General features: G+C 38.2%; 5 protein-coding genes and 1 long non-coding RNA gene across 14 annotated transcripts; 4 read left to right on the plus strand and 2 right to left on the minus strand.

Annotated features, from left to right (window-relative positions):
* The first annotated feature begins 3,287 nt into the window (after positions 1 to 3,287).
* LOC131947972 (leucine-rich repeat serine/threonine-protein kinase 1) lies at positions 3,288 to 21,527 on the plus strand. Of its 3 annotated transcripts, none has more exons than XM_059309396.1 (33): positions 3,288 to 3,401; positions 6,671 to 6,930; positions 7,378 to 7,549; positions 8,035 to 8,211; positions 8,457 to 8,596; positions 8,958 to 9,193; positions 9,475 to 9,596; positions 9,918 to 10,075; positions 10,870 to 11,005; positions 11,331 to 11,451; positions 11,612 to 11,758; positions 12,452 to 12,570; positions 12,679 to 12,776; positions 13,034 to 13,102; positions 13,377 to 13,427; positions 13,587 to 13,652; positions 13,921 to 14,091; positions 14,356 to 14,737; positions 14,928 to 15,049; positions 15,221 to 15,381; positions 15,554 to 15,799; positions 15,989 to 16,108; positions 16,241 to 16,389; positions 16,507 to 16,634; positions 16,761 to 16,931; positions 17,021 to 17,182; positions 17,637 to 17,876; positions 18,050 to 18,274; positions 18,634 to 18,765; positions 19,060 to 19,254; positions 19,452 to 19,622; positions 19,760 to 19,879; positions 20,095 to 21,527. In XM_059309396.1, exons 2-33 carry the CDS (start codon positions 6,694 to 6,696, stop codon positions 21,415 to 21,417), a joined length of 6,267 nt encoding a protein of 2,088 aa, XP_059165379.1. In that variant the 5' UTR covers positions 3,288 to 3,401; positions 6,671 to 6,693; the 3' UTR covers positions 21,418 to 21,527. The 3 variants fall into 3 exon arrangements, with proteins under 3 accessions (XP_059165379.1, XP_059165389.1, XP_059165398.1); XM_059309406.1 differs by lacking the exon at positions 3,288 to 3,401 and adding an exon at positions 6,278 to 6,378; XM_059309415.1 differs by lacking the exons at positions 3,288 to 3,401; positions 6,671 to 6,930; positions 7,378 to 7,549; ... (1 more) ...; positions 8,457 to 8,596; positions 8,958 to 9,193 and having other exon boundaries at positions 9,488 to 9,596; positions 9,918 to 10,001.
* A 1,118-nt stretch (positions 21,528 to 22,645) lies between these two features.
* LOC131947985 (uncharacterized) lies at positions 22,646 to 39,605 on the minus strand. 3 transcript variants are annotated; one of them, XM_059309434.1, is made up of 14 exons: positions 39,479 to 39,605; positions 36,477 to 36,649; positions 33,593 to 33,751; positions 33,388 to 33,447; positions 33,103 to 33,207; positions 32,841 to 32,963; positions 30,828 to 31,000; positions 30,244 to 30,316; positions 29,478 to 29,562; positions 28,721 to 28,859; positions 28,424 to 28,500; positions 27,823 to 27,967; positions 27,342 to 27,502; positions 22,646 to 25,980 (listed from the first exon to the last, which is right to left on the minus strand). In XM_059309434.1, exons 2-14 carry the CDS (start codon positions 36,561 to 36,563, stop codon positions 24,674 to 24,676), a joined length of 2,694 nt encoding a protein of 897 aa, XP_059165417.1. In that variant the 5' UTR covers positions 36,564 to 36,649; positions 39,479 to 39,605; the 3' UTR covers positions 22,646 to 24,673. The 3 variants fall into 3 exon arrangements, with proteins under 3 accessions (XP_059165417.1, XP_059165426.1, XP_059165408.1); XM_059309443.1 differs by lacking the exon at positions 39,479 to 39,605 and adding an exon at positions 39,322 to 39,362; XM_059309425.1 differs by lacking the exon at positions 39,479 to 39,605 and having other exon boundaries at positions 36,477 to 36,888.
* A 91-nt stretch (positions 39,606 to 39,696) lies between these two features.
* Positions 39,697 to 40,240, plus strand: LOC131948041 (uncharacterized). The gene is made up of 2 exons (XR_009387954.1): positions 39,697 to 39,969; positions 40,153 to 40,240. It is a non-coding gene; the product is annotated as an uncharacterized LOC131948041 (long non-coding RNA).
* A 978-nt stretch (positions 40,241 to 41,218) lies between these two features.
* LOC131948030 (NADH-quinone oxidoreductase subunit B 2) lies at positions 41,219 to 47,726 on the plus strand. The gene is made up of 6 exons (XM_059309501.1): positions 41,219 to 41,346; positions 46,225 to 46,354; positions 46,467 to 46,608; positions 46,745 to 46,924; positions 47,132 to 47,267; positions 47,439 to 47,726. Exons 1-6 carry the CDS (start codon positions 41,331 to 41,333, stop codon positions 47,534 to 47,536), a joined length of 702 nt encoding a protein of 233 aa, XP_059165484.1. The 5' UTR covers positions 41,219 to 41,330; the 3' UTR covers positions 47,537 to 47,726.
* LOC131948004 (nucleoside diphosphate-linked moiety X motif 17) lies at positions 47,724 to 51,478 on the minus strand. 5 transcript variants are annotated; one of them, XM_059309469.1, is made up of 8 exons: positions 51,444 to 51,478; positions 50,080 to 50,176; positions 49,710 to 49,829; positions 49,408 to 49,591; positions 49,128 to 49,153; positions 48,669 to 48,770; positions 48,253 to 48,488; positions 47,724 to 47,945 (listed from the first exon to the last, which is right to left on the minus strand). In XM_059309469.1, exons 2-8 carry the CDS (start codon positions 50,155 to 50,157, stop codon positions 47,783 to 47,785), a joined length of 909 nt encoding a protein of 302 aa, XP_059165452.1. In that variant the 5' UTR covers positions 50,158 to 50,176; positions 51,444 to 51,478; the 3' UTR covers positions 47,724 to 47,782. The 5 variants fall into 5 exon arrangements, with proteins under 5 accessions (XP_059165452.1, XP_059165445.1, XP_059165462.1 ...); XM_059309462.1 differs by having other exon boundaries at positions 51,450 to 51,464; XM_059309479.1 differs by having other exon boundaries at positions 51,400 to 51,454.
* A 65-nt stretch (positions 51,479 to 51,543) lies between these two features.
* Positions 51,544 to 101,660, plus strand: LOC131948048 (huntingtin). Its single transcript, XM_059309517.1, has 63 exons — positions 51,544 to 51,619; positions 55,119 to 55,356; positions 55,561 to 55,647; positions 56,423 to 56,543; positions 56,661 to 56,800; positions 57,654 to 57,792; positions 58,017 to 58,158; positions 58,384 to 58,565; positions 58,707 to 58,899; positions 59,017 to 59,167; positions 59,897 to 60,018; positions 60,222 to 60,412; positions 60,991 to 61,216; positions 61,450 to 61,614; positions 61,719 to 61,915; positions 62,246 to 62,347; positions 62,509 to 62,609; positions 62,873 to 63,137; positions 65,333 to 65,493; positions 66,214 to 66,347; positions 66,492 to 66,627; positions 68,719 to 68,915; positions 69,037 to 69,152; positions 69,316 to 69,501; positions 69,836 to 70,050; positions 70,259 to 70,334; positions 70,486 to 70,575; positions 70,699 to 70,826; positions 70,972 to 71,120; positions 71,407 to 71,543; positions 71,635 to 71,751; positions 71,878 to 72,000; positions 72,243 to 72,353; positions 72,449 to 72,546; positions 78,009 to 78,193; positions 78,460 to 78,688; positions 78,767 to 78,881; positions 79,161 to 79,264; positions 79,977 to 80,052; positions 80,157 to 80,333; positions 80,551 to 80,627; positions 80,736 to 80,871; positions 81,090 to 81,209; positions 81,428 to 81,650; positions 82,548 to 82,747; positions 83,177 to 83,354; positions 84,076 to 84,150; positions 84,388 to 84,531; positions 86,189 to 86,365; positions 87,252 to 87,346; positions 89,656 to 89,810; positions 90,793 to 90,861; positions 91,000 to 91,117; positions 91,773 to 92,066; positions 92,490 to 92,645; positions 93,806 to 93,996; positions 94,956 to 95,070; positions 95,295 to 95,440; positions 96,330 to 96,397; positions 97,339 to 97,471; positions 98,270 to 98,432; positions 98,708 to 98,868; positions 99,215 to 101,660. The coding sequence occupies exons 2-63, from the start codon at positions 55,274 to 55,276 to the stop codon at positions 99,402 to 99,404; spliced, it is 9,051 nt and encodes a 3,016-aa protein (XP_059165500.1). The 5' UTR covers positions 51,544 to 51,619; positions 55,119 to 55,273; the 3' UTR covers positions 99,405 to 101,660.
* Positions 101,661 to 144,179: the final 42,519 nt, after the last annotated feature.

Here is a 144,179-nt window from a genome sequence, read left to right on the forward strand (position 1 = left end):
TACGTGTGAAGGCTCACACTCCGTGCGGAGATTCTCTTGTCTATTTACACAGTGATTTCAACAAAAAAGTACACAGCGGTGCGTATCTGAGCTTACCTCTCTTTTCCTTGATCGCTTGTGTGAGCATTTTCCACACAATTTATTTTTATTTAATTTTACCAACTGGTAAAATCCTTTCGAACCTCAGCGCTTTGCGCTAAAAACCTACACGATGCTCAGTTTAAATTAAAAATATCATCCTAGGCCTACACGATGCTCAGTTTAAAAATTCTTAATTAATTTTTTGTGACCGAACAAAAGGATATTTTTGAAAACTTTCTTCGGCAATATTGTTCTAAATTATGACAGGAATCGATTGGTAAATGTTTCAAGTCGCTAAGTGGTCTGGTTGCCGAGATATGGGCCAAAAACTGCATTTTTCGAGGGTTTTTTTTGGCTTTTCCGGGAAACCCAGGAAGGAATTCCGGGATTTTTTTTGGCCCACAGTCATCCTTGGAACTTGCTTAACAAATTTGCTTTGGAACTAGTCCTCGATATTGCTTCGTTGAGGAGGAGATACGACTTAAAGGCTACGGACACACATCCATCCATCCATCCATTCATCCATCCATCCATCCATCCATCCATCCATCCATCCATCCATCCATCCAGAAATGACGAGTTAATAATCGCAATCCCAGTATGGAAATTGCGCTAAAAAGTAGTAAATATCATCCTAGGCCTACACGATGCTCAGTTTAAATGTTCTTAATTAATTTTTTGTGACCGAACGAAAGGATATTTTTGAAAACTTTCTTCGGCAATATTGGTCTAAATTATGGCAGGAATCGATTGGTACATGTTTCAAGTCGCTAAGTGGTCTGGTTGCCCAGATATGGGCCAAAAACTCATTTTTTCGAGGTTTTTTTTGGCTTTTCTGGGAAATCCAGGTAGGAATTCCGGGAATTTTTTTGGCCCACAATCATCCTTGGAACTTGCTTAACATATTTGGTTTTGGAACTAGTCCTCGATATTGCTTCGTTGAGGAGGAGATACGACTTAAAGCTGCGGACACACATCCATCCATCCATCCATCCATCCAGAAATGACGCATTATTAAACGCAATTGCCAATATGGACATTGCGCTAAAAACCTCGAAAAAATGCAGTTTTTGGCCCATATCTCGGCAACCAGACCACTTAGCGACTTGAAACATTTTTTCATCATTTAAAATGCTTTGTTTTCTATTAAGGAGGGGTGGCGTCGCTTGAATAATTGTTGGGGGATGGGGGGGGGGGGGACATTGACTTACCCCGTCTCTCTCCTAATTCATTTTTAATTGTATTTGTAGTCGGATATTTGAGCACCCTAAACGGTTTGTCTCCCCCCTATCCTTGAAGCATTCGGTGTTCGCGGTATTGTAACTCCGCGACTTCTGGATACAACATTTAACCCGACACCAGAACCTTTGTTTCCAGTAGAAGATGAGGGGAATGGTTTTAGTTCAGGTGTTAGGGGAATGGTTTTAGTTCAGGTGTCAGGGGAATGGTTTTAGGGAATAGTTTTAGTTCAGGTGTTAGGGGAATAGTTTTAGTTCAGGTGTTAGGGGAATGGTTTTAGTTCAGGTGTTAGGGGAATGGTTTTAGTTCAGCTGTTAGAGAAATGGTTTTAGTTCAGGTGTCAGGGGAATGGTTTTAGTTCAGCTGTTAGGGGAATGGTTTTAGTTCAGCTGTTATGGGAATGGATTTAGGGAATGGTTTTAGTTCAGGTGTCACGGGAATGGTTTTAGTTCAGGTGTTAGGGGAATGGTTTTAGTTCAGCTGTTAGGGGAATGGTTTTAGTTCAGGTGTTAGGGGAATGGTTTTAGTTCAGGTGTCAGGGGAATGGTTTTAGTTCAGCTGTTAGGGGAATGGTTTTAGTTCAGGTGTTAGGGGAATGGTTTTAGTTCAGCTGTTAGGGGAATGGTTTTAGTTCAGGTGTCAGGGGAATGGTTTTAGTTCAGGTGTTAGGGGAATGGTTTTAGTTCAGGTGTTAGGGGAATGGTTTTAGTTCAGGTGTTAGGGGAATGGTTTTAGTTCAGCTGTTAGGGGAATGGTTTTAGTTCAGGTGTCAGGGGAATGGTTTTAGTTCAGCTGTTAGAGAAATGGTTTTAGTTCAGCTGTTAGGGGAATGGATTTAGGGAATGGTTTTAGTTCAGGTATCAGGGGAATGGTTTTAGTTCAGGTGTTAGGGGAATGGTTTTAGTTCAGGTGTTAGGGGAATTGTTTTAGTTCAGGTGTTAGGCTTTTTTTAGGGGAATGGTTTTAGTTCAGGTGTCAGGGGAATGGTTTTAGGGAATGGTTTTAGTTTAGCTGTTAGGGGAATTGTTTTAGTTCAGGTGTTAGGGGAATGGTTTTAGTTCAGGTGTTAGGGGAATGGTTTTAGTTCAGGTGTTAGGGTAATGGTTTGAGTTCAGGTGTTAGGGTAATGGTTTGAGTTCAGGTGTTAGGGTAATGGTTTTAGTTCAGCTGTTAGGGGAATGGTTTTAGTTCAGCTGTTATGGGAATGGTGTTAGTTTAGATGTTAGGGGAATGGTTTTAGTTCAGTCGTTCGGGAATGGTTTTAGTTCAGGTGTTAGGGGAATGGTTTTAGTTCAGGTGTCAGGGGAATGGTTTTATGGGCCAGGTTTATTGCCATTTTTGTGATGGGGAGGGAGGGGGGGATAAATTTATGGGCGTGGCCTTTAGTTTTTGGGGTATGATCATAACTTAATTTTATAGGCTAATATTCAGTCCATGCTATAAGAGTAAGCTAACCATCGCGAACAATCTGTTTTGGTATTTGGATTGACAAGTCCTTTACTTCACCGTGATGATGCGTAACTTACGCTATCTCACGTCGTCATGCCCCCCCCCCCTTCGTCAAACCGCACCCGGTCGTGCAGGAAGTGTTATCGGTGACGTAATGGGCTCTTCAGATAAAGCTGGCTTTTTAAATGAAGTTCATTAAATTGTCTATTAAATTGTTTCTGTTGCGTGAAGGAAATATTCCCGAGACCGCTTTAAAAAATCTTCCTGGTCAACCATTAAAAAGAAAGTTTGCATCAAAACACTTGATAAAATACCAACAGATTTTGGTGCGGAGCCCATAAAGGATTTGTTACGCTACTACAGAATTATTTTTCATGCGTTATCTGTCACAGGAAACATAAAGTAACCACCAACCGGTGTCAACAAAAATCCCCAAACTGTCCCAACCTTCAGTCAATGGCAGCTTGGTTTATTTTTAGAACTGTAGCCTGTATCTTATGCTATGCTGGATTAAAACAGTCGGCATTTCTGCAAGGTGTAAATCTATGCAAGTTTATCCTAGTCTGTGAAATTGATTTACGTAGTTGTATGTAAGCAGTGAGATATTGGCTTCAACTGTGTTCAGGGACAAGGTGAGTGATAGTTTTTATGGACCTGGAAACTAATTCTGTAATTTATAATTCCATAAATGGGGTATGAATGGTACCTTGACCGTGGAGTGTTTGTAAACACAGGTGAGATTTAACAAGACACGGGGTAAACACAGGTGGAGATGTAGACAGTGTGTAGCCTTACGTGTGTGTGTAGCCTTACTTGTGTGTGTGTGTGTGTAGCCTTACGTGTGTGTGTGTGTGTAGCCTTGCGTGTGTGTGTGTAGCCTTACGTGTGTGTGTGTAGCCTTACGTGTGTAGCCTTACGTGTGTGTGTGTGTGTGTAGCCTTGCGTGTGTGTGTGTAGCCTTACGTGTGTGTGTAGCCTTACTTGTGTGTGTGTGTGTGTAGCCTTGCGTGTGTGTGTGTAGCCTTACGTGTGTAGCCTTACGTGTGTGTGTGTGTGTGTAGCCTTGCGTGTGTGTGTGTGTGTAGCCTTACGTGTGTAGCCTTACTTGTGTGTGTGTGTGTGTAGCCTTGCGTGTGTGTGTGTGTAGCCTTACGTGTGTAGCCTTACGTGTGTGTGTGTAGCCTTGCGTGTGTGTGTGTGTAGCCTTACGTGTGTGTGTGTAGCCTTACGTGTGTGTGTGTGTGTAGCCTTGCGTGTGTGTGTGTGTAGCCTTACGTGTGTAGCCTTACGTGTGTGTGTGTGTGTAGCCTTGCGTGTGTGTGTGTGTGTAGCCTTACGTGTGTAGCCTTACGTGTGTGTGTGTGTAGCCTTGCGTGTGTGTGTGTGTGTGTAGCCTTACGTGTGTAGCCTTACGTGTGTGTGTGTGTGTAGCCTTGCGTGTGTGTGTGTAGCCTTACGTGTGTAGCCTTACGTGTGTGTGTGTGTGTAGCCTTACGTGTGTGTGAGTGTAGCCTTACGTGTGTGTGTGTAGCCTTACGTGTGTGTGAGTGTAGCCTTACGTGTGTAGCCTTACGTGTGTAGCCTTACGTGTGTGTGTGTGTGTGTAGCCTTACGTGTGTGTGTGTGTGTAGCCTTACGTGTGTGTGTGTGTAGCCTTGCGTGTGTGTGTGTAGCCTTACGTGTGTGTGAGTGTAGCCTTACGTGTGTAGCCTTACGTGTGTAGCCTTACGTGTGTAGCCTTACGTGTGTGTGTGTGTGTGTAGCCTTACGTGTGTAGCCTTACGTGTGTAGCCTTACGTGTGTGTGAGTGTAGCCTTACGTGTGTGTGTGTAGCCTTACGTGTGTGTGAGTGTAGCCTTACGTGTGTAGCCTTACGTGTGTAGCCTTACGTGTGTGTGTGTGTGTGCAGCCTCACGTGTGTGTGTGTGACCTAGAAACAGTGTAATAAGTGATAGTTTGTTCAACTATCTTTACTGCTCATACAAAAGACAACAGCTTAAAATGTCAACGACATAGTATTTGATGGTAGGACTCGATTCTAGCGATATATCCGGCAGTAAAGAGACCTGAGTTCCATTGAGAAAATGTCAACACCATTGATGTTGTAGTCGTGTTGGGTCACAGCGGCCCAAGTATTCTCGTGAGACCAGTTGTGTGTGAGAATTCTATTCTACTAGGTCTACCACCACCTCACATTGTTCTACAGCAGCACGAGCTGGTATAGCCTCACCATTGCCTGACCCACGTATGATAGTAGTCGGACATGAAACCTGATAATCTTAATAATTGTTTGAAACCTGATTTATATACAAAAAGTATTGGAAAAAAAATATGTGTGTGTTTGTGTTATGTATGCTGCTAATATAATTATGCCATATAGTGTTTCTTGCAGACTTTTTTCTCATGCGGGGGGGGGGGGGGTGGCTCTGTATTGTGCTGTAGTTCATTAACCCCACGACCCCTAATATTTCACCAACCCCTCGACCCCTAATATTTCATTGACCCAACCACAACTAATATTTCATTAACACAACCACCACTAATATTTCATTAACCCCACGACCCCTAATATTTCATCAACCCCACGACCCCTAATATTTCATTAACCCAACCACCACTAATATTTTATCAACCCCACGACCCCTAATATTTCATTAACCCCACGACACCTAATATTTCATTAACCCCATGACCCCTACAATTTCATTAACACCACGACACATACAATATCATTAATCAAACGACCCCTGATATTTCATTCAACCCACCGTGGCTTCTTATTTCGAACAACCTATCAACGAAACACAACAGGAAGAACAAACTGCTTTAATATAATTATTACGTAATGCCCTTTGTACAGTGGATGTACGCAGTGGCGTAGCGAGGTCGGGTTTCACCCGGTGCGGCACTTAATGGTGTCACCCCCCCCCCCCAGCGACCCTTCCCGGGGGACAAACTTTCGATTTGCACCCCCCCCCCCCTCAAGTTTTTCTCTATATATTTACTATTTTTTGCCTTGGTGTCACCCCCCCCCCCCCTAAATGGTGTCACCCGGTGCGGTCCGCCCCCCCCCCCCCTCGCTACGCCTCTGGATGTACGTACCTTGCAGATACACAATGAAACGTATTGTATAATTTCATGACATTAGCCATCCTTGTATCAGGTTTTCATTCATACTTTCGGCTTTAATAGGGGAGATAATCGACTCGAAAAATACAGTATTTTCAAAAATTGTTTAGCAGTTACGTTTCGAAGGAGTACAAAAACTATTCAACTTCATGTTCAAAATTCTCTATAATTTTTTCTCACGTTAAAGTATGTCAACAAGATTCTCTAAAGTTTTGTATCACGTTAAAGTAAGTCAACGAGATTCTCTAGTTTTGTCTCACGTTAAAGTATGTCAACAAGATTCTCTAAAGTTTTGTATCACGTTAAAGTATGTCAACAAAATTCTAACCTGCGTTAGCTCGGGGCATGGAGTACCAGTGTCACGGTGTAGAATTAGCGGCAGATATTTTCCGCTCCATTGAACAACAAGACAAACAGGACTTTTAAGTCAAACTGCAATTTTAAAGTTTCATTACTGACATTAGACCGTGTTATTTAACAGTAAGGTGGACTTGGTTTTTGATGAGCTTAGGTTCGCCCGAGTCTTAGCTCAACTCTCCAGTGTAAGCCAGATTTGCCGATTCTTAGCTCAGGTCAAGTCTCAAGGTTGTCCACGATCTGCTTCTTTTTCGTCTCCACTTAAGACTTAAGGTCTTAGGGATGTATTTTAAGTGTTAGCTGGCTTACTAAGAATATGGCCAGGATGGCAAGTTACCTCCCGTATTTTTGAGATTTCATCTTTTATCTCATTAGTTTTTCCTTATGTATTTGCTTTGTAAATTTTATCTCGTAGATCTGGATGATCGTGTTACCGTGATGGACATATACCTCGACCTTGACCCTGTGACTCTTAGAAAAAGACTCGAAAATGAGTCACCGTCCTACCTGCAATCACTGCTCACGTTTACCAATGACAGGGAACTCCGAAAGGTCAAGGATTTATTGGCAGCAAACGAGTGGTTATTTTTTCACGTCTGCAGGGAGGGTTTCACTGAGGTTTTGCAGCAAATGTTGGATTTAGAGATGATTGATGTGAACTCTACATTGGAAGGGGTAAGAACCTGACAGACAATCTAGATCTAATTCTTTCATTGTTGCATTTAAAACCAATGCCTCAATTTAAAATGTATTGAGCAGGCTACATAATAACACATTACATATTGACCATAAGTAAATAAAATTATATTGAATTCTATCAAATGAAGTGAGAATATCTTGACAAGTGTATAAAGCTAATAATAATAATTTTATATATTGGCTAAGTTGAGTAATGTATTTAGATATAATGACTAATGATAATGACTGATAATTAGATATTGATAATGTTTAATGTAATGTATTGGCAAATGTTTACTAAAATGTATAGATCTATTAATAGATCTATTTACTTTACTAATTTCATTTTCATTCATAAGCCATGTTTAATTTTTTCAATCAATGGTTACATGTAAATGAATGCATATGATATCTCTGACCAATTTTTTACAAATTTGAATCTAGAGGACTGGTTTACAAATGGCTGTTGCTGCTGGTCATACTAAAGTGGCCCAATTATTGTTACAATATGGCTGCAAGATTCATGAAAATGTTTGGGCAGAGGATTCAGAATTTTACCTCGCAACCCAACATGGGCATTTGGAAATTATTAATTTATTATTTGATCATTATCATGGTAAGTCAATCAACTGTAAACAAAAGCATACTATCAACAAGGGAACTAAAATATAAGGGCAATCTAGGCTATTGCAATATAGTTATAGTTATACATTTTCATTTGTATGTTATGTACATTCAGAAAAATAGCTTAAATTATAATAGACAACATACCTGATAATAAATCATACATTATATTTGTATAATGATTATAGACTGTCATGTCAGTCAAACTGAAGAATTGAATGTTGTATTTCAAATTTCAACTATTCATGATGAAAACTTTTTTTTTTTTTAAACAGAGCATTAATACTTGATAAAATGTTGAAAAAAAAACCCCAAATAAATTAAGTTTATTAAGCTTAAGTTTTAAATTCATTATTAAAATGCTACTAAAAATTAAACAAATTAGTTATTCTCTCAGTGTTTTTCATATTCTAATAATTACTAATATTTATGATATTGTTGAAATTTTCTGTTTTTCTAACCAAAATCTTTCTCTAGGCCTTGTCCGTGAGAAATGTGTGCGCTACTGTCTACTATATGCTGCTTGCAGTGGGGGGCATATTGAGGCCCTGCATAAATGGTATTGGCCTAATGTTGACCTGAACAGAGAGATAGAGCTGGTCTCTAGCTTGAGAGGTCAGGAACACAAGTATCCACTTTTTGCTGCTTGTTTAGGTAACTCTTTTGTTTCTTAGCTCACCTCAATTACAACCTGTAATAATTTACCCCAAGTATGTTAATTCGTTTTGTTAGCAGGTGTTAGATTTTTAGCAAACATAATTAATTTATCCACTAAAATTTAGACCTAATTAATCCATGTAAGTAACCACTTAGAATTTAGAAGTAGCTTCCCATCTGATAGAATCAGGTGCAAGAGTACCACATAGAAACTGTCAAACTACTGTGTTTTATTTATGCAGGCAAACATTTAGTTGTAGCATCACATCTGATAGAATCAGGGGCAAGTATAACGAAGGAAATCTGTGAAAACTTCCCCGAGTTCACAACCACTCTCGTAAAATCACGTTTCTACAGTGTGGCTCAAAATGGGCAGGTTGAGGTATAATGGATTCATGATAAGAACTAATTTTTAACTATCTAGATTAAAATATTTTTAAAAGATAAACAATAGTTCTATAATATGTTGATTTATACATTAAAAATTTAAACTATTACTTTGTTTCATTAAAAAAGCATAGCCTATTTCTATTGAAGATAGTCAAGTAAAATCCAATCTGTTCATGATTTAATACTTTTAATTTCTGTAAGCCTTCCAGAGAACAAAATTAGTAGGTCGAATTTAAATTGTCCTACATTTTTTATAGATTCATAATAAAATTAAAAAAAAAAAGATTTTTGAAATAGACATCTTGTTTTTAATTTTGTGTGATTAAATGATGTCCCTTTTATTGATTGGTTAGTTCTTGATGTCAGAGCAAAAGATTCAATGTATCCTGGCCTGTTGGTTCCATCTGACTCATGACACAGTTGAGGGACAGGGTAGGAGGATGTTGATTAACTTGGCAAAAAATAGACTTACAGAGCTACCTGATGATTTCTTGTGGTGCTTGGATCACCTTACAGATCTAAATGTCTCATTTAACCCTTTAAATGCTGTCTGTGGAGCCTTGAACCCTGATGTTATTTGTAGAAATCGGTACATCTTTTTTGTTCATTCATCTTTGTTTTAAAAATAAATAAAACAAAAGCTGAATTAATTTTTTTAAAAGAATAAACATGGTTTGAATAACTATTTAGAACATACTTATGGTGACTAGCAAGATATTCATCTTTCACCTAAAATAAATTAATACAAATTAAAAGATAAAAATACATTTTAAATATAGACAGGCTTATTCTTCCTCTACTACACATCAATTATAACCAAATTAAATGTTTTTATATTTTGTTAATGTATCATGTTTTGTTACTTTTCAGCCTAACAACATTAAATTTTTCCCACTGTAAACTAAACACTGTGACCAAAGACTTGTTTTTCTTGCCATGTTTAAGAGAGCTAGACCTATCCCACAATTCTCTTGTCACTCTCACAAATGAAGGTACTTAATTTTTATGCTTTAAAATTCTTTGTACTATACTACACACTGCTAGGTGACCTATCTTTTTAAAGGACTAGCCATTATTTTTAAAAATGACATTCAGGGGGGAGAATGAACATTATAATTATGATAGTTTGAAACATATTTGAATAAAGATATTAATTTATAATAAAGAACTTAACACTACAGCCTGCAAACTAGATATTGTATTTAAAAATTATCACTCAAAAGATACTGAATTATGATAGTTTGAAGCATATGTAAAGATATTAATTAAGACTGCAAACTAGATAATGAATTTAAAAAATTATCACATAACAGATACTGAATGGAGATGTCAAGAGTTGTTTCATTTGAATGTATCTCACAACAGTATTACTACCCTTCCCATGGGGATTAAAATGTGTAAGTCCTTGAGATCTCTTAAAGCGAGCCACAACCAGCTGACTGAAAGATTTTCTCCCTGGCTATGTCCAATGGTGGGTTCACTCACAAGCAAATCTTTTTTCATGACAATAACACACTAAATATTTGTTTCATGACAATAATACACAAAATATTTGTTTCATGACAATAATACACTAAATATTTGTTTCATGACAATAATACACAAAATATTTGTTTCATGACAATAACACACAAAATATTTGTTTCATGACAATAATACACAAAATATTTGTTTCATGACAATAACACACAAAATATTTGTTTCATGACAATAATAAAGAAAATATTTGTTTCATGACCTAACAGTCTTCCCTCAACTTAGTGACTGAAATTCTATCTACATCTACAGCTAGCTCTATTTACAGTGAGCTACAGTATGCTATAACTAATAAACTCATAGTATTTTGATTGTTTAATACATTGTTTAAAATTTTAGACAACCCTCACATCCCATAAATTGTTAAACATATATTACAGAATGCTCACATTCCATACATGGTTAAATATTTTAGACAACACATCCCATACATTGTTAAAACATTGAGACAACACATAAATATTTTAGACAACCCTCAAATCCCCTACCTTCTAGTGCAGGAAATTTAAATTTTTGTGCTAAAAGTGTCAAGATACACATACTTCAAAAAAAGTCAAACATATTTGCTTTAACATCTGAGATTTTAATTAATTTTGAAAAACTGTAAACTAATGAAGCTAAACAGGTGATGTTTAGCTCACATTTAAATAGCAGTTTCTTACATGTTTGAGAAAATAAACTTGAACCCTAACCTACTGGTGCTGATGTACAATTTCCAATCCTGAACAGAGTGACCTGGATTTATCCCACAACAAGTTCAGCACATTTCTACCCAGTGCTGACCAGTTCTGGAACCAAAGTCTAAAGCACTTGAACCTCAGCCACAATTTCATGCATGATCTAGCAGAAAGCATCCTAAGACTGAGTAAAGAGCTTTTACTCTATTTTATCAAACTGCCATTAGCTAATAATTTTATAAATTTGTTTCCATTGTTTTTAAATTACAGTTTTTAAAGTCAGCTAAACTTAATTCACTACCATTAGTTAGTATTCAACAGGATTTCTTGCCGACTTTTTGCTCTGGAAGGCACTAGAAACTTTAGGGGGGGGGGGGGACACTGGTTGAAGTATTTTCTTTTAAAATGTAATATTTTTTATTTTGTGAAGAGACACCTGAAAGAAACACTGAGTTTTAAATTTCACTCTAACAAGATTGTCACTATTTAACCCAATGATTCCCCATCCACCAGATCAGCTGACCTATCTCAATGTGTCCCACAATTTGATCAGCACACTGCCTGCTCAGGAAGTCTGGCAGTGTGAGCTTGTAACTCTACACATTGACCACAACCGTCTTGGACACATTCCAGGGTTTGTTTTACAATATGTGACAAGAATCAAATTTTTAAACAATTTTATGTAAAATATTTCATTACACTATTAAAAAAAACAAAAAACTTTTAATGAAACAATTTAAAAGGCTATGCACTATACTATAGTAGGTCTAAATATTATATAATTTGTTTTTCAGGAATGCTATTTCTGTTCCATGTGTAGAATTTCCTGGGACTCTTCTATCCAAAAGTTTATTGGAATTGAATCTCTCACATAATGAACTTAAACAAGTACCAGAGGGAGTTTGTGAAATGACACGTTTGTCTTCCCTTGATTTGAGTTTGTGAGTGGCTCACAATCAACAATTTTGTTTTGCAATATATTTTAAATGTATTATAGATGGGTAAGCTCATGATATAGCGTCAAAAATTATCTGGTAAGTTTGTTGAGTTTTGTTAACATTTGCTTCTGTAAACCATAGTTTATTTGACTGTTGAAATAAAAATAAAGTCAAGTGCATTAAATTAATGCTTTAACTAAATTTAAAGTTTAATTGACAGAAAATTAGCAACAATTAGTAGATGTAATTAGAAACAGAAAAAAACTGGCAGAAAATTTGCAACTACTAGATTCTAGATCAACATCTAAAGCTAGGCCTAGTAAAATAAGATGATTAGATTTACTAAAGTAGTAAGAAGAATTAGAACATTGTTTAGTAGCAGCAGTAATTAGCACATACCCTAAAAATAATTAGAAATACAAATAATTAGCAAAACAGTATTTAAAATGCAACAAAAATTAATCTATGCATATTTTTAAACATTAGGTGTTAAAAATAATTTGGCGCCAAAAAATATGGTTTACAGTATTTCTGGTAGTTTCCAGAACGGCGTGACAGACTACGCCTTGGTTTTACTGTTTTTTTACTGCTTCACCATTCCGGAACAATAACCAATGCTATATCGTGAGATTACCTATAGATTTACATGTATCATTCAGTTTCAGTGTTGATTTTGATTTTCAACACTTTTTTTAGCAACACAGAGTTGAAATCCTTACCTGAAGAGCTTGGATTGCTGAAAAAAATTCTAGTCCTTAAATTAGATGGTGTTAAACTAAAAGACAAAACATTGCAAAATTTAGTAAATGCACCAGGTAATATGTCAACATTATATTTAATACTGTTCATTGTTATAATGTAATCCCATTTCAAACAAATGAATCAAACAAATGTGGTTTACTACTGTTATCTACAAACTGCAGATGACCCTCACAACTTTAAAGTCATTCAATATCTTGAAAAAAAGCTGAAGAAGTGTGTAGCCTGGAAAACTATCAAGGTGGTTGTACTAGGATGTAAAGTAAGTCTAACACTCTCAATGGGTAGCATGTCTGAACAAAATAGAAAAAAAGTGTTACATAAGCAAACTGCATAAGTTTGATGGAAAATGATCTTACCACACCCTCCAAGGCCCGTACACAATTTATTAACAAATAATGTCAATTTGATAACATCTGAGTTTTTTTGCAGTAGATCTAAATGTGTTCTTACAAAAATTCATAACTGGTTTATTTTTAAAAAATGGTATTACTTTATTTTTCAATAACTTTTTTTAAGCATGATGAAGATCATTGTACCTTTAGAAGTCTGGCGAAAATCAATGAAAAACTGGGAGCAGGAAATAATGTAAGACATTTATATTTTAATAGCATAGATTTAGTTGGTATAACAGTTATAATAAAATAAAAATTGCTTGAAGTAAAATATTTTGGATTTTGTTAAAATGAGTGTAAAGCAAAAATAAACATAATAATTAAACAGATATATGACTTTTTTGTTTTGTTGCTAACTTCTGAGAAAGGCAAGTGAAAATGAAAAGTTAATCATATAGCTCTAAAAAAGTAATTTATGAGGTTTGTTTTGATAAATATTAAAGCTTTAAACTTACTGTACCTTACAGTTTGTAGACAAGATAAGAGAATGTGTCTTGCCCATTGCACAAGAAAAAGAGGTCAGCACTTTAGAATGGGTTAGCTTATCACATTCTAAAACAAACTAGAATTTTGTTGCATATGTTGAGTACAATTACATTATAGTTGGTTTAAATAGATATAAGTGTAAATTTAAGTTTTAAAAAAAGTCTAATTGAGTTACAAAACTTTTCTTCCAGAGTTTAAGTGTCACACACTGGAAAATCAAGAAAAACTGCTGGACTGTCTGGCCAGTGTTTGAAAAGGTAATGTTTGATTTCTTAAGTGCTTTCTTATGAGAAAGGTTGACTCAAAATAAAACAGTTTTATATTAATAAAATCAATGTTTCAATATACTATAATTAATCATTAGGCTTAATTTTTATATTTAAAAATTAATACAAATTTTTACTGAATAAAAAAATAAAATTTTAGTAAATAAATATGCTAAAATCTAGTAAAGTATTTTAAGCTAGATAAATAGTATTGGTATTCAAAGGGAATTAAATTCTTCATGTAACTTTTTTCTTTTAGCTGCAACATCCTTCCATATCATTTGAAGTTTGGGAATTCCCAGATACAAAAATAACTTCAACTATACTACCATGTTTCCTTACACTAAACTCTTTATATGTCATCATGCATTATGTCAGCTCAAATGACAAGAATTGTAAAATAATATCAGAAAGGATTTCATCTATTCAGGTACAATTATTATATAAACCTACCATTTTTTTTTTTAAAACTATTTTTAAACTTAATAATGAATGGCTATTTAATTTTTACTGGGAATATAATTATAATGGATAAAAACATTTTCTCAGTTTTTGACATTTTTTATTTCAAAAATTAGTTTAAAAAATAGAATAAAACTTATTACTGAAGACTGCTGTCAGTGATAAAATTACTTCAATGTTTATTTCAGCATGTATAAAACGAATAAAAACAATATTTAAATTTTTTTTTCAGGCATGTGTTCACTCACCACAAATTATTGTTATTTGCATTTATGCACAAGAGAAAGATTTTACAAGATTAGACAAAAATTTCAAAAAGGAAGTTGAAAAAGAAAACATACAAGCAAGGTTTATCTCAGTTTTTCTGGACAGTGATTTTAGCTCTGATTTCTTTCTTAAAGAAATTCTGGCAACTTGTGAAAAAATGAATGATAATACTTTGGACTATGACTTTCCTTTAATAAAAAGAAAAATACCATCAGTGTTTAAAAAAGTTGCAGAAAATACAAAAAGTCTGAAAAAATGTACAAATATCTGCTTATTGGAGCAATTCTGTAATTACACAGACTGTACAAAAAAAGATTTAGAAGATGGAGTTGATCAAAATCTAACAAGTAAGCCTCAGTTTATTCTATAATTTTAAAGTTATTAAATATCAGACAAAAGTTGCCCTGTGGATTGTCAACCTGTAACTTTAAAAAATATATGCAATTATTTAACAATCACATTAAGAGAATTATTTAACTGTTTTATAAATTTTTAAGAATGACTGACCTAAACTATTTTTATATTAAAATAACATAGTGCATGAATTTTTACTGCAATCTGGAGCAATTCTCCATTACAACTACTACAGTGAGGAGTTGTCTGCTTGTGTTGTCACAAATCCAGTTTGGCTTTTTGACATTCTTAGTCATTTTTTAAAGGTGTGTAATAGTTGGAATAAATTTAACTGGTTAGCAGTAGAAAAACAACAATAAAAAAGCATGTGGATTGAAGGCTGATGAGTAAAGTGGTGTTGATTTAACCCTATGTTCACATCCTCTGTGGTGTTTAAAATTTCTAGAATAATTTAAAAATCTTTCAACTTGTTCTAGACCCTCTCAGAAAGAAGGTATCCTAAGGCACATGTGAGCATCTGTGAAGTGAAGGAGGTCATAGAGGACAGGTTACCAGAAGAATATTTTACTGCTTTCCTTTTACTTTTGGAGGCATTTAACATAGGCATAAGGACTACAGACAACGAAGGAAATAAAATGTATGAGGGCATTTTTAAAAATTTATATTATTTATATCAGTTTTGACATACAGATTGATTTTAAAACTTCATCAATACTTTAATGTAGATCAATTGCTATATATTTGAAATGTTATTAAAATACACAATATGAATGTAATGAAATTTGATGGCAATTTTTTTTTCTCCCCAGATTATTAGTTCCATCAATGTTGTCCCCAAACCCACCTCAGCTACAACTTTCTCCTCACCATGACGGATACAGAGCTTCACGCCTGTACCCTCTGCCTGCTATACCATCTGCTTTGTGGAGCCACATCATTTCACAGCTGATTCCAGCTTTTGAGAGGTTCTCAAGCCCTGAGTGGAACCTTGATGACAGACATTACGTGGAGCGCGAAAATAGAAATAGGTCATTTATTATCAACAGCAGAATTAGGTACTGATATTCCCACCTTAGTCTTAGTATTTATGCTGAGTTAGTGGGTAGGGCTAGGATTAGGGTTAATGTGTATTTATCACTCATTAATATACTATCTATCGGAATATACAGGTATCAATAAGTATCACATATTTGAAATAAACAGTTTGTCTCTTTTGTTAACAGTAGTATTTATTTCTCCAACAGTAATTTTAGAGGGCTTCATATAATGCATCCAAACATTCAGTATTGGAGAACAGGCCTCATAGTCAGCCATGATGAAGGCTATGTAGTTGTAGAAGAAGTGAAGTGCTCTTCTCAAAGAAGGTAATTTTTGTATGGCATCTAATGTTGGTGGCTGCTAACAATAAAATATTTTTTACAGACATCAAAGACTATTTGAATGAGTAAAATATAAGGCTTTGTTTCGTGGTAAATATTGTTTTCTCTGTTTTATAGTGAAATTGATGGAAAAGTTGGAATACTAGTAACAGTTCAAACAAATGGATGTAATGCTAGCAACAGTCACATAATTAACCTTAGAAAACTTGCAACTATTGGCATTGTAACATATGAACTTGAAGACATTATAGAACTCTTTTATCCTAGTAAGTAACATTTTCTTTTTAGCTTGTTTCTGGAGACTGATTTTCTTTTCTTTAGTCTATTGACATAAGCATTGGTTATTATGTTAGAAAAAAAATTCTACCATTAAAATATTTCAGGATTTCGTGATACTACAGAATCTTCATTGTCTCCATTAGCTTTATGCCAACGCTGCTGCAAAACTCAACCTCTCTCTGGAATTTTCAAGGCACCAGATCCACATTATTCGTTTTCATACTGTGCACAGGTCCAATGTTTTGCACAATTTATAGCAGAATGTTTACTCGATTATATTTATTGAGGGTTTAAATTTATTATATCTAAAGTTTTTTTTTAAAATCCAAAATTTAAATTCATATTCATATTTTTGCAGTTGGTCCTTAGCCATGAAAATGTAACATGCCAGATGGGCCTGACATCCCTTGATACACTGGTACCTGAGCTGTATTTCTGTGAACTCCCCCCAGAACATCACATCCAGTTTGATGATTTGAAGCTGCTGGATAAGAAGCTAGGAGAAGGAATAGCTGGAACTGTCCTCAGTGTAATCTTTTATTCATTTTGATATTTCATTTTTTGAAACACAATTGATTCTGATAGCTAATACTTGTTTTGTTTTAAAAACTTCATTAGGCTAAATATAGAGATAAAGAAGTTGCAGTGAAAGTGTTTCATATCCCTTCCATTAACCCTGACTCTCATTATGTGGCTGATGAGGTCTATAGAAATATTGGTAAATTAAATGAAAGCAGAATGTGGGCTACAGATGAACTGGTACAGCTTGAGCAAAGTAATGTGAGTTTTACCCTTCTCACCTGATAAGTTGTAAAATAAATAATGTGAGTTTTATACTTCTTATCTGATTATTTGCAAAACAGATGATGTGAGTTTTACACTTCTTACCTGATATTGTAAAATAGATAATGTGAGTTTTACACTTCTCACCTGATAATTTGTAAAATAGATAATGTGAGTTTTACACTTCTCACCTGATAATTTATAAAATAGATAATGTGAGTTTTACACTTCTTATGTGATAGTGTAAAATAAATAATTTGTTTGAAACAAACACACATTTACATTTTTTTAAAATTTTTTTTTAAAGATAGTTTACATTTGATTGCATGTCAAGTCCAAAATGTTATGACATGGAAACATTTTTAAGCATAGATTTTTTTGGTCATACTTTTAAATAATTTTACATTACAAATAAAATGTCTCATTTTGTGTTCTTGTTTTAAAACTTCAGGTCTGTAGTGCATTCTTGCACCTGCGCAGGGAAGTGAGTGTTCTGAGTAAACTCAATTACAAATGTATTGTAGCTTTCATTGGTGTTTGCATAAAACCACAACTACTCATGGTAATGGAGCTGGCTCCTCTAGGAAGTCTGCGGCTTCAGCTAGGAGAAGGGTTTACGCCTGATTCTTCAAACAAAACTATCTCCAAGACTGTTTTTACTAAGGATCTAACGTACAAAATTCTGTTGCAGGTTTCAATTTACTTCATTTTTAAATTTTACCTTTGCATAGATTTCTATTTTTTTAAAAATTAAACAAATCTTTATGTAAATAAAAAAAAAAGATTGTTTTTTACAAAATGAATAATAATAACTGATAAAAATAATTATGTTTTCTTTAATAAATTCATTAAATATTACATTAGGTTGTTTGTGGGCTGTCCTACTTGCACAAAAACCACATCATCTACCGCGACCTGAAGCCTGACAACATCCTGGTCATGTCACTGGATGTGGATGCACCAATCAATGTCAAGCTCTCGGATTATGGCATCTCCAAGTTTTCAACACTCCGAGGTATCAGTGGCCTGTTTGGTACTGTTGAGTACATGGCGCCTGAAGTCATGTCCAAACAGCCCTACTCTTCTAAGGTGGACATTTCGTTTATTAACTCCTTGACATTTAAATATGGTTTAGTCATACTTAACTTAGCTACAGTTTTGTGTATTTTAAAGTCAGTGGTAATACAATAGGTAATAATAAACCTGATCACATTCACAAAAATATCAGATAAAATCACTCAAAATCTCTTCAATAACAGCAGTTTTGGAACTGGCAAATAAACATTTACTTATGGAATAATATACTGAGAATATGTACCAATAGATGCAGACAAAATAAAGTTTATACTTAGGAAATATATTTTGTACTTACAATTATTTGTCACCCATAAAACATTTTCTACAAATTTTCTACTTCCGTCAGTTGTTACACATTTTGTACCTGACAGGTGGACATTTACTCTTATGGGATTGTAACGCTGGAGATTCTGACAGGTATTTCCCCAATGATGGTGGAGAATCAGTGTATGATGTTGTTGAAAGACAAAGTCCAGGATGATGATAGCCCATCACAGATTAAAGTTAGTTTTTGTCTCATTCCTTATGGCTGGATGGTGTTGTTATAATTTCTTATGGCTGGATGGTGTTGTTGAAAGTCCATTCTGGACCATTTCTCAAAGATAAAAGTTAATTTCTTGTTTGTGTCATTCCTTTTGGCCGTGATAAATGTATTGTGTTGTTTGTTGTTTAGTAATGTCTACAAATTCTTCAAGATGACCTTACCCAATCTTTTATCCAAAAGGTAATTTAATTAAAAAAAAAAATTAAAACTAACTTAATGTGGACTATAAAATGTAAAAGTGATTTTGCTGCAGGGGTACAAGATAAAGTGCCATTTCCCTTGTGTTGAGGATCTGATGAAGTACTGCTGGAGATTCAAGATGGAGGACAGACCATGTGCAGACGACATAATCAAACACATGAAGTCTGACCAGTTTTTGCTGTTGCATGACACTGTGTCAGTTGAGATGAAGAGTGAGATAGAGATCACCTGCGTATACACATGTCAAGTAGGTGCCAAACATGTCCAAAATTCTATTTGTTTGATTCTATTAGGGTTGTAAAAAAAACTTGAACACATAATTTAAAGTTTTAAAACTGTGTATTCAGATTTACTAGTTATGGAATCTAAACAGAAGAGTTAATTTCATATTTTGTCATTCTGTAATTTTTAAATGGAAATGTTTATGTTTTGTGAAAATCTTAGACCAATGGGTCATGGAACATCTGGATCTCAGAGAGCGGACCAGTCAAAGACAGATATTTCAGCGTTTATAATGTGGAATCTGCCTGTTTTGTAGCTGAAAGAGAAAAGATGCCAGGCAATACAGTAATTTCAATGGCCAAAGTTGGTTCAAACATTTGGCTTGCGTGCCAGGTCAGAGTTACCAGTTTTAAAAAAAATATTAAAACTACAATCACTACTTCAATATTATGTTTTTAATTGATTATTATTTAATTTGTATTTTACGTACAAATATTAACAGCTGTATATTTTCTAATATTAAATTTTAGGACCAAAAAGTATTGCAATATTTAAAAAGAGGAAGAACAAGTAAATTCGAAATTTCTGATGAAAAGATTTTGGCAGGTCAACCTAGAATAATTAAAACCCACTATTTTGATCATCAAAAGGTAAGGCCTTATAGTTATTTACAATGATAAAAATGATTACCAGGCTCATGGTCTTATAATGTGTAGGTGAGATAGCATTATAGTTTGATTTGAAGTAGCTTTATTGGCTAACTAGAAATAAATACTTTTAAAAAAATGTAAATTAGAGAGAGAGAGATACATCCATTTTTATTATTTAAAAAATTGATCTTACCTTTTTAATGACTTTACCTCAGGAGAGTGAATGTCTTGCAATGATTGGTTTTGAAAATGGCATGGTGTCAACATACTACTTCAAAAACCCACACACCAGTTCATACACAATCAGCACAGATTTCAGATTTGACAACACACCAATATATGACATTTGCTCAGCCACATCACATCTGATTGCTGTGGCTTGTGACATGAAGATCTACTTCCTGCTAGCCACCCCCGAGGAAGTGCATGAAAGAGGCACCATTATGCCACAGTTAACCAACGACGGCTCTTTGAGTATAAACACAACAATGGCTCTAGGTTGTAACATGCCTGTTATGTCAATGACAACAGACAATACGTACTTGTGGTGTTGCTTGGAATTCGCCTCGTGTGTTATAAAAATTGATATCAAGCTTCGTGAAATTGTGTTGGTGTTTTCATTGAGCTGGGACTCCACAAGGGATAGTGCCAGACTTGAACAAGAGCAAGTTGAAAGACCCAACAATATCAGGCAGACAACTTCAGATAGTGGCGCAACATCCCACACTACTGACAGACGTCAGACCTCAGATAGTGGCGCAACATCCCACACCTTTGAGAGACGTCAGACTTCAGATAGTGGCACAACATCTCACACCTTTGAGAGACGTCAGACTTCAGATGGTGGAACTCTTTATGAAAACAATGATGAAGTGTTTCAAAGTGAAGATGCCACTTCTAGTCCTCTTCTGCCTTTAAGACACTTCCCTAGCATGCCTTTGCTAGCCAACCCACCTGCGGTTCCAAGAAATCCTTCCCACCAGGAGGAACTTCTGTTCCCTACAAGTCTGATTGTATCATCTGATGTTTTAGTGCTAGGTACAAACTGTGGGGGGCTCCTTCTCCTACCTCTAGACTACACCCAACTCTCACTAGACAATCAGCTGATATCTCTACAGATTCCAGTTCTTCGACATCCCCACAAAGGTGACAGACACTGGAAGAAAGCTAAAGGTCTTTCAGAGGTCAGCTGTAGTTCAACTAGGGGATCCATCTCCTCATTGTTTCTGGCCAATGAAAAACTTGTATCAGTACATTCAAACTCAGAGAATGTATGTCTGAGACCAAAGAAGCAACGCAGGACAAAAAGTGAGGACAGGCACAGAAATGCTGTGTTTATTGGCAATTTGTTGCCTGACACCCAACACCAGCAAACTGATGCACAACCAGCTGGTGTCCACCATGTAACTATGCCAGGACCTGAAGGTGGCAGACAGAATAGGTCTACTACAGGAAGTGTTGCTGATATTGCATTATGGGATAAGATCTCAAGTGATAGGTTAAAGTGTGTGAGAAAATTTCATCAAGATTTCCCTTAGCCTATACCTACTTGCTACTCATCTTAATGTGTACAGAAGACACACAGTGTTAGCTATTGCTTGTTTTTTTTTTGCTTGATGTACAACAGAAATAAAATATGTCAACTATATTAAGAAAGATTTCGTCTGAGATTGCCAATGTTGCTTTTTATTTGAACAGATTTCATCTTACACATCTTTATTTTATCACTGTACAGGCTGACTATATATATATATATATATATACATGTATGTATAGATATAAAAATGTTTGCTTGTTATTTATGCTTCACGATACTATATATGTAACGGGCATGTAACTGGGAAGTTGTTGAGTACACTCTCACAAAGGTTTCTGGCATAAGATTTAAAAATATCTGAGATTGGGTTACCCAGTGGCTACCGTAGCACCTAGGGTCAGCTGATTGGGGGTCTTGCACCGGGTGTTAGGGGTACAGTTTCGATCAACTGTAAACTACACTGGAGGGGTGTCCTCCAGCTTAGATGTATGACCTGGAACACACTGGGCTTCACCATGAGCATTATGGCACCTACATTTGTTTTAAAGAGCACCCTGCAGTAGGGATACTACAGACAATGACTTAACCAAACTGAGTGAACCTTGTGTAACCAGTGGCCTCCGAGAGCACTCTGCAATGCCTTTGACGGCTGGGTAGTCAACAGGGGGTGGGGGTGTTCTAACACAACTTTGTAGAGGGTGATGAACACACCCTGATAGCGTGGGCAAACCCATGCCCCAATAACTAAGATTCAACAAATGTAGTGCCAACATTGTTTACACTTAAGTTAAATAACTGAACATTATAAATGTGTAGTCTAGGAGTAGCCTGTGTAGCAAAAAGATAACCCATGCAAATATTAGAATGGTAGCTCACACATAAGTGAGGGTTAACATGTCTCAGTAAATGACTGACCATCTCTTCTAGGACCCTCAAACTTTTTTTTTCTGATGCAGCAATGCTCATTTGTTATTTCATAATCCAATCAAGACAGGCAAAAGTATGGCCAGAAAACAAGGTGCTGTCTCTAAGATAGACAGTTGGTAGCAATGTCTCCTAGAATTTCCTTTCTGCTGAGATCACAGAAAACGTTATGGGCAAATCAAATATTGATGACATGTGGTATTTATAGACAAACAGGCTGAAATAGAATTAAAAAAACAACAACACAATTTATAGTTTTTATTACAGATCACTGGTTCAAAAACAAATTTAAAAAAAAACCTGTTTGAAATGCATGTAAAAAAATAAAAATGTTGTGACTAGAATTACACAATGAATATAAATCCTCAAGTTTTTTCTTATGGTTTGACCAAATTTTTTATTCTTTAAAATGACTAGCTATATTGAAATAAGATTTAGATACAAAACATAAATCTAAAAATATATTTATGTTACATAATTTCTGAATAGTTTCTGATTGGAATTCAAAGAAAAACAGACTAGTTTTTATATGTTCATATAGAACTAAAAAAAATCTTTGAATGAGATGGTAAAATAAAATACAGATAAAATTAAAATGTGACAAACATTCACAAGACAATCTTCACAAAAAACAGATAGAACAGACAACATCTAGACATTTGAACTCTGTCTAATATAGAGATCTTACTTGGTCAAATCTTCAAATATCTAAAGATTTTAATTTGGTCAAATCTTCATACATCTACTTCATAGAGATCTAAATCTTTATCAACAAATATTTTGTTGACATACACAAACCAGACAAACATATTGCACAAGGTTGTTGCCATGATGGAACCTAAAAATAGAGGTCACCTAGGTGTAGAGTATCACATAGTTCATGGATTGTAATATACATCTAATATAACACAACGGATATTAGTTCACGGATTGTAATATACATACATAACACAACTGATATTAAAAATTTCATGGAGAAATTATAAATACAACAGAAATCACAGTTCTTAATTTATATATAAATGCTGGTGAATTTAAATAAAAATAATTGGTCAATATTATTGTGCTTATATTCTAGTTGTAATATTACTTTATGCTTGATATTTGTAAATGTTTAACTTTACAGAAGAGCTTTAAGTAATCACTGTGTCTGTACAGTTTCAAAACATATCCATCAAATCTTAAGATTTAATAACCTTAGTGGATCAACTAAAAAATGGAATAAACAGCATACAAATTTGGCCATTTCTATAAATACATTCACAAATCCACTTCACATTGTAACACTTAAGACATAATGGGTTAAACCTTCAGTTGATAGAACAAAAATTCTGATTGGATACCGGTACACATAATAATTGTAACATTTTATACAAAGTTATTGCCCACTGAATTAAAAATAATCTCGATATAAATAAATACTGAATTATTATAATTTATCTATAAAGCTCAATTGATAGGACTAGAATAAACTTTTAATACCACTGTCTGAAGAGTTACATCAATTGTGACAACTGCAATGCTCTATAGAACAAACTTCCTAATTTAGCAACATATTTTATGATAAAACAGTTTGGACATTAACATGAAGTTACTTTTGGAATGGTCTGGTTGTGTCAGGTACAAGTCCTGCTCTGCTCACCATGCTAGAATTTTATTCCTAGAAACAATATTTTGAATATTCATTCCACAAAGGTCAAGAACATTTTGTAATCAATAATTTTGGTCTCTTGTAAAACAAATCTAAATTGAGAACCTACAAACATCACCATCCCAAACCACAGGACTGGTGTCTAATGATTCAACCAGCAACCTACAAACATCATGACTGGCTCGTGTCACCACCCCAACCCCCAGGACTGGTGTCTAATGATTCAACCAGCAACCTACAAACATCATGACTGGTTGGTGTCACCATCCCAACCCCCAGGACTGGTGTCTAATGATTCAACCAGCAACCTACAAACATCATGACTGGTTGGTGTCACCACCCCAACCCCCAGGACTGGTGTCTAATGATTCAACCAGCAACCTACAAACATCATGACTGGCTCGTGTCACCACCCCAACCCCCAGGACTGGTGTCTAATGATTCAACCAGCAACCTACAAACATCATGACTGGTTGGTGTCACCATCCCAACCCCCAGGACTGGTGTCTAATGATTCAACCAGCAACCTACAAACATCATGACTGGTTGGTGTCACCATCCCAACCCTCAGGACTGGTGTCTAATGATTCAACCAGCAACCTACAAACATCATGACTGGTTGGTGTCACCACCCCAACAGCCAGGACTGGTGTCTAATGATTCAACCAGCAACCTACAAACATCATGACTGGTTGGTGTCACCATCCCAACCCCCAGGACTGGTGTCGTGATGATTCAACCAGACAGCAGGACAGCTGTCCTGACTCCTGTCCACCCAAACTGACCTACTGATATCTTCCCTATCACTGACCGCTGAAGTTTCCCTATCACTGACCACTGAACTTTCCCTGACATGTGTTTCTTGATCTGCTGCACCACTGGCATGGGGAGAAACAAAACATGGCTCGTCAGAGTCTGGCACTGAACTGCCCAACAAAACATCTTCAACATCTGCATGAAAAGGTTCCATGTTTGTGAGAATATCCTGAGTATGTAAACTATCAGATTCTGAGCCCGAATCTTTGGGAACTTCACTAACAGCAAGATCTGCATGTTCAGGTACCTGCTGAAATCCTGCGGCCTCGACTACCTGCAGAAATCCTGTGGCCTCGACTACCTGCTGAAATCCTGTGGCCTCGACTACCTGCTGAAATCCTGCAGGCTCTGAGACTGTCAGCTCACACAAAGGTTGAGCACAATTGTCATCTGGTTGCACAGTATCACTAGGGTCACTGGGTTGTAGGGATGGATGGTCAAGGAAGCCCAGATCTACCTCGGATGTGTCATCCATTTGTCTCAAGTCATCAGTGATGAGGTCACTGCCCACAACATTAGTCACCTGCTCAATCACAGTTTGGGCAGGAAGAATCTCACCTGTCTCAGGTGTGGTGTCCACTGAACTTGACACGCTACCAAAGTCATCAGTGATGTAGACGTTGAGGTCCCTATGAAAATCACTGACAACCTGCTCTGTGTCCGACTGGTCTACAGGTTCCCCTGCTCCAGGTGTGTTGTGAACTGGCGCCACATCGAAGTCATCAGTGATGTAGACGTTGAGGTCCCTGCGCCTAACAACCTGCTGGTCCTCTGCTTGCCCTGGGTTTCCCTGCAGTGCCTGAGATCTCTGCAACAGTTTTGTGGTCACGTCTTCCAGAAGGTTTTTGAACTCCAAACTGGTCGTTTCTTCTTCGTCTTCATCGTCCTCAATGCCATTAAAATCATAGTCATTAAAATCCTCATCCTCTTCATCAGTATCCCTCCTCAGACACCTCTGGATAGCTGCCTCTCTTTCCTCCCCATCAATATAGAGGTGTGTGACACTGCTGGGTGACTGGTTCCTGTCTGGGCTGTCCTCACCATGGCAACCAGGCTCAGGGCTGTCCTCACCATGGCAACCAGGCTCAGGGCTGTCATGACAACCCAGCAAGGAGCGTAGCATGGCCTCAGCAAGAGCTACCCTAGCAGCCCCAGCAGCATCTGAATTCACATCTGGAAAATAGTTTCAAAAGTTCAGATGTCAACCATTTTAGTACTGTCATTAAGGTTTAAGGAAACATCAAAGTTTTACATCATATAAAAAATTACATTTTAGTTTTATTTTTATCTTCAAAGATTCTTACAGCAAAAAATAACAATTTATAGATATTTGAAAATTATGATAATAATGTAATATTTAAAATTTAATTACAATGATCTTTATAATTCAAAATGTCAATAAAAGGGGTAAATATTGCTTAATCAAATTGTTTGCAGCAAAATAAAGAAAACACATTGTAGCATGACCAAAATGTTTTACTTGAATGATGAAGAAAAAACACATTGTAGCATGATCAAAATGTTTTACTTGAATGATGAAGAAAAAAAGGGCCTGTACCATGATGTTAGAAATGAGTGCACCAAAAAAAAAAAGTGGAACCAGTTTAAGGACTAACAAAACAAGCCAGGACAAGGATGTGGACATCCCTGGTGAGAGAAACCTCAAAATCCAGATTTAAATTAGTTGTAATCAGAAAAAAAAGTACCATTAGGAACAAAGTTCCATCTTTCTCTGAAAAATAAGTTAAGGTTTTTTTTTTGTAAGATGTAAATTTAATGAAAATAGTTACAGGGAAAGCTAAAATAGAATTTTGTTTGGTTTTCAAGTTTTAGAACACATAGCAACTTTGGAATGGTGAAGGGATCACAGATTCTGACTTCAGTCCTGCCACTTAACATTTTAAATCACATAATTAATTAAATTAAAATGAGCACATAAATGATGGATTAGGGTAAGAATATCCCAGCAGAAACCAGAGAGTCCCAGATTATATTTGGGCTGTCATTAGTAAGGATGTACTTATTGGAAAGCAAGGAAACAAAATAAAGTTATATGGCAAATAAAAAAAGAATTAAAGACTCACTACAAAACAATTACAGTAAGATCATAAATATCTTGTTCTGTAGATTAGCATAAATCAAAATATTATTCCAAAAGTAAAACCTGGCTAAAGTTATTTAGTTAGTACCGTCAGTAATGATACTTGAACTAACACAACACTAATCCTAGCCGTAACTTACTTAGAAGGGTTAGTCTAATTATTAGTGACATTGGCTGATGGAATATGTGAGAATGACTAACTGATAAGAGCTCATCATAAAATTTAGTAGAGAAATAATTTGCTAGGTAGGAGTTAACATTCTAGAGAAGCTTCACAATTTGTTCTTATTATTGCCCCAGTCAAATATTTCACTTAGTATTTTTGAAAGATATTGTTGAACAATTCTTTAAGTATTTTTATTGTTTACATTTTTTTTGGCCACTTTTTGATTGTCGTACATAAACACTAGTTAAAGAAGATAGCTGGCCTTACCAGAGAGTCCTAGGCCGGAGTCTGTGTTGCCAGCTGCACCAACATTTGTGGCTGACTGATCACATTTCACTGAGACTTCTTTGGAGGGCAGAAGGTCCAACTCCTCAAGGTCATTTCTGCTCAACTGGTTCAGCTTTTGGTGCACTGGGCTACTTGTTGTGCTGGGGTCAGAGGTCAGAGTTCATTTAGCTGACACAAACTTGACACACTACAGAACTAACACACTAAAGAAAAGACCTTTGGAAAAGTTTTATTAATTAAGATATTTGTAATAAATATCTGCAACACAATTTCTCTTGGAAAGGCTTATCATTTGGTTTTGGTGACTAATTTTTTTTGCTTTTCTAGCTCTTGATTGGATAAAAGAAAACAAGATGAATCCAAGTTGAGTGAATATCATGAGGTTAAGATAAAACCACACTGACTATATCTATTTGAGGAATACCAGCATGGCTGTTGCCATGACAACCTGAAAGCTCACCTTGTAATGGCAGAAGAAGTCTCAGAGAAGTCTGAGATCTCCTGCTGAGGCTCCGAGGCATCTGTAGACTGAGAGAACTGGCGGGGGACCAGGGTCTTAATTTCCTCACACTCTGCTCGTAGTTTCTCCAGGTTAGGGAAGTGACCTGGTGGGTTCAAACTCTGGTTAATCTTTGACTTTAGGGAACATAATTTTTTATGTTAATCTTTGATTTTAGGGAAATTATTTTTATATTAACCTTTGACTTTAGGGAACATGTTTTTTATAATAACCTTTGACATTAGGGAAAATTTTTTTATGCTAACCTTTGACTTTAGGGAACATATTTTTTATATTAACCTTTCACTTTAAGGAACAAATTTTGTATGTTAACCTTTGACTTTAGGGAACATTTTTAGTGTTAACCTTTTACTTTAGGCAACATACTTTTGATGTTAACTTTTTTACTTAAGGAAATCCATTTTTGAGGATAGCTTTTTTACTTTAGGGATCATAATAATAAAAGATTCAACTTTTACTTTACGGAACATATTTTAAACCCAAGTAAAGATAAAAAGCCATGGCTTTCCTAGGAGGGCAAGTAGATTGTGTGAAAGGTTACCTGAAACACTCCACAACCCAGAGACCTCTAAAGTCTTCAGCTTTTTCTCCAGTTCATTGACCCTGTTACCCAACAACCTGGGAGACAGTGATGGGAAAATGAGGCAAAGGAAACCAACAGTGACATACAAACAGCAAATTTAACATTAAGTTAAAGGTTTGAAATTTACAGGATCTGGAAATAGATCACAGATTTTTCTGTAAACATTTTACTTTATTTCAGTTATAAGCTGTGACAAGAAAAGTGTAAATATCAAATAACTTAAGACTAGCATGAACAGTATAAAGTGTTAGTTACTTGTTAGTTTTTCTCTGATGGGATAGTGCAAGGTTCTTGTCATTGATGGTATCAAGTAAAGCCCCACACAAGCCTTGTAGGTCTGCCATGGCTTGTGCAGAGGGAGTTATGGAAGATCTGCACTGCATTATCTGTTGAACTGGTCAGATAATTGGTGTTATGGTCAGATAATGGGTGTTATGGTCAGATAATTGTTGTTATGGTCAGATAATGGGTAGAACAAGTAGGGGGGGGGGGTTATGGAAGATCTGCACTGCATTATCTGTTGAACTGGGAGCAAGTTAAAAAAATAGATGTTAAAGAATAAAACTTTGATGAACCAGGCAAGAAGTTTGGGGAGCAATTTAAAGAATAAAACTTTGACAAACTGGTCAAACATTTAATGAGTTAAAAAATAAAATCTACTTTTCGATAAGAGTAACTCAATTTGAACAAAATCATGGTCTGATCACAGATCTGAACAAATCTGTTCAGGTAAAGCTATGAACAGTAACATTACACATTTAAACATATGGACAGTAACGTTACACATTTAAAGATATGGACAGTAACATTACACATTTAAACATATGGACAGTAACATTACACATTTAAAGATATGGACAGTAACATTACACATTTAAACATATGGACAGTAACATTACACATTTAAAGATATGGACAGTAACATTACACATTTAAACATATGGACAGTAACATTACACATTTAAACATATAGACAGTAACATTACACATTTCATCAAACTGCTGAAAATACCTTGTTTTTGAGTGATCACAAGTCCATCATTTCGATTTTGTCCCAACTTTAATACACCTTTGGTTTTCTTTTTTTCTAGAATACTCTGAAGCAAGAAGTCAATTTTAAATGATAAAAACAAATGCAAAGTGAAATGAAGTTACCTTTCCGAACCATGGGGCAAGTGAAGTAGAGTTCACCTGTTTTTGTGAACTTAGCATATGAAGGGATAGTGTGATCAGCACTATGCCCATCAATATTTACTTTCCCTAATGTGAACGGCTGAACTCAGGGATAATCTATTGAACTGTACCCGGATTTGAACTAGCGTCTTTCTGGCTAGCAGTCAAGTGCTCTACCGCTATGCCATCCCACAGAAACAAGAGTGTTATTTTCTTCCACATTTATTTTTACAATTCATTTGTTAACTAAACATTATGATAAATGAAATGGGTTATCTGCATAATGTTTACAGCAACATTTAATCTACAAAGAGAAACCAATGAAATGTTATTTGATTTGAAACTTTGTTTTATCTTGCCTAGATTGGACTTAAACATGGCTAAAACTTTGTTTTATCTGGCCTAGATTGGACTTAAACATGGCTAAAACTTTGTTTTATCTGGCCTAGATTGGACTTAAACATGGCTAAAACTTTGTTTTATCTGGCCTAGATTGGACTTAACATGGCTAAAACTTTGTTTTATCTGGCCTAGATTGGACTTAAACATGGCTAAAACTTTGTTTTATCTGGCCTAGATTGGACTTAAACATGGCTAAAACTTGCCTTGTATTTGGTTACTGTTGCTATGGCCATTGTCTTCTCTTCCTCCATTTGTTTTAATCTTTCCTGTAGATACCTAGAAAAAACATGCTTGATCAGTGGTTTTATGGTAATGATATAATAACTAGTTATTTCCATATTTCAAATTTTTTCAGGAACTGGCCATTTTAAAAGCAAATTAGTTGAAAAACAGGTTTTAGAAAACCAGCAAAGATTTTAATGAAATATTCTTAACATAAGATCCAATAGGTTTTACTTTATGAGCAATCAACTTGTACCTGTACATACAATGTGTTAAAAGCAGTCTAAAAACACTTATTTTCTACATTTGATCTATCCATGTCAATAAATTCAAATTTATTTTTCATAGATTTAGCTACCAAAATATTTTCTATTGCTAAGCCAACAATATCAACATAAGCACACTTTTTCTATGAACTAAACTACACTTTCACAATCAACAAAAGCATTATGTTGCTATCAACAAAAGCACACTTTTACCATCAACAAAAGCACACTTTAACCATCAACAAAAGCACACTTTTGCTATCAACAAAAGCACACTTTGCACATCTTTTACAGCTTACTTATTTTCCATAATTAATCCATCGATATCGACAATTCTTTTTTCATCTCCCCCTAGTATGTAGTTTAGTTCTGTATTCATTCTTTCAAACTTGGTGCGGTATGCGTCCCGTTCAGTGACCAGCTCTTCCTTTTCATCCAACACCTGTTGTAGGTCGCGCTCAAGTTGGACATACTGAGAGAATGGATGAAACTTGTTACTCACATATCTATTTGGGTCAGAACAACAGACCGCCATTTGACACAAATGTACAAACATTTTGTTTAAGCGTTTAACTTGTGATGTCTTCTAATGCTTCCTGTCACCTGTCACTGCTTTAATACTGTACTGCTGTACACCTGTTTCTACATTTTATAGCTATTTATTACAATCAGAATTAGTAGAGTTAAGAAAATACAGAAAACAAACTTCCTTTACACTATTTTAGCATATAATGTTTTGGTTAGTTTGATGGGAATTTTTCTGTGTATTTGATGTGGCATTTCAAATTATGATATGGTTAGAACTATCTCCAGCCGTCACTGCTTTTTCCTTTAAAGCTAAGTATGCATTAGCTTGCCTAAGGACTGTCAGGTTTAAACATTTAAACACAAATTGTGCTTCAACCCACCTGAGCTGATCAACCCACCTGAGCCGATCAACCCACCTGAGCTGATCAACCCACCTGACCTGATCAACACACCTGAGCTGATCAACCCACCTGAGCTGATCAACCCACCTGACCTGATCAACACACCTGACCTGATCAACCCACCTGAGCTGATCAACCCACCTGAGCTGATCAACCCACCTAAGCTGATCAACACACCTGACCTGATCAACACACCTGACCTGATCAACCCACCTGAGCTGATCAACACACCTGACCTGATCAACCCACCTGAGCTGATCAACCCACCTGACCTGATCAACACACCTGAGCTGATCAACCCACCTGAGCCGATCAACCCACCTGAGCTGATCAACCCACCTGACCTGATCAACACACCTGACCTAATCAACCCACCTGACCTGATCAACACACCTGAGCTGATCAACCCACCTGACCTGATCAACACACCTGAGCTGATCAACCCACCTGACCTGATCAACCCACCTGACCTGATCAACCCACCTGAGCTGATCAACCCACCTGAGCTGATCAACACACCTGACCTGATCAACCCACCTGAGCTGATCAACACACCTGACCTGATCAACCCACCTGAGCTGATCAACACACCTGACCTGATCAACACACCTGAGCTGATCAACACACCTGACCTGATCAACCCACCTGAGCTGATCAACCCACCTGAGCTGATCAACCCACCTGACCTGATCAACACACCTAAGCTGATCAACACACCTGACCTGATCAACACACCTGACCTGATCAACCCACCTGAGCTGATCAACACACCTGACTTGATCAACCCACCTGAGCTGATCAACCCACCTGACCTGATCAACACACCTGAGCTGATCAACCCACCTGAGCTGATCAACCCACCTGAGCCGATCAACCCACCTGAGCTGATCAACCCACCTGACCTGATCAACACACCTGACCTAATCAACCCACCTGACCTGATCAACACACCTGAGCTGATCAACCCACCTGACCTGATCAACACACCTGAGCTGATCAACCCACCTGACCTGATCAACCCACCTGACCTGATCAACCCACCTGAGCTGATCAACCCACCTGAGCTGATCAACACACCTGACCTGATCAACCCACCTGAGCTGATCAACACACCTGACCTGATCAACCCACCTGAGCTGATCAACACACCTGACCTGATCAACACACCTGAGCTGATCAACACACCTGACCTGATCAACCCACCTGAGCTGATCAACCCACCTGAGCTGATCAACCCACCTGAGCTGATCAACACACCTGACCTAATCAACAAACCTGAGCTTATCAACACACCTGACCTGATCAACCCACCTGAGCTGATCAACCCACCTGAGCTGATCAACACACCTGACCTAATCAACAAACCTGAGCTTATCAACTTACCTCTTCTCTGCTAGCCTCCAGCTGACTAACTAAATCCTCCCTCTCATGAGCAGGAAAGTGCCGAGTATTTAATCCTTCATCAGTAGTGCCCACCCTTGATCTAGCTATCTGTTCTCGTAGAAGCTAGAATTTTTTTTTTTCAAATGTTATTACAAATTAATAACAATCTAAGTAAATTAACTAGTTATCAAGTAAAGGTATGAAAGTTTTACTAACAATGCACTGCATCTCCATATCACAAACAGAACTCTAAAAAATGTACCTTAATGTCTCCCTCAGCATCCAGTAATTTTTGTTTGAGATCATCAACTTCAAATTTGAAGGATTTGTTGGCCTCTTTTGTATCAAATAATAAACGAGCCAAACTCTGAAAAGTTACAGGTAACAGATGGGTGGTAATGTACAAAATATTTAAGTAAACATTTTTTTCTTATCAACTATATGTTGATGTTTTAATACTTAGAATACTAAAAATAACACAAAGGTACTTTTTTTTCAAATGATAAAGAATATAAAATTAAAGAAATGAAAGTAGCAGTATAAAAACCTGTGTTTGAATATCTGAGTAAGTCTTAGGGTCTAGCTCTATATTGGCAGACATTGGCGTCTGAAAAAAATAGGATTAGCACTGAAATTATTTTTTTTTTGTAGATGAAAATACAGCTTTTTGACACAAATTAACAAAAAGGTTAGTATTTAAATTTTTTAAAAAAATTTAGCAAGTAAAATTGTTTAAGTTTTAAAATACTTACATCCCCTGTGAGTTGTCGTTTGACCATTTGGTAGCGATCACGAAGCTGTTCTGCCATCAGCTTGAACTGATCCCGCTCACTGCGACATTGATCTAGTTCACGGCTTAAAATTAGAAGAGCTTCACACTTACTTTCCAATTTTCTACGACAAATCTGATACTGAAAAAAAAAAATCATTTGACACTGAAACATTAATGTCAGGACAGGAATATAAATTTAATTTAATACCTTAAGCATAAAAACTTCATCTGTTACTGGAACTTAAAAAAGTTCAGTTAAATCCTGGCACATACTAATTCATATCATCATGAAATCGATTTTAGTCTCATAATTTTAATGGAATATTTAAATTTTTTATAGTTGTCTTGTTTAAAAAAGCTGCAAACAAACATTATTTCACCTTTAGGAGAGACATCCTTGATAAGAAATCCCTAAAGTGGTAAAAATAAATATCTTGGATCCTAAAAGATCAATATTTGAAACATCACTAAGAGCTTAAAATAAAAAGATGGAAACTATCACCACACTGTGAAGATCAGAAACATCTGATACAAGCCAAAAGTGAACTAGATAAGATGGCTAGCTGGCAATAAATCAGCTAACGTATAACAAATTTTTTTATGTTAAATATCAAACCTCCAACAGCTTTACATTGGAGTGTATTGGATAAGAAGGAAAACCAGTGCTAAAGAAACATTACATACATCAATAGCCCAACATCTGTCAATTGTGCAACACATTTCTTCATTGTTTTTTTTTAGTTCAAACCCAAAAAGATTTACTACAAGTTTTAAAAGCTGCCTGAGGTATGAAGAAAAGAGCTGGCAACATTTAGTGAAACAGCTTAAAATAAATGTTGCATTAATAATTTGACAAACCAGCTCTTCAAAAGCTTCATTATTAAATCTATGTATTTATCTTAAAGAATATTTTTTTTTCTAGATTAATTAAAAAAAATGAAACAAAAATTTAAAAATTGGTAATATATAAATTCTTCAATAAATTCTTACTTTGTCAGGTAAAAACCATCTTTTGTAGCCTACTTGAAACATTTTAACAACTAAAAGAGTGTGTTAACTTGAAAGTTGGAGTTTTTCAGGCCTACAGGCCATTACTGAAGCACAATAAAGCTAATTAATACCCATTGTCAAAGTAACATGTTTAGGCTGTTTGATTAATGATCTTTTATTATAGGTCAAAGGTCATGTGTTTTCCCAATGGATCTCAAATTTCAGCTGGAATAATATTTCAACGCATGCATTACCTCTGCAGTAACATAGTTTACTCAAAAAACTTCTCTCCCTCCAATACAGAACAACTCAAAAAGCTTTTAATTTGTATGTTTGAGATAGAACAAAATAAAGATGTAAGCATTAATCTGTTTTAATCTTGATGGATAGAACCTCTGTACCCATAAGCTTTAAGGCCAAAGCTGGGTATGCTACAGTAAGAAATAAGGTAACATTAACCAATAGTGATTTGTTTAGTAATAAAATAGGATGATATTTTTTTTACACAATTGGACAAAACAGTGGAAATAACATGCTACTTTATAGTAAGTGTTGCTAACATATTGTTGTGATCAGTTTGTGAGAGTTATTGTAATCTGTCTATGAAAGTTATTACATAATTTCACTTGTGTAACTGTTTGTTATATAATAATTTAAAAAGTGATCAGTCAATGTCAGTTATTACAAGATTTTACTAACTTCACTGTTTGTTATATGATAATTTTTACAGTGATCAGTCAATGTCAGTTATTACAAGATTTTTACTAATGTCAAGGTTTGTTACACAATAACTTGTACAGTGATCAGTCAATGTCAGTTATTATAGATTTTATTAATGTCACTGTTTGTTATATAATAATTTTAACAGTGATATGTTAATGTCAGTTATTATAGATTTTACTAATGTCACTGTTTGTTATACGATAACTTGTACAGTGATCAGTCAATGTCAGTTATTATTGATTTTACTTAGGTTTGATCTCCCGTAGTTCAATTTGACCCAGGTTATTGCTAGCTCTGCACATAATTACATCACCAATTCGAATACCATAATATCCCCATTTCAATCAAATTAGTTATATAAAATTAGTTTTTACAAATAATAATGAATTTGAAGTTTGCTTTATATCTCTAGCTTTGCACATAGATCTAATACATCACCAATACGAATACCATAATATTTCCCTTGCACTCAAATGAGATTGTTTATATGATTGTTTTGAGTTTATATTTTACTCAATGCATCAAGCCCACTTGCTTTGTTGAGGCCACGCCGGGGGGACGTTCTGACCGGGATTCAAAGGGATGACTCAAAATATTGTCCGTTTATTGGTTAATTCTGGTAAAACTCCCAGCAAGTCCAATTGCTAATGTAACCCTATACTAACTAATAATACTATAGTGACAGAAACAGTGTTTCTTCCAGACTTTTTTCTCCGGGGGGCACTTGAAATTTTCAGGGGGGGGGGGGGGCGGTAGACTTTCTTCGGGGGGGGGGGGGGGGGCGGACACTGTTAAAAGTATATATTTTCTATATAAATTATATAAATTTCATTTCGTTCGGGGGGCGGTAAAAATTTTTCGGGGGGGGCTTTGCCCCCCCAAAGAGATGCCTGGAAGAAACTCTGGACAGAAAAAACTTGTGTTGTTATGTTGTCTTACCAGTACATTCAAACTATTGTTTTAGTAATTATGTTACCCATAGCATACTGCATAGATATCTAATAAAACTTTTAACAGAAGAGACTATTATAAATGTATATATTATAAATAATAATATGGCATCAGGCATGATTATCATTTGAATGAATTATCATATGATTATCATACAGATTATCATATAGAGTGGTAAAAAATACCCTTTCTTTTCTTACCTCTGTTGTTACACTGTCCAAACGACTAGTCAAAGCCATCACATCATTGTTTACAGAACATTTAGATATTACATTTTGTGAAGCCATGATCTGAACATAAAAGTTTTCAACTGTGTACAAAAATGGCTGTCCAAAGGAAGATTTCACTTTGCAGTCCTGAGTTCTGTCTTAATCTTATTAAAATAGTAATTTTAATATTACAGCACTTTTATCATTCAGTCAACTGTTATTTTTAAACAAAGTATTTAGAGGTCATTCATGAATGACATCACACTTTGGTTAAATGATTTTTACCTCCCTTCTCAACGGCACACAAAGTCAGACCCCCTCTAAAATTAAGTCACACCTCAGCCTACCACTCCCTCTACAGTACTTTTTAAATTGCAATAGTGTGTTGTTAGTTGTCACACTTCATGAAATCCCCCCCCCCCCCCCCCCCCCACAAGTGTGACAACTTATAGATGACCCTAAGTAATAGTATTATATTTTTAGTACTAGGTCCAAGTGTGGCTACTTGTAGGTAAATGATCTCACCCTTCTTGAAGTGATGTGTGTTCAGAAAGTGTGACATCAGACTTCGACATTTTTAGCAGTTATTTCACATAATAAAAATATTTTTTTTTTACAAATTGATCTTTTAAATCATTTAATATTTCACTGTTTTTTATATAGGCCTATATACATCCTGGTTTAAAAAAAAAAAGTAATTGGCGGAAAGGGGGTGGTGGTATGTTGAAATGTGACATCATTTGGCGTGTGACAATAAAGTTAAAATAAATCATAATAGGCCTATAGATCTCTAGGGCTTGTAAACCTACACATGAAAAAATGGGATTAATAGAAGATCCCTGGTGTAGGCCTTTAGTACAAATACTTGACAAACACAATACAATCTGCATAAAATTAAAATGATAATCCTAAGACTCCCATGAGTTTCAGAGTAAGACCTAAGACTGCCTAAGATTATAAGAATGAGCACTGCCACTAGATAATTGCATTGATTCTAATACATTTTATTATAAATAAGTAAATGTTGATCTGTTTAGGTTCGGCTTGGTGGAGTCAGGCTAGAGAGAATATAATATATGAATATTAGGTAATCTATCGTTTTAGGAACGTAAAATCGCCAGCGACTAGTAATGTGAAAAACAGATGACTCCTTAAATTTTAATAATTATTTCACATTTTGAGGAGGATTTTTGTTTTGAAAAATACAAAAATGTTTCATTATTTCATTTATGTACCTGTTTTTAAACAATTGAATAAAAAATTGTCAGTAATAAATAAAGACTAGCCATGTTTCAAACAGATGCAACCATGCTCATTTACAATAGCAGCCATCTTGTTTATTTTTTTAATATTGTAAACTTATAGCGCAAGATTAAGGGGAAGCCACTCTAACTTACCGATGGCCACTTTTTATATTGCAAATCCTGCTCGCAAACACTGCCGTTTAAAGTTAATTTCTTGCCTATATTGATATATTTAGCCATTGATTTGGGTTTATTATTCATTTATCTATAATATATGACACAAATATATCACAATATACTTCTATTAAAGCATTGACAAAGAGGTAACTTTTTCGTACATTACTAGCTGCGGGCGATTTTACGTACCTAAAACGATAGATTACCGAATATTAGGCCTAGGCCTATATATATATAAAATTATATATATATATATATACATAGGCCTATGTATAATATATAAGGGATGGAGTGGCCTAGCGGTAGAGTGCTAGTTTGCTAACCTGTGAGTCTCACGTTCGAGTTTCAAGTTAGTAAACCGTCCCTGAGTCCACCCAGCTCTGATTCGTACCTAACTCACGTTAGGGTAAGTAAAGGTGGCTGAACATAGTACTGACCATAATATTATATAATTATTCATAAGCCGAGGTCACAGAAACAAGTGAACTCTACTTCACTTGCCCGTAAACCACCGGGTTTGAAAGGGATCTTTACTTTTTAAAAAATCTATAATATATTCTAGATATTTAGATCTAGATAAGATAGAATCTAAACTCTAAACTAAACCTTCAACTTGTCTAACCTACTCCGAACTTGTTTAAGTCAAGTAGAATCTCTAGAATCTACATTACTCAAACAACAATCTAAAATCTAGTCTCACTCTTAGAATTTTAGGGTAATCTATCGTTTTAGGTACGTAAAATCGGCCGCGACTAGTAATGTGAAAAACAGGTGACTCCTTACATTTTAATAATTATTTCACATTTTGAGGAGGATTTATGTTTTGAAAAATACAAAAATGTTTCCTTGTTTCATTTATGTACCTGTTTTTAAACATTTGAATTAAAACTTTTCAGTAATAAATGAACACCAGCGATGTTTCCAACAGATGCAACCACGCTCATTTACTATAGCAGCCATCTTGTTAAAGTTTTATTTTTATAGACATATAGCGCGAGATTCAGGCGGAAGTCACTCTATTTTACAAATGGCTGCTGTTTATATAGTAATATATAGCAAATCTTGCTTGCAGACACAGCTGTTTAAAGTTAATTTCTGGCCTATATTGATATATTTAGCCATTGATTTAGGTTTATTATTCATTTATCTATAATATTTGACACAAACATATCACAATATACTTCTATTACAGCCTTGACAATGAGGTAACGTTTTCGTACATTAATAGCCGCGGGCGATTTTACGTACCCAAAACGATAGATTACCAATTTTAGATTGATTTTGTGAATAAACTTCTTTGTGTAGTAATGAGTAATGTACTGTAGATCTAGGCCTACTGCCTACTTTTAGTACTTAGGCTTAAATCTTAATTTAATAGGCCTAGTACTTGTCACTTGAATTTTATTTTAATTTACCAGGTTCTTAAATCTAGAATTTGAGTCTAGAGAGAGTCTAGACTACTCTAGACTCTAGATCTAGATTCTAGATCTAGACTAGCTGCTAGACCTGTACTCAGTACTGTTCTTGTTCTAGATCTATCCGCTATCGTCTATCACTATCTTCATGGTTTACATTTTACAATTAGAAATTCATTCTGCAGCCCGATGATCAGTACAGTAGTCATGGACCAAAACTAACTAGATCTAGATCTATAATTATTAATAAACTAGAATCTAATTATTTTATAAAATGTTGTGCGTTGCTGAAAACAATTTTGTTTTTAGATTTCGGGGAGAGCACCCTAATTAACTAGGAGTCTAATAAGGGGACATAAAAAATGAAAGCTGCTAAGAAGTGTTTAGTTATGTTTCCATGGGCCTACTCTGACTTAAAACTTAAATAGGCTAGATCTAGATCTAACTCTTACTAGTTATTAAGGGCCTAAAATATTTTATTTTTTATGCGACTAGAAAATGTGTATTTAATTGCTTCGAAACAATTAGATCTAGAATCTAGAAATTATTTTCAAAACTAGTAGGCCTAAGTCAATTAAATATCAAACTTGATGTAGGCCCATTAAAAAAAAATCTACCAGAAAAATTTAAGAGAAAAAGAAAGATCTGGTAACGGTCTATGGTATTGCCTTATTCAGGCCCTACGGCGAACGGGATTGCGATTGGATTTTAGTTGGGGGGGGGGGGGGGGGGGGGAGGTGCATGATAGTGCATTAAGAATCAAAATCTAAAACTACTGAACTTTGTAAACTAGCTTTATATCTATTTTTTTGGTTTCCTTCATTGTTAAAGATTTGTAGATATGAAGAAATTGTACAATGTAATTTTATAACTTGGCTGCTAGCTGTGTTAGTTTTATTTGTTTGATTAGACTACTTTTTTCCCACGTTTTCTTTAACTTGCTTTCTCTGTTTGTCTTTCCAATCAAATCTTGCGATCGAAATTTCTGGCACTTCCCAGATAGCTAGCGCGCTGAAATTTTCAGGGAAGCTTTCTTTTGGATGACCATTGAATATTCAATTGTTATTATTACTAAATTGATCAATGGAAACATTTTATTGAGCATTTTAGACCGCTATATAATCTATATATATAATTCTCCTCTGCTAGCCATTAGAAAAAAAACCAGCGACGCGTACCTCGCGCGCAGTGAAGCGAACGATCACATGTCGCCACAGGCTTAGGGGCAGGTAATTTAGCTTGAACCGAGTTTAAACTTACAGGAGGTAGGCCAGTTTGGGGGAGACGATATGGTCGAGTGGTTGGGCACACGATTGCTATCCCACTCGACACGGGTTCAAATCTATGTGTTCTAGTCAGTAACGTATTCAAACAACGTGTTTTTTACGAGTTGTCTTTTTACGAGTTGTCTTTTTACGAGTTGTCTTTTTACGAGTTGTCTTCGTTTACCCAAAAAAAAGTGAAAAGATAAAATCGATAGCAAGATTTTAATGCAAACAAACAGACAAAGACTAAAAAGTAGAAAATAATAATCATTAAAAAAGTTTTAAAAAACCCACGTTTTCTGATTGAACTAAAAAGTAGAAAATAAATACTATACATCACAATAATGCAAGCGATCACTCTACTATAAGCGATCAAAAACGTGGGGCGCCGTGATTTTCTTACAGTTTCTAATACTGTTGACTCTCTACAAGCTCCCTAATAAAAGTCAATAGTATTATCTAATCAATAGTAATATAACTTTTACTTCGGCGCCCCACGTTTTTCATCGCTTATAGTAGAGTGATCGCTTGCATTATTGTGATGTATAGTATTTATTTTCTACTTTTTAGTTCAATCAGAAAACGTGGGTTTTTTAAAACTTTTTTAATGATTATTATTAAAAAATATAAAGGCCTAATGAGACAACTGGTTGTGAGGGGTTATGATGACCTAGATCTAGTCTAGACCTAATTCCATATTTTGAAACTCTGGATCAACACTTCCTGTTTTGAATCGAAAAAGACATGGCGACTCTGGGAGGCAAGTAATATGACATTGACATTGTTAAATTTAATTGAACAACGCAGATGAGTATATATGCAAAAGCTTAAATGTAACGGGCTTGATTCTAAAATTATAGATAAAAAACTGTCAAACATCCAAAAAAGATAGAACTATATCTCTATTAAATTATTAAATAAACTAGATTACATAATCGGTAATCTATCGTTTTGGGTACGTAAAATCGCCCGCGGCTATTAATGTACGAAAACGTTACCTCATTGTCAAGGCTGTAATAGAAGTATATTGTGATATGTTTGTGTCAAATATTATAGATAAATGAATAATAAACCTAAATCAATGGCTAAATATATCAATATAGGCCAGAAATTAACTTTAAACAGCTGTGTCTGCAAGCAAGATTTACTATATAAACAGCAGCCATTTGTAAAATAGAGTGACTTCCGCCTGAATCTTGCGCTATATGTCTATAAAAATAAAACTTTAACAAGATGGCTGCTATAGTAAATGAGCGTGGTTGCATCTGTTGGAAATATCGCTGGTGTTCATTTATTACTGAAAAGTTTTAATTCAATTGTTTAAAAACAGGTACATAAATGAAACAAAAAAACATTTTTGTATTTTTCAAAACATAAATCCTCCTCAAAATGTGAAATAATTATTAAAATGTAAGGAGTCACCTGTTTTTCACATTACTAGTCGCGGCCGATTTTACGTACCTAAAACGATAGATTACCACATAATCAAATCCTTCCAACTTCCAGCCAAAAAAAAACCCAATTTTGTTGACATTTTTGACATAGATAAATTAGATTAGTATTAAGTAAGATATTGACAATTGACGGATATTGGATTTAATTAAACAGTGTTCCTTGTAAATTTTGCTTCCATATTCATTAGGTTGAATTATGGATTTTTTTAAATAAAATATTCTGTTATTTCAAATACACCATTAAGTTCCTTACCCCTTAAGAGAACATTTGACACCACATTTAAATATCTAGCTTAATCGGTTGACGAGAAAAGAGAGAATTTAATTTTTTTCCGAGAATGGAAAATGAAAGTCAGAACATCGGTTTTACTCCTCGACCGGCATAACATGACGTCGTGGACTTGTGTGCACGAGCTTTTAATTCCCGCCAAGGTAATTGCGTCAGCTTAGGTTATTTACTCACCGGAAAATAACAAAAAGCAACTGGTTGATAATAAAACTAGATCTAGTTATTTTATTATTTATTAAATTCTACTCTACATGTTATTCATACCATTTTATGAAGTAATGAACACCTGCATAAATCAAATGACCATAATAAATATTTTTATTTCAAATTCTAATTTTAAATAATAAATATGCATAAAATAAAATGATAGTAATAGTTAAGAGTTAAGATAGTTTATAAATACAAATACATTTTACACTCAATCACATTATATTATTGAGTCAACAGTGTGGCAGCTGAGGTTCATACAGGTTATTAGTGTCTTTTTTTTTTTTTTTACATTACATTTTTTTTTCATCTTGAAAACATAACGTATGTGATTTTTTTTTTTAAATAAAATCTCCAAACATCGTCACTCGCGTGATTGCTTGCTTATGTTTACTATCCTGTGGATGAAAAATCCCACCACGGTCGCGGGGTCACCGTGACTTCAGCAGGCCTATAGTACACGTCATAGAATGAACACGCGCAGACGAGATGGTCGGTGTCTTCACTTCTCTCTCTCTCTTTCCCCCCCCCCCCCCCCCCCCCACCCTTCTTCAAGCTAATTGAAAAACAGACCTATTTCCCTTCTGGTCATTTTTTTTTTAAAGCTCGGTCGTTTTTTTTAAAGTTCGCATATCAGCCAGCTGTATAAAAAAAATATATTTTTTTTAACTAGATCTACGTCTAGCTTAAAAAAATAAATAAATAAACGCTTATAATGCCCGTAAACAGATTATTTAGCGCCAAAAAAAAAAAAAGGCCGCTGAACGAGCATTTTTTAAAATACGCAGCAATGAAAAAGGCTAACGGCCAATCAATTAAGTCTAAAAATCGCCCGTAATTATTAGGCCTAGCGCTGAAAAAGGCCACTGAACGAGCATCACTGATTATATAAACGAATAGGCCACGCGGCGTTGACGAGGTTAACCACCGGTCACGAATGCAGCAACGGTCGGCCCACAGTGAAGAAAAAATCAATATACTAATAAAATTACTAATTAATACTAATAGTTTCGCTGTCTGTGTATCTGACAAGAACGCTCTGTCTGACAAGAACGCTCTAGAGAAAACACAAGCAATTTAAAAACATGCACAGTAATTCGAAAAACGAAATATGACGTCGACACATTTAGCGTAGAGTAGAACATAATCTCAAACCAGAGAGTGCACACAGTAATGTAATGACGTCATTGATTATCGCGTAAACATTGAAAAAAAGGAAATGTTGTCTAATCTAAATGGTTTGCGTGAAGAGTTTCTTGCATACAATTCTTCGGGTAGGGGCGAAGCCCCACCCCCCGCGTAAGAACGTCTGAGCCCCCCCCCCCCCCTCCCCAACTCAAAAGAAATTTCCTCATCGATACTCTATAATAAAATTACAGCCTAATTAATGTGTCTAATCTAAAAAGTGGTTTTCTTGCAATGGGACGGTAGACATGTTTTTTTTTTTGGGGTGGGGGTGGGGGGTTGGGGGGGGGTTGGGGGGGGGTGGAGGTGGGGGGGTTGGGGGGGGGGGGTGGAGGGGTGGGGGGGGGGTGTGTAGGGGTGGGGAGGGGGGTGGGGGGGTGGTGTGTGGGGGTTGGGTTGGTTTCAGTGTTTCTTTCAGACTTTTTCCTCCCCGGAGAGGGGTGGGGGTACTTGAAATTTTCGGGGGCGGGGGTAGAATTTTCTGGGAGGGGGCGGACACTGGAAAAAGTATATAATTATATTTCGTTGAATGGGACGGTAGACATGTTTTTTTGGGGGGTGGGGGGTGGTGGAGGTGTGGGGGGGGTGGTGTGTGGGGTGGGGGGTGGGGGGGTGGGGGGGATGGGGGGTGGTGTGTGGGGGGGGGTGGGGGGGTGTGTGGGGGGGTGGGTTGGTTTCAGTGTTTCTTTCAGACTTTTTCCTCCCCGGAGAGGGGTGGGGGTACTTGAAATTTTCGGGGGCGGGGGGTAGAATTTTCTGGGAGGGGGCGGACACTGGAAAAAGTATATAATTATATTTCGTTGAATGGGACGGTAGACATGTTTTTTTTTGGGGTGGGGGGTGGGGGGGGGCGGTGTGTGGAGGGGGTGGTGTGTGGGGGTGAGGGGTGGGGGTGGTGTGTGGTGGGGGTTGGGGTGGGGGTGGTGTGTGGGGGTGGGGTGGGGGTGGTGTGTGGGGGGGTGGGTTGGTTTTAGTTTAGAGAAAAGAGACAGCACTATCAGTCTAGCGCCCGTTGTACCCTTCCTCAACGGGCCATTTTTCTCGTACAATAATAATGTCCATAATTTTACTTTTTCCGCACATGCTACAATTGAATAATATTTAATAATAATTAAAATACTAGACTTAACAGTTCATTCCGTAAAAAACAAAAACTAGTTGTTTCAGTCTGGCAACTAGCGTAGCAATGACGTCATGATACTAAAAATAGCGGATAGAAATGTCAGGGTGGGTACCTCATTTTGGAATTAGATTTTGGAAAGTAGAATCGATAATACTGTAAATATACATGGTAATTATCTCAATTATATATTAATTTAGTGTTATCGGAGCCGTTTTCCCCGTTATTGGGTCGTTTTTGGCCGCGGTTCAGTTTTTACGGAGAGTGCTCCACTAGAAATCCTCTCATTATTTACAAACACAATTCTCGCGATTTTTTCTGGCATTCTAAGGCATATTATCCATTTTATTAGCATTTTGTGTTAAAATAATGATCAGAGTTGGCGAGATAAACAGTTCTTTAATTTGTCGTGGATAGGACCCCTAAAATAAACGTAGAAACCGTCAGAAAACGACGCGTGACGTTTCAGGGTCAGAGGTCAATCCAGCCATCTAAGTGACGAACCGGCCTAATATTCATACCATAAAAAAAGCATAAAAATACCACCTTCATTATCATAGTTAGTCATTAGTTAGGAGCAGTAGCTGTCCAAAAAAAAAACAACTTGGTCGTTTACTTTAAACTTTAGGCCTTCAACATTACATTATTACATTCAATTCCTTTGTAGACTGCAAAAAAATGTTTGTTGAAGACTGAAGAGTTGAAGCGAAAATATAATTTAGTTATTATCTTAGGGCCTAATTTTAAATTTAATATTGCAAGTTAAAAATCATTGTAGTTAGGCTAATAATTACAAAGTGACTGCTCGAAAAAGCTTTTCCCCCCAAGCCCTATCTGGCTGGCAAAATGCAATGACCTAAATATCTGCGCAATTGGGCTCTATTAATTCTTTTATAGCTGCGCAATGAGATCAATTGCTGTTTAAGCTTTATTCTTCGGACAAAACTATCTGTTCCGTGTAATTTAGCAGTTGCGATTTGGGCCGGTTGACAGGAGTTGAGGGTTTATAGTATATAGTCTAGTACAGCTAGCAAAGAGTCTTTTTTATTTTAAAAAAATCTATTTTAATAGCCCATTTAAATTTACTATTTAAGTATTTATTTTGTTAATAATTTATGTCCCATTAAGACAAAACATAGGCAAATATGTAGATGACAAGAAAAACCAGGTAATTGTAGAGCTATGCACATCTTTTGCCCCTAGAATCGGCCTAATAATTAATGCTAGGTAATCCTACTACAATCCTATTAAATAAATTTATTCAACCCAAAATAGTTCATTTTTAGCTGTCACAAGTGAATGATGTCTGACATTTATTTTTATAATTAAATACCTACCCATCATCATACCAGTTAATGTAAATTATATTCTTTACTATTTCAGTTTTAAGACTGACAGGAAGTTTCGGAAATTCTTTTCATTCTTTGTTTAGTCGTCAATTTACTTTGACAAGTGTTCCTGCTCGAAACATATTCAGTCAAACAAAAGATGATTCCTCTAAGAAATCAACAAGGTTGAGTTTCAGTTGTTAATAATATTGTTTATTTAGGGCCAGTGAAAAACGGTATAACATTTTGATGAATGTTTATCTGTGTTTTTGATTCACATTTAACTTCTATACACAGCACTTCCCTGGTTACATACAGACACAAAAGTACAGAGGTTGCACCAGCTAAAAAGCCATACTCCCCATTTCAAGTACCTATAAGCAATAAAGCTGAATTTGTATTAGCAAGGGTGGATGACTTACTCAACTGGGGAAGAAAGGTAACCTGCTAGTATGATTATAATTTTTTTTTTTTAAATTTGAAAAGCAAAACAATTGTTTGTGTCTCTATTGTACTTTAATTATTGCTCACTATGTTGTTATATGTATTAGTAAATTATTCCTCCAAAATTTTAGAGCTCCATATGGCCTCTTACATTTGGTCTTGCTTGCTGTGCTGTGGAGATGATGCACTTTGCTGCTCCTCGTTATGACATGGACAGCTATGGTATTGTTTTTAGGGCAAGTCCTCGTCAAGCTGATGTGATTATTGTTGCTGGAACTCTCACTAATAAAATGGCACCAGCACTCAGAAGGGCAAGTAAATTATCACACATAAACATTTATATAATTAATGTTGATTTTTTGAGAGTCTTGTCTAGGTCTTTGTTTTTTAGTTCTTTTTTTAAAAATTGACTAACATGTTTATTGAACCAATATGATCAGTGTCACTGTCCTCTTTAAAAAACTTTTAGTAATAAAAATGTCAACAATTAATATTAAAGCTAGACTTGTGTCCAACAGATTTATGACCAGATGCCATCACCATCCTGGGTTGTTTCTATGGGAAGTTGTGCTAATGGTGGAGGCTATTACCACTACTCATATTCTGTAGTTAGAGGATGTGATAGGGTTATCCCTGTTGATATTTATGTGCCAGGTAAATAATGTTATGAATGCTTAAAGGTTTAGAAAAATCCTTAAAGAATACTGATTATGAGAAATATGCTTTGTTAATGTTGTGTTTTACCTAGAATGTAAATCTCAAACTTAGGTTATGGATAAATTAATAAAAGCACATAGTCAAAGAATATTTTTTTTTCAATCACAGGTTGTCCCCCAACAGCAGAGGCGTTATTATATGGATTTCTTCAGTTGCGTAAAAAGATAAAGAGAGTTAATACTGTTCAAGCTTGGTACCGAAAATAATTTTCTGTTCAGTTTTAAATTTTTATTATCTGGTTGATACATTTGAAGAAACTAAATCTGAAATCAGTTTTGTAAAGTATTGTGGTTGCAGTCATAACTAAACTTAAAAGATTATAGTGTGTACATAGTAAGTTGGATGGTTGTAATTAGCCATGCACTTAAGGACAAAATAAATTATGAATTTGAATAACCTGTTGTTTTTGTATTTTATTTTAAAAATATTTAATATATACGATCACAGTAACTTTATTTATCTTCAGCAGCTATTTTTATAAATTGCTGCAATGCAAATTTAGTTCCTGTACTAACTCTTTCTGTGTCTGTGCTTCCACATAATATTACACTACAAAGTGGAGCTGTAGATAATTCTGTAATACATTGTCTTTTATTCTTGTCCAGTATTATAGCTCTGCAATATTAATGAAACTATATCTATAAATAGGCCTGCACAAAAATAATAGATAATATATCTAGTTAGTATGGAGGAGTGAAAAGAAGTGTTCATATGTTTCTTTGACCAAGAAGGGACAGTACGACTTCAATCAGGCAACCATCTGAGTAGGGTGGACTCAGGAACATCAAAGAAGAGATTTCCAGGTTAGCAGTCATGTGCTCAGGCACTCAAAAGTGCTCATGCGTTTGACAAATATTTAAAAGATTTTGTGTTACCTGAAGGTAGCAGGAATGTTTGGTGTATTTAAAAGATTTTGTGTTACCTGAAGGTAGCAGGAATGTTTGGTGGGTCAGTGTTTGGATTCTCATCATAAGAGTTAGCAATGGCTGTAACTGTTTCCCTGTCAATCCAAGCACTTGCATCAACTTCATTGGGATCAAAATGGATCAGTTTTTCCATGACATCTGCTGTTAATCCACTTTTCAGCTGGACATGGAAATACACAACCACATGATGGCGTCTCGGCAAGCCCACTGCTAACATTGGTGGAAACACTGACTAGATTTTAAAAATTTCTAAAATTAATCATAATAGAATAGTTATACAATATATGCAACTGAATATTTAAACAAAATATATTAGTACCTACTAAACCAGTAAACCACTTGCTGATTTTGTATCTTGCAGTAGTATAAAGATAACAGACTGCTATTGTTGCAAACTTTAACATAGAACTACCTCCCATAGACCTAAAATCCTGACTTTTTGATCTGTAAAGTCACTTGGTTTAAGGTCAAGGCCACTTTCTTCCTTCAGTTCTCGTAGACCTGCATTAATTAACTGTCAATAAAGAATAGTGGTCATATGAGAAGACATAAAAATAAGAACTTATGTAGTAATATATATTAAAAACAATATACTACACAACATCTATATATATATATATATATATATATATATATATATATATATATATATATATATATATATATATATATATATATATATATATATATATATATATATATACAGGCATACACTAAAATGTAATTTTGACAATAAATTACAGAAAACACTCATCAAATACAAACGGCTGATTCCAATGGTTTGGGGACAAAATTACTTTTTTGATATCAATTTCTCTAACATCGTTCCATATTATGAATGATTGGGAATGAAAAACAAATGGTACTTAACTGTTTCATTTTCTTCTACATGGCCCCCTGTTAAAAAATTTATTTGGATTAAAGTAGAATCATTAAATACTAAAATAAAAAAAAAAACAACCGGTTAACATTTTGTTTAAAATACTTGTTAGTGTATATATACAAATTGACTGTTACAACCTACACAAACCGAACCTAGTTAACTTAATTTTTCTCAAAATATATTGAAATAGAACACATTTAAAAGAAATGTTCTGAGCAATACAATCCTTGGCTCAAAATTAAATTAAAATTGTGAAATGTGGCTCTACCTGGTGGTACCCAAATGCCAGGAAATATCTGAAGGTGTTGAGCCCGACGTGTGAGGAGAACCTTTCTGTCACATGACTCAAGAACAACGGCTGCTCCAACATCAACCCCACGAGATAATATTTCTTTAGGTAGTTGTGATGCGTCTTCAGGTTTTAAATGGTGAATTGGGCAAAATGATGGATGCTTGTGATTAAAATTCATAAAATATGTCACTGTCTATTCTCTGATTTTAAAGAATGCTACACAGCTTCAGTTAAAAATAATTTGCGTTCAAACAATATGAGTTGCTGAGCAATCTTACCTTAATTGGAATCATTACATCCTCATCTATCTTTGTATCACTGAGTACAAGTTTGTTGTCAGTCAACTGCATGTGCACATGACCAAAACTTTCTGTAAATCCAAACTGGGATAAGATACACTGATGGGAAAAGAGTGAACCACTAAATGGAATGGAACTGTCTTATTAAAAGAGTGACTAAAATAATAAATAGGTAACAGAGCAAACATTTTGTTGATGGATCATGATTACACTTAAAATGTAAGGTTCTACTTTGAGATATGTTGTGAGTTGTATGGCCAATGCAATTTTCTATCTCTCTAACACAATTCTTACATTAAGTTTAACAAATCAAAAGGGCAAGTAGGTGGGATTAAGGTTGTTTACTTACTTCAGAAAATTTAGCTTTTTGTAGGCTAGAATCAAACTTTGTTTTTAAGTGCACAAGAATTCTGACCTGATTTGCCATGACATCACATCTCTGTTGTCTAAAAATGTATATGTTAAAACGTTATTTCAAAAGCTATACCTGAAATTGGTTTATTATGCTTCATAAACTTTAATCCGCATTCAGATCACCCAATGTCATTAAGTTCCACACACCCATCTTCAAATAAACAATTTTAACGCTACATTGAGATATAGATAGCTCTTGAAAAGGATAGTATATTTGATGTCCAGCAAGCTGCACATTTAAGTAAATGGCCTCAATGTTCACTATCCTCTATCCCCAGTCTCACATGTGGTTCCCAGCACCATACCATGGCTAACTGATTTAACTAGCAAAGCAAACCATGTGTGAGGGGTTGATGTTAACACAATATAACGAGGAGGTTATATATAGGAGGTCAACGGCCGGGGTGGATGAGTTCTAGATGAACTACAATAACTACATGTGGCTGTGATCAGGCATGCAGAGGGATGGGTACCACCATGTAACATAACCTTATTCATACTAGACTGATTAAAATCCTGGGTTAAGTAGGGGCACTCCTACCATCGCAGATCAGAATTGCGATGGAAAATGACATCAAGGAATGGACTGTTGTTTGCACTGCACAATTACTAATAGCAGCAGAGGACTGAGAAAGGTGGCATAGCATTGTGAAAAAGTCAACTGTGATGACCCAATCAATAATCCTCCTGCAGTTATGGGATTAATAGATGTAAGGTTGTTTCTTTACCCTTCATTGTCATGTAGCACACTGTCTGGTTTACTTACTTTGTTATCTAATATATTGTCATACTGGGTTTATGGGTAAAGGGGTAGTTTAGAAAAATGTATATATCTATATACTATATATATATATATATATAGGGGTCGTCCATAAAAGATGTCACATTCGAAGGGGGGAGGGGGGTCCGTACTTTTGTGATGGTGTGTGATGAGGGGGAGGGGGGGGGGGGTTCAGATGGTGGGACGTCACACTTTTTGCATAATAAAAAAGCATGTTAGAAAATGAGTTTTAGGGGTTATTTATATTAGATCTATATATTATATATTATATAATATAATTATATTTAATAATAATTAATTGTAATATATTTCAAAATGAAAATAAATATCGACCAATAATCCCAGAACACAATAGTAAAATACGGCTTAAATACCAATAAATGAAAATTAATAATTGATCTTGATATTCTAGATCTAGAGTCTAGACTAAGTACTAGATCTAAGTAATAAGTAATAAGTAAGTAAGAGTCTAACTAAATCTAGGCTAAGATAAGGCCGAAAAAAGTTTAGCAGCAGACTCTAGATCTAGATCTCAACATATTCAAAAGTGAAAGTAGAATTATTTAATGTGGTTATGTCCCTTAGTTTTGTTTGAAAACTCTTCAGCGTTTTAAAATGGCGACAGACTTGTCATAGTACACTGAATCAACTCCCCATGGACTAACCTAATCTAGTAACACAGACCTTGTACAATGTATGATAGACAGAATAACTACAATTTGTTAAAAATATTTCATTGTGTATTTACTGTGTTGGCATTAGCTAATAAAGTAATCTATGCAATACCTTTTTCTAGATCTAAAAAAGGGAATGGGAGTGACTGCTGACCAACATTTTTTATTTTTATTTTTTATTTTTGTGGTTGAAAAAAAGCCAGTTTTGATTTTTTTTCAAAATATCGTTTAAGACACTTTAAATTAAGGCCAAGATCTAGACTTCTAGGGTAAACCTCCATTTTAGCGTAATTTATTCTCCGTTGCTTGTTTACCTCCAGTTGAGCGTATTTTATTATAATAACCGAAACACACCAAAACATTAGAAAAACACGATTTATTTTTTGTATTGTATTTCTGTTTTCACAAATGAATAAAATGAATGTTTAAAAAACATGACTTATTTATTTGTATTGTATTTTTGTTTTAATAAATGAATAAAAAAACAACAAAGAGACTGACTGAAGTGATTTGTTTGTCGGTTACAAAAATAGAGATGCACACTTTGTACAATTAAGTGTTCCAATTTCAACTAAACTGAATAAAAGTATTAAAAGGCACAATGATGCTACCGAAAGTGGGCCGAGGGGGGGGGGGGGGGGGGTGGAATTTGGTGAGGGATTGCTTGGAGTGTTAGAGAAAGTGTGACAACTCACGTTGTCATTTTCAAACAAAATAATGTTAGAGGTCGTCCATAAATGACGTCACACTCGTAGGTGGGGGGGGGGGTCTTGCTTTTTGTGACGACACGCTTATTTTTTACGAGTTTTACCTCTCCCCTCCGTTACACGTCGTCACAAAAAGTCAGACCACCCTAAAATGACGTCACACCTCAGCCGACAACCCCCCCCCCCCCCTCAAAATTTCTGTTGAATTTTTCTTAAAACATCGATAATTTTTCCAAAATCTTGTCAGAACTCTGTCAACATAGAGTATTTTGATCAATTCATATTACAATTTATTAAAACCGTTTTCTAAAACGCGAAATAACGGCTAAATCTTGTTTTTCTAACATTGCTTTTTTATAATGCAAAAAAGGGACGTCACACCATCTGAAACCCCCACCCCCTCCCCCTCATCATACACCGTCACAAAATTGCTGACCCCCCTCTCCCTTAAGAGTGTGACGTCATTTATGGACGACCCCACATCAATTTTTTTTTAAAGTCAGAAATTTACTCATACAAAAAAAGGAAGGATGGTAGATTTACTATGAATTTAAATAACATACAACTCTATAGTAAAATATTTTTTTCAGTTTTAGCAAAACTGTCAAATTAAAAAACAGAGTTTGTACATTTATTGCATAAATACAAAAATATAAAACAGAATGATTAACAGTGTATCAGTTTCACCATGAGACAAATGCCTTTTTTTTTAAGTACAATACAAATAAACAAGTCGTGTTTTTTAAATATTCATTTTTATTCATTTGTGAAAACAGAAATACAATCCAAAAAATAAATCGTGTTTTCCTAATGTTTTGGTGTGTTTCGGTTGTTATAATAAAATACGCTCAACTGGAGGTAAACAAGCAACGGAGAATAAAATACGCTGAAATGGAGTTTTACCGACTTCTAGTTCTATTTATCCCAATTTTTGGATGATTATAGATACCAGTGTCCGATAATGGAATCTTCTTTAAAAAAAGGGGTGTTGGGTTGGGTAATCTATCGTTTTAGGTACGTAAAATCGCCCGCGACTTGTAATGTGAAAAACAGGTGACTCCTTAAATTTTAATAATTATTTCACATTTTGAGGAGGATTTATGTTTTTTAAAATACAAAAATGTTTCCTTGTTTCATTTATGTATCTGTTTTTAAACAATTGAATTAAAACTTTTCCGTAATAAATGAAGACTAGCGATGTTTCCAAAAGATGCAACCATGCTCATTTACTATTGCAGCCATCTTGTTTAAGGTTTATTTTTATAAGATTCAGGGGGAAGCCACTCTATTTTACACATGGGTGCTGTTTATATAGCAAATCTTGGTCGCAGACACTGCTGTTTAAAGTTAATTTCTGGCCTATATTGATATATTTAGCCATTGATTTAGGTTTATTATCCATTTATCTGTAATATTTGACACAAACATATCACAATATACCTCTATTAAAGCCTTGACAATGAGGTAACGTTTTCGTACATTAATAGCCGCGGGAGATTTTACGTACCCAAAACGATAGATTACCTTGGGTTGTTTTAGTTAATTTTAGTAGTATCATAATCTCGACTAATTTTATGGCTGGAAATTAGGGTTAGACGTATGGTTGGACAAGTGTTGGGGTTAGGGTTGGGTACAGGGCTAGCATTGACATATGATAAGCCAGCCATGTGTGTATTTAGTTAACTACTAGATCTAGTAACCTAACACCCCTTTTTTAAAGAAGATTCCATTATCAGTAATATCAGACCCCGGTGTAAACATTCTTCCGAAATTCTTTTTAGATCTAGATCCTAATTTGTTTAGCTAGTAGCATTTATTAATCTAAAATCCAAATAAAGTAGATCTAGGCCTATAGACGAGTGGACTATTCTAACTTTATAAATATTAATTTCTTTGATTTGCATTTTAAATGCTATTCTATATTACACATTAGGCCTATTTCTTATAAAATACTTTTGTTACTAACGGCTAATGCCAATGTGAAAAAACGCCATATTCAGATATAGAAATTTACTTTTCCTATTGTTTTATAAACATTTTATAAAATAGTGAAAGTTAAAATCTGATGGAAGTCAGAACAGCCTTAACCTACCTTATTATTACTCAGAACTACTTACTCTAACCAGATATTCCTAGTCGTAAATAATCTTACTCTTGACTCTAAGGCATAAGGAGAATAAAGTAACACAACATAGTATTTTCCAGCCAGTGTTTTAAAAAATTAGAACATAAACATTTTATTCACTTTAATATTTTAAAAAAAAGCACCCTATTAAAAAAATGGAATAACTAAAATAATTGAAATATTCAATATTAAAAAAATTAGCCTGTTAGTTGATTATAAGCTTACAAAGGAAAGAAGACTTTTAAAAAAAATATGGTCACAAGATTTTCTTTTCAATATGTATATAGTAAAAACTTGGGTTTTCACATGCTTAGTTGTACAATATTATTTTGTGTTAATATTTCCACCTAAGGCAATTAGGTACAAGATAAGCTGGTACAAGCTGGCAAGGCCTTAGACTTGGCTTGTCAAAGTTAAAAAAAAAATCTGTCTTTACTTCAGTTTAAATTCACTAACAAAATATCATGTTTTAGATAATAAACTATAACAAATGTCAAATGTATGTGAACAAAAGTTCTGTATATAAAGCAGAAATACTTTATAATATAATAGGATTTCATCCATGTTAAATGTACATGTACATCAGAGTGACAAAAAGACTGAAAATTATGAAAGCTATTCTTTAGTTAGGGCCTAAAAGTTACTGCTTGAAAACAATTGAGACTCATACAGTTTGTTGCATTTCAGTGACAAGATTCAGAGATTTTTCTTGTTAAAAATATCCTGGTGTCCTACAAGACTTTCATTTGAATCTGAAAACCTTTTTGTAAGATGGCATAACATATCTACAAAACAACTTTAAAGAAAGATTCCATTTACACATCAGTGTATAACTAGTTACCATGGCAACCATTGAAAAACTCATAAAATCCTTTGAGGGCTTGAAGGTGTTTCAGCCTAATGCTCAAGCTGCAGAAGATCCAAAGTAAGACATTTTTTGTTTGCTACTATGTTAGAAATATTTAAAACTTTAAATATTAACTTTAAAAAATATTTACATTATTATTTACATCAAGCAGAGCTGCATAACATTTTTAAATAGGTCATACTGTCAATTAAAAATGAGTGGTGTATTTAAAGAAAAAAAATCAAAATTTAAACAATTTTACTTCTTTTGTCAAAAACACAGGAAAAAGGAGCAAAATCTACCAACTAAGAAAGATAAGATGCTTCATTGCAATGTTATAGCAGATTGTATGTGTTCTCAAAACATGAGGTATTTATACAGCCATTTAACACAATGTAATACCAGATTGTATGTGTTCTCAAAACATGAGGTATTTATACAACCATTTAACACAATGTAATAGCAGATTGTATGTGTTCTCAAAACATGAGGTATTTATACATCCATTTAACACAATGCAATACCAGATTGTATGTGTTCTCAAAACATGAGGTATTTATACAACCATTTAACACAATGTAATACCAGATTGTATGTGTTCTCAAAACATGAGGTATTTATACAGCCATTTAACATATTGTAATACCAGATTGTATGTGTTCTCAAAACGAGGTATTTATACAACCATTTAACACAATGTAATACCAGATTGTATGTGTTCTCAAAACATGAGGTATTTATACAACCATTTAACACAATGTAATACCAGATTGTATGTGTTCTCAAAACATCATGTATTATACAACCATTTCAAGAAGTTTGTGGCACAAATCTAATTTAATCAATTATTAATTATTTTTTTATAGTTTTAGACCCTCTGAATGGTTGTATTAATTTATTATTTGCACCCATATCTCAATTAAAACTTAAAACAGAAAATGTTTCTTTAGATTGTCCAAGATTTTTCCCCCTTTACTCATAATTTAAATTCATGCCTATTTTGTGAATATTAAAACAAAAGTCAAATAAATTTGTACTATCTTTTTGTATTATACTTATGTCACAAGAATATTTTTTTTACCCCTTCTGATACCACAATAAAATGAATAATTTGCTATAAATATTATTTTTTTTTTACCCATAGGACCATTGCAGATTTTCCTAAATTTCTTGGAATAGCAATGGAAACTTTTCTTACTCTTTGTGACGATACAGAGGCAGATGTTCGCATGGTTGCAGATGAATGCTTAAACAGAACAATAAAAGTAAAAAGTTACTTGTTAGAATCATTAATAAGTTAAAACTATAAAATATGTGATATAAAAACTTCAGCAATTGCTTTTACAATCAGATGCAGTAACGTTTAACCTGTGATTCATTAGGTTCTTCTAGAAACAAATCTAGGTAGACTGCAAGTGGAGTTGTACAAAGAACTTAAGAAGAATGGCCCATCACGAAGTCTTAGAGCAGCTCTTTGGAGGTTTGCAGACATGTGTCACCTTATCAGACCTCAGAAATGCAGGTAGAGAGTAGTTTTTTCTACTGTGTAGTTTCATCATTCACCTAGCTATTTTTGTGTTTCTTTTTACTTTCTCGTATATACGTAGTATAGAGAAAGTATTGTAATCGTGCAAAAAAAAAAAAATCGAGATTTTTACAAATCTCGACGTTTTACACCTCACTGATACGGAAAAACATAATTTTGCAATCTTGTCCGTATGTCTGTGTGTGTGTGTGTCTGTGTGTCTGTCCGTGTGTAAACACGATAACTTGAGTACCGTTACAGCTAGGTTGATGAAATTTCATATATAAGTATTTTATCAAAATCGTAGATCCGTATCAACTTTTGAGCGATTTCCGATAACCGGAAGTGGTACTTTTCCTACTTTGAATTTTTTAAAAGCCTATAACTTGAGTACTATTTCAGATAGATAAATGAAATTTCACATGTAAGTAAAAGATCTAATTCTCTACCTTCTGTTAAATTTTGAGTAATTTCCGTTGACTGGAAGTAGTAATTTACGCTACTTCCGATTTCTCAAAAAACTAATGTAAATTTTTAAAGTACTAATAATATTGCGCACTATTATACGCGATTTTATTCGGCGTTTGCTTGGTGCGCAATGTTTTTTTTATGAGATTCTATTCTATTTTTAAAAGTTTAAGTATTTAAAATGGATTAAAAATCATAACTATATCCCCAGTTACCATCCCCTGTTGTTTTATATAAGAATATTCGAGAAAGTTTAGGGGAGATCACTACCGGTTTATTAATACTTGTTAAGTAGTTTTTTGTTTCATTATATTTTTAGTGAATTAGATTTTAGAAATTAATTGCAAATCCTACATTGTAAATCAACTACCTTGCATTGCAGACCTTACATTGTAAACCTGCTACCTTGTGTTGCTCGCATTTGTCGAAGAGAAGAAGAAGCCGTGCAAGAAACTTTATCAGCAGCCATGCCAAAAATTTGCTCAGCACTCATGCCATTTGCTAATGACACTGAAGTGAAGGTATCTTAAAACAGAAGTTTTAAAATATATTCTGTTGATAGTGTATTGTAAATTTTTTTATTGTCTTTGCTGAAAGAAGTCTTTGTTTTAGCATTAGAATGTGGTTGTTTGATACATTTTTTGTATTTATGATTTCAATAAAATAATTATTTGATTAAAGTAGTTTTGAAACATTTAGTTCCAATGTTTTGTAACTGGCATTAATGTTAAGTTGAACATTGCAGGCTTTGTTGAAGGCATTCCTACCAAATCTCAAGTCCAGCTCAGCAGTGTGCAGAAGGATGTCTGCCAGTAGCTTAGCCTTGATCTGTCAGCATTCCCGAGCACCTCTGTCATTCTTCAACTATCTCATAGGGGTGCTGCTAGGTACATTTGTTTGGCACTCAGTTGTACAAGCAGTTCAATTTGTTTCTTAAAACTACTCTTCTTGAGTTAAACTTTTTAAACTTGTTCATAACTAAAAACCTATAATTATACATGTAGAAAAGTTATAGAAATGTTTTTCAAACTCGATACAGCATTCAACAATCTGTCAAAAAAAGTTCCCTGTCATAATTCTGACAAGTTATTTTTCCTGTATGATTATAATAGAAATGATTTTACCTGTGGATATTGATCATGATGTACCTACACTTCTTGGAGTAATCCTCTGCATACGACATTCCGTACCCCACCTGGTGCCACCCAGCAGCAAAGACCAGGGACTAAAAGACAGTTTTGGATACAGGGAATCAGAGGCCGAACAAGCTATAGGGGAGGAACAGATGGTCAAGGTACATCTTTGTTATCCTATGTAACTAATGGTCTGTAATCTTTTTAGATTTTTAAAGTTCTTATTCTACTGTAATATTCTATTCATCATACTTCAGATTGTTTTTAATTGTCTGTGAGCATCAGATTGTTTTATTCCCCAGATTTTGCAAGCCTTGCTTCACTATTCAGGTCACACAGATCACAATGTTGTCACTGCTACCTTGGAGTCCCTACAGCAACTGTTGAGGACACCCCCACCTATCCTAAGAAAGCTTCTCCTCACCAGGGGCAGTATTTCTAAGACTTTGATATTCACTCACGACTTTGAAGAAGATGACAAAGCTAGAATAGAAAGTGAGTGGAAGTTTTAGAATAGATTTTTTAATCAGCTTTAAAATTCAAAGTTTTCCAATAGATTTTGTAATCCAGGATTAATGTGCTCACAGCTCACATAATTTTTATTTGACTCAGGTGTGTTGGACTTGCCATCAGTCGCAGACGATGCTAGTTTAGATGAAGATGCAGACGCTACTGATGGGGGTGGACAAACTGCAGCTTCTAAAAGACCACTGTCTGCGAATCTGATTCCTGGTTTTGATGCCAAGCTCATAAACCAGCCTAAGTATTGAAATAACATTTTACTTTTCTAGTTAAAGATTTACTATAAGAAACCATACACAATTTTTTTTTGCTATTAGAAAACAGTGTAGTTGTACACCCACTACAATTTTTGTCTGCCTTTGTTTTCAGTCTGGTCTTTTTACAGTAATTTCATTTTAAAAGTTGTGTATTGCCTGATATGTATTATGTAAAAAAGTAAAGCGCCCTTTTGAACCTTGCGGTCAATGGGGCAGGTTACTTGTTTCATTCACCTCGCATATGAAATGAATTGTGGTCAGCACTATGCCCAGCTGTCTTTACTTTCTCTGACAACATTCAGGTACCCATCAGACCTGGGTGGACTGGGGGATGTCCTATAGTCTCAACTCCAGACCAAATCCGAACTGGAGACCTCTAAGCTAGCCATGAGAGCATATTATGTGCATTTTATTTATAAATTATAATTTTATAATACAGAAATTATAAACATTTAATTTTAAGTGGTATCAGCAGTTAGTCCCTATTTTTAGTGTATTGTTTCTATTTATAATTCTCTTGTAATCACTCAGCTGTTCATATTTTTTGTTTTGATGGACATGTTAAATCCTTGTCACTTCCACGTCTTCCTCGTAATTGACCTATTAGTTTTATTTTATGTACAGGTAAATTCTGTCATCTGTAAATACAAGTTAAATCCTGTGGCCTCTAATGTTCCTAATAATTGACCAATCACTTGGTATTTGATGTACAGGCTTGATTCAGGTGTGGAGGAAGTTAGACAAGTTGCAGAAAGTGAAATCATTATGACAGATGGAACAGAATATTCTGGAATAGAGATAGGAGATTTGAATGAGGAGACATCAGAAACTTCAGGTGAGCTGTTATTTGATTTAACACACACGTATACCATTTTAAAAAGCAAATGTTATAATGTTAAAGAGGCATGTGAAATCATAAGTTTAATGGGCTCGTGTTATGTAATGCAAAACAGGCAGTTGAAGTCATATATTTACTGGGCATTATTTGTATGTTACCCTGCAGGTGTAATAGTTGTTTATTATTTGTTTAACTTTCAGGTATGACCCACAGTGAAAGCATTGAGACACTGCAGAGTGTCCGCAGTATCAGTCCTCACACAGTCTACCCCCCTTCGATACAGTTGGTCGGGCATGACATGAACGGCAACCCACAAATAATTGTCTACCCTGGAGATGAAGTGGGGCCACCACCCAGTCCTAGCATTGCATCATCTGAACCTATACAATTGGTAAACTTTTTCCTCCTGCATTATCTGAACCTATACAATTGGTAAACTTTTTCCTCCTGCACCATCTGAACCTATACAATTGGTAAACTTTTTCCTTGTCTTGTTGTTTGTTTTTCCTGTTCTTGATGTTTTAACAAGAATTTGCTTTTATTGAAGTTTTCAACTGTCACAATGGGAGGAATGTTGGGATCTAAATTTCCACCAAAATTTTATATCAAAATTTTAGCAGAAGACACTCTCAGATGACAGTGCTGTTCAACCTAAGCTTTGACATAATTAAATATTTGCTTTTTAAAGACAGGGATATCTTTTACTATAAAGGGAGGGATTAAGAGTAAAATAATTTAAAAAGCATGACATTGTTTTTGGATGATCCATGCTTATATAGTCCTTGTCATGCTATATTTAAACTGGTTAGATCCATCTTAAGGGCTATGTTGATGATTCTGTTAGATGAGATGGTCTAAAAACCATTGCAGCACTCTCTATTTTTCTTATATCTAAGGAGGTCCTTTAGCGCAAACATTTGCTGTTATATTGATTATTTGATTTGTTGAATTTTTTTTCCCAAAACTCAGACCCCATTGGAACAAGAGTCTCTGAATGAAGACGAGGTTCCTCTTCTGTTTTACCTGCGTCTGCTCTGTAAGCGATTCCTCCTAACTGGGGTAACAGATGGATTAGTCACAGACAAACAAGTTCGAGTCAGTCTTAAATCACTGGCACTTGGATGTATATCTTGTAGCTTGGCCATCTGTCCTCGGCTCTTTCTCTTCAAGCTCTGCCCAGCTGCTTGCGGTGGAGGTAAGTCTTTTTTTATATGAGGCTGCATGCACTATGGTCAAATCTTGAGTCAAGGGTAAAGTTTTACACTAGTCAAATCTTGAGCTAAGACTAAAGTTTTAATCCAAGACTGCATGACCCCCATAAATCATGATGGTCATCCATAACTTATATGACGTGATTTTTTTGATTTTCCAACATGAAATTACGGCTAAAATTCAGGAAATCACACTGTTTTTTTTTGTATTGTCTAGGTAATGACCAAAACCTTCAGGACATCACCCTGTACGCCAACCACCCTGATCACCAACTCAAGGGCCAGACTGCCATTGTCATTGGCAGCTTTATCAGAGCTGCTTTAGTAGAGGGCAGGGGAGACTACCACCAATGGATCATCAGTCATTTACCTGCAGAACAAAGTAAGTCAAACATTGAGTGGAAATAAATGAATAAAATTCTTTATTTAGAATAAAGTATTTGGTGTGTAAAACACAAAAGTAGAATGGATCAAATCTCTCCCTAGATGTCCTGTCTCTGGAGGCCCTGCTGAAAATCATTGTGAACATTCTGGAGGATGAATCAGCTGTTGCCATCCGCGCAGCTTTGGTGGCCCTACAGATGTGCTTGAGTCAGCTGATGGACAGCTGTCATGGACGTCTCGGGCTTAGGGTGCTGCTAGATCTACTGATTGTTAAATCTAATCCTTACTGGCTAGTTAAGGTAGGAATTTTACTTTGTAACACTGTTAAATTTAAGTACTTGTTCTTACTGGCTAGTTACATTAAAGATTTTTAGTTCATAATACTTGCATGGAAATCTTAAATTAAATATTTAAATATCACTAGCATTCGCTACAGAAGTAGATTGGCTATGGTTGATTAGATGCACTGTATATTACATGAAATGAAAATGTCTAAAAAAAAACCTGAAAGTTATTAAATAACAAAACCACAAAAAGACAACATATTTATACAAACTTTTGTCTACGAACCATCTCTTGTGTTTTTTAATGTTAATTTACCATTTCACTATTGTTGCCTTCTTTATCAGGTCGAGTTGTTGGAGTTGATAGCTGAATTAAACTTTAAAGTAATTTCTTACCTTGAATCCATATCTCAAGATATTGCCAGAGGAGATCACAATTTTCTAGGAGTAAGTAGAGCTATATAATCTTTAATTTAATACGTCATTATTTTAAAATTTCTCTGAATTTTTTTTGGCTTAAAATTGTATTATTACGTTCTTTGAAGTCTGTACACGAATGCAAACCAGAATACACAAAAACTCTTTAAAAATTTAATTTTCTTGAACAGAGGGTGTGTCTCCAAGAACATATTTTCCAGGAAATTGTTCTTCAACTTTTGGGTGATGAGGATACCAGAGTGAGAACTGCTGCTTCAGCCACCATCATAAGGTTTGTTTGGTACCAGGGCTAGAGAGAAGCTTCAATACCCATTCACATAGCTCTTATAAAAATCAGATGTTAATTTGCATTAGTATTTTAATATTTTCTGTTCATGGTTGCAACTGAATCAATGAGTTAAAACATTTTTTCAGTTGTTATGTATAAATTTTGTATATCCTGGTTGTATTAAAACTGTGAATGTCCTCCCCAGTTAAAGTTATGTATAAATTTTGTATATCCTGGTTGTATTAAAACTGAACTGTCCTCCCCAGGATGGTCCCGACCCTGTTTTTCCCATCAGACAGTCCACAGCAGGACCCAGTGTTAAGTGTGGCATCAGACCAGACCAAGGAGCTGTTGACCCCCATCATGAACCCCATCATGGCCGGCCAGCTGCCCCCGCTGGTACAGGGCCTCATGAAACCTTATGCCTTCGACATCCTGGAGGACATTGACCCCAGCACTGAAAGTGCCTTATCTCGTGTTATCCAGCAGCTTCTGCACACACTCTTGATCACACAGTCTAAATATGTCACAGTAAGTTTACATACCATGTTGGTCACACAGTCTAAATATGTCACAGTAAGTTTACACACCCTGTTGTTCACACAGTCTAAATATGTCACAGTAAGTTTACATACTCTTTTGTTCACACAGTCTAAATATGTCACAGTAAGTTTACATACTCTTTTGTTCACACAGCCTAAATATGTCACAGTAAGTTTACATACTCTTTTGTTCACACAGTCTAAATATGTCACAGTAAGTTTACATACTCTCTTGATCACACAGTCTAAATATGTCACAGTAAGTTTACATACTCTTTTGTTCACACAGTCTAAATATGTCACAGTAAGTTTACATACTTTTTTGTTCACACAGTCTAAATATGTCACAGTAAGTTTACATACTTTTTTGTTCACACAGTCTAAATATGTCACAGTAAGTTTACATACTTTTTTGTTCACACAGTCTAAATATGTCACAGTAAGTTTACATACTCTTTTGTTCACACAGTCTAAATATGTCACAGTAAGTTTACATACTTTTTTGTTCACACAGTCTAAATATGTCACAGTAAGTTTACATACTTTTTTGTTCACACAGTCTAAATATGTCACAGTAAGTTTACATACTCTTTTGTTCACACAGTCTAAATATGTCACAGTAAGTTTACATACTTTTTTGTTCACACAGTCTAAATATGTCACAGTAAGTTTACACACCCTGTTGTTCACACAGTCTAAATATGTCACAGTAAGTTTACATACTTTTTTGTTCACACAGTCTAAATATGTCACAGTAAGTTTGTTGATCACAGTCTAAATATGTCACAGTAAGTTTACATACTTTTTTGTTCACACAGTCTAAATATGTCACAGTAAGTTTACATACTCTTTTGTTCACACAGTCTAAATATGTCACAGTAAGTTTACATACTTTTTTGTTCACACAGTCTAAATATGTCACAGTAAGTTTACATACTTTTTTGTTCACACAGTCTAAATATGTCACAGTAAGTTTACATACCCTGTCAATCACACAGCCTAAATATGTCACAGTAAGTTTACATACCATGTTGATCACACAGTCTAAATATGTCACAGTAAGTTTACATACTCTCTTGATCACACAGTCTAAATATGTCACAGTAAGTTTACATACCATGTTGATCACACAGTCTAAATATGTCACAGTAAGTTTACATACCCTGTCAATCACACAGTCTAAATATGTCACAGTAAGTTTACATACCCTGTCAATCACACAGTCTAAATATGTCACAGTAAGTTTACATACCCTGTTGTTCACACAGTCTAAATATGTCACAGTAAGTTTACATACTTTTTTGTTCACACAGTCTAAATATGTCACAGTAAGTTTACACACCCTATTAATCACACAGTCTAAATATGTCACAGTAAGTTTACACATGATCACACAGTCTAAATATGTCACAGTAAGTTTACATACCCTGTTGTTCACACAGTCTAAATATGTCACAGTAAGTTTACATACTTTTTTGTTCACACAGTCTAAATATGTCACAGTAAGTTTACATACCCTGTTGATCACACAGTCTAAATATGTCACAGTAAGTTTACATACTTTTTTGTTCACACAGTCTAAATATGTCACAGTAAGTTTGTTGATCACAGTCTAAATATGTCACAGTAAGTTTTCATACTCTTTTGTTCACACAGTCTAAATATGTCACAGTAAGTTTACACACCCTGTTGTTCACACAGTCTAAATATGTCACAGTAAGTTTACATACTCTTTTGTTCACACAGTCTAAATATGTCACAGTAAGTTTACACACCCTGTTGATCACACAGTCTAAATATGTCATGGTAAGTTTACACACCCTGTTGATCACAGTCTAAATATGTCACAGTAAGTTTACATACCCTGTTGATCACAGTCTAAATATGTCACAGTAAGTTTACATACTCTTTTGTTCACACAGTCTAAATATGTCACAGTAAGTTTACACACCCTGTTGATCACACAGTCTAAATATGTCATGGTAAGTTTACACACCCTGTCAATCACACAGTCTAAATATGTCACAGTAATTTTACCTCCTACATACTCCCTCTATCACACAGTCTAAATATGTCACAGTAAGTTTACTTCCTACATACTCTTTTGATCAAACAGTCTAAATATGTCATAGTAAGTTTACATTTACTTCATTCATACCCTGTTTTATTACAATGTTTTAACAGAGTGGCTGTTGTCAAGCCCTGTGCCGTCTGTCCCATGAATATCTAGTTACACAATATGCCTCGTCCTGGAGCTGTGGCCCAGCCAAGCCCATAGCAGCTAAAGAAAAGGTGGAGAAGATAGGGATACGTAGACCTCCCAGTAGGTCACTTAGTGCATCCAGGTAACTTGACCATCTGTCAGCAGATATTTTTTAGTAGGTCACTTAGTGCATCCAGGTAACTTGACCATCTGTCAGCATATTATTTTAGTAGGTCACTTAGTGCATCCAGGTAACTTGACTATCTGTCAGCATATTATTTTAGTAGGTCACTTAGTGCATCCAGGTAACTTGACCATCTGTCAGCAGATATTTTTAGTAGGTCACTTAGTGCATCCAGGTAACTTGACCATCTGTCAGCATATTATTTTAGTAGGTCACTTAGTGCATCCAGGTAACTTGACCATCTATCAGCAGATATTTTTTAGTAGGTCACTTAGTGCATCCAGGTAACTTGACTATCTGTCAGCATATTATTTTAGTAGGTCACTTAGTGCATCCAGGTAACTTGACCATCTGTCAGCAGATATTTTTTAGTAGGTCACTTAGTGCATCCAGGTAACTTGACCATCTGTCAGCATATTATTTTAGTAGGTCACTTAGTGCATCCAGGTAACTTGACCATCTATCAGCAGATATTTTTTAGTAGGTCACTTAGTGCATCCAGGTAACTTGACTATCTGTCAGCAGATATTTTTTTAGTAGGTCACTTAGTGCATCCAGGTAACTTGACCATCTGTCAGCAGATATTTCATTAGATTGGTGTTGTGATGTGACTTGTTATATTCCCTGTAACTGTGCAAGAGCCTTGAGTAATTGACCCCCCTGGCCTGTTGTCCACAGCATGGATGAGCTGACCACAGCCAGTGGTGGAGGACCACTCCCTATTGTTCTGTCCCTCATGTTCTCCTCCTACGCTGGACTGGAACTCACAACCCACCAGGATCTTCTGGAACTAGCTGGAAATCTTGTTTGTGGTTAGTTTTTTCACTGCACTTTTTATTTTAACACTAGACTGTTATTACACATAAAAATTAAAGGACTTGTTTTCTTTTTTTTTGTTATTAAACAAGTATTTCTTATTTGAACCTAAATAACGAATGACTGATTTACTGTTTTAGGAGCGGCCTACAAAAACCTTCGACCCAGTGAGGACTTGGACAAGGTGTCCAGCTCAGGGGATGATGGACACTGGGCAGCTGTGATGGACAGGTTTCTGGTGCCCATGATAGAACAGCTGTTTACACACACTGCCAGGTAGGGTGGTTAAATAGTTGAGTTTATTGTATTTTTTGAAAATACAGGTTGGTTGCTCAAATAGTTGAGTTTAATGTATGTTTTGAAAGTACAGGTAGGTTACTCAAATATCTTAAGGAAACCTAAACAGTCTAGACCACGGGTTCCCAACCTGGGGGTCGCGACCCCCCTGGGGGTCGCGAAGGGATTTCTGGGGGGTCGCTAACTGGTATACTAAGTCTTAGTAATTTGAAACAAAACATAAATATTTAGAAGAATTTTTGAAATTCGGCTTTACTAACATCACTAGAAAGGAAATAGAGAAGAAGCAAAGCGTACTGTACAAAGTTGTTCTCAGACAAGAATCTATGAAATCTTCAAAACTAAAACGTCATTTGACACGAGTCATTCGAAACACACCAAAAAAGATATGGAGTTCTTTCGTCGGTATGAAGCTAGTTGCAAACGTCAGAGACTTGATCGAACAGGAAGTTTTCACCAAGGAAACTCAGCATTAGTGCCAGCATCACATGAAGTCGCGACAGAAAATGCCAAGCAAAAAAAAAAAACACAATAGGAGAAAAGCTCATCAAACGCTGCATGTTGAAGATGGTGAAGTTAATTCTTACATGTCCTTAGATGTTAAATAACACATTTTTATTGAAATTAAGCTTTCACCATTGTTTGCTTTTCAAGTTGATAAATCAACAGACGCGAGTTCGTGTTCGCAGTTGCTGGTCTTTGTCTATATTTATTCAGATGATAGCAAAGAAGAGTTGCTCTTTTGTGAAGATAGCATGGAGAAAAGAAATACGTTTTTTTTTAAAAATTGGATGATTAAAATGGGTTAAAACGGCTGTGAGGGTTTGTACGGATGGTCCACCATCTATGTTTAGGTCAAAATCGGGCTTTCAGAAAGCAGAAAAGATTTAGCTCCTTAACCACTGCCCTCACCAATTACCATCAAGACTCCATTGCTAGTATAAGTCGTAAATTATATAAAATCTGGAGCCTTCAAAGAACTGAGCAAAGACCTGAATAAAGATCACGAGGTTCTGCTCTTCTACACTACAGTGCGCTGGCTGTCAAACGAATTGTTGTGAATCGTGTTTTTGAATTGAAATCTGAAATCAAATTGTTCTTGGGAATGCAAAGGAAACAAGAACTTTTGGTATACTTAAAACGACGTAGAGTGGTTGGAGAGAGTATCATACCTAGCAGATGTGTTCGAACATCAACATAAGCATAACCTGAAGCTTCAGGGAAAATGAACGAATATTATCACTTTCCATGATAATCTCGGGGCATTTTTATCAAAGCTGCAAAATCGGCGAAGAAAATAAATCTTGGAAATATTGTAAATTTGAGAAACTCTGCAGTGTGGTAGATGAATCTAATTGTGAGATAATTAAAATTTTGAAAGAAGAAATTTCTGGGCATCTTGAATCTATTGAAAACGAACTGCAGCGCTATTTCTCTGAGCTGAAAAAAAAAAAGAATCTGCATTGACACATTACCCATTCTCTTTTTCCCTTGATGTTGCCAGCATTCCCGATGAATTACAAGATGAATTCTTTGATTTGTAGAATGATTCCGCGTAAGATGAAAAAATTCAGACACAATTTTGGTGTAGTATTAACCATTTATATCCAAACGTAAAATTGATTGACTTTTCGAGAATATAATTTTTTTTGAACACTATTTTTCGATTAAAAACAAAATTAAGATAATGATAATGACATAGGTTGGCGTTAACAAAAAAAAAATACTTTATAAAAAAAATTAACCTAGAATGTTTAGTGAATAGTATGCAATTTTACTCATGGTATTAAAACAGTTATCAAGAGTAGTTCATATTGAAAGTCTACTAGAAAATCTTATTTTAGTGCTTATTGATTTCCATACTAATTTCGGCTTTTTAATTCTATGGGGGTCGCGGGTCACTTAATTTTTATAAAAGGGGGTCGCCACTCGAAAAAGGTTGGGAACCACTGGTCTAGACCATAAAAATGGGCATGACTGTGCCCAGTGACCTAGATGTTTTTTGTAACTACCCAATAGATCAATAGATCTTGAGCTGCTAGTCTAATATTAGATGTTTGTGTTGTTCAGGTTGTTGAATGCCTGCACACATGCAATAGAAGAAACCATCCCAGGCCCACCCCAGGTTAAAGCCTCCCTCCCATCCCTGCCTAACGCAGCCACTCTCAGCCCTGTCAGACGCAAGATGAAAGGAGACAAGGAGACAACTCCTGGTGCAGCTGGGGGCTCACCTGAACAGAAAACCAACCAGAAGCCAGCAGCTAAAGGTAAGACTCTTCATTATTTTGTAAAAACTCACATCTAAGTAGACTCATGTATTGGTAGGTTGACTTAAATTATCTTATACCTGTGTTGTAGTAGACTAATGCCATGATTCCCCCCCCCCAGATACAAAAGAGTCAGAGAAAGACAAGAGCAAGAAAGATGGCATTGGTTCCTTCTACAACATTCCCCAGTACATGAAGTTGTTTGAGGTCCTCAGAGGGTCATACTCTAATTTTAAGGTCATTGGAGTTGTTCATCACTTGAAACATGTGTTCATTGATGAAACATATTTGTAGTCATTTGCTTTTTCAATGTTTTATTTCTCAATTTTCATTTTTTCTTTAAGTTTAAGAAAAGTATAGTTTGTTTACTTAAAAGTTAAAAATTTAAAATTGCTTGCAGACGTCCCTTGACCTGACCAGCTCTGACAAGTTTTGTACAATGCTACGGACGACCTTGACCGTCCTGTCTCAACTCCTGGAGATTGCAACACTTTATGATGTTGGCAAGGTCACAGAGGAGATTCTCAGCTACCTCAAGGTCACCATGGCCCTAGAGCCCACCTGGACAGTGCTTTGTGTACAGCAGGTAAAGTTGTGTGTGGCAGTCACTGTATGTGCACAACAGGTACAGGTGTATATGTACAGCAGGTAAAGTTGTATGTAACAGTCACTGTATGTGCACAACAGGTACAGGTGTATATGTACAGCAGGTAAAGTTGTATGTAACAGTCACTGTATGTGCACAACAGGTACGGGTGTATATGTACAGCAGGTAAAGTTTTATGTAACAGTCACTGTATGTGCACAACAGGTACAGGTGTATATGTACAGCAGGTACAGTTGTGTGTGGCAGCTAATGCAGTGAGTCAGCCAGCCCTAGAATACATTTAGTGTAAACATTTGACCTTTCACCTTTCCAGCTCCTGAAAGCCCTATTTGGCACCAACCTGGCCAGCCAATGGGACTCCAACAGCCAGTCAGCTGCCTCTCTGACCTCTGACCTGAATGCCAGGATCCCAGGGGGTTCAAGTCCTGGCCTGTACTACCACTGTGTCAACAAACCCTACGCCCAGCTGGCCAACTGTTTGGTGGGTGCCGCTTGTAGGGCTACCCTACCTGCTGATGAAGCTCACAGGTAACTTCTTTGATCTCGCTCTTTTGCCCTCTATGTTCATTTTTTACATTTTATAGGAAAAATTGAATTTGACATTGAAAAAAATGGAAGCATTTAGAAATTATTATAAAAGTCTTTAAAATAATAATGAAGTTTATTTGTTGTAATGTAAAATTTGCTAGCAGGTTGTTTAAAGTTTGAAGGATTTAATTGTGTATTTATCTCCTAGCTCCCTGCTGTGGTTGAAGCAACGAGTTGACAGGAAGTTGCCAGCCATTCTCAAACCCACAAGCAAAGTGGACAAGGTGATTATTGTGTTCAAGAAAAGAATTATCATTTTGATTTATCATAGATTTTTTTATCATTAATGTTAATCATACATTTTATTTCAAATTTAAAGTGTTTATGAGAGATGAATGTTTTGAATTAGCAGCTATTTTCTCTGAATGTTTTCAGTCAGTTATTGGGTCATACATTCGTCTGTTTGAACCTCTGGTCATCAAAGCTCTGAAACAATACACAGTGACCTCCAGCCTTGACCTACAGGTAATTGATTTAATTATTTACTTGACCGTTACCTCTCCTGTTATAGTGTTGCTAAAACATCTGACATGTATAGATACCAATGTGTACATCTTGTGCTCTAACTGTGTGACCTGGATGTTTTAGTGTCAGGTGTTGGCTCTACTGGCCCAGCTGATCCAGCTCAGGGTCAACTACTGCCTGCTGGACTCTGACCAGATCTTCATTGGCTTTGTCATCAGACAGTTTGAGTTCATTGAGGAGGGTCAGATCAGGTAAGCTGGTTACATCAGATCTTCATTGGCTTTCTCATTTGTTTACATGGGAGATGTCTATCAAACATTTTGTCGCCATGAGATGTCCTCCCATGCCTTGATCTAATGCTGGTTCTCTGCTGACCTGATGGGTCTTGTATTCCAGAAACTCTGAGGTGCTGATCCCTCCCATCTTCCAGTTCCTGGTGATGTTGTCTTATGAGAAATTCCACAGCAAGTCAATCATAGACATGCCCCGCATCATTCACAGGTGTGATGGCATCATGGCCAGTGGTCTACAGCCTGCCACACATGGTAGGTCAAGGTCAAACATTTAGGGTAGGGGGGGGGGTAACAATCATAGACATGCCTCGCATCATTCACAGGTGTGATGGCATCATGGCCAGTGGTCTACAGCCTGCCACACATGGTAGGTCAAGGTCAAACATTTAGGGTAGGGGAAAGGGGGGGGGGCAACAGTGAATCATAGATATTGGTCTACCTCATGGTAGGTCAAGGTCAAAAGCTGGGATGAGGTTGAGTTCTTGCCTAAACTATTCTGTAAGCAATTTTTTATTTTAAAAATTTTTTTATCTTCCAGCAATACCCGCCCTACGACCTGTGGTCTATGACCTATTTCTCCTAAGAGGGACAGTGAAATCTGAAGTAGGCAAAGACCTGGAGACCCAGAGGGAAGTGGTAGTGTCCATGTTGCTGAGACTGGTCCATTACTACCAGGTAGGAAATAGTTTCTTACTCTTTTATGGGCACTGGTTATGTTTAAAGAACATGTTAGCCATGTCTAATTTTAAACTGCTACTGTTGCTAGGCGCTGGATATGTTTACACTGGTGCTGCAACAGTGCCACAGAGAGAGTGAAGAGAGATGGAAAAGGTTGTCTCGTCAAGTCATGGACGTTGTTCTACCTGCCCTGGCCAAGCAACAGGTTGGCCAAACATTTTTCTCTCACCTTGTCATCAGTACAATTTGGCAGTTGTAAACTCTGATATGACCCATGTCTCTAGCAACTGTTACAATTTCCTGATGCTCCACCTTGTCCTCCCATGAGCAGATAAACCTAGAGAACCAAGATGCCTTAGATGTCCTACACCGTCTCTTTGAATCTGTTTCTCCAAGTGTGTTCAGGCCGGTGGATTTCTTGCTGAAAACTTTACTGGCCCAGCCGCATGACGTGGTAACTTTTTCATCACAGTCTCTGTCTTAGCTTAACTTAGACAACTAGTTGTATTTTATTTTTTTTAACTCTACTTATGTCAACTTATTTAATGTTCAACATTTCTAAAATGAAATTGTCACAAAGCCAAAAGTTTTTGTGACTAATTTAGCTAAAAGTTTTTGTGACTAACTTAGCCAAAAGTTTTTGTGACTAACTTAGCCAAAAGTTTTTGTGACTAACTTAGCGCACATATTTTCCAGAGTGACCTTCCCAGCCTACAGAAGTGGTTGTGTCTGGTGCTGATTATAATCAGGGTCTTGATCTCCCAGTCCAAAGAAGAGGTCATCCTTTCAAGGTTGACTGAGCTGCAGGTAGTTGATCCTGTTACACCCAACTTTAGCCTTTTATTTTTTCTATCAAAACTGGCTGGCACTGAAAATATTTTTCTCTCCCCCCCCCCCCCCAGCTTCATGTGTGTCTGATCAGAGATGTGGAGAACATGTCAGCATCCAACTCTGTTGTGGAGCTGCTAAGGAATCTGGCGCCAGAGGAGACAGTAGCCTGGTGGGTAAAATGTTGTTCAAATTTTCATTTGTCACATCACAAGCTTCAGTGTAGGGGTGATGTGACATGAAACTTGTTGGTTGTAGGGGTGATGTGACACAAAATTTGTTGGTTGTAGGGGTGATGTGACATGAAACTTGTTGGTTGTACAGGTGTCATGACACAAAACTTGTTGGTTATAGGGGTGATGTGACATGAAACTTGTTGGTTGTAGGGGTGATGTGACATAAAACTTGTTGGTTGTAGGGGTGATGTGACATGAAACTTGTTGGTTGTACAGGTGTCATGACACAAAACTTGTTGGTTGTAGGGGTGATGTGACATGAAACTTGTTGGTTGTACAGGTGTCATGACACAAAACTTGTTGGTTGTAGGGGTGATGTGACATGAAACTTGTTGGTTGTAGGGGTGATGTGACATGAAACTTGTTGGTTGTACAGGTGTCATGACACAAAACTTGTTGGTTGTAGGGGTGATGTGACATGAAACTTGTTGGTTGTAGGGGTGATGTGACATGAAACTTGTTGGTTGTACAGGTGTCATGACACAAAACTTGTTGGTTATAGGGGTGATGTGACATGAAACTTGTTGGTTGTACAGGTGTCATGACACAAAACTTGTTGGTTGTAGGGGTGATGTGACATGAAACTTGTTGGTTGTAGGGGTGATGTGACATGAAACTTGTTGGTTGTACAGGTGTCATGACACAAAACTTGTTGGTTATAGGGGTGATGTGACATGAAACTTGTTGGTTGTAGGGGTGATGTGACATAAAACTTGTTGGTTGTACAGGTGTCATGACACAAAACTTGTTGGTTGTAGGTGTGATGTGACACAAAATTTGTTGGTTGTAGGGGTGATGTGACATGAAACTTGTTGGTTGTACAGGTGTCATGACACAAAACTTGTTGGTTGTAGGGGTGATGTGACATGAAACTTGTTGGTTGTAGGGGTGATGTGACACAAAACTTGTTGGTTGTACAGGTGTCATGACACAAAACTTGTTGGTTGTAGGGGTGATGTGACATGAAACTTGTTGGTTGTAGGGGTGATGTGACACAAAATTTGTTGGTTGTAGGGGTGATGTGACATGAAACTTGTTGGTTGTAGGGGTGATGTGACACAAAATTTGTTGGTTGTAGGGGTGATGTGACATGAAACTTGTTGGTTGTACAGGTGTCATGACACAAAACTTGTTGGTTATAGGGGTGATGTGACATGAAACTTGTTGGTTGTAGGGGTGATGTGACATGAAACTTGTTGGTTGTAGGGGTGATGTGACATGAAACTTGTTGGTTGTACAGGTGTCATGACACTAGCTAGGCCAATGCCGCTGCCGAGAAAATCGGACAAATCGGCTTTTCCCTACCCCCTGCATGTTTAACTCTGTTTTTTGCATGCTTTTATTGTGTTTATGTTAACATGTTATACATCATTCTGTTCGTAATTGAACAACCTTTTTAACTGTATAAGTTTTATTTCTTTATTATTTCAGACGTGGAAGAAATCGCCGATTTAATCGCATTTTTTACCCCCCGCGGCGACGTGCCGATTAGGGGGGAGGCTTTTTCACCTTTTTAAAAGAGGGGTGTTACTTAGAGTCTATAGACTCTTTGAGTTTTCGTACTACAACAGTGAAGCTTGGTAGAAGAATAGATTAAATGTTCACGTATAACGCTCAAGGTTCTTGGGGAAAATATGTTAAATACTTTTGGAGATATCGAACGGCAAAGTTGAACTAAGTTATTTGGGCTATTAATGAACCGATTTTTAATTTGAACCTTGAGCTGTATTCCTGAAATCCCGCCGATTATTTTAATGTAGGACATGTATTATAACACCTCATAATAAAGCCGTCCATACATTTTAAGACGGAACGAAAATAAAAATTAACGCGTCGGCCGCCGTCCGACTGAATCGTGATCTACACATCGTGTAGCACAGCCGAGTGTGTGGTCACGTGACGCTAGGCGGTTGATCCGATTGGATGAGACTATAAACAATTTCTTAAGATAGATACGTGTGTTCCCGTATTTGACTCGTCGGGTATTGCTATTTTATATTTAAGTAGACAGGCGTGTTTCATAACCGTGTTTTAAACCATTGAAACGGCAAAAAAAAAAGTCGTAATAGTATTTACTAATCGTCAAAATTAATCTTCTTTAGAAATTAATCCGGATAGCTGCGACCCGACCAAACAATGCTGACGTGATTCGCGTGCCGTAACGTTTCATTATTGTGTACATTACTTTTTCGTAAAAATGACTTTAAAAAATAAATTAAATTTTACCCCGGGCTCTTTTTTTTTCGATTGACTAAAAAATTTTAAAACCCTTAACAACGTGGAGGTTACTAGCTTGCCAAATCGACCAAAATGGGATGGGGTGGGTATGGGGAGTCACTGACCATCCTACACGGTATGTAACTATTGTAACACCGTATGTAACATCCATAGCCTCACCCCGCCCCCACTACTCCGTGACGCGACAAGCCGAGGGTCGGCGCTTTTGATGTTGTATAACACCCGTACGGTACCCGAGCGGCTCGCGGTGGTTTCATACCCCACCTCCCTCCCCCTTCACTTTGTGGAGTTGATGTTACTAACCCTCGGGCATAGATCAGGAAATCTTCCCAGACTTTTGTCTCTAAAATTACATAATATTCGTCTGACACGTTCAATTCATCGGGTTGGCCGACTAGCCTATCTAGCCTCGTGTTTACGTAATCCGGCAATAAAATTCGTTGGTCAGAAAACCTGGTTAACCACGTCTGATTGAACTATATCTAGGCAAATGCTGTTGGTGATAAACGCCTCCGGAAACTTAAAAAATGCCTAGCATCTACTACACACAGTCAAGCACTCAAACACGTGCATTTTTCCCAATGTAATAGGCCTATGGTAGGCCTACAAAATACACAAGCTTACAACTAGCATAAACATTGAGCATATATAAATCTATGTTATAGACCTATACCTTACACTACCTTGTACAACCTAAAAAAAAAAACAATTTTCCGCCAATGTTTATGTTATTAAAATTGTAAAAATGAGCAATTTTTTTTGTGTTTAAAAATATTACAAAATTGTCATAAAGCACACTGATTCTGATAAGACACATTTGTAACTAGGCTAATTCTATAGAAGAAAGTTGTATCAATGGTATGACATTTAAAGTAACAAAAATATAAATATAATAAGATATGCCTATATTTTTGGAATAGAGTAGGCCTGTACGATTGCACATAGATTACATAACATATTTTAAGAAGTTACATCATCACAAACAGAGTTTCTTCCAGGCATCTCTTCGGGGGGGCGAAGCCCCCCCGAAAATTTTTTACCGCCCCCCCGAACGAAATGAAATTTATATAATTTATATAGAAAATATATACTTTTAACAGTGTCCGCCCCCCCGAAGAAAGTTTACCGCCCCCCCGAAGATTTCAAGTGCCCCCCCGGAGAAAAAAGTCTGGAAGAAACACTGATCACAAATATACTATTGTTATAGCATCCTTCTCTTTGTATTAAAACTGTATTAGTTATCTTTTCTTTAAGTAGGCTATTCACTTAAGTTAACTGACAATGAGCAAAAGAGATTTTAAAATAAATACATGGTAAATTATGAGCAAAAGGTGCGAATTACATAACCTGACCTTTATAGTTTTGTAATAATGTTCGACCATTTTATATATCACCATTAGCTTCAGCATATACAAATGTCATATTATGGTTTAAAACAGTGTTTAATTTAAAGAATGACTTCTTATCACACAGATTATCAGATGTTGTAAAAAAAATTGAAGGGGGGGTATTACATAATCCATGAAATAAGTCTGTTATGTAATCAAAAGACACTTTTTAAAATAGCATCATTGGATTCGGCATACAAAAATCTACAAAATATCATAAAATGACATCAATTGGTGAAGTCTGCTTGCTTTTATACCACTTTTAGTGAAAAACTCTTAAAAATTTGGTCCATACCCTCCCAGTATTTTTCCTCTTTCAGGGTCTACCCCGGTTGTCTGAAAAAACTGCTGTTTTTTAATGACAAAAAAATTCATAACTTTTTTGTTTATGGTCAGATTTTGAAAATTTAAACTGATCTGTAATCAGATTGACAGCCCCTATCCAAATATGTAACTATTATATTGTTTTACTGAAATTAAATTTTTGCATTGGCCTAGCTAATGACACAAAACTTGTTGGTTGTAGGGGTGATGTGACATGAAACTTGTTGGTTGTAGGGGTGATGTGACACAAAACTTGTTGGTTGTACAGGTGTCATGACACAAAACTTGTTGGTTGTAGGGGTGATGTGACACAAAACTTGTTGGTTGTAGGGGTGATGTGACACAAAACTTGTTGGTTGTACAGGTGTCATGACACAAAACTTGTTGGTTGTAGGGGTGATGTGACACAAAATTTGTTGGTTGTAGGGGTGTTGTGACATGAAACTTGTTGGTTGTACAGGTGTCATGACACAAAACTTGTTGGTTGTAGGGGTGATGTGACATGAAACTTGTTGGTTGTAGGGGTGATGTGACATAAAACTTGTTGGTTGTAGGGGTGTTGTGACATGAAACTTGTTGGTTGTACAGGTGTCATGACACAAAACTTGTTGGTTGTAGGGGTGATGTGACATGAAACTTGTTGGTTGTACAGGTGTCATGACACAAAACTTGTTGGTTGTAGGGGTGATGTGACATGAAACTTGTTGGTTGTAGGGGTGATGTGACACAAAACTTGTTGGTTGTACAGGTGTCATGACACAAAACTTGTTGGTTGTAGGGGTGATGTGACACAAAATTTGTTGGTTGTAGGGGTGATGTGACACAAAACTTGTTGGTTGTAGGGGTGATGTGACACAAAACTTGTTGGTTGTAGGGGTGATGTGACACAAAACTTGTTGGTTGTACAGGTGTCATGACACAAAACTTGTTGGTTGTAGGGGTGATGTGACATGAAACTTGTTGGTTGTAGGGGTGATGTGACACAAAACTTGTTGGTTGTACAGGTGTCATGACACAAAACTTGTTGGTTGTAGGGGTGATGTGACATGAAACTTGTTGGTTGTAGGGGTGATGTGACATGAAACTTGTTGGTTGTACAGGTGTCATGACACAAAACTTGTTGGTTGTAGGGGTGATGTGACATGAAACTTGTTGGTTGTAGGGGTGATGTGACACAAAACTTGTTGGTTGTACAGGTGTCATGACACAAAACTTGTTGGTTGTAGGGGTGATGTGACACAAAACTTGTTGGTTGTAGGGGTGATGTGACATGAAACTTGTTGGTTGTAGGGGTGATGTGACATGAAACTTGTTGGTTGTACAGGTGTCATGACACAAAACTTGTTGGTTATAGGGGTGATGTGACACAAAACTTGTTGGTTGTAGGGGTGATGTGACACAAAACTTGGTTGTACAGGTGTCATGACATAAAACTTGTCAATCCCCAGGTTTCTGCTGCAGGTGATTGGCAAGTGCTCTGAGATGTTGAACAGAGAAACATCCTTGTTAGGATCTAGTAACCCCAGCAGCTTCTCCAACTCTGGCTTGACTGGGACCTCCACCAACAGGTGCCACTTCCTGTTGCAGCTGACACTACATCTTCTGCTCTACATCACTCACATGTTTCAGTCAGGTAAGATCTGGACCAGATTCTAGCCAATAGACTAAAGTAAATCATTGTACCTATTTATGTCTAACTTAGTTTATTGGGTTTCTATACATTCCTACTTTATCTCCAGCAAAGTTAATAGCAAATGACTAATTCTGTGTTTTTACTGTTTAGTGACTAATTGTGTGTTTTTACTGTTTAGTGACTAATTGTGTTTGTACTTACTGTGGAGTGACTAATTGTGTGTTCTTACTGTGTAGTGACTAATTGTGTGTTCTGGCTACCTGCAGGTTTGTTCCGTAAGGTGGCCACAGCTGCCATGCGACTGTTGCAGTTGGAGTCGCCTGCGTGCATGTACAGTGTGGGGGAGATCAACGAGCACATGGTTGGTATCAGCAACGTCTGCCCCGCCCTCACCCTCCACTGGTGCAACGTCCTCATACTCATCAACTTTGATGACAGAAGCTTGTGGACGCGGGTGGTGCAAACCCCACCCACCTACAAAGCTGTAGGCCCCAGGTGAGTGAGACACAGGTGAACCCAGGTAATTACAGGTTGTTACCTGCCCCTGTCTGACACCTTTTTTATCTGACCCAGGGGTGAATACGCCATGATCTCTGAAGACATTGACACCAGCAGCAGCCCCGCTTCACAGTGTTGTCGTCTTGAAATGTTGCGCAGAGGTGGACTCATTCTGTTCTGTGATTATGTGGTAAACGTTTCATTTGCTTCGTGTTCTGTGATTATGTGGTAAACGTTTCATTTGCTTCGTTGTAAGGGCCTGGTTCATCTTTTGATAGTCTCTTCTTATAAAGTTGTGATGGTCTTGTCTGTGTGGCAGGAGATATGATCTGTGACTTGAGTGCATGTGACTATAAAAAAATTCCCAATAAACTTTCAGTGTGAAAACTTGAGTGACTAAAAAAAATTCCTAATAAACTTTCAGTGTGAAAACTTGAGTGACTAAAAAAAATTCCCAATGAACTTTCAGTGTGAAAACTTGAGTGATGCAGAACACATGACGTGGCTGATCATCAACCATGTCAGCGATTTGATTCTCTTGTCTCAGGAGTCACCAGTACAGGACTTCATCAGGTAAGGCATTGTTATAGAGTGGGGAGAGATGGTTCTAGAGTGGGGAGAGATTGTTCTAGAGTGGAGAGAGATGATTCTAGAGAGGGGAGAGATGGTTCTAGAGTGGAGAGAGATTGTTCTAGAGTGGGGAGGGGTAGTTCTAGATAACATTGGCAGCTACCAGCACAGGGATGTTGTTCTTGGCTACTGTATAGGACTTGATACTTTATAATAAACGAGCTGACCTGCGACGTACCATACGCCGCTATCTTGTTTTTTTATTTTCTGCTTATCAGCAATTCATAATTTGTGAATTCAACACTCCCCCCCCCCCACACACTGTGAAAGCAGCCGTCCATGACGACAGTTTACAGACAAAAATGAAAAGATAAAGCAGAAATTGTTACCTCCTCTTGGTTTCAAATCATTTAAATACAAAATTATCTGCCCCTTATAGCTGTCAATAATTCAACTTGGCTCTACGATTGTAAACATTCGTCGTGAACCAAAGCTCATCAGACTGTTGGGGTGGTAGCAATATGCTTGGAGCGCAAGGGAGGGGGAAGCGATGCGTGCTTACGTGGTGGTGTCCCGCATGTAGAGAATTATATATATAGATATACACTACGAAAACTTTAAAAAGTTTAACTTAAGCTATCAAAACCTGTTGTGCTGTGTTTGTCCAAACAATTGTTTTCTCTAAGCTTAAGATAATCTTTGTGTTTATTTCTAGTGCAATCCATCGGAACCCTGCGGCCAGTAGTTTGTTCATCCAGGCTATCCATGCTCGAGGTGACAGCATCACTAAGGTAGATCTCCACTGCAACATTCACCCTCCAGCTTATTGTTACACCTCTAACCAAACCCTACCATTAATTTATCTCCTACTCCTTCATACTCCATGTCTCTGCAGCCCTCCATGGTAAAGAGAACATTGAAATGTCTGGACGCCATTCACATATCACAAAGTGGGTCTCTGGTGGCGCTGTTGATTGACAAGTTCCTGGGCTGCCACAGACTGGCCATCACCAGGATGACCGATGCCATTGTGTGTCAGAGGTTGGAGGCGCTTCTGGGAGAAACCACAGAGGTAGGTTGTGTGGACTAACCACAGAGGTAGGTTGTGTGGAGAAACCACAGAGGTAGGTTGTGTGGAGAAACCATAAGTTGTGTGTTTCTCTGGAGATAGGCATGCTTCTGCTTACATTTGTAAGACTGACTTCTGACCTCATTCAGACTTGTAAGACATATTCCATGTTATCACACATGTATCATATGTGTACTGACATTTGCTGTTCTCTGGTCAGGAGATATCCAAGCAACTACCAAAGGAGGATATAGAGAAACTTGTACAGTTCATGAAGTCCAATGGATTGATACAAAGGTGCTAACTCATGCTTTTATCTGTGTAGACTATTTACTTTTGTGTACACTATTTACTTTTGGTGTCACTTAAGTCTAAGATTATATTTTGATACACTGTATTCCCCAGACACGAGCGTCTGACCTCTCTACTCAGCAAGTTGTGTACAGCCGCAGGTTCCACAGCACAGATCAAACTGTCCCCTGAGAGATCCCACCCCCTCTCCACTGTACCGTTGGATGTTGCTCAAATCAATATCAACAAGGTACTAGTTTTTTTTTATCAATATAAAAACCTTTTTAAATGACCTTTATCAATACTAAGAAGGCACCCGTTCTTATTACTAGTACAAACAAAACCATTTTTAAATTACTTTGGTAAGTATATTTAAGTTTAAGAGTTATTAGGTTATTAAACAATTAAAAAAATAAAGATATGATTGTGATGGTTTTGTTCTGACTGAGAAATGTTTACTGTCTCTAGGAGTTCTACCTGTCAATAGTAAAAGAGCAGTGCTTCAAGTCAAACCCCAACACGCGGGAGTGTGCATTCCTGCTGCAGCGTCTGGAATATCCTGACATTCTATCAATCACTATGACCAAGGTGGGTGGGCAGGCTGCAATCATTCAAGTCAAATCTTTCTACCAAAACATTTACACCTGAAATACATGTTGAAAGCTATAGTTTAAATGTCAATCTCCAGAAAATAAATGTTTAAAATATTTTTAACAGAAATGTATGGCAAACTTCTACAATTGCGTATTGAAACTTACACAAGCGAACATTTTTGCCAAGCAACACTTTTGTCTGTTTGTTTTCAGGAATTTAATTTGTCCATCCTTGAGGAGTGCATGTCCCTGGGGGCGTTTCGCTCCATGCTGCGCTACAACAGAGATGTGGAGATGGGTTCACTCAGTCCTCAGCCCCACCCTAACGAGCACGCCCTTGACCCCCTGTTCCAGGCCTCCCAGTTGACCCTGATCAGACACATCAACAACGTGGTGCTCCAGCTGCCCATGCCACATCAGTGTCTTGTCTTCTTGGGTGAGTGCCTCTTTATTACCTGCTATAGTCAGCCACCAATGTCTTGGGTGAGTGCCTCTTTATTACCTGCTTCAGTCTGTCACCAGATGTGTTCACAAACTTGGCATAATGGTCAACTACATTACACCACGCTAGTAGTTTCTGACAGGAAATGATGTTCTGTTCTGGGAAGGGAAAGTAAAAGATTTTTGTTTATAAAAATTAAGAGAATTTTTTTTTGTTAGAGCAATAGTATTTAAAGATACTTTTGGATTTTTTGAACAGTTTAGGATGGGTTTTCAGGATGGGTAAAAAATTAGCATGAATAGCTTAACATTATGTATCTTTGGTCCCATACATTTGAATTATGTAAAGTTTATTAAGGTCTTTTTTTTTACAATTTTGAATTTAATGTAAACAATTTTAATGTATTATTATTTTATTACAATTTTGAATATATAAAATTTACTTATAAAGTTATGTTTAGTTACTTCCCAGTGGTTGGATTACTGGCCTCTAGTTGGATTAATGACCTAAGTGGTTGCATTAATGGCCTAAGTAGTTGGATTAATGGCCTAAATGATTTGATTAATGGCCTAAGTAGTTGGATTATTGGCTTAAGTAATTGGATAAAAAAGCTTTAGAATTAATCTGAACGATTTGAAGGCTTGACTAAACTGACATGTGTATGTTTGTGTAGATTCAGCCCCATGATCTGAAGGCTTGACTAAATTGACGTGTGTATGTTTGTGTAGATTCAGCCCCATGATCTGAAGGCTTGACTAAATTGACGTGTGTGTTTGTGTAGATTCAGCCCCATGATCTGAAGACTTGACTAAATTGACATGTGTACGTTTGTGTAGATTCAACCCCATGATCTGAAGGCTTGACAGAATTGACATGTGTATGTTTGTGTAGATTCAGCCCCAGCCTCCAGCCTACACTACATGGACAGGATAGAAGAACTCTTTACAGATGCTCAGTGGGTGGACACCAACTTCTGCTTGGCGTCTGCTTTTGTGCGCTACATGGTGGCCCTCAACCAGTTTCCATGGAAAGGTGTTCTACCTGCAGACAGTCTGAAAGATGTGGCCAGTTTTGTTGTACTTTGTGCTGAGGTAATTAGTGGCCAGTTTTGTTGTACTTTGTGCTGAGGTAATTAGTGGCCAGTTTTGTTGTACTTTGTGCTGAGGTAATTTGTGGCTAGTTTTGTTGTACTTTGTGCTGAGGTAATAAGTGGCCAGTTTTGTTGTACTTTGTGCTGAGGTAATTTTTGGCTAGTTTTGTTGTACTTTGTGCTGAGGTAATTAGTGGCTAGTTTTGTTGTACTTTGTGCTGTAATAAGTAGTCTCTTTGGATTACAAAATATTGATAGTGTTGGATATTTAAATGATTTTAAGTGAAAGCTCAGTCAGATTTTTTTTTTTTTCAAAAGGAATTTTTGTAGGGTTAAAGTATTAAAGCTTCCTGCTCACCAAGCAGGCAGAAAGTTCCAGCACTTGATGATTTGGTTGAACCTCTACCTGGCCAATGTTTTCTTTCCCCAGCTGATCCACTGGTCAGTGGAGCATGACATGCTGCCAGAATCCGAGCATATCCAGAACTGTTTGTCCTGCCTGTCCTTGCTGCTGCAGGACCCCACGGTCCACGCGTTGATGGGTCAGACGGACAAGGCCACCTGGGTCTGCAGCATTGTGGGCTTTCTCTACCAGCTCTTGGCCTCAAGTAAACTTTTTAACTTTTATATCTGGCCTCAAGTAAACTTTTATATCTGGCCTCAAGTAAACTTTTATATCTGGCCTCAAGTAAACTTTTATATCTGGCCTCAAGTAAACTTTTATATCTGGCCTCAAGTAAACTTTTATATCTGGCCTCAAGTAAACTTTTATATCTGGCCTCAAGTAAACTTTTATATCTGGCCTCAAGTAAACTTTTATATCTGGCCTCAAGTAAACTTTTATATCTGGCCTCAAGTAAACTTTTATATCTGGCCTCAAGTAAACTTTTATATCTGGCCTCAAGTAAACTTTTATATCTGGCCTCAAGTAAACTTTTAAAACTTTTATATCTGGCCTCAAGTAAACTTTTAAAACTTTTATATCTGGCCTCAAGTAAACTTTTAAAACTTTTATATCTGGCCTCAAGTAAACTTTTATATCTGGCCTCAAGTAAACTTTTATATCTGGCCTCAAGTAAACTTTTATATCTGGCCTCAAGTAAACTTTTATATCTGGCCTCAAGTAAACTTTTATATCTGGCCTCAAGTAAACTTTTATATCTGGCCTCAAGTAAACTTTTATATCTGGCCTCAAGTAAACTTTTATATCTGGCCTCAAGTAAACTTTTATATCTGGCCTCAAGTAAACTTTTAAAACTTTTATATGACCTCCCCCCCACTATCCCAAAGTGACCTGCCCCACTATTGTGCCCAATGTTTTCCCTACAGTGGCTGTACTGCCAGGAGAACATGTTGCCTGCTTGTTTCAAGATGACAGAAGGGAAGAAGCTGAAGATGATGACGGTGGGTACAGCCTTGGCATTTTTTCTTACATAACACTCAAATTCTCCCTTTGTTTAAGCCGACTAACTTAGGTATATTTTGGTTAATGGCTCAATGTCCTCCTTTTGTTTCAGTGTCCCTGTCAGCCTGTTTGACCCTATGGGTCAGTTTAACCTGTGTCAACATTTTGTTTCAGTGTCCCTGTCAGCCTGTTTGACCCTATGGGTCAGTTTAACCTGTGTCCACCTTTGGTTTCAGTGTCCCTGTCAGCCTGTTTGACCAGAGCCTGTGATGAAATCTCTGAACTTGTCCACTGTCTACACACCAGGCTTGACCCCAACAGTAGCCACAAGCCCAAGCTACCAGAGTTTCTAGCCTCTACATTCAGGAACATAATCATTGGTGAGTAGACATGGGCACATTCAGGAACATCATCATTGGTGAGTAGACATGGGGTCATTCCACATTCAGGAACATCATCATTGGTGAGTAGACATGGGGTCATTTTTATATTCAGGAATATCATCGTAGGTGGGGTCATTCAGGAACATCATCATTGGTGAGTAGACATGGGCACATTCAGGAACATCATCATTGGTGAGTAGACATGGGGTCATTCCACATTCAGGAACATCATCATTGGTGAGTAGACATGGGGTCATTTTTATATTCAGGAATATCATCGTAGGTGGGGTCATTCAGGAACATCATCATTGGTGAGTAGACATGGGCACATTCAGGAACATCATCATTGGTGAGTAGACATGGGCACATTCAGAAACATTATTATTGGTGAGTAGACATGGGGTCATTCCACATTCAGGAACATCATCATTGGTGAGTAGACTTGGGGTCATTTTTATATTCAGGAATATCATCGTAGGTGGGGTCATTCAGGAACATCATCATTGGTGAGTAGACATGGGCACATTCAGGAACATCATCATTGGTGAGTAGACATGGGCACATTCAGAAACATTATTATTGGTGAGTAGACATGGGCACATTCAGAAACATTATTATTGGTGAGTAGACATGGGCACATTCAGAAACATTATTATTGGTGAGTAGACATGGGCACATTCAGAAACATTATTATTGGTGAGTAGACATGGGCACATTCAGAAACATTATTATTGGTGAGTAGACATGGGCACATTCAGAAACATTATTATTGGTGAGTAGACATGGGCACATTCAGAAACATTATTATTGGTGAGTAGACATGGGCACATTCAGAAACATTATTATTGGTGAGTAGACATGGGCACATTCAGGAACATCATTATTGGTGAGTAGACATGGGCACATTCAGGAACATCATTATTGGTGAGTAGACATGGGCACATTCAGGAACATCATCATTGGTGAGTAGACATGGGCACATTCAGGAACATCATCATTGGTGAGTAGACATGGGGTCATTCCACATTCAGGAACATCATCATTGGTGAGTAGACTTGGGGTCATTTTTATATTCAGGAATATCATCGTAGGTGGGGTCATTCAGGAACATCATTATTGGTGAGTAGACATGGGGTCATTTTTATATTCAGGAATATCATCGCAGGTGGGGTCATTCAGGAACATCATTATTGGTGAGTAGACATGGGGTCATTTTTATATTCAGGAATATCATTATTGGTGAGTAGACATGGGGTAATTCAGGAACATCATTATTGGTGAGTAGACATGTGGTCATTTTTATATTCAGGAATATCATTGTAGGTGGGGTCATTCAGGAACATCATTATTGGTAAGTAGACATGGGGTCATTTTTATATTCAGGAATATCATTATTGGTGAGTAGACATGGGGTAATTCAGGAACATCATTATTGGTGAGTAGACATGTGGTCATTTTTCATGCAACTGGCTAGTTTTGTTATTTTATGAGATTCAATTAAATAAATGTGCTTTATTCTGACACCATCATTATTGGTGAGATTCAATTAAATAAATTTGCTTTATTCTGACACAATCATTATTTCCTAGGACGAGGGATTGATTGTAGAGATTGTGTTTAAGGGTCAAAGGTTAATCTTGTCCCTCCCTTTCAGCCGTGTCTCGTCTACCAGTGATTAACACGTATGCCAGGACACCCCCATTGGTGTGGAGGCTGGGGTGGTCACCCACCCCTGTGGGAGAGTTGCGCACATGTTTACCTCCCCTGCCTGTTGAGTACCTGCAAGAGAAGGATGTCCTAAAGGAGTTCGTCTCTAGGATTAACTCCCTTGGTAAATGTTCAAAGTATTAGCGACAATTTGAAAATAACTCTTTACGACCAAAATTATTTTCTAATTCCACAAGAATATTTTCCCCTCAATTTTATTTAGTACCTATGCTTCAAAAAGATTGGTATCTTTTTTACTATTTTAATAAAAAACCTACACAGTATAAATAATTTAATTAATTGTAATTGCATTCTGTACACACAAATTAAGTTCTGATTTATTTACTGAAAATAGAAAATATACTTTTAAAAAAGAAAAATAATAGTAATTTTTCACAGGAGAAACATTTGTGGAGGGAAAATTAATGAGAAAATAATTTTTAGCAATATTTTGTTCTTAGAAAATGCAGCGAAGTTTATTTTTCTTCCAAATTGTAATTAATTTTTAAAAAAGTACTCATTTTTGTGTACATTTTTTAAAATGCACAGAAAAAATATTTGACCTAGCCGCTGAGTTATCTTCTGCTACGTTAAAAAAATGCAGTGTCGCAAGTTTAAAAAAAAATATGCTCAAGCAACTGTACGCTAAAACTGCTTTAAGAAAAAAAAACTGAAATTGGCATAAAAATTGGCAAAACAACTGGGTCAATGTAGAAAATTGTATTGGTTTGCTGGGATTATTGTTATGGTTTTAAAGAGCTAATTTGGCTAACTAGGTTTCTTTTCTTGCAGTTGGCGACACAGAAATAAACTTAGTTATAGAATACTAATCTAAGTTAGAGGATTCAGCCAATGTTGGTCAATACCTGAGCATGACTAACCATTTTAATCACCTCTACATCTGTAACAGTTGAATGTATCCCCTCCCCCCCTCTGTACACTGTTACTTCCCTTTACACTGTTACTTCCCTTTAGTTGTTACCTCCCTTTGATTGTCCCTATGTTTGCAGGCTGGGTGAACAGACAGCAGTTTGAAGAAAGTTGGATGAGTCTGTTGGGTGTGCTTAACCCAGTCTCCCACACTGGACATGAACTGTCACCTGAGGTTGTTCTCTATGGTGTCTGTAATGTCAAGCCAACATTGGCCTGTGATGTAAAACTATTATGGTTCTTTGTTATAAAACTGATGTTGGTCACTCTTGTAAAACTAATGTGGGTCTGTGATGTAAAACTAATTTGGGTTTTTGTTGTAAAACTAATGTGGGTTTTTGTTGTAAAACTAATGTGGGTTTTTGTTGTAAAACTAATGTGGGTCTGTGTTATAAAACTAATGTGGGTCTGTGATGTAAAACTAATTTGGGTTTTTGTTGTAAAACTAATGTGGGTCTGTGTTATAAAACTAATGTGGGTCTGTGATGTAAAACTAATTTGGGTTTTTGTTGTAAAACTAATGTGGATCTGTGTTATAAAACTAATGTGGTTTTTTGTTGTAAAACTAATGTGGGTTTTTGTTGTAAAACTAATGTGGATCTGTGTTATAAAACTAATGTGGTTTTTTGTTGTAAAACTAATGTGGGTCTGTGATGTAAAACTAATTTGGATTTTTGTTGTAAAACTAATGTGGATCTGTGTTATAAAACTAATGTGGTTTTTTGTTGTAAAACTAATGTGGGTTTTTGTTGTAAAACTAATGTGGGTCTGTGTTATAAAACTAATGTGGTTTTTTTGTTGTAAAACTAATGTGGGTTTTTGTTGTAAAACTAATGTGGATCTGTGTTATAAAACTAATGTGGTTTTTTGTTGTAAAACTAATGTGGGTCTGTGTTGTAAAACTAATGTGGGTCTGTGTTATAAAACTAATGTGGTTTTTTGTTGTAAAACTAATGTGGGTTTTTGTTGTAAAACTAATGTGGATCTGTGTTATAAAACTAATGTGGTTTTTTGTTGTAAAACTAATGTGGGTTTTTGTTGTAAAACTAATGTGGGTTTTTGTTGTAAAACTAATGTGGGTCTGTGTTGTAAAACTAATGTGGGTCTGTGTTATAAAACTAATGTGGTTTTTTGTTGTAAAACTAATGTGGGTTTTTGTTGTAAAACTAATGTGGATCTGTGTTATAAAACTAATGTGGTTTTTTGTTGTAAAACTAATGTGGGTTTTTGTTGTAAAACTAATGTGGATCTGTGTTATAAAACTAATGTGGTTTTTTGTTGTAAAACTAATGTGGGTTTTTGTTGTAAAACTAATTTGGGTTTTTGTTGTAAAACTAATGTGGGTTTTTGTTGTAAAACATGGCTCTGTGTTGTAAAACCAACTTGGGTCTGTGTAAAATTAACATGGGTCTGTGTAAAGCCAACATGGGTCTGTGTAAAGCCAACATGGGTCTGTGTAAAACCAACATGGGTCTGTGTTGTAAAACCAACATGGGTCTGTGTAAAATTAACATGGGTCTGTGTAAAGCCAACATGGGTCTGTGTAAAACCAACATGGGTCTGTGTTGTAAAACCAACGTGGGTCTGTGTAAAACCAACATGGGTCTGTGTAAAACCAACATGGGTCTGTGTTGTGTACCAACGTGGGTCTGTGTTGTAAAACCAACATGGGTCTGTGTAAAACCAATGTGGGTCTGTGTAAAACCAACATGGGTCTGTGTAAAACCAATGTGGGTCTGTGTTGTAAAACCAACGTTGGTCTGTGTAAAACCAACATGGGTCTGTGTAAAACCAACATGGGTCTGTGTAAAACCAATGTGGTTCTGTGTTGTAAAACCAACGTGGGTCTGTGTAAAACCAACATGGGTCTGTGTTGTGTACCAACGTGGGTCTGTGTTGTAAAACCAACATGAGTCTGTGTAAAACCAATATGGGTCTGTGTAAAACCAACATGGGTCTGTGTAAAACCAATGTGGGTCTGTGTTGTAAAACCAACATGGGTCTGTGTAAAACCAACATGGGTCTGTGTAAAACCAATGTGGGTCTGTGTAAAACCAACATGGGTCTGTGTAAAACCAATGTGGGTCTGTGTTGTAAAACCAACGTGGGTCTGTGTAAAACCAACGTGGGTCTGTGTAAAACCAACATGGGTCTGTGTAAAACCAATGTGGGTCTGTGTAAAACCAACATGGGTCTGTGTAAAACCAATGTGGGTCTGTGTTGTAAAACCAACGTGGGTCTGTGTAAAACCAACGTGGGTCTGTGTAAAACCAACGTGGGTCTGTGTAAAACCAACGTGGGTCTGTGTAAAACCAACGTGGGTCTGTGTAAAACTAACGTGGGTCTGTGTAAAACCAACGTGGGTCTGTGTAAAACTAACATGGGTCTGTGTAAAACCAATGTGGGTCTGTGTTGTAAAACCAACATGGGTCTGTGTAAAACCAATGTGGGTCTGTGTAAAACCAACGTGGGTCTGTGTTTCAGGAGGAGGTGGAGCAGGCCCAGGGGATGGTCATCGCTGTCAAGGCCATCACTGCCCTGCTGCTGCAGTCTTCACTGGTCCCACACGCTGGCAACCCTTCCAACAGCTTCTTTGAGATCAGGCCCAGGGACAAACCTTTGGCTTTTCTACACACAAGGTGGGTGGGTTGGTCAGCTGGGTGGGTTGTTTAGCTGGGTGGGTTGGCTAGTTGGGTGGGTGGGTTAGTTGGGTGGGTTGGTTGGATGGGTGGGTTAGTTGGGTGGGTTGGTCAGTTGGGTGGGTTGGTCAGTTGGGTGGGTTGGTCAGTTGGGTGGTCAGCTGGGTGGGTTGGTCAGTTGGGTGGGTTGGTCAGTTGGGTGGGTTGGTCAGTTGGGTGGGTTGGTCAGCTGGGTGGGTTGGTCAGTTGGGTGGGTTGGTCAGTTGGGTGGGTGGGTCAGCTGGGTGGGTGGGTCAGTTGGGTGGTCAGCTGGGTGGGTCTGTCAGTTGGGTGGGTTGGTCAGTTGGGTGGGTTGGTCAGTTGGGTGGGTTGGTCAGTTGGGTGGGTTGGTCAGTTGGGTGGGTGGGTCAGTTGGGTGGTCAGCTGGGTGGGTTGGTCAGTTGGGTGGGTTGGTCAGTTGGGTGGGTTGGTCAGCTGGGTGGGTTGGTCAGTTGGGTGGGTTGGTCAGTTGGGTGGGTGGGTCAGCTGGGTGGGTTGGTCAGTTGGGTGGGTTGGTCAGCTGGGTGGGTTGGTCAGTTGGGTGGGTTGGTCAGTTGGGTGGGTGGGTCAGCTGGGTGGGTTGGTCAGTTGGGTGGGTTGGTCAGTTGGGTGGGTGGGTCAGTTGGGTGGTCAGCTGGGTGGGTTGGTCAGCTGGGTGGGTTGGTCAGTTGGGTGGTCAGTGAATTAGTTAAATTTCTCACTGGATATATAAGATGGTTGGGTTGGTGAGTTTAAATGGTTGCAGATCATCCATCTGTGTGGGTTATTCAGATAAAAATGTAATGAGATGGTTGGCAGGTGGGTCATTTGTGTAGGTTGGTCAGTTGAAGGGTTGGGTCAATGAGTTATACGAATAGGTCCATCCTTTGGGTAAAACTATCAAGTAGTATCACATAGTGGCACTGGACGAGATGTGAGTAAATAAAATCTTGTTTGTTGCTAGGTGTGGCAAGAAACTTTCAGTCATCAGAGGTCTTATTGAGCAAGAGATTGTCAAGTTGTGTGCTGTCAGGTTAGTGAAAACATGGGTGTCACCGTCAATCAATTTCTGGCTAGCTAATGAAAACTGTGTGCTGTGGCTTATGAAAACTGTGTCATATTTAACTAACTGTGTACTGTGGCTAATGAAGTGTCCCCCCTCCCCCAACAGACCAGACAGGCTGGTGCACCAGGCATACAGTGGGACCCCTGCAGACAAGTCCAGCCCAAGCCTGTTTGATGGCAACCTGGAGAGGGAGCTGGGGGTGGAGGACTTCAGCCTGGGGCAGGTCAGTCTCATACCCATGGACAGCATATCTGCTGACCAACTTTAGTAAATAGACCATTGTAATAACTTGTGATTATGTCCATGTTGTATCTAGTCTGTCTAATAACTTTGTCCATGTTGTATCTAGTCTGTCTAATAACTTTGTCCATGTTGTATCTAGTCTGTCTAATAACTTTGTCTATGTTGTATCTAGTCTGTCTAATAACTTTGTCCATGTTGTATCTAGTTTGTCTAATAACTTTGTCCATGTTGTATCTAGTTTGTCTAATAACTTTGTCCATGTTGTATCTAGTTTGTCTAATAACTTTGTCCATGTTGTATCTAGTCTGTCTAAAAACTTTGTCCATGTTGTATCTAGTCTGTCTAATAACTTTGTCCATGTTGTATCTAGTCTGTCTAATAACTTTGTCCATGTTGTATCTAGTCTGTCTAATAACTTTGTCCATGTTGTATCTAGTCTGTCTAATAACTTTGTCCATGTTGTATCTAGTCTGTCTAATAACTTTGTCCATGTTGTATCTAGTCTGTCTAATAACTTTGTCCATGTTGTATCTAGTCTGTCTAATAACTTTGTCCATGTTGTATCTAGTCTGTCTAATAACTTTGTCCATGTTGTATCTAGTCTGTCTAATAACTTTGTCCATGACTGTGTCCAGATCTCCATAGAGTCCACCTGGTCACTGGTGGGCAGTCTAGACACCAACCTGTCCAACTCAGACACCACAGATTCCCTGGACAGTCCTGGAGGTCAGCCTGACACCGCCGCCACCACACCATCCTCAGCCTCCACGTCCAGCGGTGGCCGCATCACCTCATCACGCTCCGTCCACCACTGCGGACTGGACATCCACTCCTGCCTGCAGTTCCTGCTGGAGCTGTACGCAGCCTGGCTGCACATTGACAACAGCCCCAAACCTCCCCTCATGTTACTCAACTCTGTTGTCAAGTCTGTAAGTATTCTCTCCCTGGTTGTATTGAATTAACAACTATTCAGATATTAGATGGTTTGTCTGTCTGTTTTAGATGGTTTGTCTGTCTGTTTTAGATGGTTTGTCTGTCTGTTTTAGATGGTTTGTCTGTTTTAGATGGTTTGTCTGTCTGTTTTAGATGGTTTGTCTGTTTTAGATGATTTGTCTGCCTGTTTTAGATGGTTTGTCTGTCTGTTTTAGATGGTTTGTCTGTCTGTTTTAGATGGTTTGTCTGTCTGTTTTAGATGGTTTGTCTGTTTTAGATGGTTTGTCTGTCTGTTTTAGATGGTTTGTCTGTTTTAGATGATTTGTCTGCCTGTTTTAGATGGTTTGTCTGTCTGTTTTAGATGGTTTGTCTGTCTGAGATGGTTTGTCTGTATTAAATGGTTTGTCTGCCTGTTTCAGATGGTCTGCCTGTCTGACCTGTTTATGGAGAGGGAACAGTTTGAGTTCATGCAGGACATCCTTCTGGACCTGCTCAAGGGTCACCCAGTGGAGGACGAGCTCATCACCCAGTACCTGATTGTGGGCATGTGTAAGGCCACGGCTGTTGTTGGCACTGTAAGTCTAAGGCCACGGCTGTTGTTGGCACTGTAAGTCTAGTGTAAGGCCACGGCTGTTGTTGGCACTGTAAGTCTAGTGTAAGGCCACGGCTGTTGTTGGCACTGTAAGTCTAGTGTAAGGCCACAGCTGTTGTTGGCACTGTAAGTCTAGTGTAAGGCCACGGCTGTTGTTGGCACTGTAAGTCTAGTGTAAGGCCACAGCTGTTGTTGGCACTGTAAGTCTAGTGTAAGGCCACAGCTGTTGTTGGCACTGTAAGTCTAGTGTATGGCCACGGCTGTTGTTGGCACTGTAAGTCTAGTGTAAGGCCACGGCTGTTGTTGGCACTGTAAGTCTAGTGTAAGGCCACGGCTGTTGTTGGCACTGTAAGTCTAGTGTAAGGCCACGGCTGTTGTTGGCACTGTAAGTCTAAGGCCACAGCTGTTGTTGGCACTGTAAGTCTAGTGTAAGGCCACAGCTGTTGTTGGCACTGTAAGTCTAAGGCCACAGCTGTTGTTGGCACTGTAAGTCTAGTGTAAGGCCACAGCTGTTGTTGGCACTGTAAGTCTAAGGCCACAGCTGTTGTTGGCACTGTAAGTCTAGTGTAAGGCCACAGCTGTTGTTGGCACTGTAAGTCTAAGGCTACAGCTGTTGTTGGCACTGTAAGTCTAGTGTAAGGCCACAGCTGTTGTTGGCACTCTAAGTCTATATCTCTCCTGTCGCATTGAATCAAAGCTGTTTTGATTCAGTCCCTAGTGGTCCCATTCAGTCCCTACTGGTCCCATTCAGTCCCTACTGGTCCCATTCAGTCCCTACTGGTCCCATTCAGTCCCTACTGGTCCCATTCAGTCCCTACTGGTCCCATTCAGTCCCTACTGGTCCCAATGTCCTTACTGGTCCCATTCTGCCCCTAATGACTCCGTGAGTCCATGGTAAAATAAAGAATCCTCTTAGACCTAGCAATCCATCAGGCAGAATAAATAGATGTATCTGCATATGAAGGGATGGTGTGGTCAGCACTCTCCCCAGCTGCCTTTACTTTCCCTAACATGAGTTAGGTACCCATAAGAGCTGGGCTCTACTGACCATGAGTCCATGGTATTCCCATCTGAATTGTAATAAATTCAAGTTGATCACATTAGAGTTGTAATAAATTCAAGTTGATCCCGTGTGTCTGACAGGAGGCTTTGATCAGTGAGAGGATCGTCAAGTTGATTGAGACTGGTCTCAAGAGCACCCACATGCCCACCAAGATCTCATCTCTTCACGGCGCCCTCTACCTACTGGAGGGGGGCAACACTGACCTCAACACTAGCCTGCTGCCCATTCTTACGGACTGCCTGGCCAAACATTTGGCTGTGGTTATATCACAGTAAGTTATCACCTGGCTCTAGTCATATTAGTCACCACCTGACTAGTCATATTAGTCACCACCTGACTAGTCATATTAGTCACTACCTGACTGTAGGCATATTAGTCACTACCTGACTAGTCATATTAGTCACCATCTGACTGTAGTCATATTAGTCACCACCTGAGATTAGTCATTAGCACAAGCACCAGAAAGCAACCACATCACTGTTACCACCCAAATCAGCACCTAACTTGTCATTAGTCAGCACCTAATTAGTCATTAGTCAGCACCTAATTAGTCATAAGTTAGCAACAAAATGTCAATAGCCAGCACCTAATTAGTCATATGTCAGTACCTAATTAGTCATTACTTAGCACCTAACTAGTGATTAGTGAGCACCTAATTAGTGATTAGTGAGCACCTAATTAGTGAATAGTGAGCACCTATTTAGTGATTAGTGAGCACCTAATTAGTTAATAGTGAGCACCTAATTAGTGAGCACCTAATTAGTGAATAGTGAGCACATAATTAGTGATTACTGAGCATCTAATTAGTGAGCACCTAATTAGTGATTAGTGAGCACCTAATTAGTGATTAGTGAGCACCTAATTAGTGATTAGTGAGCACCTAATTAGTGAGCACCTAATTAGTGATTAGTGAGCACCTAATTAGTGATTATTGAGCATCTAATTAGTGAGCACCTAATTAGTGAGCACCTAATTAGTGAGCACCTAATTAGTGATTAGTGAGCACCTAATTAGTGATTAGTGAGCACCTAATTAGTGATTATTGAGCATCTAATTAGTGAGCACCTAATTAGTGAGCACCTAATTAGTGAGCACCTAATTAGTGATTAGTGAGCACCTAATTAGTGATTAGTGAGCACCTAATTAGTAAGCACCTAATTAGTGAGCACCTAATTAGTCCTGGCTGCACCTTGCTGTGTGTGACACCACCTGCCTGTCTGTACACTACAGAGCATGTATCATCAGTCAACAGTTTGTCATCACCATGTGGACCGTAGCCTTCTACATCATTGAGAACTTCAGCAGCCAGATCAAGGACTTGGAGTTTGTCTCCAAAATACTGCAGGTAGGTGGCTCATGTGCTGCTGTATGGCTGGGTTAGTGTCAGAGAGTGTTAAACCTTCCATTGTATAGTGAGACAGTGTTAAACCCTCAATGTTAGAGCCAAACAGTGTTAACCCTTAAATGTTAGAGTCAGACAATGTAAACCTTACATGTTAGAGTCAGACAGTGTTAAACCTTACATGTTAGAGTCAGACAGTGTTAAACCATCTGTCCTGATCTCACCAGCTGGTTGTACAGACCGCCTCAGGGAACGAGGAGAACGTCTCAACTGCCGTGTTCCTGACTGTGATGAAGGGAACTGAGAGACTGCTGCTGACTGATGTACTGGCCCAGGCTGATACAGAAGTCATCATCAAGCTCAGCATGGACAGGTAGCCTTGTAGCTTCAGTGTTTGGTGTATCAGGTAGCCCTGTAACTTCAGTGTTTTGTGTATCAGGTAGCCATGTAGCTTCAGTGTTTGGTGTATCAGGTAGCCGTGTAGCTTCATGTTTGGTGTATCAGGTAGCCATGTAGCTTCATGTTTGGTGTATCAGGTAGCCTTGTATCTTCATGTTTAGTGTATCAGGTAGCCATGTATCTTCATGTTTGGTGTATCAGGTAGCCTTGTAGCTTCATGTTTGGTGTAACAGGTAGCCTTGTAGCCTCATGTTTGGTGTATCAGGTAGCCTTGTAGCCTCATGTTTGGTGTATCAGGTAGCCTTGTAGCTTCATGTTTGTTGTATCAGGTAGCCTTGTATCTTCATGTTTGGTGTATCAGGTAGCCTTGTAGCTTCAGTGTTTGGTGTATCAGGTAGCCTTGTAGCTTCATGTTTGGCGTATCAGGTAGCCTTGTAGCTTCAGTGTTTGGTGTATCAGGTAGCCTTGTAGCTTCAGTGTTTGGTGTATTAGGTAGCCTTGTAGCTTCAGTGTTTGGTGTATCAGGTAGCCTTGTAGCTTTATGTTTGTTGTATCAGGTAGCCTTGTAGCTTCATGTTTGGTGTATCAGGTAGCCTTGTAGCTTCATGTTTGGTGTATCTAGTAGCCTTGTAGCTTTATGTTTGTTGTATCAGGTAGCCTTGTAGCTTCAGTGTTTGGTGTATCAGGTAGCCTTGTAGCTTCAGTGTTTGGTGTATCAGGTAGCCTTGTAGCTTCATGTTTGGTGTATCAGGTAGCCTTGTAGCCTCAGTGTTTGTTGGATGTATCATATATAATCATGTAGCCCTTTGCTTGAGTTGTCTCTAATATACCCTAACTAAAAATGTTTGTTTCCTTTCTTTTAGGCTGTGTTTACCTAATCCACAGAGGGCGCTGGCTGCCCTGGGTTTAATGTTTACTTGTATGTATTCAGGTGAGTGATGTTTACCTGTATGTATTCAGGTGAGTTATGTTTACCTGTATGTATTCAGGTGAGTTATGTTTACCTGTATGTATTCAGATGAGTTATGTTTACCTGTATGTATTCAGGTGAGTTATGTTTACCTGTATGTATTCAGATGAGTTATGTTTACCTGTATGTATTCAGGTGAGTTATGTTTACCTGTATGTATTCAGGTGAGTTATGTTTACCTGTATGTATTCAGGTGAGTTATGTTTACCTGTATGTATTCAGATGAGTTATGTTTACAAGTATTTATCCAGGTGAGTTATGTTTACCTGTATTTATTCAGGTGAGTTCTGTTTACCTGTATGTATTCAGGTGAGTTATGTTTACCTGTATTTATTCAGGTGAGTTATGTTTACCTGTATGTATTCAGGTGCGTTATGTTTACCTGTATGTATCCAGGTGAGTTATGTTTACATGTATGTATTCAGATGAGTTATGTTTACCTGTATGTATCCAGGTGAGTTATGTTTACCTGTATGTATTCAGGTGAGTTATGTTTACCTGTATGTATTCAGGTGAGTTATGTTTACCTGTATGTATTCAGGTCAGTTATGTTTACCTGTATGTATTCAGGTATGTTTACCTGTATGTATTCAGGTATGCTTACCTGTATGTATCCAGGTGAGTTATGTTTACCTGTATGTATTCAGGTATGTTTACCTGTATGTATCCAGGTGAGTTATGTTTACTTGTATGTATTCAGGTATGTTTACCTGTATGTATTCAGGTGAGTTATGTTTACCTGTATGTATTCAGGTGAGTTATGTTTACCTGTATGTATTCAGGTATGTTTACCTGTATGTATTCAGGTATGTTTACCTGTATGTATTCAGGTATGTTTACCTGTATGTATTCAGGTATGTTTACCTGTATGTATTCAGGTATGTTTACCTGTATGTATCCAGGTAAATCAACTGACCAGTACAGCCCGAGGCCAAGAGAAGAGCTAGCATTTAGTGACAACGGGTTTCAGCTGCTTCACCAAGACCCAGACTCTCTTATTCTAGCCATGGAGAGGGTCACTGTGCTGTTTGATAGGTCAGTGTTAGGTCACTGTGCTGTTTGATAGGTCAGTGTTAGGTCACTGTGCTGTTTGATAGGTCAGTGTTAGGTCACTGTGCTGTTTGATAGGTCAGTTTAAGGTCACTGTGCTGTTGATAGGTCAGTGTTAGGTCACTGTGCTGTTTGATAGGTCAGTGTTAGGTCACTGTGCTGTTTGATAGGTCAGTGTTAGGTCACTGTGCTGTTTGATAGGTCAGTGTTAGGTCACTGTGCTGTTTGATAGGTCAGTGTTAGGTCACTGTGCTGTTTGATAGGTCAGTGTTAGGTCACTGTGCTGTTTGATAGGTCAGTGTTAGGTCACTGTGCTGTTTGATAGGTCAGTGTTAGATCACTGTGCTGTTTGATAGGTCAGTGTTAGGTCACTGTGCTGTTTGATAGGTCAGTGTTAGGTCACTGTGCTGTTTGATAGGTCAGTGTTAGGTCACTGTGCTGTTTGATAGGTCAGTGTTAGGTCACTGTACTGTTTGATAGGTCAGTGTTGGGTCACTGTGCTGTTTGATAGGTCAGAGTTAGGTCACTGGACTACTTGCTCGGTCAGTTGTTAGTTCAATTGGAAATTTTTCTTCAATAAACACAACAAAATAAAACAAAATCCCAATCCAGTAAATATATCAGGTGTACCTAAAGGTTAAAGGTCGTGCTCAGTGAAGGGTTAGATTGTGTTGATGTCTATATTTGTTTGATGTTTCTTTATAGCTTAAGATAATGTTAAATTCTACAGTAGGGTTTAAGCTCTGGATTTGATTATTTATGTCAACTATCCATAATCCACAGAATAAAGAAAGGTTACCCGTACGAAGCACGAGTGATAACAAGATTGTTACCAGCTTTTTTGGCTGACTTTTTCCCAGCTCAGGACATCATGAACAAAGTGATTGGGGAATTTTTGTCTGCACATCAGCCATACCCATACCTCATAGCCAAGGTTGTCTTTCAGGTAACGTATACATAAGCTGCCTCTGTAGACCACCAACCATACCCATACCTCATAGCCAAGGTTTTCTTTCCAATAACGTATAAATATAGCTGCCTGTCCCAAATTAGACCTCTAGAGCACTGTCAGTTCTAATGAATGGCTCTTGTATTTTTACTGGGATAGATTGTTTGATACATTATAGCAGAGTAAAATATTTTTCCAAGTTTTGACTAGCACTCTAAAAGTCTGTGCCTGTCTGTACTAGAACTATAAAAGTCTGTTTCCATCTATGCCAGGTGTTCACCAACCTCCACCAACAACAGCAGCAGGGGCTGGTCAAGGAGTGGGTCATGCTCAGCTTGTCCAACTTCACCCAGAGGTCACCACTGGCCATGGCGATGTGGAGTCTGACACTGTTCTTCATCAGCGCTTCCACCAATGTCTGGCTCAGGGCCCTGTATCCTTCACCACAGTTTCTGGGGCCTCCCAGTACATTACACATTCTTACACTTACATAGTCTCATCAACATACTTACACAACCTCATAACATTTTACTTTATCAACATTTTTCATATGCACATTTTTTATCTTGACGTGATTGTTGTGAATGTTGTCATGATTGTTTGAATGTTTACCTGATTTGACATGATTGTTTGTTTACCTGATTGTTTGGATGTTGACATGATTGTTTGAATGTTTACCTGATTGTTTGAATGTTGTCATGATTGTTGTGAATGTTGGCATGATTGTATGTTGTCATGATTGAGCATGCTATTGCTGTGCTGCTTTCCTTAACTGCCAGCTTCCCTCACATCCTGGGACGTATGGGCTACATGGAGCCTGTAGACTGCCACTTCTTCTGTCTGTGTGCTCTAGACTTCTACAGACAGCTGGCTGACGAGGCACACAGGAAAGCTTTTGTCGCCACCTTTAGCGCCATCGCAGTGCCAGACAGCCCGTATGCAGATCTCATGCAACTGATTGCATCTTAATCATTCCTGCAACTTGACGGGTGTCACTGACTCTACTCACTGGACTCTCATGGCAATCTTTGTTTCAGCTTTGTTTTCATGGGCACCAGTCAGGGATCAAAGGTCATGTGCACCAGTCAGAGGTCATGGGCACCAGTCAGGGGTCAGAGGTCATGCACTGGTACACACAATTTGAGCTGGTTCTCTACTGGCCTAGAGACTTTAATGACATGTGTAAACATCACAACTTCTCAGTTGTAGACAGTCTGGGCAGTGGAGTCATCAATGTCTGGCCAACAGCGCTGACCTATATTTGACCAGATAACTACTTACAATGTACATAAACTTGACCATTGTTCATGCTCTAAGGTCTGGGTGACAGCAAATGTGGTTAAAAAGTTTGTTTTATTTTAAACCAGGTGACAAGATAAAAGTTGTTTTATTTGAAAGCAGTCAAAAGGATAAAAGTTGTTTGATTTGAAAGCAGTCAAAAGGATAAAAGTCGTTTTTTTTTTAAAGCAGTCAGTAGGATAAAAGTTTGAAAAAATAAATGTTGTGTTGTAAGTTAAAAGAAGTGTGTGATTCAGTCTTGTTACTTAACAAATACAGTGTCACATTATTCATGTGAAATGTCCTTGCCCGTCTCATTGTAACTAACTTAATGAAAACAAAACTACCTTCCTGTTCATTTGATGCCAACTGTGCTAAGCTCATTGTCTTAGCTACAAGATGAGGCATCCACAAGTCATTGTCATAGCTAAACTGTATGACAGCATTTGAGTTTTATAGCTACAATATGTGTACAAGTCATTGTCATAGCTATAAGTTTACAATTTTTGTTCATTATCATGTGTAGAAGATTTACTTTCTCCTACACAAAATGTTGACTAGTTTGAATCAATGTGCTTGGTAATTATTCTCTAATGAAATCAAGTGAAAGCTCTGATTGTAGATGGGTAACTCTGGAGGGATTGATGGAATTTTCTGCATGACGTCCCTTGGTTTACACCCATTGCTGGGTGCTGTATCACTCATCCTGGTCACCACCATTCAAGTCATCATTTCATGTTTTTTATTCTAAGATTTTCTTCAAACTTTAGCATATTCCTCAGTTTTTATACATTGTTCATATTATGCTAAAGATCATTTGATGTTAGCATTTTTTTCATGGATGACATTCCATTTCATGTGTACATTTGAAAAACCTCAACATAATTTAATTAACTGGATCTAGATTTCAAATAGGCATTTGTTTGATTTGGTACAGTTAGCAAGTAGAAAATTGTTTGAATTTATGTAGATAGCTAATGGCTAATTGTTTGACCTGCGAGAATAGGTGAAAAACATTCCTATGGACATGCAAGGAAATTTTCTTGTTCATGAAGTGTTCCTGAACTAATCTAGACATTGTTAATGAATTACTAATCCAGACAGTTCCTGAACTAATCAAGACATAGTTCATGAACTAATTTTTTTGGGTAACAACAAATGTCCTACAGATATGATTTATTTTGACCCGATCTGTTTTAAGATGGATGTGAGATGTGATTAACTGATTGGATCTTGTCATCTTGTATGTCATGTATGATGGAGGACTTATTGTATGATGGTGGACTTGTTGTATGATGGAGGACTTGATGGCCGATCAATACACTCCCATGGGGAGTGTGTTGACTGCTTCACTACTTTGCAAACAAAATTTTTGTCATTTTTTTAACCTGACTTTTGTAAGCAGCTGAATCTACTTGTAATCAGGAGATTTTTTCTTTTAGTTGGTATGCCAGGTTGGACGGTGTTGTATTGGTGGCCCAGTTGGATGGTGTTGTGTTGGTAGCCTGGTTGGATGGTGTTGTGTTGGTTGGATGGTGTTGTATTGGTTGGATGGTGTTGTATTGGTGGCCCAGTTGGATGGTGTTGTGTTGGTAGCCTGGTTGGATGGTGTTGTGTTGGTTGGATGGTGTTGTATTGGTGGCCCAGTTGGATGGTGTTGTGTTAGTGGCCAAGTTGAATGGTGGCATGACTTTTTAGTGGCCAGGTGTTTTCTGGACAGCTCACCCCATGGCCAGACATAAGGTGAACTATCCATCTAGTGGCCAACTGTTTATTTGATGGCCCAATTGCGGGCTGTTGATTGATGTTGCATGACGTGATTGTTGCCAGATTTTTTAACGTAATCATCTCTTAGAAGATGAGCAACAAGCTGACATAAAAAAAAATTATGTCAAAAATAGATGTTTTTGTCTCCAAATGAGCTGAATTCATTGACAGGCAGAGTTGGTGGGGGGGGGGGGGGGGGAATTGTGGGAGAGAGATTTGAAGATTGCTTTAGATAATTAGAGTAGCAATTGATGTATTGTGAGAGGTGATGATTAGCCTCGTTTGTGTCACCGTCACATACAGATTCTTGGACACAATTTTTTTAGATGAATGTGTCTGTGTGTTGGTGATTGTGGGTGTGAGACATTATTTTCTTCATGTTCTTTTTGTTTTAACTAGTCTGAATAAAAAATGGAATTCACAGCTATCGTGTTCTTGTCATCAACATGTCATCTATTTGTCATCATCATGTCATCTACTTGTCATCATCATGTCAACTATTTACCATCATGTCACATTTGTACTATTTGACTACCTCTCACATATCAAAATGTTGAGCATCTGAATGTCATTTGTTCGTGACAGACATGGATAAAGCAGTAACAGAATGGTGTCTATACCCAACGTTGACAGACCTGTGTCTAGAGCCAACTTTGACAGACCTGTGTCTAGAGCCAACGTTGACAGACCTGTGTCTATACCCAACGTTGACAGACCTGTGTCTAGAGCCAACTTTGACAGACCTGTGTCTAGACCCAACTTTGACAGACCTGTGTCTAGACCCAACTTTGACAGACCTGTGTCTAGACCCAACTTTGACAGACCTGTGTCTAGAGCCAACTTTGACAGGCCTGTGTCTAGACCCAACGTTGACAGACCTGTGTCTAGTTTGACAGACTTGTGTCTAGACCCAACTTTGACAGACCTGTGTCTGAGCCAACTTTGACAGACTTGTGTCTAGAGCCAACGTTGACAGACCTGTGTCTATACCCAACTTTGACAGACTTGTGTCTAGTTTGACCGACCTGTGTCTAGAGCCAGCTCCTTGTGTGTGAGACCGAACATTCCCTCATTATCACGCTGTAGCACCATCAGCTGTTATATTGCCTTTGTTTATCCGTGTCCTCAGGCTACAGCGTACCCCACCCCCCTCCCCCACCCATCTCCGACCACCATTGTGAGGACGTAGAGAACACATCTTCAAATCTCACCCCCCGGCCACACAATGTAACTGATTAAATTTTTTTACTGCTGCACTAGGGCCGGTAACTCCTGCATCATTATCTACCCTACGTGCGATCCTCTCCCCTTGTTTATCTCCCCTGCTCTGACGGCTTGACGTTGTCTGAAGAACTCTTGTCCAGCCGGGACCGGCTCATCTTGCCGGCACAATCTGATGTGTCCGGCGGAAGGGGAGGTAATTAAACTGTTTAATACATCGATTGGAAGATGGGGGAGGGGAGGGAAATTAAAAACGATAGAAGGGAGGTAAAAAATCTCATTAGATCGATTTATGTAAGGGAGAAATTAAACTTCAAGTATAAGAAAAAAGTGCGTATAGCTATGGCAGCGTATAAAAGTTGTATAATAGATTGCCTTTTCAATCTGGTTGACGAAATTTCATTTACAAGTAGGCTATTTTATTGTATACGCAGGTTTCGTTTAACTTTTTGGCTATTTCCGGAAATAGCATTTCACTTGAACACGATAATTTTAGTACCTTTTAGTTAAGTAGACGAAATAACATTTTTAGATTTTAAACTTAAGTTTCTTCAAATTTTTGATATCCAAAGTAGTTCTTTGTTCTGTTTCCGGTTTTTAAAATACCGTTACCTCGAGTCGCGTTTCAGTTGGGTGGGTAATATAGGCTATTTACTTTGATTTCTGTTAACGTTTGAGCATTTTTCGGTAAACAAAAGTGGTATTTTATTTAAGATTTCCAGAAAATCCCCCTTGATTGCTAATTTTTAAAGACATTCTCATAAAACAGGATATTCTAATATCTTTTCGAGTTTATGTTTTTATCGAAAAAAGATCAGCTTTCACAAGCGGAACTACCATAGCTATAGCCCGGAAGTGCCATCCCAACCCTCACTGTGGAAGAGGAATATTCTAGAAAGTTTAGGGGTGGTCAGTACAGCTTTTAAAAAGTTCAACACAATTTCACTTTTTAAGACTGCTGCTTTATTATTCACTTTCCGATCCTTGTTTTGATGAATGGCTGACTGCTTCACGTGCTGACTATCACTATCCATGTCAACAAACACAACCTCACCAACATCGTTTACACAGTGTATCAAAGGCCGATCACTCCATCACAGTGTATCAAAGGCCGATCACTCCATGAGTTTAAAGGTCACGAGATTCATTCCATCAACCTGCCTTCATGTTTTATCACGTCTGATAGGCTCTCCATCTAGTCTGCCCGTCTAGAGAGCCAGATCATCAGGGGCAAGCATCAAATAAATTCTCTCCCCTACCTCGTCTGTCAGCTAATGAACCGTAAAACGCCCTAATGATACGCTGGCTTGCAGCAGAAGATGGCTGGATGGACGATACAACTGCTTGCAGTAGATGAATGATACAACGGCTTGCAGCAGACGATAGCTGGATGGATGGATGATACAACTGCTTGCAGTAGACGAACGATGGATGATACAACTGCTTGCAGTAGACGAACGATGAATGATACAGCTGCAAGCAGCAGACGATAGCTGGTTGGATGGATGATACAACTGCTAATGATACGCCTGCTTGCAGTAAACGAACGATGAATGATAGTCTGCTTGCACCATATGAATGATACAACTGCTTCCAGTAAACGAACGATGGATGTTACACCTGCATGTAGCACACAAATGTATTTTAATGGAAGGACGCTGGCAATAGAGCCAGAAATCTCTGGAGTGGAACCCCCGGGACAGACGACTCAGGGAAGACATGGCGACCTAGCGTGCTAGAGGAGGCAGAAAGGGAGGGAACAGCTGAAAAGGTCGTAGAATAAATGCTCCGAATGTTTCCACCTTCTGGATGTCAGCTCATAACTTCTTATTCCAAACATCCGTATTAGTTTACACCTTAACACAATTCTTCAACTCAGTGTATCACATCTCCAACCCCAGCCTACCTAACTCATCTACCAGTATCAGACCTGTCTCTAGCAATCTGTCAAACAACAGTCCGTCTCTAGCAATCTGTCAAACAACAGTCCGTCTCTAGCAATCTGTCAACCAACAGTCCGTCTCTAGCAATCTGTCAACCTACAGTCTGTCTCTAGCAATCTGTCAACCAACAGTCCATCTCTAGCAATCTGTCAACCAACAGTCCGTCTCTAGCAATCTGTCAACCAACAGTCCGTCTCTAGCAATCTGTCAACCAACAGTCCGTCTCTAGTAATCTGTCAACCTACAGTCCGTCTCTAGCAATCTGTCAAACAACAGTCTGTCTCTAGCAATCTGTCAACCAACAGTCCATCTCCAACAGCGACCCAAATTTAACCTGTCTCGGTCTAACAATCGTATCAAGACTAGCCTCCCCTTATACCCTAAATTTAGACCGTGGTGTAATTCAACCCGGTCTCTTGTCTGACGTTTTATTGATACACTCACTCACCGTGCTGTTCTTACACACTACACACATATACACACCTACACGTCACCTACACACGTCACACATACGTTACACACACACGTCACACAATAAAAGATCTCAACAGTACCAAGACTCCATCAGACATGTCCATCATTCCGGAATGTTCTATCACAAGCTACGTCTGATGTAAGTGCTGTCTTACAAGATGTTGGCACAGATCAATAACCAATCGATGATCCCACATGTTCGCTGGTCACCTGGTCCGGACCGTAAGAGGGGGAGATTGGACCGTCCAGCAGAGGGGGAGGTTGGACCGTCCGGCAGAGGGAGAGATTGGACCGTCCAGCAGAGATTGGACCGTCCAGCAGAGGGGGATGTTGGACCGTCCAGCAGAGGGGGAGATTGGACCGTCCAGCAGAGGGGGAGATTGGACCGTCCAGCAGAGGGGGAGGTTGGACCGTCCAGCAGAGGGGGAGATTGGACCGTCCAGCAGAGGGGGAGGTTGGACCGTCCAGCAGAGGGGGAGATTGGACCGTCCAGCAGAGGGGGAGGTTGGACCGTCCAGCAGAGGGGGAGATTGGACCGTCCAGCAGAGGGGGAGGTTGGACCGTCCAGCAGAGGGGGAGGTTGGACCGTCCAGCAGAGGGGGAGATTGGACCGTCCAGCAGAGGGGGAGGTTGGACCGTCCAGCAGAGGGGGAGATTGGACCGTCCAGCAGAGGGGGAGGTTGGACCGTCCAGCAGAGGGGGAGGTTGGACCGTCCAGCAGAGGGGGAGATTGGACCGTCTAGCATAGGAGTCCATCAGGCAGAGACAATCTCGCGCTAGATGTGATCCTCGAGGTCAAAGGTTGATGTGATCCTCGGGGTCAAAGGTTGATGTGATCCTCGGGGTCAAAGGTTGATGTGATCCTCGGGGTAAAAGGTTGATGTGATCCTCGGGGTCAAAGGGCGCACGAGACAGACATAACATTTTGTTGGACCGTTGGACGTTAGGTCGCGTAGGTTACAAAATGAAAGTGACGACAGTCTAAAAAAAAACATTACAGAGCAAGACACGAACAAAACATTCAGCAGATTCGCGACAAAACAAATCAACAAGGCAATATTTTTCATTATACAAAACTTTAACAAGACACTATTCCTCCATAAAAATCCCATAAACGCTCACACCCAGTCCAAACAACATAAAGAAGACAACAACTCATACCTTCATACACCACTCACCTTCATATCACTGGGGTCTTCCTGTCTATCAACGCCACCTGTAGTGAATGAGTGAAGGTCACACAAAGGGTGAATGTTGTTTGTACGTAGTACCCTGTCCCCTCCCCTAGTGTTCCCCCCTCGTGTCTTGAGCTTTAATAACGTGACCATAGTCCGTTTGGTACTTGTTTGTGTACGGTATACAAGCTGTGTGACAGCATTGTTTGCCGGCCTCAGTCCGGTACTTTACATCTACCAGGTTAGTGTAGGTTAGTGCTGTGTACTGTAGTTCTGTAGCCACTGTATCCTAGGTTTGTGTTTACTTTAGTGTTAGTATCTAGAACAAACTGTGTGTAGATAGCTGATTCAACTTTTATTTCCTATTGTAACGAGCCTTTATTGAGTCTTGTTTGTCGTAATTCGTTTGTTGTGGTTTGTCTTATATGTTGTGAGACACACTTGATCACCCCACACAACACCCTACACCACATAGACACCTCACACATCATCATCCCGCCACCTGTACGACGTATGCCCCACACAACACCCTACACCACATAGACACCTCACACATCATCATCCCGCCACCTGTACGACGTATGCCCCACACAACGACACCCTACACCACATAGACACCTCACACATCATCATCCCGCCACCTGTACGACGTATGCCCCACACAACACCCTACACCACATAGACACCTCACACATCATCATCCCGCCACCTGTACGACGTATGCCCCACACAACACCCTACACCACATAGACACCTCACACATCATCATCCCGCCACCTGTACGACGTATGCCCCACACAACAACACCCTACACCACATAGATACCTCACACATCATCATCCCGCCACCTGTACGACGTATGCCCCACACAACACCCTACACCACATAGACACCTCACACATCATCATCCCGCCACCTGTACGACGTATGCCCCACACAACGACACCCTACACCACATAGACACCTCACACATCATCATCCCGCCACCTGTACGACGTATGCCCCACACAACACCCTACACCACATAGACACCTCACACATCATCATCCCGCCACCTGTACGACGTATGCCCCACACAACGACACCCTACACCACATAGACACCTCACACATCATCATCCCGCCATCTGTACGACGTATGCCCCACACAACACCCTACACCACATAGACACCTCACACATCATCATCCCGCCACCTGTACGACGTATGCCCCACACAACACCCTACACCACATAGATACCTCACACATCATCATCCCGCCACCTGTACGACGTATGCCCCACACAACACACAACACCACATAGATACCTCACACATCATCATCCCGCCCCCTGTACGACGAAACTGGGAGAACGTTTCTGGGTGTGGAGATGGCTCTAGCCCCGTCTAAATTTGGCCCACAAGGAGTAGGATAAAAGCCTTTATTAAAACGCTGTCTCTTTCATTTTGCCCATTAGGCCAGGAGCACAAAAAGTATTGATAAAATTCTCTATGCTGTGCGCTACAGCACATTTTAAAGGAGACCGCCCCCCCCCCCCCTCTCACCCATTAAAAAAACCCAAGAAACGCTAAGCTCATCAAAAATATTTTCAAGATGTGAAACGTATGCGAGTTATAAAAGTAAATCCCATAATAAAGATAAAACCTTGCTAACAAGTAGTGAATTTATTGAAATAAAACAATCAGAAAACAGGTCTTGCACCTAGTGAATCGATAAAAAAAAAAAATTTCAGAACATTGTAAATTTAGCGTATGGTAAAGTTTTGGAAACCCACCAAAAATAACCGAAACAACGCAGTGTTAATCAGTGCATGCTCAGCAGACGATATAAAAGTTCCAGCAACTGTATTCAAACTCCTCAGATTCCATCATTAGCCTTCCTACCGTATTTGCAAATTCATCTCAAGATGGCAGACGACCCAGGGGAGGTAATCGTCCAGACGGAAGCAACCCAGCAGGGGCAATAACCGCTATCAACACACGTAATTTGCCGGAGCCAAATTAAATTTCTTCAAGAGTGAAAGGTCGCATCAAATGAATGCATCGGGTCAAAGGTCGATTAAAAGATCTAGATTGATCGGCTGTGTAGCTGATAGAAGGTAAGCTTTGGAGACTTTTTTTTTTCATCTGTAGCGTCTAAACAGTTTCAATCAAGTCTCAAAAGATCAAATCTACCAAAGATCAAAACTCCCAAAGACCAAATCTCCCAAAAAAGATCTTACATTTGGAGAATGAAAAAAAGCAACAACTGAACTAATTTATTAGAAGTTAAATAAAAACTGTGAGAATAGAAAATAAAGCGAAGAACACATGAAAAATAGAAAGCCGCACACGGATGAGATAAATGTATTGATGAATAACATCTATTCAATATCTATATAAGACGTCAATAATTAATGTGTTTTATCAGCGGTATTGCCTGATCAATGCGAACATTTTATTTGATGTATGTCTGTAGTTGGTGCTAATGAGAGCTTAATATATAAGCTTATGATTGGATGAGTAGTTTATGAAGGCATGTAGGACGACCAATTTGAGCTGTAGTTGTACTATAGCAAGGCGTCTTGGGGTAACGTCTTGTGAAGATGTTTTGGTGAACAAGTTTGTTAATGTGAAGATGTTTTGGTGAACACGTTTGTTAATGTGAAGATGTTTTGGTGAACAAGTTTGTTAATGTGAAGATGTTTTGGTGAACAAGTTTGTTAATGTGAAGATGTTTTGGTGAACAAGTTTGATTGGAATATGTCTTGACTCGAAAAAAAATTGAAAAAATTGTGTGTATTAGTTAACAATTTGTACTAATAAAAAATAAAACACAAATATAATCTAATTAAGGTTCTGGACAGAATGTCGAGTCGATCTGCGCCCATCAAACACCGGATACAGAAGGTTGGTAATGGCCGCCGATGTGAGCGCGCGACTGGGCAGCCAAGCCTTCAAGGGAAATAACTCTTCATTACTGTGACATTGATGCAGTGTGGTGTCATGTGGAATATTTATTTTTGGGTTGGAACTGAATAAAGTTGATGAAAATAGATTTTTAGTCCTTCACTAATAACCTTGTTATTTTAATGAGCGGTCAGTAATTATCTTTAATCAAAACTTCAATGTCAGCAGTTCTGATGGTAGCATCCACCAGTTTTCTGCATCAAAACACCTTTGATCTCACAATCGTATTATCAAGGTACCACAGAAAGGTATCATTACACCACAGACAAACACCTTGGTAAACACCTCCAGCGTTACCCCACACCATCCATACGTCTGATCACATCTCTATCCAGCAGACAAACATCAGACAAACACCCAGACAAACAGACAGACAAAACGCCTCAAGAACCTGTCCATCTTACGTTTACCAAGGCTCCAGGTAAAGAAATTATTTTCCTGATTAGAAACACCTTGTACTGGCTAATTGGTGCTGACGGTCTAAGGATGGTCAGAATTGATTGCGCTTATTTTTTCCCTCATCGATTTACTGCTGCTGCCTGTTTGGTGAGGATTTTCTGTTACCTGGCAACATTTTATAAACTTTCTCATCTGGCCAGATTTCTCTAAAGGTTGATGTCAAATACTTTAGTATACAAGTAAGTACGATTAAAAAAATAGCAACGTATAAAACAGTTGGGTGCTTAGGTGATATATGGGTGTTTATATATTGTATGGATCTTGAGTAATATGACAAATAATATTATTTTAATCACATATAAGTACATCCAATCATAACATACAGGACACGTATAAGCACACCCACACATAACAAACAGGACACGTGCTATTTAGGCATGCTGTAGCACATACACACACTGCACTCACTCACACACATCATTACAACCGTATTATCTGCTTTGACCTACACCAATGACAGTAACTCCTCCATGTAACATTCTTGTAGAGGCTACACCCACTGTTAATACTATCAGATAACAAGTTTTTACACTATCAGATAACAAATTGTGATTAAAGTACCAGTATTTTTATACTATCAGATAACAAACTGTGATTTAAAGTACCAGTATGACAAAATTGAGGGCCTTAATTTTTTCATCCTTTTTCTCTGTAGAAAATTAGTCCGAACAAAATTTCCATTTTACTTTCTCGTATACAGAGTATAGAGGAAATATTGTAATCGTGCACAAAAATCACATGAAATTTTGTCAGTTTTCATCGTTTTACACCTCATTACTTCATCATATACGGGGTATAGGGCACTTACTTTAATCGGGCAAAAATAGTAAATGCAGATATATAAAAATTTCAGCGTTCTATGCGTAATCGAGTCGGAAAAACTGGGCTTTGCAATTCTGCTCGTATGTCTGTGTGTGTGTATGTGTGCCTGTAAAAACGATAACTTGAGTACCGTTAGAGCTAGGTTGATGAAATTTCATATACGAGTATTATATCAAATTTGTAGTTATGTATAAACTTTCCAGCGATTTCTGGTAACCGGAAGTGGAACTTATTCTACTTTTGGTTTTTCAAAAGCCTATAATTAAACTACTATTTCAGATAGATAGACGAAATTTCAAAAATAAGTAAAAAATCTAATTCTCTGCCTTCTTTCAAATTTGGAGTAATTTCCGTTGAACGGAAGTAGTAATTTATGCTATTTCAGATTTATCAAAAACGCATGTGACTTTATAAGTACTAATAATATTCCTCACTATTATACACAGATTGTTTGGCATTCACTTGGTATGCAATTATTTTTTCTATGAGATTCTAGTCTATTTTAAAAAGTTTAAGTAATTAAAAATGGATTATATCCCGAGTTCCATCCTCCGTAGTGTTATATAAGAATATTCGCAACATTTTAGGGGCGATCACTCGCGGGTTATTTTTCTAAACACAGCATCCATTTCTGTAGACATTTACAGACATGTTCTCCCATCTTCTAGAACGTTCCACCCTGAACTGGACAATGATGATCTATTTACCCACGTACACCCACCGTGTCTCCTCAATTATTTACATCCCCTACACACAAGATTTTAATGTCAAGGGAGACAAAGCATACGAAGTTATTGATTATCTCCAGTAACATTTGCATTGAATTAATTCCCCTTTGTAGCTGCCATCCTTGTTTAATTTTTTACTGCACTAAATAAAAGTGATATTAAGATTACATTTTCTGTATAAGGCTTGCTGGAAAGAAAGTTTTGTGATATAAATATTTTGTTAACGTTAGCAACTAAGTTTGGTCAGTTGGTTTCAATGGTAGACAATATCAGTCTATGTCGGACATCCAACATCAAGCTTCCCATGATAGAGATACAACATTCATGACGGACATACAACATTCATGATGGACATAAAATATTTATCTACCTATCATGCACATACAACATCCGTTGCTGGACTTCCAAAATCTATGATAGATATACAGCATCTATGATCGACATACGGTATTCATTGATTGACATACAACATTTATTTATGGACATCCAACACCACATACTGTACATCTGTCATGACACCCATCCAACATCCCATGCTGTACATCTGTCATCTCATGCTGTACATCTGTCAGCTCATGCTGTACATCTGTCATGACACCCATCCAACATCCCATGCTGTACATCTGTCAGCCCTTGACACCCATCCAACATCCCATGTTGTACATGTGTCGTGACACCCATCCAACATCCCATGTTGTACATCTGTCAGCCCATGACACCCATCCAACATCTCATGCTGTACATCTGTCATGACACCCATCCAACATCCCATGTTGTACATCTGTCATGACACCCATCCAACATCCCATGTTGTACATCTGTCATGACACCCATCCAACATCCCATGTTGTACATCTGTCAGCTCATGACACCCATCCAACATCTCATGCTGTACATCTGTCAGCTCATGCTGTACATCTGTCATGACACCCATCCAACATCTCATGCTGTATATCTGTCATCTCAAGCTGTACATCTGTCAGCCAATGACACCCATACAACATCTCATGCTGTACATCTGTCAGCTCATGCTGTACATCTGTCAGCCCATGACATGACACCCATCCAACATCTCATGCTGTATATCTGTCATCTCATGCTGTACATCTGTCAGCCAATGACACCCATACAACATCTCATGCTGTACATCTGTCATCTCATGCTGTACATCTGTCAGCTCATGCTGTACATCTGTCAGCTCATGCTGTACATCTGTCATGACACCCATCCAACATCTCATGCTGTACATCTGTCAGCACATGACACCCATACAACACCCCATGCTGTACATCTGTCAGCCCATGACAGCCATACAACATCTCCATATTCCGCTGACAACCACTATACCAACCAGAGGAAGACTGGGTTTTTCTAATTATCTATTGATTTAATTACCCACTGACCACTTAATTCAATCGTAATTAACCACTCAATCACTTGCCCACTAAAACACGATCATGCAACAGTGTGTCAGACGTCTATGGCAACCTAACACGCGCGAGTTTGGGTTTGACGTAATATTTTCTCTGTAAGCACTCACTTCATGTTTGAGATGTGGAATTGGGGTTTTTGTGATCTCGAGAATTAAAATATTCAAATGAAATCAAACGACTAGTATCACAGTAGTCCATTGTAATTTAATGTAAACACTATTTTTACTTACAAATATATGTATACTTTTAACGATTAAAAAAAACGTAGTATTCAATCACTAACGAAAGAAGCCGATATTAACAGTAAACTAACCTCCGTTACCTTTTGTTTACTTACACGACAAGCATCAAAGTTTAGTGTGCGCTTGTCACGGCGGACATCACGGTGTAAATTAACACTTGAACACAACATGTGTTTTCCTCTAAAACTCTCTATTCCCTAACACCATCACCAACTATAGAATTATGTTTTGCTGTGGGGTTGCTTCACTGTCTAAACGTACGCTGTTTTTGTGTTTCTACATGTTATGGTGGGTTATCTGCCTTATATGTTTGGTATGGTGGGTTATCTGCCCTATATGTTTGGTATGGTGGGTTATCTGCCCCCAAGTCTACACTTCTGTGTAATCAGCCACACAGCCGCTAGTGCCGCGTACAATCCAATGAAAACGTGATTTAAAACTAAGTAGCTACTCACGCAGCCGACATTTGAGCACATTTTATGCCGATGTCTGCACCCATAACGAAATCTCTCATAGCAAGAAGCACGGCCATGGCTTTCACGGGCCAAGAAATCAAATTTCTTCATGGACTCGCCACTTTAGAGTTCGGATGGAGCTTTTAAGGTAGGTGGGAATTCACCCTGTGTGTGTATGTGTATGTGTGTGTGAGAGAGAGAGCAATTGGCTGCTGATCTGTGTCCTAACGCTGGGTGTGGCTGTGGAAGTCTTTGACAGGCGGGTTAAGATATATCAATCAGAATTAAGTTTTGACTTGTCTGGTTAGGATATATCAATCAGAATTAAGTTTTGACTTTTCTCTACAAAATATTTTCATGACGTTGTGAGCGTGGAACAGGAACGCGAGTTACACAAAGCTCGGGGAGGTGAAGTAAGGAGGTGGACATGTAGAGTGACGGCTGAACAGTGAGGACTGCAAAGTGAAGCGTTAATCCATGGTGTTTGATGGGGGATGGGGTGATGGTCGCTAGACGGCTGGGGTGACGGTCTCTAGACGGCTGGAGTGACGGTCTCTAGACGGCTGGGGTGATGGTCTCTAGACGGCTGGGGTGATGGTCTCTAGACGGCTGGGGTGATGGTCACTAGGGTATCGAGTGCTAGTTACTAGGGGATGGGGGGGGGTCACTATTGAAAAGCGGTGGTCACTTAAGAATCACCATATTCTCTGCAGCAAACGACACCACGGCCAAACGATAACATATTTTCTTCTTCCGTATTTCCTTGACCTTGAAGACGTCTGCTTGAATAAGAACAGACGGAAATAACACAAGAGCTCAAGCAGTTGAAAGCTTGAGATGGCGTCTTTAGAAGACAGCTAATTAGTTAATGTTAAACTCATGTACGGTCCCCCCGGCCAACAAACGGGGCAATTACGCAATTAATTAACTAGTATTAATCTGTGGGATTTTATTCGTCAGAAATCATTTCCGGCGAACATTTTCACTCGATTCACCCAAATTTTTAAAGTTAGCTCCCCTGGACGAAGCCAGCAGAGTTATCCCAGAGAGCTGCCAGGGGCGGGCAGTCAGTACATGATTACAGTGCAGAGTGCGGGTATATTTTTGAAGCGCGGGTAGAAGGGAATCAGCTGTAGCGCCCAATTCGTTTCCTGACGCTCCTCATGAATGGGTTGCCAGATTGGCTTGGAGCTCTAACTACCCTGAGACAGCTCTAGGTAGGTGGGGCTAGCTTTTTTCTGGCCCGACGAAAGCGGAAGTAGCAAATTGACTTTTCTGGCTAAGACCGAAATGAATGTGTTCTTTGAGACTCTCCTCTCCCCCTCTCCCCCTAGTTGTGTTTAATGAGATTTCCTTGTATTCGGCTGATGGATGGTTTGGACGGAAGACAAAAACAAGACATTAAAATTAATTTCAATTAAAATCAATTTCAATTAAAATTAATTTCAATTAAAATTAAATTGAAATTAAAATTAATTTCAATTAAAATTAATTTCAATTTCAATTAATTTCAATTAAAATTAATTTCAATTAAAATTAATTTCAATTAAAATTAATTTCAATTAAAATTAATTTCAATTAAAATCAATTTCAATTAAAATTAAATTAAAATTAATTTCAATTAAAATTAATTTCAATAAAAATTTATTTCAATTAAAATTTTTTTCAATTAAAAATAAAACGTTTAGAATTAAATATGTTTTAATTTTTTTCACAAATAAACATTGTTATAAAATTTTAAAAATCTTTTGGACAAAACAATAGAATTAAAAATTATTCCGTTGTAGAGATAACTGTTGTGTGATTTCGCAAGTAAGACTTAACTCCCTTGCAACCCACACTCCCCTACAACCCACACTCCCCTACAACCCACACTCCCCCACAACCCACACTCCCCTACAACCCACACTCCCCCACAACCCACACTCCCCCACAACCCACACTCCCCTACAACCCACACTCCCCCACAACCCACACTCCCCTACAACCCACACTCCCCTACAACCCACACTCCCCCACAACCCACACTCCCTTGCAACCCACACTCCCCCACAACCCACACTCCCCTACAACCCACACTCCCCTACAACCCACACTCCCCTACTCCCCACACTCCCCTACAACCCACACTCCCCTACAACCCACACTCCCCTACAACCCACACTCCCCTACAACCCACACTCCCCTACAACCCACACTCCCCTACAACCCACACTCCCCTACAACCCACACTCCCCTACAACCCACACTCCCCTACAACCCACACTCCACTACAACCCACACTCCCCTACAACCCACACTCCCCTACAACCCACACTCCCCTACTCCCCACACACCAATACAACCCACACTCCACTACAACCCACACACCTCTACAACCCACACTCCACTACAACCCACACTCCACTACAACCCACACTCCACTACAACCCACACTCCACTACAACCCACACTCCCCTACAACCCACACTCCCCTACAACCCACACTCCCCTACAACCCACACACCTCTACAACCCACACTCCCCTACAACCCACACTCCCCTACTCCCCACACTCCCCTACAACCCACACTCCCCTACAACCCACACTCCCCTACTCCCCACACTCCCCTACAACCCACACTCCCCTACTCCCCACACTCCCCTACAACCCACACTCCCCTACTCCCCACACTCCCCTACAACCCACACTCCCCTAATCCCCACACACCAATACAACCCACACTCCACTACAACCCACACACCTCTACAACCCACACTCCACTACAACCCACACTCCACTACAACCCACACTCCACTACAACCCACACTCCACTACAACCCACACTCCCCTACAACCCACACACCTCTACAACCCACACTCCCCCACAACCCACACATCCCCCCCCTCCCTTACAACACTACAGTTCACTCCCCTTACAGTCCTCAGTTACCTGCGATAGCAGGCGGATTAACACAAAGGTAGATAATCCTAAATCCCCTGTAAACTTTGAATTCGAAAATCAATTCCACGATGTGCTGTAGGGTAGATTATTGAAACTTCGCATTAAAATGTTTCTCATTAAATATTGAAGCTGCTTATTAAACTAAAAATAGCCCAAGATTTTAGTGATTGATCTTCTTCTTCTTCGTTCTTAATTTCTAAGATTGATCTGAAGACTAAAATAAATCATCTGTCTACCTACTAATTGATTTCTGCTTGGTTCTAATTATATAATAATTAATCACGTGATACGACAGCCTTTGATGTGTACATTGATTCTATTGGTTCCGATAATTCAGACTGTGTTTAATACATTTTACACAAAGTTTGGCGGCATACGGTGTCAAATATTGCAAGTTTAAAAAATTAACTTTCTCTAACAGGGAGATAATCCAGTTCATGGCAGTTCAGTGAGTGAACGAGGGGAACTACTTTAAGAATGGGATGTGGGAGCAGTTGGAGAAATAACTAAGTACATGTCAATTGGTACGTTCTGGAAGGAAGAATCTGGAGAGTAGACAGGTGAGAGGACTGACGTGAAAGGCAGGTGAGGTTGAAATAAAAAAAAAATCTTAGTAGCAATTTTCTTGTGGTCTTGGGTGTATAGGCAGATAACTTCTCGTCTCAATAGATTCCAGTGACGCAGCCAACTTGTCTCAATAGATTCCAGTGACGCAGCCAACTTGTCTCAATAGATTCCAGTGACGCAGCCAACTTGTCTCAATGGATTCCAGTGACGCAGCCAACTTGTCTCCACTGACGCAGCCAACTTGTCTCCAGTGACGCATCCAACTTGTCTCAATGGATTCCAGTGACGCAGCCAACTTGTCTCCAGTGACGCAGCCAACTTGTCTCAATGGATTCCAGTGACGCAGCCAACTTGTCTCCAGTGACGCAGCCAACTTGTCTCAATGGATTCCAGTGACGCAGCCAACTTGTCTCCACTGACGCAGCCAACCTGTCTCCAGTGACGCAGCCAACTTGTCTCAATGGATTCCAGTGACGCAGCCAACTTGTCTCCAGTGACGCAGCCAACTTGTCTCAATGGATTCCAGTGACGCAGCCAACTTGTCTCCAGTGACGCAGCCAACTTGTCTCAATAGATTCCAGTGACGCAGCCAACTTGTCTCAATAGATTCCAGTGACGCAGCCAACTTGTCTCCAGTGACGCAGCCAACTTGTCTCCAGTGACGCAGCCAACTTGTCTCAATGGATTCCAGTGACGCAGCCAACTTGTCTCAATGGATTCCAGTGACGCAGCCAACTTGTCTCAATGGATTCCAGTGACGCAGCCAACTTGTCTCCAGTGACGCAGCCAACTTGTCTCCACTGACGCAGCCAACTTGTCTCAATGGATTCCAGTGACGCAGCGAACTTGTCTCCAGTGACGCAGCCAACTTGTCTCCAGTGACGCAGCCAACTTGTCTCCACTGACGCAGCCAACTTGTCTCAATGGATTCCAGTGACGCAGCCAACTTGTCTCCAGTGACGCAGCCAACTTGTCTCAATGGATTCCAGTGACGCAGCCAACTTGTCTCCACTGACGCAGCCAACCTGTCTCCAGTGACGCAGCCAACTTGTCTCAATGGATTCCAGTGACGCAGCCAACTTGTCTCCAGTGACGCAGCCAACTTGTCTCAATGGATTCCAGTGACGCAGCCAACTTGTCTCCAGTGACGCAGCCAACTTGTCTCAATAGATTCCAGTGACGCAGCCAACTTGTCTCAATAGATTCCAGTGACGCAGCCAACTTGTCTCCAGTGACGCAGCCAACTTGTCTCCAGTGACGCAGCCAACTTGTCTCAATGGATTCCAGTGACGCAGCCAACTTGTCTCACTGGATTCCAGTGACGCAGCCAACTTGTCTCAATGGATTCCAGTGACGCAGCCAACTTGTCTCCAGTGACGCAGCCAACTTGTCTCCACTGACGCAGCCAACTTGTCTCAATGGATTCCAGTGACGCAGCGAACTTGTCTCCAGTGACGCAGCCAACTTGTCTCCAGTGACGCAGCCAACTTGTCTCCAGTGACGCAGCCAACTTGTCTCCAGTGACGCAGCCAACTTGTCTCAATAGATTCCAGTGACGCAGCCAACTTGTCTCCAGTGACGCAGCCAACTTGTCTCAATGGATTCCAGTGACGCAGCCAACTTGTCTCCAGTGACGCAGCCAACTTGTCTCCAGTGACGCAGCCAACTTGTCTCCAGTGACGCAGCCAACTTGTCTCCAGTGACGCAGCCAACTTGTCTCAATAGATTCCAGTGACGCAGCCAACTTGTCTCCAGTGACGCAGCCAACTTGTCTCAATGGATTCCAGTGACGCAGCCAACTTGTCTCCAGTGACGCAGCCAACTTGTCTCCAGTGACGCAGCCAACTTGTCTCCAGTGACGCAGCCAACTTGTCTCAATGGATTCCAGTGACGCAGCCAACTTGTCTCCAGTGACGCAGCCAACTTGTCTCAATGGATTCCAGTGACGCAGCCAACTTGTCTCCAGTGACGCAGCCAACTTGTCTCAATGGATTCCAGTGACGCAGCCAACTTGTCTCCAGTGACGCAGCCAACTTGTCTCAATGGATTCCAGTGACGCAGCCAACTTGTCTCCAGTGACGCAGCCAACTTGTCTCCAGTGACGCAGCCAACTTGTCTCCAGTGACGCAGCCGACTCTTTGTCTCAATGGATTCCAGTGACGCAGCCAACTTGTCTCCAGTGACGCAGCCAACTTGTCTCCAGTGACGCAGCCAACTTGTCTCCAGTGACGCAGCCAACTTGTCTCCAGTGACGCAGCCAACTTGTCTCAATGGATTCCAGTGACGCAGCCAACTTGTCTCCAGTGACGCAGCCAACTTGTCTCAATGGATTCCAGTGACGCAGCCAACTTGTCTCCAGTGACGCAGCCAACTTGTCTCAATGGATTCCAGTGACGCAGCCAACTTGTCTCCAGTGACGCAGCCAACTTGTCTCCAGTGACGCAGCCAACTTGTCTCCAGTGACGCAGCCAACTTGTCTCAATAGATTCCAGTGACGCAGCCAACTTGTCTCAATGGATTCCAGTGACGCAGCCAACTTGTCTCAATGGATTCCAGTGACGCAGTGAACTTCTTGTCTCAATGGATTTCAATGACGCAGCCAACTTATCTCCAGTGACGCAGCCAACTTGTCTCAATAGATTCCAGTGACGCAGCCAACTTGTCTCCAGTGACGCAGCCAACTTGTCTCAATAGATTCCAGTGACGCAGCCAACTTGTCTCAATGGATTCCAGTGACGCAGCCAACTTGTCTCAATGGATTCCAGTGACGCAGCGAACTTGTCTCCAGTGACGCAGCCGACTCCTTGTCTCAATGGATTCCAGTGACGCAGCCAACTTGTCTCAATGGATTCCAGTGACGCAGCGAACTTGTCTCCAGTGACGCAGCCGACTCCTTGTCTCAATGGATTCCAGTGACGCAGCCAACTTGTCTCAATGGATTCCAGTGACGCAGCGAACTTGTCTCCAGTGACGCAGCCGACTCCTTGTCTCAATGGATTCCAGTTGTTGGGGCGGTGCTGGCGGGTGCCACCAAGTGTACGGCTCACCCTGTCACGTGTTAGGGGACACGACTCCACTCTCTGGAACCTGTCCGGCAAATTGATGGGAGATGTTTCTCGTTGAGGGAGGGAGGGAGGGAGGGAGGGAGGGTCTAGTCAATACAATTACCTGAGTGAATCACTAGAGTGAATATCATCATTGTAATGGACGAAAGGAATTTTTTCGTTAGCGATGTCTGCGTCACTTTCTGTGACAGGAGGCTTTTCACATTTCTTGTTTAGTTTTGGTGAGACAAGGTGATCTGGTGGTGAGACAAGGTGATCTGGTGGTGAGACATCTGGTGGTGAGACAAGGAGATCTGGTGGTGAGACATCTGGTGGTGAGACAAGGTGATCTGGTGGTGAGAAATCCGGTGGTGAGACATCTGGTGGTGAGACATCTGGTGGTGAGACTAGGTGATCTGGTGGTGAGACAAGGTGATCTGGTGGTGAGACTAGGTGATCTGGTGGTGAGACATCTGGTGGTGAGACAAGGAGATCTGGTGGTGAGACATCTGGTGGTGAGACAAGGTGATCTGGTGGTGAGACATCTGGTGGTGAGACAAGGTGAGCTGGTGGTGAGACACGATGATCTGGTGGTGAGACAAGGTGATCTGGTGGTGAGACAGGATGATCTGGTGGTGAGACAAGGTGATCTGGTGGTGAGACAAGGTGATCTGGTGGTGAGACAAGGTGATCTGGTGGTGATACAAGATGAGCTGTGGTGATACTCAGGAAGACAAACCTCGAGCAGACATCAAACGTTCTCACAAGACGTGCCTTGAGCAGACTGCAATGCCAGAAAAAAAATGTCTTCGTTCCGTCAGTGGCATTACGGTGACGTCACATACACCAGAAATTTAATCTTTGTTTTAAATTATTCGGCGTGACTTCACATTATATCGTCATGCGTCACACATAGACTGAACAAGATACATGACGTCATGTACTGAACAAGTAAGATGACGTCACATCGAAGGACCAGTTAAAACAGAACGTGGCTACAGCCAAGTTTACTAAATTAGACATTGAAAAAAACTAGGAACCACAACCAAGTTTAATTAGACATTGACAAAAACTAGGAACCACAACCAAATTTAGACATTGACAAAAACTAGGTAACACAACCAAGTTTAATTAGACATTGACAAAAACTAGGAACCACAACCAAATTTAGACATTGACAAAAACTAGGTAACACAACCAAGTTTAATTAGACATTGACAAAAACTAGGAACCACAACCAAATTTAGACATTGACAAAAACTAGGAACCACAAGCAAGTTTAATTAGACATTGACAAAAACTAGGAACCACAACCAAGTTTATTTAGACATTGACAAAAACTAGGAACCACAACCAAATTTAGACATTGACAAAAACTAGGTACCACAACCAAGTTTAATTAGACATTGACAAAAACTAGGAACCACAAGCAAGTTTAATTAGACATTGACAAAAACTAGGAACCACAACCACGTTTACTTAGACATTTACAAAAACTAGGAACCACAACCAAGTTTAATTAGACATTGACAAAAACTAGGAACCACAACCACGTTTACTTAGACATTTACAAAAACTAGGAACCACAACCAAGTTTACTTAGACTTTGACGAAAACTAGGAACCACAACCAAGTTTAATTAGACATTTACAAAAACTAGGAACCACAGCCAAGTTTACTTAGACTTTGACAAAAACTAGGAACCACAACCAAATTTAGACATTGACAAAAACTAGGTACCACAACCAAGTTTAATTAGACATTGACAAAAACTAGGAACCACAACCAAGTTTAATTAGACATTGACAAAAACTAGGAACCACAACCACGTTTACTTAGACATTTACAAAAACTAGGAACCACAAACAAGTTTAGACATTGACAAAAACTAGGAACCACAACCAAGTTTACTTAGACATTGACAAAAACTAGGAACCACAGCCAAGTTTAGACATTGACAAAAACTAGGAGCTACAACCAAGTTTAATTAGACATTGACAAAAACTAGGAACCACAGCCAAGTTTAGACATTGACAAAAACTAGGAGCTACAACCAAGTTTAATTAGACATTGACAAAAACTAGGAACCACAACCAAGTTCAATTAGACATTGACAAAAACTAGGAGCTACAACCAAGTTTAATTAGACATTGACAAAAACTAGGAGCTACAACCAAGTTTAATTAGACATTGACAAAAACTAGGAGCTACAACCAAGTTTAATTAGACATTGACAAAAACTAGGAGCTACAACCGAGTTTAATTAGACATTGACAAAAACTAGGAGCTACAACCAAGTTTAATTAGACATTGACAAAAACTAGGAGCTACAACCAAGTTTAATTAGACATTGACAAAAACTAGGAGCTACAACCAAGTTTAATTAGACATTGACAAAAACTAGGAGCTACAACCAAGTTTAATTAGACATTGACAAAAACTAGGAGCTACAACCAAGTTTAATTAGACATTGACAAAAACTAGGAGCTACAACCAAGTTTAATTAGACATTGACAAAAACTAGGAGCTACAACCAAGTTTAATTAGACATTGACAAAAACTAGGAGCTACAACCAAGTTTAATTAGACATTTACAAAAACTAGGAACCACAACCAAGTTTAATTAGACATTGACAAAAACTAGGAACCACAACCACGTTTACTTAGACATTAACAAAAACTAGGAGCTACAACCAAGTTTAATTAGACATTGACAAAAACTAGGAGCTACAACCAAGTTTAATTAGACATTGACAAAAACTAGGAGCTACAACCAAGTTTAATTAGACATTAACAAAAACAAGGAGCTGCAACCAAGTTTAATTAGACATTGACAAAAACTAGGAGCTACAATCAAGTTTAATTAGACATTAACAAAAACTAGGAGCTACAACCAAGTTTAATTAGACATTGACAAAAACTAGGAACCACAACCACGTTTACTTAGACATTTACAAAAACTAGGAACCACAACCAAGTTTAATTAGACATTGACAAAAACTAGGAACCACAACCACGTTTACTTAGACATTAAGGGGGAAGGCTCCGGTAAAAAAAAACTTTTTTAATACTCGTTAGAAAACAGTTATTTCCATACAGCTTTATTAAGATACATCCGCATATGCATTTCCACTAAAAAAAATTGGTGAAAAAATCTTGGTAACTATGACAACGGCGGCCATCTTGAAAAATTAACCCCTTCGTAGGTTTTCCACCATTCATAAAATATTACATTTTAAGCCCAATAAACAATTAAAAAAAACAAACAGCCCTAATATTACAACACAAACAAAAACAAACAGCCCTAATGTTACAACACAAACAAAAACAAACAGCCCTAATGTTACAACACAAACAAAAACAAACAGCCCTAATATTACAACACAAACAAAAACAAACAGCCCTAATGTTACAACACAAACAAAAACAAACAGCCCTAATATTACAACACAAACAAAAACAAACAGCCCTAATGTTACAACACAAACAAAAACAAACAGCCCTAATGTTACAACACAAACAAAAACAAACAGCCCTAATATTACAACACAAACAAAAACAAACAGCCCTAATATTACAACACAAACAAAAACAAACAGCCCTAATATTACAACACAAACAAAAACAAACAGCCCTAATATTACAACACAAAAACAAACAGCCCTAATATTACAACACAAACAAAAACAAACAGCCCTAATGTTACAACACAAACAAAAACAAACAGCCCTAATGTTACAACACAAACAAAAACAAACAGCCCTAATGTTACAACACAAACAAACACAAACAGCCCTAATGTTACAACACAAAAATAAAGAGCCCTAATATTACAACAGAGATCATCGACCGTCCTACGGTACACAGCTATCCCCTGAGCCAGCAGTTTAAAACAGTTACCAGGAAACATCGACTTAAGGACAGTCATTCCTCTCTCAGTGTGTGACAGCCCCAGCAGTCTGCTCAATGATAAACATCAAGACTATCACGTGATTCACACGAGGGGACTGAACTCTAGGCTCGAGTTTTGTTAATGCCCTTCTCACATACAGTATCACACGGATTTTGATGAATTATATAGGCCTTACATGTAAACCAATTTTATGATAAATCATAACTTAAAAAGTTGTGTACGTTTTTATGTTTTGGTATACGATGAATATAGAAAATAGTGTAATCGTGCAAAAAAATAATTGAGATTTTTACAAATCTCAACGTTTTACACCTCCCTGAGTCGGAAGTACATAGTTTTGCAATTTTGTCCGTATGTCTGTGTGTGTATTTATGTGTTTGTGTGTCTGTAAACACGATAACTTGAACACCGTTACAGCTAGGTTGATGAAATTTCACATGTAAGTATTGTATCAAAATTGTAGTTCTGTATCAACTTTTCAGCGACTTCCGGTAATCGAAAATGGAACTTATTCTACTTTCAATTTTTCAAAAGCCTATAACTTGAGTACTGTTTCAGATAGATGAACGAAATTTTACATAAATATAAAAGATCTAGTTGTCTGCCTTGTTTTAAATTTTGAGTAATTTCCGTTGACCGGAAGTGATAATTTACGCTATTTCCGATTTCTCAAAAAAAAAAACGCATGTGAATATTATCAAGTACTAATAATACTCCGAACTATTATACACAGATTGTTTGGCGTTCGCTTGGTGCGCAATTCTTTTTTCTACGAGCTAATATTCTATTTTAAAAAGTTTAAGTAATTAAAAATGGATTAAAAATCATGTCTATATCCCGAGTTGACATCCCCCGTAGTGTTATAAAAAAATATTCGAGAAAGTTTAGGAGAGATAACTCCCGGTTTATTATCATCATTATGTGAGTTGACTGTTGTCTCATACAAAACAATGTTTCTTTCAGACTAATTTCTTGAGAAATTTTCTTGAAATTTTCGGTGGGGGACGGACGGACACTGTTAAAAGTATATATTTTCTATATACAGTCCATTTCGTTCGGGGGTGGGGGCGGGCGGTAGACATGGCTCCCCCCCCCCCCCCCCCGAAGAGATGCCTGGAAGAAACTCTGATACACCGCCACTAAAACCAAAAAAAAAAATCAGGGATACTATATATATATATATATATATATATATATATATATATATATATATATATATATATAAATGGGATGTATCAAAATATAAAAAATATAATACATAATTTGTGCCGGGGCATCCTAGATCCGCTTATAGTTCTCACTTCTACCCACATTGTGTCCAAGTTCACTCAACATCCCTCACACACGTATCATGTTCCAAGTTCACTCAACATCCCTCACACACGTATCATGCTCGGCAGAATTTTAAATATTCCATTAACACTGGTCTTAGCCCCCCTGATTAAGAATGCATAACACTTTTCCTCGCGACAATGTAAAGCGGATTTTCTTAACATTGGCCACGCTAAACCATGCTTAAACTCCAAAGCTAGAATAAAACGTTAGGCTGCTCGAATGCCAATGTGGCAACACGGAAATAAAAATTTACATAAGAAGTTTCAATACCTCCAGGGGTTTCACGGAGGCCAGTGCAGAATTCTAAGTGTTGGCCAGACATTCACACTTCGATCCGTTCAAATTCTTTCAAAAGAAAACGTTTACTCCGACTAATTCAAATGTTGACCAATGACGTTGTGTTTTATAGATCTAAATAGATGAGTGTTTACAGTAACGTGCTGACCAATGACGTCATGTTTTATAGATCTAAATCGATGAGTGTTTACAGTAACGTCTTGACCAATGACGTCATGTTTTGTAGATCTAAATCGATGAGTGTTTACAGTAACGTGTTGACCAATGACGTCATGTTTTATAGATCTAAATCGATGAGTGTTTACAGTATCGTGTTGACCAATGACGTCATGTTTTATAGATCTAAATCGATGAGTGTTTACAGTAACGTGTTGACCAATGACGTCATGTTTTATAGATCTAAATCGATGAGTGTTTACAGTAACATGTTGACCAATGACGTCATGTTTTATAGATCTAAATCGATGAGTGTTTACAGTAACGTGTTGACCAATGACGTCATGTTTTATAGATCTAAATCGATGAGTGTTTACAGTAACGTGTTGACCAATGACGTCATGTTTTATAGATCTAAATCGATGAGTGTTTACAGTAACGTGCTGACCAAAGACGTTGTGTTTTATAGATCTAAATCGATGAGTGTTTACAGTAACGTGCTGACCAAAGACGTTGTGTTTTATAGATCTAAATCGATGAGTGTTTACAGTAACGTGTTGACCAATGGCGTCAGGTTTTAAAGATGGATGAAAGGGTACATGTCTGATTTGTATATGCATGTATATGTTACGATCACAGCCCGAAAGGCATCCAAAGCACGCATTGGCCGGCTCCCTTGGCCAAAGCCCGAAGGGCTAAGTACTGAGAGCGTATTTTATACATTAGCCAGCCATTGCGCGCATTGGCCGGGATGTCCTGGCCAATGTTCAATCTAGACTACAGTGTGATCGCGTTTTCATTATTCTGGATGCGGTTTCATTGTAAGTAACGACTTGCTTGGCTCTTGTTTGTATAGCATTCTACATGCCATGTGACATGGACAAAAAGGGCCGTCAGACCAAGAGACAAGAGACAAGGTTGCCAAAAACAAAAATCCAAACCCTTGTTAGTTTCCATATATGAGCTACAACAGTATGTGACAGCCTCATACATGATGACGAGGTGAGACATTCATCAAAAACAAAATCATAGACAGTCGGCGTCTTCAACCACGTGCAACAAGACGGAACGTTCAAAAGACTTTACCACGTTCGATGCTACCCTTGTAAGTTAAACAATAGTGTCCAAGCAACTTGAGTTGGCGTGGGCGTCAAAAAAAAAATATTTCGCCAACCAAATGAAGTAGACCCATCACCGCGCCTATTTCTGTTTGCGCTTTTTCCGGTTGCGTTTTTTTCCGTTGTGCTTTTTGTTTTGCTCTTTTTTCCGTTGCGCTTTTTTCCGGGAACCATATATATATATATATATATATATATATATATATATATATATATATATATATATATATATATATATATATATATATATATATATATATATATATATATATATATATATATATATATATATATATATATATATATGTATATATATGTATATATATGTATATATGTATATGTATATGTATATATATATGTATATATATGTGTATATATATGTATATATATATATGTATATATATGTGCATAGATATATGTATATATATGTATATATGTATATAGATATATATATATACTATTATATATATATATATATATATATATATATATATATATATATATATATATATATATATATATATATATATATATATAATAGTATATATTTGTTTTTAAAAAAGTATCCTATTACAACGATATAAAATTTAATATCTACTGACCAACTCCAGTCCCTAGACGTGCTATTTAGAGGCGAGGAAAGTATCCACTCTATTTACCATAATAATACTTCGTGAATAGTTGCGATACATTTTTTTAATAAAAAAAACAAACAACAAAGTAATTATATTGTCAAGGGAAACAACTAAATATTTATTCCCAGAGTATACAAAAGGTTGAGAATGCTTGTAGAAAAGTTATTAAAAGATAATGTAGATTTTATTACAATAGTAAATAGTAAAATAGTAGATTAAGGCTGTTAAAATAGAACTTGCCAGACTTCAATGTCGTGAATAAATTTAATTTTTATTTGAAATGATCTCAAAAACGATAGAGTCACTTTATTAATATAACTTTAAAACGAGCTGAATTCCCTACATAGAAAATGCTTCACTGTCCCATTGACCCTCTCTGAAAAATTTCCTTTCCTCTCCCCACCCAGACTTCTGACACTTTCATTTGACCTTCACCCCTTTTACTGTCATCCTTTGCAATTTTTTTTAATAATCAAATACATGTCATCATGTAAATATTTATTATGTACATTTGCAAAACCTTTCGTTTTCATTTGGTGTTCAAAATTATGTTAAAAAATTGGATGTTGATGTACTTGTTTTAATTGCAAATAAAAGTATTTAAAAAAAAAAAAAAAAAAAAAAAAAAAAGTACTACTATGGATCTAAAAAATTATAAAGGGTTATTATTATATTTGAGTTTTTTTTTACACGATATCATGCATCTTCTAATATTTATAATAATATTCTTCTTTTATCCCAAATTTATCCCAGCTCTAGATATAATACCAATACCACCTCAACCCACCACACCGAAAAATAAGATCTCCCTTTTAAATATTTTATTGTTTACATTTTTCTTCACTCCACAGAACATTGAATTACCATTTAATTACACTATTACATTTTCAGGTTTAAAAAATTAAATTGAAAATTTATATTATGTATAATTAATCTATTTTCAATGTTGTAAATCTGTATCATTCCTCACAAGCCGATGATGAAAACTGTAATACTAAAGCGAACATGCAAGAAAAACCAATTCTTGTTACAAGCTCAAACCCCCACCCCCCCCAAACAGCTCCCACAGACCCCTCCCAACTTTCCAAAGCACATTGAATCACCATTTTAAAAATATTTTAATATTCCGGCTTTAATAACAAATTCAAAATAGACGTTTTGTATTATGTATAACAGGGGTCTCCAAACTACGGCCCGCGGGCCGGAACCGGCCCGCTAGGTCCTCTCATCCGGCCCGCGGCGATCTTTTTGTCCACGGAAAAAACGTTTGTTGGTGATGGCAGAGGAACTTTGCCCAGAAAAATCAAAGACATGTTTGGAATCAACTGGCCCCCGAACTGAAATTTGATAGTTAATGCGGCCCTCGGACTGAAAAGTTTGGAGACCCCTGATGTATAATAATGTAAACCATTTTCAGTACATGAAAGTACATGTAAAAAGATGTATAATTATTAATAAAAAATTCTTATTCTTAAATCTATACACGTCGATGTTGAAAACTAATACTAGGGGGGGGGGGGGACAAAAAAAAACAAAAAACAACTCTACATTTTATTTCATTATATATATATATATATATATATATATATATATATATATATATATATATATATATATATATATATATATATATATATATATATATATATGTAACGAGACTATTTGCCTGTAGTGCCAAATGTTAACGAGTTCTGCTCGACAACGCCAAATGTTACCGAGTCTAACCACTCATTCTACACAACATCGACCACAGTATAGATACTCGAAGATGCAGGTTCGCTATTGATCCTTTTATTACATGAATCAAAGAAATGCTTCACAATAATATAATGAATCAAAAGGAATGCTTCACAATAATAGTCTGAATCAACTGACCCCCAACAGTCCTCACTAGTCTTCACACAACTGAATGCACATGTCTATCGTCCTTCTTAACACAATACGGCTAACCCGTTCAATAACCAACTTGATACTGCCTCACTGACTGACTGATCGAGAGAGAGAGCGATCTCAGCCGTCGCCTTCCTATATATCCCCTTCGTATTCGTAATCGTATTCGGTTCTATCATAATCGTAATCGTAATCGATTCTAATCGTTGCATCAGAATGTTAATTACGCCGCTTCTGTCGTACAGTCCGATTTAATAAGCCATCTGCATCCTGTCACATCAAAGTTGACAGACCGTATTGCGTTCTTATCGTATCGCTTCCCAAAATACTACGCCTTGGCTTTCTGATCGTTATCAGCCAACACCTGCGTTATTGCATCAGTCGTGTCAAAGTTGACAGCGCTGTACTGCGTTCTTATGTCTCTGGTAACTTCCCCTAGTTACATCCACCCCTGCCTTTTTTTGTGTGTTATCAACCACAAACAACGCTTGGCAGGTGCAGTCCTTCAAAGTCAATCGCACCACCGTAAAAAAATTTATTGTTCCACTCACTGTCAATGTCGTCACATTCGTATAAGATTGACAGTTATCCCTATTTCACATATCAAATGTGTCTACATCATCTTCCTCAGACACAAAACAGTTCTAGAATTCACATCCACCTTTTTTCGTTTGGTGCCTTCACCAGTTCACTTTTATGACTTTTTGAACAGTCTGTTCTCATACCAGCGCGACCATGAAAGAATTGATGGTTGCTGACAAAAAATTTCGTATTCTTTCTGTTTCTCAAACTTCTCCGCGGACCACTTATCTGATGGTCTACTGTCTCTCTGCTTCTGGGAGGAACGGGATCCTCTTCGTTGCCGTTATCCTCCACTTGTGTATCGCTGTTGTTCTGTTGATGGTGACATGGTTCCGGGATGGGTATGTGAATTTCCGTTATAGTTTCCGGTTCCCTAATTGTCTTGGGTTTCCTTGTGTGTAACTGCTCTTCTTGACTATGACAATATTTCTTTAATTGAGCAATATTCGCCCACCGATCCGGTTTGGCGTGATCGATGGGTCTTATCTTAAAGGGGCCACCTGCTACTTTAGGCATCTCCACGACTTGCCATATCTCCTGTCCCCAGAGGTCGTGGATTTTGTTTCTGCCTAACGGGTGGCTACGCAGTAATACCCTGTCGTTCAGTTTGAGTGGCGGGTCCTTTGTCTGTACCGGCGGTTCCCTTCGCCGTGCTTCATGTTCTAGTCTTTCCTGTACTACCCTGTACATTTCTCTAATTCGTCTCATATGTTCATTCACATATTCCAGTGCAGTGTATGAGCCAGTCATACTCTCCTTTTTTCCTAGGAACAAGTCAAGAGGGAGTCGAGCCTCCCGTCCGAACAGCAACATGTGTGGCGAAAAGCCGGTTGTGGCATGGGGGGTGCAGTTGTATAGATATACCAACTCTGGGAGAAAATCAGGCCAACGTTTTTTCTGTTCAGGTTCTAGAGTACGCAGCAAATCATGCATGCTGCGGTTGAACCGCTCGCACTGTCCGTTTCCTTTCGGATTAAATGTGGTTGTTCTAGATTTGTTGATCCCGTAGTGGCTGCACAGTTGGTTAATTACTTCTGACTCAAAGGCCCTTCCTTGGTCAGAGTGTAATTGTCTTGGTATGCCATATTTGGTGAACCATTGTTCTATTAAGACCTTTGCCACTGTTTTGGCCGTCTGATCTCGTGTGGGCACCGCAACAGTCCATTTGGTGAATACATCAGTCATTACCAACACATGTTCCGTCCCATCCGATGATTGCTCCAACGACGTAAAGTCCATAGCCACAATCTCTAGTGGTTTTGTCGCTAGTAGGTGTCCTGATGGCTGTCTCATTTTGACAACTGGCATTTTCGCATGCTGACACCTCACACAAGCCTCACAATGGCGTTTGACCTCCATTTCCATATTGGGCCAGTAACACCGCCGTCGTAATATTTTGTGCGTCCTGTCCTGACCCTGGTGTCCTGCCCTGTCATGTGCCAACTTTAGCACTTCTTCTCGTAACTGTCCAGGCACCACCACCTGGTGTATTGTCCCGTCTATTTGGTCATGAATTCTCCGCATGAGAACACCATCCTTTATACTGAGACGGTCCCACTGACTCAGTAGTTTCTTTGTTTCCCGACCAAATTGTTCTCTTTCCCTTTTTCCTGGGAATTTTTGTTCCTGGACGTATTTCAATAGCGGCTTTAAGCCACTATCCGTTCTCTGGGCATTTCTTATCTCTTTGTGATTAAGGCAATTAAAATCACCGATGTCCATATGTCCGGGCTCTGTGGAAATGTGCTCCACCCCGGTCTGTCCGTTTTGCATCGCTTGCACCCCGTGAGGGATATCTGTTGACGCTCTGACCTCACATATTCCTGTCAGCGTTTCTTCCTCATCGCCCGGTCTCTCGTAAGGATTCCTTGATAAAGCGTCCGCATTGCCATTGGACCGCCCCGGGCGATATTTTATCTCCAGGTCAAAGAGTGCCAATTCTGCTGCCCATCGCTGTTCGATGGATCCCAACTTTGCTGTCTTTAGGTGACTGAGGGGGTTATTGTCAGTGTATACCACACATTTAGCACCTAATAGATAGTCCCTGAATTTTTCAGTCACAGCCCATTTTAATGTCAAAAGTTCTAGTTTCATAGCGCTGTAATTTGTCATGTTCTTCTCTGATTCCTTCAGAGCTCGACTGGCATACGCAATAACCCTGAAACCTTGCTCTTGTTGTTGTGATAGCACAGCTCCCAGACCTTTAGAGCTGGCGTCAATTTCTAGCCGAAATGGTTTGTCAAAGTCTGCGTATCCTAATATAGGCGCCTCTGTCAAAGCATTTTTCAGTAGCTTAAACGAGTTCAGGCATTCCTCAGTCCATAATTCACCTATCAGTTGTGTTTTACCTTTCTTTTTCTCCTTACTGTGTTTCTTTGTCATTTTGTTTCTTAAGTCATGCAACGGTGCTGCAATTTTTGCAAAACCAGGTACAAAGTTTCTATTTTCTTCTTCAGATAACAGACACTCTACAGATGAACATTTCTCCTGTGCTTTTAATTTGCATGAACTTTCCCTATCCAGTTTCATGGTTAACCTTGAGATCTCATTATTAAGTCTACCAATTTCTTCCTTATCATTTTTCTTAGCCAACAAATTGTTCACTTGAAACTTTTCAACATTCAAGTTCATTTCACAGTTCATTTTTTCAATATCTGATAATTTCTCTTCGAGTCTTGTTTGAGACTCTTTCATTGTTTGTCCCCTTTTGTTTCTTACGCCATAACCTCGCCGCTCTGTAGCCTTGACCTGCCCTACAGAGAGCGATCGTTTCACCGGACAGTATTGTGCCATATGTCCGGGTTGTGAGCGGGACAGGCAAATTGGTCGACCATCAGCCGTCCACCGGAGCGATGGACCGGCGGGTCGCGGCTGTCCAACCTGTCTCTGTTTTGTCCCGTTTTTGCCCTGATTCTCAGCTGTTGACCTGCTTTCTAACCTCTCCAATCGTTGGTCAACCTTATCCAGGTGGGCCAACAGTTGAGCCATCATGGTTTCCATCGTGCCGGTCCCTGTGGGTGGGGATTGTTTCTGTTCCGGCACAGAGACTTGGTCTACCGAACAGTTCGAGTCGTCCTCATACTCGGACCTGCGGATCGCTGAGTTTCTGACCTGAAGGAAGGTCAACTGTGGGTCTTTGTAGACCTCTTCTTTCAAATATCTCCTTAAGATGGGGGTTGCTAGCCCCTCGATGAAATGGTCCCTCAGCAGGCGCACATCAATGTCGGGTATTTTGCCCTTTACCGCGACAAAGGCCCTGTTCATTCGGTGTGAATACTCCATCACACTCTCCGCCAGTCTCTGCTTTATACCTACAAACACCGATAGCAGTTGCGATCCCGACCGTCTCTCCCCAAAGGTCTCCATAATTAGATCCAGCACCTTATCTGGATCTGATTGGATGGTTTTATCGTGGCATTTGACCTCTGCCCTAACCGTCTCTCCTATACTGCCCATCAGCAGTCTTAATCTTTCCTCTGGTGACATGTATCTCGAGGCCCAGGCAGCCCTGACCTCTTCACTGAACCTGTTGGTTAAGGTTGGATCACCGTCCCCGTAAAATTTGTTGATGTGGGACTCACTGGGCAGGACCACAATATGGATCGGCTTTTTGTCCAAATTTTGTCCTGGTCCCTCTGGAGGCAAAGGGTCATCCTCACCGTTGCCTATCTCTGGGATATCTTTATCTGGCTCAGATTGTTGGGCCAGCAGGAGTTTTTGTTCTTTTCTGATATTTAAAATACCACTCCTGCGTCTGTCATTCACATTAAGGAAAAATGTTGCAGCTATGCAGCAGATAGTGTTGCCCAACAGGGAGATCATGACACATTTCCAGTGTCTAAGAGTTCCATCTATATCTTGGTTGTCATCTTTGCCTAGTATTTGTCCCACAACCCAGTTGGAGATACCAATGACAATTATCTGGATGCTGGTGGTCAGCCCCATAGCTGTCCCCAGGGTGGTTGGTGCTACAACTAGGGGTATACTGAGCCACATGCTTGCAGCAGCAAAAGAGCATGTGACACCAAGCCAGAATGATAATGAAAGGTGTCTCATCTCTGTTCTTTTCAATTTCCTCGATTCTGATTTCAGTTTTCCCTTTTATTTATTTCCTTCAAATAAAAAAAAAGACCTTTCTTACCGTGTGTGTATGAAAAATTTTCCTCGTTCCTCAATTTTCACTGTTCCTGAATGTCCGAATTCACACACACACTAAACACAGTTATGAACTAGGTTGACTATGGGTGCCTAAAGCGGCAAGTCTCGTTGAATTCATCCTGTCCGCAGCGCCAAATGTAACGAGACTATTTGCCTGTAGTGCCAAATGTTAACGAGTTCTGCTCGACAACGCCAAATGTTACCGAGTCTAACCACTCATTCTACACAACATCGACCACAGTATAGATACTCGAAGATGCAGGTTCGCTATTGATCCTTTTATTACATGAATCAAAGAAATGCTTCACAATAATATAATGAATCAAAAGGAATGCTTCACAATAATAGTCTGAATCAACTGACCCCCAACAGTCCTCACTAGTCTTCACACAACTGAATGCACATGTCTATCGTCCTTCTTAACACAATACGGCTAACCCGTTCAATAACCAACTTGATACTGCCTCACTGACTGACTGATCGAGAGAGAGAGCGATCTCAGCCGTCGCCTTCCTATATATCCCCTTCGTATTCGTAATCGTATTCGGTTCTATCATAATCGTAATCGTAATCGATTCTAATCGTTGCATCAGAATGTTAATTACGCCGCTTCTGTCGTACAGTCCGATTTAATAAGCCATCTGCATCCTGTCACATCAAAGTTGACAGACCGTATTGCGTTCTTATCGTATCGCTTCCCAAAATACTACGCCTTGGCTTTCTGATCGTTATCAGCCAACACCTGCGTTATTGCATCAGTCGTGTCAAAGTTGACAGCGCTGTACTACGTTCTTATGTCTCTGGTAACTTCCCCTAGTTACATATATATATATATATATATATATATATATATATATATATATATATATATATATATATATATATATATATATATATATATATATCATGCTAGCCACCACTCATAATGCTACTAGCCTTCAATCCCTAGGTTATTTGTGATCAACAACCCTTACACCCCCCCCCCCCACCCGACAAAACACGATTTCTATATCAAAATTTAATTTAGTTTTACAAAATTAAAATTAGAATTTTGATCATGTATAAACCATTTGACATTTTAAAAAGTACATGTAAGAGAGAAGTATTTCTATTGTAAAGCTATATCAGTCCTTACAAGCCGAATATGAAAACTGTAATACTAGTAGGTCAGACAAACTGATGGATGCTGTGTTACATGTCTGAGGCAGAAGTCTAATCTAAAACAATTTCGTCATACACAAAAAAAAATTATGTGTAAGAAAATTAAATACTGACACAAAGTATTACCATCATTACCACCAGTATTACCATCATTAACACCAGTATTACCATCATTACCGCCAGTATTACCATCATTACCACCAGTATCACAAATCATTACCGCCAGTATTACCATCATTACCTCTAGTATTACCATAATTACCACCAGTATTACCATCATTACCACCAGTATTACCATCATTACCACCAGTATTACCATCATTACCACCAGTATTACCATCATTACCGCCAGTCCTACCATCATTTCCGCCAGTATTACCATCATTACCGCCAGTATTACCATCATTAAAAACCAGCCCCAAATTTCTTGCGTGAATGGGATCTCAAATGTGAATGTGACTTGCAAGAAAAACAACGAAACAAACATCTGATGTTGTATTTGTATAACATTATACATTGTTCGTCACAAACATCAGATGTTGCATTCATTAAACGACACAAACATGTGCCCAGTATTCTGCCCATGAATCAAACGTTTCAATCGTTTTTAGTTGTTTCCAGTGAATTATTCAAACCATCCATCAAACTGTTCGAACGTGTAAAAGAATAATCATTTGTCTTTTCGAGCTGTCAGCACTGAATCATCCTAGTGTGTATCTGGTGATTACACACAATACAACATCACTCAATATAAGGTGTTTCTAGTGATTACACACAATGCAACATCACTCAGTAGAAGGTGGATCTGATGATTACACAAAATACATCACATTATCACTCAGTATAAGGTGTATCTGGTGATTACACACAATACAACATCACTCAATATAAGGTTATCTGGTGATACACAAAATACAACATCACTCAATATAAGGTTACCTGGTGATTACACAAAATACATCATCACTCAGTGTAAGGTGCATCTGGTGATTACACACAATACATCGCTCAGTAGAAAGTGGATCTAGTGTTTACACAAAATACAACATCACTCAATATAAGGTGTATCTAGTGATTACACAAAATACAACATCACTCAGTATTGAATCATATTTAAAGGGCCACGTGTGGTGTGAGGTTCACGTGAGAGGGTCACACGTGGTCCCATATAATAGACAAGGTTATGTTTGGCGGACAAGGACACGTGTATTATTAAATTTGTATTGGTGCTTTAAAATGTAAACTAGTGGTTAATGCGATATTTGAAATACGCAGAATAAAAAATTGCAGTGTTTCGTGTTAAAGACCCATTAAAGTGCGGTTTTTATTTTTTTTCCCAACGAGTAAACTTTTAAAAACATTCTGAGACCTGACTTGAACTAACACAACGTTACGCCTGCTCCAGGGCTGCCTGGGGAGGGGGGGTGCTTGAAAAAAATAATCCCTTTAAATTTGAGCGCCTGCAAAAATCTACCAGGCCCCTAGATTGAGTTATATAGAAAAGAAACACGACTGCATTCTGCCTTCGCATTCGTTAAACAGATTCGGGGATTTCCGACTTTTAAGATGAGAATCTTCCGAACTCGACGTTCATTGGATCGAAAGGATTATAGGAATTCGGCAGGATATTCTAGGCAGCAATTTACGATGGATTTTTTTTTTTACTACTTAACTCACTCGGCAATGGAACTTTTTGAAAAATAACTGTTTTTGAACATATTATAGAAAAAACCGTGAAAAAATATTAAATTAAACGAAATTACGAAAACAACGTTCTAATGGCTAGCTGATGTTGAAGATTCTCTGGGAATATTTGATTAAGCTTAAGAATGGGGTAAAGTTTCGACATTTGAGAAGATGGTGGCGTCATGAATGTTCAACATTTGGTGTCAAGTTGTAACAATTACATCATCATTTTATCATGTGTAAGTAAAGTCTTTATGATGTAACAGCTCTTTGTGGATGTAATCGTTGGGGAGAAATTTTGATTCAGTTGTAATTCAAATGAAAGATTGCAAAATTGTATACATTTTCTCTCATCAGCACAGCTGAATTCTGTTAACACTTTATTTAATTTTTCATGGGATTCGTTTGAGAATATTTATTGTAAATTAAAAAAAAAAATCGTTAAGCTAGGCTAAATTAAAACGTGGATTTCTTGTAAAAGGAATCCAATCTTGTGGCTAGCCTAAATAAAAACCTATCTTCGGACTTGCCTACACTAAGGGAGGGAACTCACCACTTGCCTACACTAAGGGAGAGAACTCACGATTTGCCTACACTAAGGGAGGGAACTCAACACTTGCCTACAATAAGGGAGGGAACTCACGACTGGCCTACACTAAGGGAGAGAACTCACGACTGGCCTACACTAAGGGAGAGAGCTCACGACTTGCCTACACTAAGGGAGAGAACGCTATACTTGCCTACACTAAGGGAGAGAACGCTAGACTGGCCTACACTAAGGGAGAGAGCTCACGACTTGTCTACACTAAGGGAGAGAACGCTAGACTTGCCTACACTAAGGGAGAGAACGCTAGACTTGCCTACACTAAGGGAAAGAACTCTCAGTGAAAGATCGCAGGCTCGTTAGAGTGCTCTTGACATTCTGTGAAATTTCATTCAAGCCACACTGGTGCTCGCTGGCTAATGCCGAGGGTGCTTCACACAGTTACCGCCCCTGCCCAGTAGACCCAAGCATTGTCACGTGATGGAATCCGCAAATACGAGACAAATGGGAAAAACCCAAGATTAAAAATAGAAAAATAAATAGATTTTGTGAAGACTACTGTTCGAAAACTTGCTTATTGTCTGTGATAGGATAAATAAAGTAAAACTCCTCTTTAGACCTAACGATACATTGGTTAGATGTAGTAGAGTTCATATATATCTTGACCAAGGCATATGAAGGGATAGTGTGGTTAGCATCAAAACGAGATCCGAACTTGTGACCTTCGGGCTAGCAGCCAAACGCTGGACCACGCGGTACGATGTAATAAGATAAATATAGAAATAATTTATGTTTTGTTTCTATAGTCTTCTATCAGTGTTACTTAGAGTAGAGTTTAGATGGACTATATTTAATTTATTTCAACGCTACATCGAGAGAAAGGAACAGAAGCAACAATTTTTTAAAAGGGCAGAACGCTGTAGCTTGACAAAGGTCAACGGCTTTACAATAACAACAATAAATTGTCTAGCCTAAAACAACAACAACAAATCGGCTAGCCTAAAAAAACAACAGCAATAACAACAACAACAACAAATTGTCTAGCCTAAAAAACAAAAACAAAAATTATGGAATTGAAAGTTTTTTTTCAAGGGTATTAAAATACTATGTTGTCCGTTAAGAAATGTTTACACCATTTAATGGTTATAACTATTACAACAGGGCGTAATTCAAATGTTAAATCTGATAAAATTATATGTATTTTATTTAATCTAACGATTATTGTTTTCACATTTGTTTTTATCTATTCGCTCATATTTTTATCTTCTTTTTTGCGTTTCTTGTGTTTAAAGATCGATGAAAAACATTTTTTCAATCGACGTGAGTGACGGCTGTTTGTGCGCGCCAGCCATCTGATGCTAACACCCCTCGCTGCACCGAATAGCCTCGCCCAGCGATTCACGTAATGGAAGTTAATGATTACAGATAGGAAATGGCCACATTAAAAAGTAAACTCTCCAGCATAAAGGGAGAGCATCTTGCGAAAACTGGTTTTAATAATGGCCGGTACGGTGAGTGGGGGTAATGTGCGAGCTGAACTGCTGCACTAGTGCAGCCATTATTTTAAACTGCTAGACGTGAGGTAGCTTTGTCTTTGTGTGGCATCTGTGTCTTTGTTTGACGTAGCTATGTTAAGCGTGATGTAGACATTGTAGCAGTGTTTAGCGTGATGTAGCTGTGTTAGCGTGATGTAGTTTGTTAAGCGTGATGTTGCTGTGTTTAGCGAGATGTAGCTGTGTTTAGCGTGATGTAGCCGTGTTTAGCGTGATGTTGCTGTGTTTAGCGAGATGTAGCTTTGTTTAGCGTGATGTAGCTCTGTTTTAGCGTGATGTAGCCGTGTTTAGCGTGATGTTGCTGTGTTTAGCGAGATGTAGCTTTGTTTAGCGTGATGTAGCTCTGTTTTAGCGTGATGTAGCCGTGTTTAGCGTGATGTAGCCGTGTTTAGCGTGATGTAGCTGTGTTAGCGTTTTGTTCTCCTGTCAGGTAAACATGTCGAGTGACGTCATTAGCCCGAAGAAAGGGAGGTTAAAATGTTACAACTCACGTATGTAATTATCTCCCTTGGTTTCCCTACTTGATCACAGCTTACGTGGTCAGGGGAGTTAATGGAGACACGAGACCCGGAGATCCGGGTACACACACACACACACACACACACACACACACACACACACAGACACACACACACACACTCACACACACTCACACACTCACACACACACTCACACACACTCACACACACACACACTCACATACACACTCACACACACACACACTCACACACACACACACACACTCACTCTCTCTCTCTCACACACACACACACACACACAGACACACAGACACACAGACACACACACACACACACACACACTCACACACATTCACACACACACTCACACACACACTCACACACTCACACACAGACACACACACACACCCGACCCTCATCCCTCACAGATCAATCACACACAACTCACACACAATAGTTTCATACACGATCCACACCTCGGCCCTCACAAAAATACTCACATAAACATTTTACACTTAATCCTTATTACACCCCCCACACAATCATCACACCCACCGTACTCCCTCACACAATACCGCACACAGACACCTCACAACTGCCACTACTCCCGTATCCCTCCCACACTCTCTCATTCCACCGCCCCCCCCCCACACACACACACCACCCAATCGATCCCTCCACCCGCGCATATTCCGTCCGATCATTTCTTGAGACATTAAATGACCACTTATAGACAAAACTATTTCCGGCCTACGTCACGTGTCCACAAATGGAACTGTGGGTGTTGACACCAAATATGACAGACATGGTGACACCAAATATAACAGACATGGTGACACCAAAACACAAAATATAACAGACATGGTGACACCAAAACACACCAAATATGACAGACATGGTGACACCAAATATGACAGACATGGTGACACCAAATATGACAGACATGGTGACACCAAAACACACCAAATATAACGGACAGGGTGACACCAAAACACACCAAATATGACAGACATGGTGACACCAAGACAAATATAACAGACATGGTGACACCAAGACACACCAAATATAACAGACATGGTGACACCAAGACACACCAAATATGACAGACATGGTGACACCAAATATAACAGACATGGTGACACCAAGACACACCAAATATGACAGACATGGTGACACCAAATATAACAGACATGGTGACACCAAATATAACAGACATGGTGACACCAAGACACACCAAATATGACAGACATGGTGACACCAAATATAACAGACATGGTGACACCAAGACACACCAAATATGACAGACATGGTGACACCAAATATAACAGACATGGTGACACCAAATATAACAGACATGGTGACACCAAGACACACCAAATATGACAGACATGGTGACACCAAATATAACAGACATGGTGACACCAAATATAACAGACATGGTGACACCAAGACACACTAAATATGACAGACATGGTGACACCAAATATAACAGACATGGTGACACCAAGACACACCAAATATAACAGACATGGTGACACCAAGACACACCAAATATAACAGACATGGTGACACCAAGACACACCAAATATGACAGACATGGTGACACCAAATATAACAGACATGGTGACACCAAGACACACCAAATATAACATACATGGTGACATCAAGACACACCAATATGACAGACTATTAGAATAGTGATCAAATAATAAAACTGTAACAGTGATATTTCTCTTAACCTCAGAAAACAGACGGATATTCAGGTTCAGATATTAGACTTCTGTGTAAAGAAGCTGCCATGAGGCCAGTCAGAAAATATTTTTTGCTTTAGAGAATCACACAGAAGGTAAATAACAAGCCATTCCAATTTTTGAAAGCATTCCATTTATTGGATGGTAAATTAACAATTAATTCCTTTAATTAAAAGTGAGTTGTCCTTGATTCAAAGCGTTTTATTTGATAATTTTCAGTCTAGAATAACCTGCCAAAAATATCTGTTCGTACTTACGTAGTTTTACAAAGTTGTTATTTGTAATACTTTTTATTGTTAATAACACTTTGTTTCTACCTCACTCCATCATAGTTTGTTAAATTAATGTTTTTTAAACTACTTTTCCCTAGGACAAGATCTCCATATACATTTAGATAAAATTAAAACTGAGGATGTACTGGCCGCCTTAGAAAGAACAAAACCATCTGCCAAAACCATGAAACAAAAATATGCTGACTGGCAGCGTGAATATGAATCTGTTTAAAATGGTACAAAGTTTACTGATCCATTTCTGCCTTGTTGTATGATACTGTTGATTAAAATAATCTCGCATTCCAAGTGTTGGAAGTTAAGTCGGTGTGAATGACTTCTGATGTTCATTATCACTCTGAGAATCTCATTGTTCACCATAAGGTGTTGCAGCATGTGCGTTATTAGTTACACGAGAAATAGTGATGTTCTTACATCAGTCATTAAATTATATGCAGTTTAAAAATTATGAGAAATGAAAACTAGGTTGTTTTTTTTTATATTTTAATTTTCAGCAAGGGAGAACAGTAAACCAGATTCAAAGGTGCCATTAATAGTATTATAAAAATGTATCTGATTAGTTTAAAGGACATAACAATTCCCTCAAGGTTTTAATTTTATTATAAGTCAAACAACAACAACAACAAAAAAATAAAACTCCAAACTTTTTCACACAATTTTTTCACATAACTTAGGAAATGTGCCTCATTTTGTGTGAGTTTCTGTATAACTATCAAATTGCTAATATTTTTTGCACTAGATTATGGGCTAATCTTTTAAGATTTATTAAAAAAGATTCCTTGATGGCTGTGATTTCCTTTTGTTTTTTCACAAAATAGGACGTTACATACTAATGCATTTTTTAATCATTGTAATCTAATGAAATAGTATTTTTTTATTGGTATCTTAAGTCTGATTTAAAATTACAATGTATATCTATAGCTAATTGCTCAAATAAAACGGTTGGTCTAACTTTGGAAGGTAGTAACTTTGTGAAAGGGAAAAATTAATCAATTAATATCATATTGCTACTAAATACATATTTTTAAAAATATTGTAACTTCTGAAAAAACAAATGAACTGATTTCTCATAAGATAAGTCTGCCAATATTCAGAAAATATAGGACATCATTTGGCAATATCAAATGTAGTTTAAATATCTTTGTGTTCTTGTGTTGTCACCATAATATATTTGCTATATATTTGCTATATATACAAAAACAGAATTTTGTTTGGAGGGGTGGCCCATTTTTTCGAGTTCCGCTACTGGTCCAAACACGGGCGTTAATAGTCCTATATATTGTAAATATATAGCCTATATACTATATATGCGTTCTTCCACCCAACCAGGACACGACTGTGTGCGTATAGGGGCTCACTGCTTTAGTTGTTTTACTGTTGGCACCTTTTGCACCTTTGAACAGTTTTAAGGTATGCGTCGTTATTTTTCGTTTAAATCATAGAATGAGCCTAGATCTACGATTTGGCACGAGCTCTTAGGAAAGATAGGGAAATTAACTTTTTGTTTCTATGACCTACAGTCAGTGTCTGTCAGAGGAGTAGCGACCCTTCCCGGGGACAAACTTTCGATTTGCACCCTCCCCCCCCCTCAAGCTTTCGATTTGCACTCCCCGGCCCATTATGGCGCCCCCTGGGGTCGGCCCCCGAGGAAATATGTCGTCTCCTTGTAGTAAATAAATGTTTTAATTTTTTAAAGTTTAATCGACAAAAGGAACAGGAATAAATATAATAGTAGATTTAAATTAGTAGATCTAAAAATAAAATATATACATATATATAATAAAGTCAAATGTAATAATGTGCTTTATGTTTTTTTTCGCAGCGGATTTGCGACCATTAATAATTTATTAATCAATTAGATCTAGATTTAGCTAGCTGCTAGGCTAAGTAAAAAAAAATTTAGATTACGAAAATACTAAAAATTTAAAAATGATTACAAAATGTAAAAATGATTACAAAAATGTAAAAATGATTACAAAAATAGTACAAGTAACTAGAAACAGGGTTCGTACCCTATTTTGAAAATGAAACCAGACCTTTGTAACCACACCATTAGCTGTGCTTATAGCTGAGAAACTTTTGTCAGCTATTAAAAACTACCGGTATCCCCCCCCCCCCCCCCCACACAACAAGACGGTAGATCGGTCACTGTGAGGTCACAGTAGCCCACTATATTACGTCTTCTTAAATTAGTGGTGTTAGGCTATTCTAGTAACTACCTAACACAATATTCTATTGTCAGACATTGGTAATACTGACTGTAGCCAACGACAAGCTTAGTTGTTAGCATTAGGGTGTTCTAGATTATATATTTAGAGCTAAATTTGTGCCCTGGGACAAGACGGTATTAGAAGCCCTGATTGACCCCCTCAACGCGGACATTGAAGGGAGCATGGCGACAAGGCGACTAACATCGACTCCGAAGGCGGCAAAAGTAGCTCTGAGTACATAACCCACAGTTGGCCACCCGGAAAACACGGTAAGCGTCTCCAACGTGTGCTTAGCGTCAAAACTAGGTCAAAGACAAAAAAAGGAACCTTTGTGTCAATATCCCTAATTCACACGGACCTAATAGGCGCATTGTTTAAGCTAGTGTCTCCTTGGGCGCGGACGCCCGGATAAGCGTTTTGTTAGGCAACGGTTTAGATGATGTCGCGAGTTCTGGGAGGAGAGATGCTTTTACATTGCATCTCAT

This window comes from Physella acuta, unplaced genomic scaffold (assembly GCF_028476545.2).
Source record: "Physella acuta isolate Inbredline_101_S28 unplaced genomic scaffold, ASM2847654v3 ptg000058l, whole genome shotgun sequence".
NCBI classification, from domain to species: domain Eukaryota; kingdom Metazoa; phylum Mollusca; class Gastropoda; family Physidae; genus Physella; species Physella acuta.

What these genes read in the sequence shown, in the direction of transcription:
- LOC131948030 (XM_059309501.1), top strand. An exon ending in TACTCAACTGGGGAAGAAAG is followed by an intron (nt 46,609 to 46,744) that starts GTAACCTGCTAG and finishes CCAAAATTTTAG; the next exon opens with AGCTCCATATGGCCTCTTAC. An exon ending in TGTTGATATTTATGTGCCAG is followed by an intron (nt 47,268 to 47,438) that starts GTAAATAATGTT and finishes TTTCAATCACAG; the next exon opens with GTTGTCCCCCAACAGCAGAG.
- LOC131947972 (XM_059309396.1), top strand. Translation starts at nt 6,694, where the DNA reads ATGGACATATACCTCGACCTTGACCCTGTGACTCTTAGAAAAAGACTC. An exon ending in AGAAAGCATCCTAAGACTGA is followed by an intron (nt 11,006 to 11,330) that starts GTAAAGAGCTTT and finishes CCCATCCACCAG; the next exon opens with ATCAGCTGACCTATCTCAAT. An exon ending in ACTATTTTGATCATCAAAAG is followed by an intron (nt 19,880 to 20,094) that starts GTAAGGCCTTAT and finishes ACTTTACCTCAG; the next exon opens with GAGAGTGAATGTCTTGCAAT.
- LOC131947985 (XM_059309434.1), bottom strand. Translation starts at nt 36,563, where the DNA reads ATGGCTTCACAAAATGTAATATCTAAATGTTCTGTAAACAATGATGTG. An exon ending in TGTGATCACTCAAAAACAAG is followed by an intron (nt 28,860 to 29,477) that starts GTATTTTCAGCA and finishes TTATCTGACCAG; the next exon opens with TTCAACAGATAATGCAGTGC. An exon ending in CATCAGAGAAAAACTAACAA is followed by an intron (nt 28,501 to 28,720) that starts GTAACTAACACT and finishes ACTGTCTCCCAG; the next exon opens with GTTGTTGGGTAACAGGGTCA.
- LOC131948004 (XM_059309469.1), bottom strand. Translation starts at nt 50,157, where the DNA reads ATGGCAAATCAGGTCAGAATTCTTGTGCACTTAAAAACAAAGTTTGAT. An exon ending in ATGTAGAAGAAAATGAAACA is followed by an intron (nt 48,771 to 49,127) that starts GTTAAGTACCAT and finishes CTTTATTGACAG; the next exon opens with TTAATTAATGCAGGTCTACG. An exon ending in GGATTTTAGGTCTATGGGAG is followed by an intron (nt 48,489 to 48,668) that starts GTAGTTCTATGT and finishes TTTAAAATCTAG; the next exon opens with TCAGTGTTTCCACCAATGTT.
- LOC131948048 (XM_059309517.1), top strand. Translation starts at nt 55,274, where the DNA reads ATGGCAACCATTGAAAAACTCATAAAATCCTTTGAGGGCTTGAAGGTG. An exon ending in CACAGTCTAAATATGTCACA is followed by an intron (nt 63,138 to 65,332) that starts GTAAGTTTACAT and finishes ATGTTTTAACAG; the next exon opens with AGTGGCTGTTGTCAAGCCCT. An exon ending in CTCTAGGATTAACTCCCTTG is followed by an intron (nt 86,366 to 87,251) that starts GTAAATGTTCAA and finishes CTATGTTTGCAG; the next exon opens with GCTGGGTGAACAGACAGCAG.